This window comes from Engystomops pustulosus, chromosome 7, assembly GCF_040894005.1.
Source record: "Engystomops pustulosus chromosome 7, aEngPut4.maternal, whole genome shotgun sequence".
In the NCBI taxonomy this organism is placed as follows: domain Eukaryota; kingdom Metazoa; phylum Chordata; class Amphibia; order Anura; family Leptodactylidae; genus Engystomops; species Engystomops pustulosus.
The window spans coordinates 88,624,901-88,769,079 of record NC_092417.1 but is presented as its reverse complement, the minus strand read 5'-3'; the positions used below and the strand labels follow the sequence as shown (position 1 = coordinate 88,769,079).

At 42.0% G+C, this 144,179-nt stretch overlaps 1 protein-coding gene across 1 annotated transcript; it reads left to right on the top strand.

Annotated features, from left to right (window-relative positions):
• Nucleotides 1-80,535: 80,535 nt before the first annotated feature.
• Nucleotides 80,536-130,762, top strand: VSTM2B (V-set and transmembrane domain containing 2B). Its single transcript, XM_072117202.1, has 6 exons — nucleotides 80,536-81,024; nucleotides 82,269-82,825; nucleotides 83,495-83,679; nucleotides 85,961-85,993; nucleotides 89,328-89,703; nucleotides 129,967-130,762. Exons 2-6 carry the CDS (start codon nucleotides 82,744-82,746, stop codon nucleotides 130,053-130,055), a joined length of 765 nt encoding a protein of 254 aa, XP_071973303.1. The 5' UTR covers nucleotides 80,536-81,024; nucleotides 82,269-82,743; the 3' UTR covers nucleotides 130,056-130,762.
• Nucleotides 130,763-144,179: the final 13,417 nt, after the last annotated feature.

Here is a 144,179-nt window from a genome sequence, read left to right as displayed (position 1 = left end):
CTTGAGAGACTTAACTTTAAAAACACAGGTGCCTACGGCTCATAAGTGATCTATAGAAGGCTATAGCGAACAATTATAGGGAGGAGAATGCACCTAAAAAAGGAGAGTGTATACTCTCCACAATGTATGTTGAATTACTGAGGGCAGCTAGGGTAGCTAAGGAGACTGGTACAGTGCGTACCTTGTGCAAAGGGTTATTATATTTAAACCCAGTGCAACAAATTCAGTAGTGGGGGGATCAATTGAGATCCCTACACATACTGAACAAAGCTAACGTCCCTCACATGTAGCATATCTGTGCTCGCCCTCTGGTAGAATTAGAGGTATAGTGACTAGCTGAACCCTATCAGTAAGACCTAACCTATATGAACACTAGAGAGTAGAGGTATATCAAGAAGAGCCTAAGTATTCCTGCTAATTAAAACAACAAAAGATTAGCCCCCCGACATGTTTCACCGGAGCACCGGCTTCATCAGGGGTCGGGCTAATAGTGAGTGTCGGCTCGGCTACGCCGAGTTTATAAAGAAAGAGACCCTCCCACATTTGGGTTGAGATCCAATCCACTACACGAGCCTAAGACCAGCCTCCACATGTTGATTGGTGCGTTCCTAATGCTGTGTGTCAGCCAGGTCCAATCAGCTGCTGAATACTAACAAGTTACCAGGTCCATTCATTACAGGCGCACATGTGAGCTGTCTCAGTGTTGTATGCGCATGTCAAAATACTTAGTATATGCGCTGAGATCATCCATAAGTGCGCATGTCACGGGACTTAGTGCGCACAACAGGTGAGTGGTAGCGGCGCATGTCAAGAGACTTAGTGTGTGCGCTGAGATTATCCGTGAGTGCGCATGTCACTGGACTTAGTGCACTCCAGGTAAGTGGTGCCCGCGCATGCCTGGCTACTTAGTAACGAAAAAGGCGCTGAGTCGGAGGTATAACAGGACTACCGCACGGTGATCTAAGTATTCGCGCATGACGGGGGACTTAGTGAGCATATGCATATGTCAGTGTGTGCGCATGTTTGTGGACTTAGATCACCTGCAAGGTTACTGGTGTCAGCGCATGCCTAGTTACTTATATGATTTTTGTGTGTATTCATAAGATGCAAGTAGGACTACATACTTCTCAAGCCCTATCGTGTGTAATCTGCCACGCAGGGCAAAGGAGCCAGGCAGCATGCAACCAAGATGCGATGGACGAGCAAAGACGACGGTCCAAAAGGATGGCAAGCGTTCCCCTTCAAGGAATGCGACCAGGCAGAGGAACTAAAATCTATATAGATTTGAGGCAATAGCTGTACCTGAGGCTTGTCATATTTCCCCGTGGACGGATATCACCAGGGAAGGGGTGTCTCTCAAGATAGGGAGGATCTGGAAGTATATATGACCTGTCAGCCAAAATGTGTGACCAAAATAGGCCAAAGTAAAGGTGTGAAGAGTAATTAATGATGTATTAGTATGTATGCTTATCAAAGAAAGGCTGTAAAGGTGAAGCCCTCGTTGAGGCCAGAGGGACTCAAAGACTTTAAACGGTGTATCCACCTGGCTTCCAATTGTAGAAGTCTACGATCAATGTTCCCTTGTCGGGGTCCAGCTTGTATTTGGTCAATGGCCCAAAAAATAAGGGTTTCTGGTTTGCCGTCATGATGGAATCTGACATGTCTCGAAATAGGGGTATCCTTTCCTGTTGTGATAGCACTAATGTGGCTGGAAATTCTTCTACGGAGTTGTTGGATAGTTTTTCCTACATAGAGACGAGGGCAGGGACACTGCGCCACATAAACAACAGCTGTGCTCTTGCAGTTCATAAAATGTCTGACTGTAAATTCTTTATTATCCACAGGGTTGATGAATGTTTTAATTTTAGGCATAAACCTACAGAATGAGCAAGTACCACAAGGGTAGGAGCCTGGGATCAGGTCTCTCAGTTTGACGATAGAATCAGCGTGTCCAATGAAGTGACTATGCACTAAGAAGTTCCGTAAGTTAGGGCCTCTGCGGTAAGTGATGTTTGGTCTATCCGTAAGTTTTTCTTTCAAGTCAGGATCCGCCGTAAGGATTGGCCAGTATCGTGACATGATCCTCTTTATGGTGTCAGCATAGGCATCAAAAGTCCCTATGCACCTGATAGTCTGTTTAGATGGTATAGCATTTTTACTGGAAAACAAGGTTTCCCTGTAATTTTTTTTAGCCCTTGCATATGCTCTATATAGGCATTTTTTTGGGTAGCCTCGACTCCTGAATCTCTGGTAGAGGTTGTCACATTCTTTCTTAAAGGAGATGTCATCAGAGCAGTTCCTACGCGCTCTCAAATATTGCCCAGTCGGTATCCCTGATTTAAGAGATTGTGGGTGCCAACTTTGCCACTGTAAAAAGTTGTTGGTGGACGTGGGCTTACGATAGATGGGTCCAGAGTGATGGTGAGATCTAAGAAATTGATCTTGCGATTATGCATTTCGGATGTAAACCGCATTCCAATGCGATTATCGTTCAATTGGTCCACGAAATCCGAAAATAGTTGACGGCCACCTTCCCACAGTATCAGGACGTCATCTATATATCTTCCCCAGTAAGATATATATTGTGTATATTTAGTCATGTCTTCAGAGAAGACTATGGTGTCCTCCCACCATCCAAGAAAGAGGTTGGCATATGAGGGTGCGCAAGTCGCCCCCATTGCCGTCCCTCTAACCTGGTGGTAGAAGGACCCATTGAATAGGAAATAATTGTGGGTTAGGACAAAATGTAGCAGTTTAAGTAGAAATTTGTTATGTGCCCAAAACTGTATACCTTTGGTGATTAAGAAGTGCTCGACCGCTTGGAGACCCAGTTGATGTTCTATGTTGCTATATAGCGATTCAACATCCAAACTGGCTATCATGGTGTTGGATGTTAGAGGAAGCTCTTGTATCTTCTTAATGGTATCCCTCGTATCCTGTAGAAAGGAGGGTAGGGCGCTCACAAAGGGCTGTAACATTTTATCAATATAGACGCTACAGGATTGTGTGAGTCCATCACATCCGGAGACTATGGGTCTCCCGGGGATGGGTGAACGTCCTTTATGCACTTTGGGTAGTGCATAGAAGGTGGATATTGTGGGATGTCTATTGAACAGGACCTTAAATTCATCATTGTCAATCAAATTGTCATTCTTTGCCTCGGAAAGAAGTATTTCCAGTTCACGAATATAAGCACATGTTGGATCTGCTTGAAGGACCACATAGGTGGATCTATCGGATAGCAACCTCATAACCATTTTGACATATTCAGTGGTGTCCATGACGACCGTGTTACCCCCCTTGTCAGAGGGTTTCACAGTTAAATCCTGATCAGTCTGGAGTGCTTTTAAGGCCTTTACTTCCTCATTATTGAGGTTGCTGTGTAATTGAGTCTTGTCCATTTTAAGCTTTTCAATGTCATTAGAGACTAGTTTCACAAAAGTCTCGATGTTGTGATACTTTGAGAAGGGGGGAGTATGCTTAGATCTTGGTCTCAGATCCGTCAGGGGGGGTTGTAGGGTAGGCGGACCCATATCGTTTTCCTCTTCCAACGCTACCAGAGCTTCTAGTGCCTGAGTTTCCCTTACTTTTAGTCTTTTTTTATCAGTTTCTTCCTCCTTGTGATATTTGTGTAAGGCCAGTTTCCGTGCAAACAAATTAACATCCTTAATCCATAAAAATTTGTCACAAAATGGTGTGGGAGTGAATGAGAGACCTTTTTGTAACAGGGAAAGGGTGTGTGGTGACAGTGTTTTGGATGATAGGTTAATGATCAGATTCTGCATTGAGTTTTGTGTCTGGGGAACTATCATTTGGTGTTGTATCCCCATTTCTCGCGATCCCTGAGTGGTATGCTCGGGATCTGTACCCCTAAAAAAGGGGATGGAAAAGAAGTGGTAGTAAGGTGTGGGATAATGGAGGTCTGTGTATTGTGAGCAGGTGGTTGGGCTACTGTTGCTGTCGTGCGCGGTGTTTCTAACATTCGTCTTGGATCCAAATTTTGTGATTGTGACATTGTGACGTTGGGTGGCTGTGGGATATGTGGTTGTGAGGAGGAAGAGGAAGAGGGTAATTGTAACCCCATAATAGAGGGATTGGAAGTTTCTGCGCATTGTGATGTCGCGGCTCGGTTAGAGGTGTTATCACTGATAGATCTTTTATGTCTAGGGGATTTCCGATTTTTGAAATTTTTACGCTTGGTGCCCCCCTGCCGATTAGACTGCCCCAGTCCAGACTCCTCTGTACTGGAAAATTCGGATTCCGAGATGTCCGTGTATGGATGATCTCAGCGCATATACTAAGTATTTTGACATGCGCATACAACACTGAGACAGCTCACATGTGCGCCTGTAATGAATGGACCTGGTAACTTGTTAGTATTCAGCAGCTGATTGGACCTGGCTGACACACAGCATTAGGAACGCACCAATCAACATGTGGAGGCTGGTCTTAGGCTCGTGTAGTGGATTGGATCTCAACCCAAATGTGGGAGGGTCTCTTTCTTTATAAACTCGGCGTAGCCGAGCCGACACTCACTATTAGCCCGACCCCTGATGAAGCCGGTGCTCTGGTGAAACATGTCGGGGGGCTAATCTTTTGTTGTTTTAATTAGCAGGAATACTTAGGCTCTTCTTGATATACCTCTACTCTCTAGTGTTCATATAGGTTAGGTCTTACTGATAGGGTTCAGCTAGTCACTATACCTCTAATTCTACCAGAGGGCGAGCACAGATATGCTACATGTGAGGGACGTTAGCTTTGTTCAGTATGTGTAGGGATCTCAATTGATCCCCCCACTACTGAATTTGTTGCACTGGGTTTAAATATAATAACCCTTTGCACAAGGTACGCACTGTACCAGTCTCCTTAGCTACCCTAGCTGCCCTCAGTAATTCAACATACATTGTGGAGAGTATACACTCTCCTTTTTTAGGTGCATTCTCCTCCCTATAATTGTTCGCTATAGCCTTCTATAGATCACTTATGAGCCGTAGGCACCTGTGTTTTTAAAGTTAAGTCTCTCAAGTGAAGTAGTTAACAGACATTACACTATCACTTCTTATCCTTAATATTATTAAAAGTTACGTTTTATATTATTTCTCTGTCCGGATATGGGCATTTTTCTGCGCTACCTTTGGTGGCGTTCGTTATCTATGTATATCTCTATATCCCTGCCGTGACAGTAGGTCCAAACATTTTCTTTTTTGCTTATTCCCAAACTTATAGGGGTTTTTTTCTCCGAACTCCCCTCTCTTGGACCACGGGCCACTTATGCCCATATACCCGTCTCTCAGTAGACGGATATTTGTATGTATGCACAAGGGCTTTTTCTATGCATAATCGCTACCGAGTACGGATGTGTCTCTGTTTATCCTTCTCCTACTGAGGTTCACATAAACGTGCATCAATCTTGCTTGTATTCGCCCCATTAATAGGAGATCCTATCTCCTACCTACTAGCCTGTCACCTGGGATATGGCTGGTTTTCTCTCTCAACCGATAAGTCTCGATAACATCACACAGCAGGCCGCACAGGTTTTTTCCACCCAGGACTTGCCCTTAAATAGTAGTGACATCCATCTAGCCTTTAGTGACTTAAATAAAACATATAAACAATATATAAGAGCAAGTTGGGAGGTTGTCAGTTTCGAAACCTATTTAAGTCAGAAATTAGTCTACAGAGGACTGAGGATCCAAATAACCCCCAACTCACATCAGGATGATCCGGACTTCCTGAGAGGTTGGCAGTCCATCCTCACTGAAAGTTCATTACGTATGATAGATTATCTGAATTCATATGAAAAGAAGAACCTTTTTAAAATTCAAGAGAAATTGCAAAAGGATATACAGGACATACAGGCTTTCAGTCAACACTCTGAGTTTGTGACACTTGAAAACAAATTACAAAAACATATAGATACACTTGTTAAGGACATCAAGGAAAAGAAACATCAAAAATATCTACGTGACAGGAAAGATTTTGAGACAGGACAGATTTATCCTCCAAAAAACCTCCAGAAACGCAATAGAAATTACAACTCTAGACCTCTATACACGGACATCTCGGAATCCGAATTCTCCAGTACAGAGGAGTCTGGACTGGGGCAGTCTAATCGGCAGGGGGGCACCAAGCGTAAAAATTTCAAAAATCGGAAATCCCCTAGACATAAAAGATCTATCAGTGATAACACCTCTAACCGAGCCGCGACATCACAATGCGCAGAAACTTCCAATCCCTCTATTATGGGGTTACAATTACCCTCTTCCTCCTCACAACCACATATCCCACAGCCACCCAACGTCACAATGTCACAATCACAAAATTTGGATCCAAGACGAATGTTAGAAACACCGCGCACGACAGCAACAGTAGCCCAACCACCTGCTCACAATACACAGACCTCCATTATCCCACACCTTACTACCACTTCTTTTCCATCCCCTTTTTTAGGGGTACAGATCCCGAGCATACCACTCAGGGATCGCGAGAAATGGGGATACAACACCAAATGATAGTTCCCCAGACACAAAACTCAATGCAGAATCTGATCATTAACCTATCATCCAAAACACTGTCACCACACACCCTTTCCCTGTTACAAAAAGGTCTCTCATTCACTCCCACACCATTTTGTGACAAATTTTTATGGATTAAGGATGTTAATTTGTTTGCACGGAAACTGGCCTTACACAAATATCACAAGGAGGAAGAAACTGATAAAAAAAAGACTAAAAGTAAGGGAAACTCAGGCACTAGAAGCTCTGGTAGCGTTGGAAGAGGAAAACGATATGGGTCCGCCTACCCTACAACCCCCCCTGACGGATCTGAGACCAAGATCTAAGCATACTCCCCCCTTCTCAAAGTATCACAACATCGAGACTTTTGTGAAACTAGTCTCTAATGACATTGAAAAGCTTAAAATGGACAAGACTCAATTACACAGCAACCTCAATAATGAGGAAGTAAAGGCCTTAAAAGCACTCCAGACTGATCAGGATTTAACTGTGAAACCCTCTGACAAGGGGGGTAACACGGTCGTCATGGACACCACTGAATATGTCAAAATGGTTATGAGGTTGCTATCCGATAGATCCACCTATGTGGTCCTTCAAGCAGATCCAACATGTGCTTATATTCGTGAACTGGAAATACTTCTTTCCGAGGCAAAGAATGACAATTTGATTGACAATGATGAATTTAAGGTCCTGTTCAATAGACATCCCACAATATCCACCTTCTATGCACTACCCAAAGTGCATAAAGGACGTTCACCCATCCCCGGGAGACCCATAGTCTCCGGATGTGATGGACTCACACAATCCTGTAGCGTCTATATTGATAAAATGTTACAGCCCTTTGTGAGCGCCCTACCCTCCTTTCTACAGGATACGAGGGATACCATTAAGAAGATACAAGAGCTTCCTCTAACATCCAACACCATGATAGCCAGTTTGGATGTTGAATCGCTATATAGCAACATAGAACATCAACTGGGTCTCCAAGCGGTCGAGCACTTCTTAATCACCAAAGGTATACAGTTTTGGGCACATAACAAATTTCTACTTAAACTGCTACATTTTGTCCTAACCCACAATTATTTCCTATTCAATGGGTCCTTCTACCACCGGGTTAGAGGGACGGCAATGGGGGCGACTTGCGCACCCTCATATGCCAACCTCTTTCTTGGATGGTGGGAGGACACCATAGTCTTCTCTGAAGACATGACTAAATATACACAATATATATCTTACTGGGGAAGATATATAGATGACGTCCTGATACTGTGGGAAGGTGGCCGTCAACTATTTTCGGATTTCGTGGACCAATTGAACGATAATCGCATTGGAATGCGGTTTACATCCGAAATGCATAATCGCAAGATCAATTTCTTAGATCTCACCATCACTCTGGACCCATCTAAAGGTCTTAAAACGGATATCTATCGTAAGCCCACGTCCACCAACAACTTTTTACAGTGGCAAAGTTGGCACCCACAATCTCTTAAATCAGGGATACCGACTGGGCAATATTTGAGAGCGCGTAGGAACTGCTCTGATGACATCTCCTTTAAGAAAGAATGTGACAACCTCTACCAGAGATTCAGGAGTCGAGGCTACCCAAAAAAATGCCTATATAGAGCATATGCAAGGGCTAAAAAAACTGACAGGGAAACCTTGTTTTCCAGTAAAAATGCTATACCATCTAAACAGACTATCAGGTGCATAGGGACTTTTGATGCCTATGCTGACACCATAAAGAGGATCATGTCACGATACTGGCCAATCCTTACGGCGGATCCTGACTTGAAAGAAAAACTTACGGATAGACCAAACATCACTTACCGCAGAGGCCCTAACTTACGGAACTTCTTAGTGCATAGTCACTTCATTGGACACGCTGATTCTATCGTCAAACTGAGAGACCTGATCCCAGGCTCCTACCCTTGTGGTACTTGCTCATTCTGTAGGTTTATGCCTAAAATTAAAACATTCATCAACCCTGTGGATAATAAAGAATTTACAGTCAGACATTTTATGAACTGCAAGAGCACAGCTGTTGTTTATGTGGCGCAGTGTCCCTGCCCTCGTCTCTATGTAGGAAAAACTATCCAACAACTCCGTAGAAGAATTTCCAGCCACATTAGTGCTATCACAACAGGAAAGGATACCCCTATTTCGAGACATGTCAGATTCCATCATGACGGCAAACCAGAAACCCTTATTTTTTGGGCCATTGACCAAATACAAGCTGGACCCCGACAAGGGAACATTGATCGTAGGCTTCTACAATTGGAAGCCAGGTGGATACACCGTTTAAAGTCTTTGAGTCCCTCTGGCCTCAACGAGGGCTTCACCTTTACAGCCTTTCTTTGATAAGCATACATACTAATACATCATTAATTACTCTTCACACCTTTACTTTGGCCTATTTTGGTCACACATTTTGGCTGACAGGTCATATATACTTCCAGATCCTCCCTATCTTGAGAGACACCCCTTCCCTGGTGATATCCGTCCACGGGGAAATATGACAAGCCTCAGGTACAGCTATTGCCTCAAATCTATATAGATTTTAGTTCCTCTGCCTGGTCGCATTCCTTGATCATATTTAATGTATGATTTGTGGAGACAGCTCACGGATAGAGCCCTCTCCATACAGAATGGGTGTTTGGTGTATATTGCAGCTAACACTCATGATCTATGCTGGCACATATCGTGAGTGGCCGGCTTAGCAGTGACATGTGCCACAATCCTGATGACAGCCTCAGGTCTTTATTAGATCTGAGAATTTGTCATTCATGCAGATCTGTTACAATGTGCCAGTGGAACATTGTAACAAATCATGTGCAAAAATGCCATATACCGGTGATGGCGAACCTTTTAGAGACGGAGTGCCCAAACTACAACCAATATACATAGATAACGAACGCCACCAAAGGTAGCGCAGAAAAATGCCCATATCCGGACAGAGAAATAATATAAAACGTAACTTTTAATAATATTAAGGATAAGAAGTGATAGTGTAATGTCTGTTAACTACTTCACTTGAGAGACTTAACTTTAAAAACACAGGTGCCTACGGCTCATAAGTGATCTATAGAAGGCTATAGCGAACAATTATAGGGAGGAGAATGCACCTAAAAAAGGAGAGTGTATACTCTCCACAATGTATGTTGAATTACTGAGGGCAGCTAGGGTAGCTAAGGAGACTGGTACAGTGCGTACCTTGTGCAAAGGGTTATTATATTTAAACCCAGTGCAACAAATTCAGTAGTGGGGGGATCAATTGAGATCCCTACACATACTGAACAAAGCTAACGTCCCTCACATGTAGCATATCTGTGCTCGCCCTCTGGTAGAATTAGAGGTATAGTGACTAGCTGAACCCTATCAGTAAGACCTAACCTATATGAACACTAGAGAGTAGAGGTATATCAAGAAGAGCCTAAGTATTCCTGCTAATTAAAACAACAAAAGATTAGCCCCCCGACATGTTTCACCGGAGCACCGGCTTCATCAGGGGTCGGGCTAATAGTGAGTGTCGGCTTGGCTACGCCGAGTTTATAAAGAAAGAGACCCTCCCACATTTGGGTTGAGATCCAATCCACTACACGAGCCTAAGACCAGCCTCCACATGTTGATTGGTGCGTTCCTAATGCTGTGTGTCAGCCAGGTCCAATCAGCTGCTGAATACTAACAAGTTACCAGGTCCATTCATTACAGGCTGTCTCAGTGTTGTATGCGCATGTCAAAATACTTAGTATATGCGCTGAGATCATCCATAAGTGCGCATGTCACGGGACTTAGTGCGCACAACAGGTGAGTGGTAGCGGCGCATGTCAAGAGACTTAGTGTGTGCGCTGAGATTATCCGTGAGTGCGCATGTCACTGGACTTAGTGCACTCCAGGTAAGTGGTGCCCGCGCATGCCTGGCTACTTAGTAACGAAAAAGGCGCTGAGTCGGAGGTATAACAGGACTACCGCACGGTGATCTAAGTATTCGCGCATGACGGGGGACTTAGTGAGCATATGCATATGTCAGTGTGTGCGCATGTTTGTGGACTTAGATCACCTGCAAGGTTACTGGTGTCAGCGCATGCCTAGTTACTTATATGATTTTTGTGTGTATTCATAAGATACAAGTAGGACTACATACTTCTCAAGCCCTATCGTGTGTAATCTGCCACGCAGGGCAAAGGAGCCAGGCAGCATGCAACCAAGATGCGATGGACGAGCAAAGACGACGGTCCAAAAGGATGGCAAGCGTTCCCCTTCAAGGAATGCGACCAGGCAGAGGAACTAAAATCTATATAGATTTGAGGCAATAGCTGTACCTGAGGCTTGTCATATTTCCCCGTGGACGGATATCACCAGGGAAGGGGTGTCTCTCAAGATAGGGAGGATCTGGAAGTATATATGACCTGTCAGCCAAAATGTGTGACCAAAATAGGCCAAAGTAAAGGTGTGAAGAGTAATTAATGATGTATTAGTATGTATGCTTATCAAAGAAAGGCTGTAAAGGTGAAGCCCTCGTTGAGGCCAGAGGGACTCAAAGACTTTAAACGGTGTATCCACCTGGCTTCCAATTGTAGAAGTCTACGATCAATGTTCCCTTGTCGGGGTCCAGCTTGTATTTGGTCAATGGCCCAAAAAATAAGGGTTTCTGGTTTGCCGTCATGATGGAATCTGACATGTCTCGAAATAGGGGTATCCTTTCCTGTTGTGATAGCACTAATGTGGCTGGAAATTCTTCTACGGAGTTGTTGGATAGTTTTTCCTACATAGAGACGAGGGCAGGGACACTGCGCCACATAAACAACAGCTGTGCTCTTGCAGTTCATAAAATGTCTGACTGTAAATTCTTTATTATCCACAGGGTTGATGAATGTTTTAATTTTAGGCATAAACCTACAGAATGAGCAAGTACCACAAGGGTAGGAGCCTGGGATCAGGTCTCTCAGTTTGACGATAGAATCAGCGTGTCCAATGAAGTGACTATGCACTAAGAAGTTCCGTAAGTTAGGGCCTCTGCGGTAAGTGATGTTTGGTCTATCCGTAAGTTTTTCTTTCAAGTCAGGATCCGCCGTAAGGATTGGCCAGTATCGTGACATGATCCTCTTTATGGTGTCAGCATAGGCATCAAAAGTCCCTATGCACCTGATAGTCTGTTTAGATGGTATAGCATTTTTACTGGAAAACAAGGTTTCCCTGTCAGTTTTTTTAGCCCTTGCATATGCTCTATATAGGCATTTTTTTGGGTAGCCTCGACTCCTGAATCTCTGGTAGAGGTTGTCACATTCTTTCTTAAAGGAGATGTCATCAGAGCAGTTCCTACGCGCTCTCAAATATTGCCCAGTCGGTATCCCTGATTTAAGAGATTGTGGGTGCCAACTTTGCCACTGTAAAAAGTTGTTGGTGGACGTGGGCTTACGATAGATATCCGTTTTAAGACCTTTAGATGGGTCCAGAGTGATGGTGAGATCTAAGAAATTGATCTTGCGATTATGCATTTCGGATGTAAACCGCATTCCAATGCGATTATCGTTCAATTGGTCCACGAAATCCGAAAATAGTTGACGGCCACCTTCCCACAGTATCAGGACGTCATCTATATATCTTCCCCAGTAAGATATATATTGTGTATATTTAGTCATGTCTTCAGAGAAGACTATGGTGTCCTCCCACCATCCAAGAAAGAGGTTGGCATATGAGGGTGCGCAAGTCGCCCCCATTGCCGTCCCTCTAACCTGGTGGTAGAAGGACCCATTGAATAGGAAATAATTGTGGGTTAGGACAAAATGTAGCAGTTTAAGTAGAAATTTGTTATGTGCCCAAAACTGTATACCTTTGGTGATTAAGAAGTGCTCGACCGCTTGGAGACCCAGTTGATGTTCTATGTTGCTATATAGCGATTCAACATCCAAACTGGCTATCATGGTGTTGGATGTTAGAGGAAGCTCTTGTATCTTCTTAATGGTATCCCTCGTATCCTGTAGAAAGGAGGGTAGGGCGCTCACAAAGGGCTGTAACATTTTATCAATATAGACGCTACAGGATTGTGTAAGTCCATCACATCCGGAGACTATGGGTCTCCCGGGGATGGGTGAACGTCCTTTATGCACTTTGGGTAGTGCATAGAAGGTGGATATTGTGGGATGTCTATTGAACAGGACCTTAAATTCATCATTGTCAATCAAATTGTCATTCTTTGCCTCGGAAAGAAGTATTTCCAGTTCACGAATATAAGCACATGTTGGATCTGCTTGAAGGACCACATAGGTGGATCTATCGGATAGCAACCTCATAACCATTTTGACATATTCAGTGGTGTCCATGACGACCGTGTTACCCCCTTGTCAGAGGGTTTCACAGTTAAATCCTGATCAGTCTGGAGTGCTTTTAAGGCCTTTACTTCCTCATTATTGAGGTTGCTGTGTAATTGAGTCTTGTCCATTTTAAGCTTTTCAATGTCATTAGAGACTAGTTTCACAAAAGTCTCGATGTTGTGATACTTTGAGAAGGGGGGAGTATGCTTAGATCTTGGTCTCAGATCCGTCAGGGGGGGTTGTAGGGTAGGCGGACCCATATCGTTTTCCTCTTCCAACGCTACCAGAGCTTCTAGTGCCTGAGTTTCCCTTACTTTTAGTCTTTTTTTATCAGTTTCTTCCTCCTTGTGATATTTGTGTAAGGCCAGTTTCCGTGCAAACAAATTAACATCCTTAATCCATAAAAATTTGTCACAAAATGGTGTGGGAGTGAATGAGAGACCTTTTTGTAACAGGGAAAGGGTGTGTGGTGACAGTGTTTTGGATGATAGGTTAATGATCAGATTCTGCATTGAGTTTTGTGTCTGGGGAACTATCATTTGGTGTTGTATCCCCATTTCTCGCGATCCCTGAGTGGTATGCTCGGGATCTGTACCCCTAAAAAAGGGGATGGAAAAGAAGTGGTAGTAAGGTGTGGGATAATGGAGGTCTGTGTATTGTGAGCAGGTGGTTGGGCTACTGTTGCTGTCGTGCGCGGTGTTTCTAACATTCGTCTTGGATCCAAATTTTGTGATTGTGACATTGTGACGTTGGGTGGCTGTGGGATATGTGGTTGTGAGGAGGAAGAGGAAGAGGGTAATTGTAACCCCATAATAGAGGGATTGGAAGTTTCTGCGCATTGTGATGTCGCGGCTCGGTTAGAGGTGTTATCACTGATAGATCTTTTATGTCTAGGGGATTTCCGATTTTTGAAATTTTTACGCTTGGTGCCCCCCTGCCGATTAGACTGCCCCAGTCCAGACTCCTCTGTACTGGAAAATTCGGATTCCGAGATGTCCGTGTATGGATGATCTCAGCGCATATACTAAGTATTTTGACATGCGCATACAACACTGAGACAGCTCACATGTGCGCCTGTAATGAATGGATCTGGTAACTTGTTAGTATTCAGCAGCTGATTGGACCTGGCTGACACACAGCATTAGGAACGCACCAATCAACATGTGGAGGCTGGTCTTAGGCTCGTGTAGTGGATTGGATCTCAACCCAAATGTGGGAGGGTCTCTTTCTTTATAAACTCGGCGTAGCCGAGCCGACACTCACTATTAGCCCGACCCCTGATGAAGCCGTTGCTCCGGTGAAACATGTCGGGGGGCTAATCTTTTGTTGTTTTAATTAGCAGGAATACTTAGGCTCTTCTTGATATACCTCTACTCTCTAGTGTTCATATAGGTTAGGTCTTACTGATAGGGTTCAGCTAGTCACTATACCTCTAATTCTACCAGAGGGCGAGCACAGATATGCTACATGTGAGGGACGTTAGCTTTGTTCAGTATGTGTAGGGATCTCAATTGATCCCCCCACTACTGAATTTGTTGCACTGGGTTTAAATATAATAACCCTTTGCACAAGGTACGCACTGTACCAGTCTCCTTAGCTACCCTAGCTGCCCTCAGTAATTCAACATACATTGTGGAGAGTATACACTCTCCTTTTTTAGGTGCATTCTCCTCCCTATAATTGTTCGCTATAGCCTTCTATAGATCACTTATGAGCCGTAGGCACCTGTGTTTTTAAAGTTAAGTCTCTCAAGTGAAGTAGTTAACAGACATTACACTATCACTTCTTATCCTTAATATTATTAAAAGTTACGTTTTATATTATTTCTCTGTCCGGATATGGGCATTTTTCTGCGCTACCTTTGGTGGCGTTCGTTATCTATGTATATCTCTATATCCCTGCCGTGACAGTAGGTCCAAACATTTTCTTTTTTGCTTATTCCCAAACTTATAGGGGTTTTTTTCTCCGAACTCCCCTCTCTTGGACCACGGGCCACTTATGCCCATATACCCGTCTCTCAGTAGACGGATATTTGTATGTATGCACAAGGGCTTTTTCTATGCATAATCGCTACCGAGTACGGATGTGTCTCTGTTTATCCTTCTCCTACTGAGGTTCACATAAACGTGCATCAATCTTGCTTGTATTCGCCCCATTAATAGGAGATCCTATCTCCTACCTACTAGCCTGTCACCTGGGATATGGCTGGTTTTCTCTCTCAACCGATAAGTCTCGATAACATCACACAGCAGGCCGCACAGGTTTTTTCCACCCAGGACTTGCCCTTAAATAGTAGTGACATCCATCTAGCCTTTAGTGACTTAAATAAAACATATAAACAATATATAAGAGCAAGTTGGGAGGTTGTCAGTTTCGAAACCTATTTAAGTCAGAAATTAGTCTACAGAGGACTGAGGATCCAAATAACCCCCAACTCACATCAGGATGATCCGGACTTCCTGAGAGGTTGGCAGTCCATCCTCACTGAAAGTTCATTACGTATGATAGATTATCTGAATTCATATGAAAAGAAGAACCTTTTTAAAATTCAAGAGAAATTGCAAAAGGATATACAGGACATACAGGCTTTCAGTCAACACTCTAAGTTTGTGACACTTGAAAACAAATTACAAAAACATATAGATACACTTGTTAAGGACATCAAGGAAAAGAAACATCAAAAATATCTACGTGACAGGAAAGATTTTGAGACAGGACAGATTTATCCTCCAAAAAACCTCCAGAAACGCAATAGAAATTACAACTCTAGACCTCTATACACGGACATCTCGGAATCCGAATTCTCCAGTACAGAGGAGTCTGGACTGGGGCAGTCTAATCGGCAGGGGGGCACCAAGCGTAAAAATTTCAAAAATCGGAAATCCCCTAGACATAAAAGATCTATCAGTGATAACACCTCTAACCGAGCCGCGACATCACAATGCACAGAAACTTCCAATCCCTCTATTATGGGGTTACAATTACCCTCTTCCTCCTCACAACCACATATCCCACAGCCACCCAACGTCACAATGTCACAATCACAAAATTTGGATCCAAGACGAATGTTAGAAACACCGCGCACGACAGCAACAGTAGCCCAACCACCTGCTCACAATACACAGACCTCCATTATCCCACACCTTACTACCACTTCTTTTCCATCCCCTTTTTTAGGGGTACAGATCCCGAGCATACCACTCAGGGATCGCGAGAAATGGGGATACAACACCAAATGATAGTTCCCCAGACACAAAACTCAATGCAGAATCTGATCATTAACCTATCATCCAAAACACTGTCACCACACACCCTTTCCCTGTTACAAAAAGGTCTCTCATTCACTCCCACACCATTTTGTGACAAATTTTTATGGATTAAGGATGTTAATTTGTTTGCACGGAAACTGGCCTTACACAAATATCACAAGGAGGAAGAAACTGATAAAAAAAGACTAAAAGTAAGGGAAACTCAGGCACTAGAAGCTCTGGTAGCGTTGGAAGAGGAAAACGATATGGGTCCGCCTACCCTACAACCCCCCCTGACGGATCTGAGACCAAGATCTAAGCATACTCCCCCCTTCTCAAAGTATCACAACATCGAGACTTTTGTGAAACTAGTCTCTAATGACATCGAAAAGCTTAAAATGGACAAGACTCAATTACACAGCAACCTCAATAATGAGGAAGTAAAGGCCTTAAAAGCACTCCAGACTGATCAGGATTTAACTGTGAAACCCTCTGACAAGGGGGGTAACACGGTCGTCATGGACACCACTGAATATGTCAAAATGGTTATGAGGTTGCTATCCGATAGATCCACCTATGTGGTCCTTCAAGCAGATCCAACATGTGCTTATATTCGTGAACTGGAAATACTTCTTTCCGAGGCAAAGAATGACAATTTGATTGACAATGATGAATTTAAGGTCCTGTTCAATAGACATCCCACAATATCCACCTTCTATGCACTACCCAAAGTGCATAAAGGACGTTCACCCATCCCCGGGAGACCCATAGTCTCCGGATGTGATGGACTCACACAATCCTGTAGCGTCTATATTGATAAAATGTTACAGCCCTTTGTGAGCGCCCTACCCTCCTTTCTACAGGATACGAGGGATACCATTAAGAAGATACAAGAGCTTCCTCTAACATCCAACACCATGATAGCCAGTTTGGATGTTGAATCGCTATATAGCAACATAGAACATCAACTGGGTCTCCAAGCGGTCGAGCACTTCTTAATCACCAAAGGTATACAGTTTTGGGCACATAACAAATTTCTACTTAAACTGCTACATTTTGTCCTAACCCACAATTATTTCCTATTCAATGGGTCCTTCTACCACCAGGTTAGAGGGACGGCAATGGGGGCGACTTGCGCACCCTCATATGCCAACCTCTTTCTTGGATGGTGGGAGGACACCATAGTCTTCTCTGAAGACATGACTAAATATACACAATATATATCTTACTGGGGAAGATATATAGATGACGTCCTGATACTGTGGGAAGGTGGCCGTCAACTATTTTCGGATTTCGTGGACCAATTGAACGATAATCGCATTGGAATGCGGTTTACATCCGAAATGCATAATCGCAAGATCAATTTCTTAGATCTCACCATCACTCTGGACCCATCTAAAGGTCTTAAAACGGATATCTATCGTAAGCCCACGTCCACCAACAACTTTTTACAGTGGCAAAGTTGGCACCCACAATCTCTTAAATCAGGGATACCGACTGGGCAATATTTGAGAGCGCGTAGGAACTGCTCTGATGACATCTCCTTTAAGAAAGAATGTGACAACCTCTACCAGAGATTCAGGAGTCGAGGCTACCCAAAAAAATGCCTATATAGAGCATATGCAAGGGCTAAAAAAACTGACAGGGAAACCTTGTTTTCCAGTAAAAATGCTATACCATCTAAACAGACTATCAGGTGCATAGGGACTTTTGATGCCTATGCTGACACCATAAAGAGGATCATGTCACGATACTGGCCAATCCTTACGGCGGATCCTGACTTGAAAGAAAAACTTACGGATAGACCAAACATCACTTACCGCAGAGGCCCTAACTTACGGAACTTCTTAGTGCATAGTCACTTCATTGGACACGCTGATTCTATCGTCAAACTGAGAGACCTGATCCCAGGCTCCTACCCTTGTGGTACTTGCTCATTCTGTAGGTTTATGCCTAAAATTAAAACATTCATCAACCCTGTGGATAATAAAGAATTTACAGTCAGACATTTTATGAACTGCAAGAGCACAGCTGTTGTTTATGTGGCGCAGTGTCCCTGCCCTCGTCTCTATGTAGGAAAAACTATCCAACAACTCCGTAGAAGAATTTCCAGCCACATTAGTGCTATCACAACAGGAAAGGATACCCCTATTTCGAGACATGTCAGATTCCATCATGACGGCAAACCAGAAACCCTTATTTTTTGGGCCATTGACCAAATACAAGCTGGACCCCGACAAGGGAACATTGATCGTAGACTTCTACAATTGGAAGCCAGGTGGATACACCGTTTAAAGTCTTTGAGTCCCTCTGGCCTCAACGAGGGCTTCACCTTTACAGCCTTTCTTTGATAAGCATACATACTAATACATCATTAATTACTCTTCACACCTTTACTTTGGCCTATTTTGGTCACACATTTTGGCTGACAGGTCATATATACTTCCAGATCCTCCCTATCTTGAGAGACACCCCTTCCCTGGTGATATCCGTCCACGGGGAAATATGACAAGCCTCAGGTACAGCTATTGCCTCAAATCTATATAGATTTTAGTTCCTCTGCCTGGTCGCATTCCTTGAAGGGGAACGCTTGCCATCCTTTTGGACCGTCGTCTTTGCTCGTCCATCGCATCTTGGTTGCATGCTGCCTGGCTCCTTTGCCCTGCGTGGCAGATTACACACGATAGGGCTTGAGAAGTATGTAGTCCTACTTGCATCTTATGAATACACACAAAAATCATATAAGTAACTAGGCATGCGCTGACACCAGTAACCTTGCAGGTGATCTAAGTCCACAAACATGCGCACACACTGACATATGCATATGCTCACTAAGTCCCCCGTCATGCGCGAATACTTAGATCACCGTGCGGTAGTCCTGTTATACCTCCGACTCAGCGCCTTTTTCGTTACTAAGTAGCCAGGCATGCGCGGGCACCACTTACCTGGAGTGCACTAAGTCCAGTGACATGCGCACTCACGGATAATCTCAGCGCACACACTAAGTCTCTTGACATGCGCCGCTACCACTCACCTGTTGTGCGCACTAAGTCCCGTGACATGCGCACTTATGGATGATCTCAGCGCATATACTAAGTATTTTGACATGCGCATACAACACTGAGACAGCTCACATGTGCGCCTGTAATGAATGGACCTGGTAACTTGTTAGTATTCAGCAGCTGATTGGACCTGGCTGACACACAGCATTAGGAACGCACCAATCAACATGTGGAGGCTGGTCTTAGGCTCGTGTAGTGGATTGGATCTCAACCCAAATGTGGGAGGGTCTCTTTCTTTATAAACTCGGCGTAGCCGAGCCGACACTCACTATTAGCCCGACCCCTGATGAAGCCGGTGCTCCGGTGAAACATGTCGGGGGGCTAATCTTTTGTTGTTTTAATTAGCAGGAATACTTAGGCTCTTCTTGATATACCTCTACTCTCTAGTGTTCATATAGGTTAGGTCTTACTGATAGGGTTCAGCTAGTCACTATACCTCTAATTCTACCAGAGGGCGAGCACAGATATGCTACATGTGAGGGACGTTAGCTTTGTTCAGTATGTGTAGGGATCTCAATTGATCCCCCCACTACTGAATTTGTTGCACTGGGTTTAAATATAATAACCCTTTGCACAAGGTACGCACTGTACCAGTCTCCTTAGCTACCCTAGCTGCCCTCAGTAATTCAACATACATTGTGGAGAGTATACACTCTCCTTTTTTAGGTGCATTCTCCTCCCTATAATTGTTCGCTATAGCCTTCTATAGATCACTTATGAGCCGTAGGCACCTGTGTTTTTAAAGTTAAGTCTCTCAAGTGAAGTAGTTAACAGACATTACACTATCACTTCTTATCCTTAATATTATTAAAAGTTACGTTTTATATTATTTCTCTGTCCGGATATGGGCATTTTTCTGCGCTACCTTTGGTGGCGTTCGTTATCTATGTATATCTCTATATCCCTGCCGTGACAGTAGGTCCAAACATTTTCTTTTTTGCTTATTCCCAAACTACAACCAAGACCCACTTATTTGTCGCAAAGTGCCAGTACAGAAATTTAATTATTGATTTATACTCCCATCTCTGTCACAGCTTTCATTGATACCGGCACCCTGAGGACACCAATAAAGCAGAAAATAGAAGAAATTTGGATGATCATTGTAGTTTCCCTTTAGGGCCCCATAAACAGGAAGAATTGTCAGGGCTGGAGCAGGAGCTACAATGATAACCCAGGTCTGTCCACACCTTCCTACCCCTCCAGTAGTCCCAGGTAGTGCTGTCACTTTAAAAGAGCTCTGTACACAGCAAGTCCTGGGGTGTCTGGGACTGCAGGAAGATACCGGGAGTCCTCTCTAGTAATGGCCTAAGTGCCCACAGAAAGGGCTCTGAGTGCCACCTCTGGTCATATACTGTTATACTATATCACCTGTTGACACATGATGTAGCTCTGTACACCAAAGCATGAAAACTTTATTAATGTCAGAATATGTCAAAATGAAGAAATATATTTTGTACAAATTTTTTTAATGTTTTTTAAAACCTACTAAAACCTATATAATTTGGTATCCCCATAATTGCACAGACCCAAAGAACAAAAGGGGGGTATTATTTGCAGAGCACAGTGGAAGCTGTATAACATCCACGGCATTGAAACTGAAATACTGCCCATGCTCCAGATCCAGAGATGAGCAATGTAACGGTGCACAGTGCTGTCACCTCCTTGCTCCACTACAGACCCTACACTGCTGCACTATGGGACTGAGAGCACTGCAGGAGGAGGTGAAGTCAGTACATTGGGGCAGATTTATCAAGCTATCTTAAAGTCAGAATATTTCTAGTTGCCCATAGCAACCAATCACAGCTCCCCTTTGAGATATTCATGAGCATTGGTAAAATGAAAGCTGAGCTGTGATTGGTTGCCATGGGCAACTAGAAATATTCTGACTTTCAGACAGCTTGATAAATCTGCCCCATTGTGTCTCCTGGAGGAGGCGCGTTATAGGGGGTCAAAACTCTGCATTCTGCCTGGCTGGGGATATGGGTCCCAGAGGTGGAACCCAACCTATCATTTATTAATTACATATCCTGTGCATATGTCATAAATACTAGAGAATACTCCTATTTTTAAATGTTGCGGCCACAATGACTGGATATAAGAGACATAGATTTCTCTTGTGCTTTCTATAGCTGCATATGCACCTGCAATATACCATCTGCTTCAAATTTGGCAAAGAGAAAGACTAATAGACTAGTGGGCATTATGCAGGAATGACCATCTCCCCACAAGTAATGTAAAGAGAATGCAAGACTTGTAGTTCTTTGATGATTCCAAAGTGGAGAAAGGTCCAAAAAAAGGCTGTGCCTAGATATTTTCTCTTATCATGTCCAATAAATCAGTAGTCTGGAATGCGATCTTCTATAGTAGAGCAGGCTATAAAAATTATACTGACCAAACATAGAGTTTTTATTGCACACCTTTTGAGCTACACAATAAAAGTTCAATTCAAAGGGATATTGTAGCGATATAACTGATTTCCTTATATAATATATATATATATATATATATATATATATATATATATATATATATAATCCATCACCAACCTATTGTGCCCCATTGTGTCTCCTGGAGGAGGCGCGTTATAGGGGGTCAAAACTCTGCATTCTGCCTGGCTGGGGATATGGGTCCCAGAGGTGGAACCCAACCTATCATTTATTAATTACATATCCTGTGCATATGTCATAAATACTAGAGAATACTCCTATTTTTAAATGTTGCGGCCACAATGACTGGATATAAGAGACATAGATTTCTCTTGTGCTTTCTATAGCTGCATACGCACCTGCAATATACCATCTGCTTCAAATTTGGCAAAGAGAAAGACTAATAGACTAGTGGGCATTATGCAGGAATGACCATCTCCCCACAAGTAATGTAAAGAGAATGCAAGACTTGTAGTTCTTTGATGATTCCAAAGTGGAGAAAGGTCCAAAAAAAGGCTGTGCCTAGATATTTTCTCTTATCATGTCCAATAAATCAGTAGTCTGGAATGCGATCTTCTATAGTAGAGCAGGCTATAAAAATTATACTGACCAAACATAGAGTTTTTATTGCACACCTTTTGAGCTACACAATAAAAGTTCAATTCAAAGGGATATTGTAGCGATATAACTGATTTCCTTATATAATATATATATATATATATATATATATATATATATATATATATATATATATATATAATCCATCACCAACCTATTGTGCAGGACAGTAGCGGGACATGTGAATGTATGAGAATGACCAGTAAGTAGTCATAGGGGTGGGGAAGAGTCTCGGTGGATTGACCCCTCCTGGTTTACTAATTTCACCAAACTGTCACCCAGAATTGTAATGCTGGCAATTGGGAATGGGAATCAATTCAGGGGGTTGTATCTTATCATGACTTTTCTCAGTCTCTCTGACTCCTTACAGGTGATTTGCCAAATCTAGCAATATATAGAAGGACATTATTGTGGTCCTGTCACTGTCCTGGATATTAATCTGGTTAGATCAATAATGTCCTTCTGTCCTTTCCTCCAGCCTCTATTAGGTCAAGACTAAGGCAGGAATGCTGAAATGTGTCAATTATTTGTACCTTGTTGTCCACAAATGATGCAAATCTGTAAACAATAAAGATTTGAGTATTATCAAAAAAGTAAAGAGTGCTGGATATTCCTGAATTTTGTTGTACATATATCTGGAGATCTTCAGACCCTTCTACAGGCATTGGACAACATTACAAATAATCTGGCCCATTCTATTGAACTTAAAGGGAACCAGTCACCAGGGACCTAATTTTCACTAAAGACAAGTTACAGAAGCCCATTGCAGCTGGATTAGAAATATGTCTTTCTGCCTTTTCTGAGCATTTTCATGACAATATAATTGTGTGCTTTAACTGACCTTGTACCCTGAGAGAATCATGTTTTAAGACCCAGGTTTGTTCTGGTTTGGCTGCATTTAATAAAAACACTTGTGACTTGTCTGTTCTGCAGACTCACACCTCAGCTCTCAGCCCCCACCTTTGTGCTCCTGTACAACTCCTCCCTCCCCCACTCATATCACACTGTTTGCTCTGTCCTTGTATGAAACAGCAAAATTGAGAAGTTATACAGGAGCACAAAGGTAGGGGCTGAGAGCTGAGAAGTGATTGAGCAGCACAGACAAGCCAAGTGTTTTTTTTAATGCTGCCAAACCAAAACAAACCTGGGACAGAGGATTCTGTCATGGTGCAAGGTTAGTTAAAATACACAATTATACTGTAATGCAAATTCACAGAAAAGGCAGAAAGACATCTATGCAATTCAAACTATAATGGGCTTTTGCAACCTGTCTTTAGTGAAAATGAGCTTGGTCACAGGTTCATTTTAACTCCAGTGTGGCTGACACCACTGTAGAATCAAAATCAGCAGTAGGCATCTGTATATCAACAGAGGCTAGGGATAAGGGGAGACGCCATGCTGGACTGGGGTTAAGGTCAGAGGAAAGTATTACCGGTAGTTCTTTTGGTTATTTTACTACAGCTGAGGCCACTGATAACAAAATCCTTTATCCCAATATCCTCTTTCAGTTCGCTGTTTTACCTAAACAATGTGATGTTCACACAATGTAACATTAGAAACCACTAGCATAACATTTGCAGAGTTGGTTCTTGCAGTTGCTGTCCTTGGTACTGAAGTCAAATTCGACCAAAAAAATAAAAAATCTGGTAGATGGATCTGCTGACATTTTCTGCTTCATCTATTGTCAGATTCCCTGATGGTAGATGCCTACTACTCATCTCCCGGCCCCATCCCCCTTTGCAGCAAACAGATTGTAGTATAGATAGGAAGAGTCTGAGGTGCTCTGCAGAGAACTACCGAGCTTGTCCGTCTTTTAATTTATTCACTGTTCTTGTCTTGCCACAAGTGAAGTCACCCAGCTCTCTGCGCATGTGAGATACAATGTTCCTTACACAGCTGACTGATTAGAACTGTGCCTGTGTAGACAACATTGTATATGTGAGTGTGGGGGCGGGACAAGGTGGGGCGAGGTGGGAGGCAATACGCGAGCAGTCATTGAATTAAAAGATGGATGAGCTTGGAGGTGCTCTGCTCTGCACCTCAACTTTTTTTTCCTTCTAAATGTGCCTATTCCTATCTACACTAATATTACTAAACTGATATTGCAGATTACTGCAAAGGGGGAAGGGACACGGAGGTGAGTAGTAATCCTCAACCATCAGGGAATCTGATGGCAGGTGTCCTTTAAGTAATGATTATTAAAAATGACTGACTTGCTGGATTTATCCTTATTGATTAATCCTTATCATTTACAGATTATTCTGCTTCTCCAATACTTAACATTTATCAGTGTTTTAGTAACCAGGTGCTCATAAGTGTCAATCCTGGCTTTGCTATAATAATAATTCCTTTATAATAAGTTACATTGCGCACACAGATTACCCAGCCCTGCACAGAGCTTGCCAAATCAGTCCCTGTCCCTGTCCCCATAGGGCTCACAATCCAATCAACCTAGCAGTAAGTTTTGGAGTGTGGGAGGAAACCGGAGGAAACCCACACAAACACAAAGAGAACATAGAAACTATTTGCAGATGTTAACCCTGGGACTGAAACCAAGTGATCTGTATGTCTCCATAAGAAATTACTATAGAATCTTGCAACTCTCACTTTGACCTATGTCTAGTCAGTTTTAGTGAGCCATGTTCTTGCTGTGGTTGAAAACAACCTGAAGATCTTGGTTCCTATGTAGCACTAGTTGTGATGATCTCCAGCTCACTATTATCATTATCATATTATAATTCTGAATGATTTAGATACATAGAGAAATAGTGTAGTAATAATTTCCTTTCTATGATGCTAGAAGCATTCTACTACCTCCAGACAAATGGGATCCAGTTGCAAATGCTGCTTACACCCTCACTATTAAGACAAAATGATCAGATAATCCAACACAGCATAATAAGAATACAATGAATGTCTTCCCTATGAAATGTTTATCTCTTCTTTTCACAAGTCATGTCATTCAGTTGGCTACTTTATTTACAGCACAATTAGTAATTATCTGAAACGTTTGGTAAATAACAAGGAAACCGATAATAATGTTTCAATAAAATACACTAAAAAGCAAATTGAAAACAACAATAGGAATTCATAGTCTTAGAGACAGTGCTCCCCGTCCATTTCTATCATCACCATAATTATCACTTCTACATGAAAGCAGTTACATTGTTGCAGCTCTTCTTATTATGATTAACCGGCCAATTCTTTCAGAACTACACTAACTTAATTAGAGACTACATCCTTCATTCCTACCTTGGAGCTGCTACCTGACCTTTAATTGCTCAGGTATTATCATTCACAAAAGAAACAGGGCCTAGACACAAGCAGCAAATTAAATAGAAGCTAGATGCAACGGACTAAGAAGAATCACAATCATCAATAAGACAGTTTCTGGGTATAAATCTGTAAGAATCAAAATAACAGTGATTTTAGGATTTTTTTTTTGTTATATGATATTTATTGTTTCCCATGTCTCTTATATAAATTTAAAGGACAGATACTATCAATGTACTGATGGCATATGTGTCCTAATAAGAGGTTTATCATTTTATTATAACTCTACATGCCTTGATTGCAGAAATTTAGAGCACAGTGTTTCAGTGGTTTGCACTACAACCTTGCAGTGCTGGGGTTCTGGGTTCAAGTGCCATTCACATCTACAAAGAGTTTGTATGTTCTCTCCGTTCTTTGCATGAGTTTCCTCTGGGTCCTCCGGTTTCCTCCCACATGCCAAAACATACTGGTAGGTTGATTAGATTGGGGCAGGGCCTGATTTGGCAAGATCTGTGCAGCACTGTGTAATCTGGGAGTGCTATATAAATAAAGGAATTATTATTTATTAGTTCTAAAAGTTATGCTTATTGCCCTGGGGAGCTCAGGCTACGTCACGCGAGCACTTCAGGGAGTATCGTATTTTAATTTATGCATATATAAGAGAAGGGTCACATGTCCAGACGCCAGTACAGGCAAGAGATGGGGTCAATCAGACAAGCAGGGACTTCTGAAATACCAATGATTGACTTTTTCAGGACACTTGGGTAGGGAGAAGAGTTTGATGTGGTTAGGGACAGGTGGGAATCTATAAATATTTATGGACAGAACATGTGATGTGGACATGTGACCAGCTGCTATCTTCTGTCCTGTGTCTCCTCCATAGGGACAAAATCACAGGACTGATTAAAGGGCCAGTAGCATTTTAATTCTCCATTATAGTGTATAGTATATTTTTATGACACATTTGAATATGAATTCAGGGGGACATTTACACATAAAAGTAATGTGACTGTGGTAATCTTCTTATATTTGTTATCCATGGCCTCCTTCCATCTAAAATCAACTTTTAAAATGATGCTAATGAGCCAGAAGGGTTCCTGGGGTGCTATCAGAGCCCCTTTGCTCTGTAGCTTCACAGAGGGCATGGAGAACTTCCTCCTCCCACTGTGTGCTAAAACTTCCTCTATTGCAGTGATATTACATCAGGCAAAGGGAAGGGGAAGTGCTGAGAGAGCAGGGAGAAGAGTGAGAGACTGTAACAGCAAGTGAAGCTACAGCACAGCGGGGCTCTGGTAATGCCCTTCTGTTTCATTCATTTTAAAAGTTGCTTGATTTTGATGGATTTCCTTTAAATCATTGTACAGTGTTGCTGCCAGGTTTTTTTTGGAAGGATTAATTTGTGAATTTTTTTACTCTTAACCTTAATAAGACGATGGTAATAAAATATGTGAATCTTTAGAATAAAAATGAAAACATAGTCATTTTATCAGATATTCCCTAGCTTTATTCAAGCAAAATAGAAAGTCTGTAAAATCTGGTTTCAGCACTTACAGTTTCCACATTGACTGTGAGCAACAGGCAAACATCAGTGGAGACAGCAGCCCTTTAGTAGTGTCACTCAGCGATCACTACCCAACACCTCAGACTCCTGTGTCAGCTCAATACATTTCAGAGCTGTATAAATATTGGTGCTGTGAGTTGTTTATCTCACTGTGAATGGTAAAAATGGAGAAACCTGGATTCTTATTCATTTTCCTGCAGTTCTACATAATGAGAACACCCCCTGCTATGCGTGACGGCTTCCATTGTAAGCCAGGCTATTAAACCAGCTGTATATTCATATCTTCATATTCTGTGAATTTCAAATTGCATACTTGCTTTACTGAGTGACATGACTGTAGGTCATTGTATATCGCGTTGACCTTACTTCTAACTACCTTCTATTGAGAGAGTAGTTTCAATGTTATGTTACTCTAAGAGCATTGTAAAAGCATAATGTGCAGTTCTATAAATAACATAGGGCGATAATATGAGCATAATACACATAATGTAATGATATATTGTTATTCCTACTCTATATGTGTTTTTTTTTTCCTTATGCAATGTGCAATGAGGGATGATATAAACAACAAGGCACAAAGGAAAAATCCATCATCTACATTTCTATGTGCTTTTATGGCCTTGGGTTCATGTAGTATCTTCTGTGCTGTAAGGATTTCTGTTATGTTTTTGGTTTTAATTGACCCCCCCAGGGGATATAGTAAGTATTAGTGGGTGATTCATATTCATGTTATACCCTATAACAGTAAACGCCAGGCCACTGCCCAACACCTGGACCCAGGCTGCAACCAAGCTCTGTGAAAAAGAAAAAAACAACAATAGTCACCATTACTCATACACTACAGCAGTTCTTTTCTCTCCTCTTCCGCAGCTTCGTGCTACTCAGTAGCCGGCAGCAATGATGATGTCATTATGATTAAGGTATTTTATTATCAGAAGTTTGTAGAATATATAGAACTGAAAACAAAAAACATAAAAGGGCCTAACTTAAATAAATATTAATACATACTAGGCCAAAAGATAACATGGAAATAGGTAATATAATAAAACTTCATTCATATTAACATTGGATCTTTCCAGACACTTTATGGATATATAGGAATAAATCAGATGCATATGACAGATGATAAATAGATGCCACATGCAGATGAACATATCATTCCACTATTGGTGTATACACAAAAGAAAACATAATAATAACAATGTTATCATTTCATGAAGTCTCACATTATAGTAAGTCGTACAACCATAGAAAGTAATTAAGGTTAGGCAAAAGAAAGACCTGTAGCTGCCGAAATGCATATTGGGGTACAGTTGTGCTTTTGTGATCTACAATCACAGTACACCAAGGGTAAGCATGAAAGAGGTATGTGCGATGCTCCACCAGTGTATGGGAATAGTAGTCAAATTTGAGGGACCCACATCTATGAAGTTTTTATGACATAGCCACTGAGAATGACTTAGATAGGACTTGTCACCTTGCCTCTCCTTCACAAACCCTCAGCATTAACTTATTCTATCCTTTAAAACTTTCCAATTGCTTATTTTCTTATTCTCATTTGATGAACAATTCTTCCAAACTTTACTTTTATGCTCCCTCCCTATCACGAACATGAAGTCAAGAAGGCGTGGCGCTCAACCATCAAGTCAAACTCCCTCCACCTCCTTATGGTTGCTCTGCTTTGAAAATATTGCCTATGTCACTCAATCCTTTGGAAATGTCGCACATGAGTCAGGTGCTTGACCTGCCGGCCTCAGGCAGGTGGCGGCTGGCTCCATAGGCGCACTGCACATGCGCAAGACTTTCCAAGCATGGAGACATATGCAATGAAGAGTGGTGTTTTCAAAGCTAAGCGCCTGTGAGGAGGCACCTCACTCAACCTTGCAGTCAAACTGTGCGATGTGAGCGATGAGGAAGAGAGAATGAAGTGAATAAGAGAATAAGATAAAAAGAAATTGGAAAACATTAAAGAATGGAATACGTTTCTACTGGGGGGTTTGTGGGGGACGGGTTCCCTTTAAGAAAAATCTGAGCTGAAATAAGTTTCATTTTATTCTGCCTTTGCGTTTGTAAGGTATCGTTACTGCAGAAATCATCTTACAGTGTAATTTATCTTTGCAATGTAAGTGAAATATTGTAGTGGAAACTATTCTAATTCCATTTTCTAAGCAAATAGTAAGAAAAACTGAGAATGAGACTTGGTAATTCCTGACCTCTGTACTGAACTGATGTTCATATTTCTTTGTTGGAGCACAATGACCCCTCTCTGCAAACACTTCTCAAGTCACAGCGCTCACAGAGATGACTTTCAATCTTATTATGCCAAAACATAACCAATCAACAGCTCGGGGCTGTATTTATACCTCTCCTGCTTGAAATTGCTTTGAGACCGTTCTGCACTTGAAATCGGGAAATAAGAAAGTAATTGTGTATATTGAAAGCAATGCAAGCCCTTTGAACCCATTGCATTCACGACCTTTGTTTGCTTCTTTTGGGAGACCAATATTCCATTGCATTACCTTTTTGTGTTTGTTTGCTTGTTTGATTGGAGACCAGCTCTCAACAGAATGGAGAAAAAAAAATTATAAAATCAGAGCGATGGCGTTAACACTATGGGGATGGATGTTAAATCACTGACATTTGGAATAGCAGCCTCTTAGGTGTTAGTCTCATTTCTGATGTTGTTGATCCCACTATGCTTCCCCCTAAGACGCTACCTGATTTGGTTGACTGGCAGGAGGTAACAGTTAAAGGTAACACACGATGCAGTTGCTTTTAACTTGCTTGAAAAAGAGCTTGAAAAGTCAAGTATTTCAAGATGTAAGTTTTTCAAATCTACAGTATTTTCCTGGATAAAAGAAAATCATTATAACAATGTCATTATGAACACTGCGATATTACTTGACTCATGCCTTGACTCCTTGTGGACGTACCTGTATGTTTGAAATTTGCAAATAAAGATTTGAAGATTCTATAATCAAATGGATGCCTGATCTTGGAGCTGTTTTTTTGCGTTCCTAATGTCATTATGATGTATATTAAAGTTAATGGTACTGAGCTACAATGCTTTTGACTAGAGAACTAGCATACAAAAAGTACATTTCTCCAAGTATAACCTTTAGATTTTGCACCAAAGAACATCAAAAGCATAAAATTTCCCCTTTAAATCCCACCGCTGGAAACATCAAGAGGCTCTGGCTTCTTGATGTATCCGGCAAGGGCCTGCACAGTATTTAATACTTATCCTGGTCAATTGCTGCGAGTGCGCAGGAAGGCCCTGCGCCAGCCCACTCCCCACTGTCTGCGCCCATACTGCAGCCGGTTACACCCCCTTTCATGCCCCCCAGTCATGGAGGTGGCTGAAAGGGGAATATGATTGCAAGTGCAAGCAGCCTTAATAAATACCCCCATTGTATCCATATAGACTGATGAATTGTATTTAGAAGTAATGGTCATTGTCACTTTAGCAACTAGAAAATATTGATCTTGACATTGTTTTAACCAGTGAATAACTGTTAGCAACACTTTTATGCTGAAGAAAGGAACAAAAGAGTGCACAGTGGTTAATCTCTATGATATGTCCGGGAATCGGTGCAATTGCACCAGGGTGTCAGGTGTGGGGTAGTCCTAATTTCCTTTAGGCCTGTAATGATACTGTCAGAAACCAGCCCAGCAACCATCACCATCACCAAACTTGTCAGACTGGAGGTGAAGTCACAACAGGAGAATGGTAATGTAGTTCCCGTACTCCAAAGAAAAAGATAAGTGAACGTTTCAGAAAAATGTTGAAAACTACCTAAAACTAACTTTATCAATTTCACGTTAAAAAACCTTGTGATCACGTTAGAAAAAAAAGAGGAAGGGGTGCTGCATTTCAATAACGTCGGTAGTAAGGTCTGATGCACATGATGTAGCATTGGAAAGGTGGAGAGGTGAGCCCTGCTCGCTTCTCCCCTCTCCATAAGGACGCGTGCAACCACGGCCAGGTTGCAGTGTGCTCACTGTACTGTGGCTGGGCACCATGGGCGTATATGGGAACGGATATCAGGCCTCATAATTGTGAGAGTAAGTGGCAGAGTCCACCTGAAGACTAAAACGATCTCCAAAGGAGATAAACTGTCCCTAAAAGGGGTATACTCACTTACCTCAACCTCAGTTATGAAGCTTCAGAAGGAGGGAGCGGACAGGTAGAGACAAATAGCACTATATACTGATACAAGAAAAGCCAGTCACAAGGAAATATTAAAAGATGCACAAAATTGAGAATAAAAGACACAAGTCAAAATCCTCCATAATCAAACAGCAAGCAAGACAGTAGCAAACACACAACCAGCTAACGTTGCAGCATGAACCTCAAGAGAATCATTTCTGGAAAGAGATCCAGAATCAGGTTTGTTTTAGAGGAGGTTAATAGTTTAGTAATAGAAGCAGTAATAGAAACCCTCGTCTACCAGCTTTAACCCCTTTCCATACTGTTATAGTGCGCGTTGGGTGCTGCTGCATTGAGAGCGCTCACGGTTGAGCCCTCTCCATAGCCAGTAAGTCTTTGCAGCAAAGACTCACGGGTAACACCTGCGATTGGTGCTAGCACTGATCGGGGGTGTTATCCTGTCAATTGCTGCCGGCAAAGCTGTTGGCGGCTTCAAAAAGATGGCGGTGTATAGGTAAAGATTGACGCTCCCTGTGACGTCATCGGGGAGCAGTGATCGGTCGCCATGACCGCCTCGGGTCTTCGCATTCTCGTTTTAACCCATGCATTACAATGTTCGATTTGCACATTGTAATGAATAAGGAGGAAGTATGGCAGTATATGGTAGGATCAACAACCCAAAAGAGAGCCGAAAAGAGTCACCAAAAATTTAAATCCAAAGTATATTTTATTGTTAGGATAATACACAATATGCAAAAAATACCACATAATAGGGAAAGAAATAAGGGGAAACAAATAGCCCCTGATGGAAATTGGGGCAACCACGAAAAACATAAGCGCCCTGCAGATACCCCAGAACCTAAAGGTAAGTAATAGTATATAGACAAGGAAGTTTAATATATAGTAAATAATGCAGACGGGAACATGGATAGAGGAGTGAATCCTTAATTAAGTCCTATGTAAAGTGGGGACCGGAGGTACCTTCCGGCTCCCACTGTGCACAAAATCAATTTAGTCCTTACCGTAAGCATGATGATAGGTACAATGGGGGACCCCAGGAGGCCAATGAACTACACCCCATGGTAGAATCAATCAGACAACATAGGGTTGAAGTACCCCAGGGGGTCTTAAAAATAGTAAAAATAAAAAAAAGTTATAATAAAAAACCTAAAAATTTAAATCACCCCCTTTCCCTAGAACTGATATAAATATAAATAAACAGTAAAAATCATAAAAATGTTATATATCACCTTGTCCGAAAATGCCGTTCTACCAAAATATAATAACGTTTTTTCACTGTGTTTAAGCCCATAACAGAAAATAGCACCCAAAGTAAAAAATGACACTTTTTTGCCATTTTGAAAAATATAAAAAATTCTATAAAAAGTTATCAAAAGATTGTACATCCTAAAAATGGTAGCATTGAAAACGCCATCAAAAGTCACAAAAAATGACACCAACCACAGCTCCATACACCAAAGTATCAAAAAGTTATTAGCGCCAGAAATGGCAAAATAAAAAAGAATTTTGTCCAGGAGGTTTTAATTTTTGTAAATGTATGACAAAATTATAAAACCTATACAAATTTGGTATCTCCGTGATTGTACTGACCCAAAGAATAAAGTAGACATGTCATTTGGGGCAAACAGTGAAAGGCATAAAATCCAAGGCTACAAGAAAAGAGCACAAACGCGTTTTTTCACCATTTTGCATTTGGAATCTTTTTCCTACTTCCTAGGACATGGCATGGAATATTAAATACTATCACTCTGTACAATTTGTTACGCAGAAAAGAGCTCTTTACATGTAAAAATACAAAAGGTATAGACCTTTGAAGGTGGGGAGTGAAAAATTGAAAAGAAAAAAAAAAAAGTTCCAACAGTAAGGGGTTAAAAGAGGAAATGTGATAGGAGCCAGCAGATTTTCCAAAAATCTGCCCGTCCATTTTTGGTCACATGCTTAAATTTGGTACCTTCTTTAGTATGTGACGTAGTAATATATTTAACATATTTTGACATTTATGGTATAATAGTATAAAATCTATTTATGGAAATCAACCAGTTAATAAAAACAAATAGAAACTATAAATACTCACCTCCGCTCCTCTTCATCTTGATCCCAGCATTGTCCGCTAGTCTTCATACACCGGGATCACCTAGAAGGGACAAAATGTTCTTTTTGCATGTCCTCACCACCTCCCTCTCACATGCGGGAGGTGCGGGAGCATACAAATTTAGCAGCCAGAAATGGCTTCTCGTCCCCACTTCCATGCTGCCTATTGCAACTTTTTCTTCTAGGTGATCCTGGCATGACAGCGTTGGTTGTATTTATAGGTTTATTTATTTTTTTTAACTGGTTGATTTCCTTTGTCAACCTCTCCACAGGATAGGTCATTAATAGGTTATTGTGGGACTGCAAATCGCATATTATGATACAAATATAATGAGAGCAGCACATACAGTGAGCCAGGACAGCTGTTGTACTAGGGATAGAGCTGTTTGCTTCCATATCCATCCATGGTGTGAAACCTGATTGGCGGGAACGCTGGTTATTGCACCCCCACTGATTGCCTACGCTATGAATAGATTTTTCCCAGTAAACACCTCTAAAAGGAATGTGTCAGAATTTTCATGTTGATCAACTAACAAAATATAGCACTATTCTGGTTATTTTATGATTGTATTTTTTTTTTTTTTCATTTCCTGGCCATGATTATGAGGGCTGACATCTTACTTGAGCTCTAATACCAGTATTGAGTAATATGATTTACCCTAGTACTTTAAATTAAATACGGTATATAAAGTGCCAAGGAAATTCGTAAAAAATGTTTAAAAATTACAACAAAAATATGTTCGATATAAAAACTTTTTTTTGGGTGACACCCTCCCTTTTTGATTTTGTGGTTGAGCCTAAAATAAATGTGTACCAAAAATACACATAGTATTTAAAAATATAGTTTTTTAGAATGAAGTGAATTGTTGTTTATTTATATTGGGCATTCATATCCACCACAGTTAGAGGGAGCTTCAGCTGTGTGCTTTGTCAGAACACAGTCCATAGGAGAGCAGGAATGGACCTGACCCATTACCTGTAATGATATAACAATGGGGGAGAGTCCTGATGTGGCTGATGCATTGAGCCATGTTCAGGTCTATCTGCACTGTTAAAGGGACATGTATTAATTTTGGCAACCATGTACAGTCTCCTTTGTTTTAAACCTGTCTCCACTGCTTTCAGGAGAACAAGAGTTGGACGCTCACTCCTATACAGTAATGATACCATCAAAGGATCTTTACTAGAGATGAGCGAACATGCTCGTCCGAGCTTGATGCTCGGTCGAGCATTAGGGTACTCGAAACTGCTCGTTGCTCGGACAAATACTTCGCCCGCTCGAGAAAATGGCAGCTCCCGCCGTTTTGCTTTTTGGCGGCCAGAAACAGAGCCAATCACAAGCCAGGAGACTCTGCACTCCACCCAGCATGACGTGGTACCCTTACACGTCGATAGCAGTGGTTGGCTGGCCAGATCAGGTGACCCTGGGATAGACTAGCCGCTGCCCGCGCTGCTCGGATCATTCTGTGTCTGGATGCCGCTAGGGAGAGAGCTGCTGCTGGTCAGGGAAAGCGTTAGGGTGTTCTATTAGCTTACTGTTAGGCAGGAGTGATTCTCAAAGAACCCAACAGCCCTTCTTAGGGCTACAATAACGTTCTACTTTTTTTATTTTAATTTGCATCTAGTACCATTTTGTGAGGAATTAGCAGGGGGACTTGCTACCGTTGTGTTTAGCTCTTAGTGGCACACATATCCATAGCAAAGACCGAAGTGGGAAAATTCAGTAGGGGTTGGATTTCAATTAGGCACTAACTCAGTGTCATCTCATCTGGCATAGTAGTGTGCTTTGATACTTGGCTAGAAAATAGCCATAGGAGAATACAAAGAGCTTACTTACGCGTACAGTAGCGTTCTATATATTTGATTTCTGGTTGATCTGCTGGTGGCTGTACTTTCTGCAGTGCATGTACTAGCCAATTCTGAGCAATTTGTAGTGAGACTTGCGACCGCTGTGTTCTGCGCTTAGTGACGCACATATCCATAGCAAAGGCTGAAGTGGGAAAATTCAGTAGGGGTTGGATTTCTATTAGGCAATAACTCAGTGTCATCTCATCTGGCATAGTAGTGTGCTTCCTTTGATACTTGGCTAGAAAATAGCCATAGGAGAATACAAACAGCTTCTTGAAGCCTACAGTAGCGTTCTATATATTTGATTTCTGGTTGATCTGCTGGTGGCTGTAGTTTCTGCAGTGCATGTACTTGCCAATTCTGAGCAATTTGTAGTGAGACTTGCGACCGCTGTGTTCTGCGCTTAGTGGCGCACATATCCATAGCAAAGACCGAAGTGGGAAAATTTAGTAGGGGTTGGATTTCAATTAGGCACTAACTCAGTGTCATCTCATCTGGCATAGTAGTGTGCTTTGATACTTGGCTAGAAAATAGCCATAGGAGAATACAAAGAGCTTACTTACGCGTACAGTAGCGTTCTATATATTTGATTTCTGGTTGATCTGCTGGTGGCTGTACTTTCTGCAGTGCATGTACTAGCCAATTCTGAGCAATTTGTAGTGAGACTTGCGACTGCTGTGTTCTGCGCTTAGTGACGCACATATCCATAGCAAAGACCGAAGTGGGAAAATTTAGTAGGGGTTGGATTTCAATTAGGCACTAACTCAGTGTCATCTCATCTGGCATAGTAGTGTGCTTTGATACTTGGCTAGAAAATAGCCATAGGAGAATACAAAGAGCTTACTTACGCGTACAGTAGCGTTCTATATATTTGATTTCTGGTTGATCTGCTGGTGGCTGTACTTTCTGCAGTGCATGTACTAGCCAATTCTGAGCAATTTGTAGTGAGACTTGCGACCGCTGTGTTCTGCACTTAGTGACGCACATATCCATAGCAAAGACCGAAGTGGGAAAATTTAGTAGGGGTTGGATTTCAATTAGGCACTAACTCAGTGTCATCTCATCTGGCATAGTAGTGTGCTTTGATACTTGGCTAGAAAATAGCCATAGCAATAGGATAGCATTGTTTGGTTTTAAAAACTCAAAAAAAAAAAAAAAAACACAAAAAAAAACAAAAACACAAAAAAAAACAAAAAACACAAAAAAAAACAAAAAAAAGTTAAAAAAAAAATAAAGTTATAACTCTCATTTTAAAAATGTTTAACCCGAGGGCTAGGGGTAGAGGACGAGGGCGGGGACGTGGGCGTCCAACTACTGCAGGGGTCAGAGGCCGTGGTCCTGGGCGGGGTGAGACACCACCTGCTGATGAGGGAGCAGGGGAACGCCGCAGAGCTACACTCCCTAGGTTCATGTCTGAAGTTACTGGGACTCGTGGTAGAGCACTGTTGAGGCCAGAACAGTGCGAACAGGTGATGTCGTGGATTGCTGACAATGCTTCGAGCAATTTGTCCACCACCAGTCAGTCTTCCACGCAGTCCACCCATGTCACCGAAATCGCCACTCCTCCAGCTCCTGCACCTCAGCCTCCTCCCCCCCAGTCTGCCCCCTCCCAGGAAAATTTGCCATTTGAACCGGCATACTCTGAGGAACTGTTTTCTGGACCCTTCCCACAGTCACAAACCACTTGTCCGGTTGCTGCTGAGCAATTTTCCGATGCCCAGGTTTTCCACCAGTCACAGTCTGTGGGTGATGATGACCTTCTTGACGTAGTGGAAGCGTGTAAAGAGGTGTCCGACGATGAGGAGACACGGTTGTCAGACAGTGGGGAAGTTGTTGTCAGGGCAGGAAGTCCGAGGGGGGAGCAGACTGAGGGATCGGAGGATGATGAGGTGACAGACCCAAGCTGGGTTGAGAGGCCGGGTGAACACAGTGCTTCTGAGACGGAGGAGAGTCCTCGACCAGAACAGGTTGGAAGAGGCAGTGGTGGGGCCAGACGGAGAGGCAGGGCCAGAGCTGGTGCATCAGCGCCAAATGTGTCAACTAGTGAAGCTCCCGTGGCGAGGGCTCTTGCGGCGAGGGCTAGATCTTCAGAAGTCTGGAGGTTCTTTAAGGAAACACCGGATGACCGACGGACTGTGGTGTGCAACATTTGCCAAACCAGGCTCAGCAGGGGTTCCACCACTACTAGCTTAACTACCACCAGTATGCGCAGGCATATGAATGCTAAGCACCCCACTCAGTGGCAACAAGCCCGTTCACCTCCGGCCGTGCACACCACTGCTCCTTCCCCTGTGTCAGCTGCTAGTCAGCCCCCTGCCCAGGACCCTGCCACAAAAACCCCATCGTCGCCTCCACGATCCTCCACAGCATCCACCAGTGTTCAGCTCTCCATACCCCAGACGCTGGAGCGGAAACGCAAATATAGTGCAACCCACCCGCACGCCCAAGCCCTTAATGTGCACATCTCCAGATTGCTTAGCCTGGAGATGCTGCCCTATAGGCTAGTAGAGACCGAGGCCTTTCGCAACCTCATGGCGGCGGCCGCCCCTCGGTATTCGGTCCCCAGCCGCCACTACTTTTCCCGATGTATCCTAAAACAGCGTGAAGCGTGACCTCATGCACAGAGATCAAGTGTATAAGTAACCAACACACTTAGAAAGCAAGATTCTATCCCAAGAAGAAAAAAGATGAGTGTGTAACGGCTAGAAAATCAATAAACTTTATTAAATTACATATATACGTATTCAACAAGAACCTACAAGCATGTTAAAAACATTTAAAAGTGTACAAAAACACATGTAAACAACAAGATGGGTCAGGGTCTGGTTACCCAGACCCACATATGGCCACAGGTCAAAACACAAGTGTGTGGATACACTACCCTCACAAAGGATAACGATGGAGACGTGTCCCTAGGAAGTTCTGCCTAAACATTCTAATTAGTAAAGCCCAGTACATATGGCAAACAAACCAAAGGTATTCAGTACAAACAGAAAGGCAGAACAGAGCCCGAAACCATCAAAAATACCTAACCATAGGTGCCCGAGTGGGAGAAACAAGGAGAGGGTAGGATCCCAGAGCCGTGGCCAATGGCACCCCACGCGTTCCGTCGCCTGATCGCGACTTCCTCAGGGGTAAGTGCCATTTGACCCGTGGAGCTTACCTTTTATGCCCCAGGGAGCTCCCAGCCTCCAATCACTGGTGTCTCCTCAGTATAAACAGCTGTACATTACAACATGTGAAGTTATCGCGAGAATAGGGAAAAGTCCGCGCATGCGCATAAAACATAGCCGAGCAATGAAGAGTGCAAAGGGCTCCGGTCACTCACGCGCCTGCGCACCAGATAAACAAAGGGCAAAGGGCTCCGGTCGCTCACGCGCCTGCGCACCAGATAAACAATGGCGCCAGTGCGACAGAGTGTGCGCACGCGCACAAGAAACATCGGAGGGACAAGTCAAATAGGCGCACACACAGAGGTGTAAATGAAGATGGTAAGACGTAGTTCTGAGTACATACATGTACTACTTTTCCCGATGTGCCGTCCCAGCCCTGCACCAGCACGTGTCAGACAACATCATCCGTGCCCTGACCAACGCCGTTTCTGACAAGGTCCACCTGACCACGGACACGTGGACGAGTGCTGCCGGGCAGGGCCACTATATATCGCTGACGGCACATTGGGTTAACTTGGTGGAGGCTGGGACCGAGTCTGACCCTGGGGCTGCTCATATACTGCCGACGCCGAGGATTGCGGGGCCTACCTCGGTCCAGGTGTTTCAGGCCTACTATGCCTCCTCCTCCTCCCACCCCTCCTCCACCTCCGAACTACCATCCGTGGGCACGGCGCCATCAGTCGGTAGCTCTAGGCACAGCAGCAGTGCCGTCGCTAAGCGACAGCAGGCGGTGCTCAAACTGCTGAGCCTAGGCGACAAAAGGCACACCGCCCAAGAGCTATTACAGGGCATCACGGCGCAGACTGATCTGTGGCTGGCACCGCTGAACCTCAAGCCGGGAATGGTTGTGTGTGACAACGGCCGTAACCTGGTGGCGGCTCTGCAACTCGGCAGACTGACACATGTGCCATGCCTGGCCCATGTGTTAAATCTGATAGTTCAGCGTTTCCTCAAGACATACCCCAATCTGTCTGATTTGCTCACGAAGGTGCGCCGCATCTGTGCGCATTTCAGGAAGTCCAGCCCAGATGCTGCCACTCTCAGGGCAGCGCAGCGCCGCCTCCAACTGCCCGCTCACCGACTGTTGTGCGACGTGCCCACGAGGTGGAATTCAACACTGACCATGTTATCCAGAGTTTACCAGCAGCGCAGAGCGATTGTAGACTGCCAGATGTCAACTTCCACCAGAACTGGTAGTCAGGTCAGTCAGCTTCCTCAAGTCTACAATGAGGAGTGGACGTGGATGTCTGATATCTGTCAGGTGCTGAGTAACTTTGAGGAGTCAACACAGATGGTCAGTGGCGATGCCGCCATCATCAGCCTCACCATCCCGCTGCTTGGCCTGTTGAAAAACTTTCTGGTCAGCATGAAGTCGGAAGCTTTGCGCTCGTCACAAGAGACAGGGGAAGAATATTCCCTTGTTGATAGCCAAAGCACCCTCAGGTCTGTTTCTCAGCGCATATCGGAGGAGGTGGAGGTGGAGGAGGATGAGGAGGAAGAGGAGGAGAATGTTGGCGAGACACAAGAGGGGAGCATTGCTCAGACCTTCACTGTTCAGCGTGTATGGGCAGAAGAAGAGGAGTTGGAGGAGTTGGAGGAGGAGGAAATGGACAGTCAGGCCAGTGAGGGGAGTGAATTCTTACGCGTTGGTACTCTGGCGCATATGGCAGATTTCATGCTAGGCTGCCTATCCCGTGACCCTCGCGTTCAAAGAATTTATTCCAGCACCGATTACTGGGTGTTCACTCTCCTGGACCCACGGTACAAGCAAAATCTTCCCACTCTCATCCCTGCAGAGGAAAGGAGTGTGAGAATGCATGAATACCAGCAGGCCCTGGTGCACAAGCTGAAACAGTATTTCCCTTCTGACAGCGCTAGCGGCAGAGTGCGTAGTTCTGCGGGACAAGTAGCGAGGGAGAGTAGGCGAGCAGGCAGCTTGTCCAGCACTGGCAAGGGTACGCTTTACAAGGCTTTTGCCAGCTTTATGTCACCCCAGCAAGACACTGTCACCTGTCCCCAGTCTCGGCAGAGTAGGGCTGATCTTTACAGAAAGATGGTGAGGGAGTACGTAGCTGACCATACCATCGTCCTAAATGATCACACAGCTCCCTACAACTACTGGGTTTCAAAGCTGGACATGTGGCACGAACTGGCGCTGTACGCCTTGGAGGTTCTTGCCTGCCCTGCCGCTAGCGTCTTGTCCGAGCGGGTTTTCAGTGCAGCTGGTGGCATCATCACCGATAAGCGTACACGCCTGTCGACTGACAGCGCTGACAGGCTGACGCTTATTAAAATGAATAAAGGCTGGATTTCTCAGAATTTCCAATCTCCACCAGGTGAAGGAAGCTCAACCTGAATAATTGATCCACTCCTCCTCCTCCTCCTCATTTTCCTCCTTCTCCTCCTCTTTGTACAGTAAAGCAGAGGAAAATGGCTATTTTTTGACAGGGCCCACTGGCTCTTGCTATAGTACTTCATGCATTTAATTTTTCTGGAGGGCCACCTACCCGGTCCTCTGTTTGAAACAATTTTTGTGAGTGCCACATACAGGCACTCAATCTATTCCATTTTTCTGGAGGGCCACCTACCCGGTCCTCTGTTTTAAAAAATTTTTGGGACTGCCACATACAGGCACTCAATCTATTCCATTTTACTGGAGGGCCACCTACCTGCTCCTCTGGTTTGAACAATTTTTGGGACTGCCACATACAGGCACTCAATCTATTCCATTTTACTGCAGGGCCACCTACCTGCTCCTCTGGTTTGAACAATTTTTGGGACTGCCACATACAGGCACTCAATCTATTCCATTTTACTGGAGGGCCACCTACCTGCTCCTCTGGTTTGAAAAATGTTTGGGACTGCCACATACAGGCACTCAATCTATTCCATTTTACTGGAGGGCCACCTACCTGCTCCTCTGGTTTGAAACATTTTTGGGACTGCCACATACAGGCACTCAATCTATTCCATTTTACTGGAGGGCCACCTACCTGCTCCTCTGGTTTGAACAATTTTTGGGACTGCCACATACAGGCACTCAATCTATTCCATTTTACTGCAGGGCCACCTACCTGCTCCTCTGGTTTGAACAATTTTTGGGACTGCCACATACAGGCACTCAATCTATTCCATTTTACTGGAGGGCCACCTACCTGCTCCTCTGGTTTGAAAAATGTTTGGGACTGCCACATACAGGCACTCAATCTATTCCATTTTACTGGAGGGCCACCTACCTGCTCCTCTGGTTTGAAACATTTTTGGGACTGCCACATACAGGCACTCAATCTATTCCATTTTACTGGAGGGCCACCTACCTGCTCCTCTGGTTTGAACAATTTTTGGGACTGCCACATACAGGCACTCAATCTATTCCATTTTACTGGAGGGCCACCTACCGGCTCCTCTGGTTTGAACAATTTGTGGGACTGCCACATACAGGCACTCAATCTATTCCATTTTACTGGAGGGCCACCTACCTGCTCCTCTGGTTTGAAAAATGTTTGGGACTGCCACATACAGGCACTCAATCTATTCCATTTTACTGGAGGGCCACCTACCTGCTCCTCTGGTTTGAAACATTTTTGGGACTGCCACATACAGGCACTCAATCTATTCCATTTTACTGGAGGGCCACCTACCTGCTCCTCTGGTTTGAACAATTTTTGGGACTGCCACATACAGGCACTCAATCTATTCCATTTTACTGGAGGGCCACCTACCTGCTCCTCTGGTTTGAAAAATGTTTGGGACTGCCACATACAGGCACTATCCAAATTAAATTGTCTCCATAGCAGCCTCCACACGTTGTCTCCATTGCTACCTCCAAAAGTCGTCCATATAGCTGCCTCCATACATCGTCCCTTTATCAAACGAGGTGTGTCAGGCAGAAATTTGGGTTGTTTTCATGGATTCCACATCAAAGTTGTTAACTTTGTCGCCACCCTGCTGTGTTATCCACAAAATATACTGGCAAACTTTTACCATTTACGGATATTATTTCAGCGCTTCTTGCGCAGCTGTTTACATTCCCCTCACCCGGCATATCCTAAACTTATAAGAACGCTACTACACTTGATCTTATACAAAAGGTTCTTAGAAGTGCTGTTTGGGGAGTAGCCTATAGACAGGGGCTTGGATTGGCGAAAGCTCGCCTGGCAGCGGAGCGCCAGCTCCATGCCAAGATCCAACTAACATAGTTTTAACTGCAGCACCTTTAATCTACTACTAGTTCACTGCCTCCATACATGGTCCCCTTATCAAACGAGCTGTGTCAGGCAGAATTTTGGGTTGTTTTCATGGCTTCCATGTTAACTTTGTCGCCACCCTGCTGTGTAATCCACAAAATATACTGGCAAACTTTTATCATGTACCGATATTATTTGAGCGCTTCTTGCTCACCTCCTTTGGTTCCTCTCTGCCACCCATTGGTTTGAAGCCTGAGTCCAATTAGGGTATGTCGCCATGCCACTCTCTAGCCTGCTGCCGCTGCCTCTGCAAGCCGTCTCCTATAGTGTCAGGGTCAATTATTGGATGTTTTAGATGCTATCTAGCTTCATTCTGTCACTCTGTCATGGCCATGCTGTTGCCCATAATTTTGGCATAATGGTGCGATTAAGCAGCCTCAGAGGCATCCATGCATGCTGCCCCTGCTGTTTCCTGTCCATTTCCGTGGTGTTTCCATCCTTTTCTGAGGTTTCCAGGTGTTTGGCCAAGCTTCCCTGTGCAGAGCCTTGGTCCCCTTGAAAAATGCTCGAGTCTCCCATTGACTTCAATGGGGTTCGTTATTCGAGACGAGCACTCGAGCATCGGGAAAAGTTCGTCTCGAATAACGAGCACCCGAGCATTTTAGTGTTCGCTCATCTCTAATCTTTACATTTGTGTTTTATGCCTTGCATTGAGACACAGATAGTGCTCCCTCTGGTGGTCAATAAATTATTCCACAATTTTAATTATTTCTCAAAATGGGGAAAACACTGCCTATAACATTTTAAAATACATAGGTAGTTGATTTAGCTTGATAAAAAATACTCTGTTCCTTTTGACCCGTTCCCGCCAATGCCCTTTTTCATTTCCATTTTTGCTCCTCAATGACGTCATGGGGAGTGACGATTCCTGCCAAGATGGTGATACCCACATGAAAGCCGCCAACAGAACCTATCAGGTTTACACCATGCCAGCCCTCAAGCCCTCTTCAAAAAAAACTTAACAGCACTCTGATATGCTAGTTTGTCACATGTCGTTAAGGTGACCCCTTGATTGTCCTTAAAGGAAATCTACCATTTATTTTCATGCATTGTGAACCAAACATACCTTAGGAATGCTGTAACTACACTGATGCAAAAACATGTCCCTAAGCCGAGTGGTTTTGCTGAAAAAGCAATTATAAAATTATGATAATGAGGCTCTGTCACTACTTTGCCTGCCTTGGCGCTTCTCCCCTTGCATTGCTTCAGAGAATTATGTAATCACTGTGTTGTCCCTGAGAGGCAGAAGTAATCAATCGCTGCACCATCTACTTGTAAAGTTGCCCCATCTTTTCTTCTACAATACAGAAGTATTCATGCCCTTAAACGTTTGAATTAGGCAAATGCATTTCAGTAATTTGATTGTAATTTTAGCCCGGAACTAGTAAATCTGAGACTGTATGTAAATACTTTGGTTGCATACATAGCTGAGTATAAGAAATGATCAGTAATATTTCATTCTAAACACCTACTATATAATTGAAGGGAAAAAAAGCGAATCATTATTTTATGCAAACAGCATAAAAGCATTTCTAGTGCGAACAGTCAGATGTATAAATCATCACTTTCCGTTGCAGAAATGCGTGTGAACAGTTCTCATGGTAAAGAATATTCCAAATGCAAAGAATATTAAAACTCTTTAATCTTCCATTCACAGCTTTCTACCTTACATACATCCCAGCAGGGGGTGATACAGAAGTAAAAGTCTTTTGTCTTCCTTTTTCCATTTTATCTTCAGTTTTGCTCCAGTAGTGTAAGACAAATAAATAAGTTGGGACAAGCCTTGTTCTGTAAAAATAGATAAAATGCACATGCACTAGCGATATCTTTACTGAATTAAAGGGGTTGTCAACTTTCAGCAAATAATTGATATTGTTTGGGAAATTAAAAGTTATTCTGTATTAATTCTTTGCTAGATCTCTGGTTTCTGTCTTGCTATAGAAAGCTTCTATTATTATCACAAGGCTCTGATTACCCTGTGATAATAGCTGCTTGTGTTTCTTTGTGACATCACATGACCATGGACAGATTTCTATCCACAGGAAGTGAATAAAGAAGCTTTCTATACAATAACAGTAAGTAGAGATATATAAAACCATGAGATATTGATACAGATATATTATGTGTATATAATATACACATGTAGCAGTGCTGACAAAGTGGCGGCTTTAGTACAATGCAAATTATAATATGTCCCACGAGGATTTGGAGCTGCCGCGATTCACTAAGATTGTGCGTCCAATTTCCTGCATGTGTCGCTTCCCCGCTGAAGTCCGCCGGAGTTCACCATCTTCTTGCCGCTGCATGTAAGTGCTGATCTTGGGACACAATTTTGAAAGTTAAATTCCGCGGTTTGTCCGAATCAGCCGGGTTGTCCGACGACCACGCCCCCGATTTGTGTTGCATACAAGCCGGCGCCGATGCACCACAATCTGATCGCGTGCGCCAAGAACCCAAGGCAATTCAGGGCAAAACGAAAAAAATTGCGAAACCCGATGGAGATGCGTCCGACAGACCCTTAGTAAATGTGCCCCATAGTTTAATTTTGGTAAAGCCCATGGATATTGGCAGGACTGCCCAACTATTTAGTTTGTTTATGGGTAACCCAACTATCTGCAGCAGCGAATGTTAGGAGAAAGAAGGCATGTTACATTTTGCATTCCTGATGATTTTGATGTGATGGGACAGAAGTTTTCCCCCAGAGGTATATGACTGTTGGTCACCTATTACACTTTCAGAACCAGTAGGCTCTGGCTCATGGCCATCCAAACCACCCTCCAAATGTTATACTGAGAAGGGCCTTCCCCCTTAAAATCCTCGCACATCAGTTCCTGCTTTCAATACACATGTACACAAGAGCCATTTCAGGACCTTTAAAGGTCCTGCAAAGGTACTGAAACCACATATGAAAATCATACAGAAGGGACACATCCTCCACTCTCCATAAAAGCTTGATTCTAGTACCATATATAGGAAGTGATTCCAGACTTGTAGAGCTATAATACTCATACAGCCCAGAGCCCATGGCAGTCTTAATCGGCCCCTGTTCAGAAAACATGCACTCTCAGACAAAAACATGCTTGAGGAGAGTGGCAACAAAAGCAGTCTGTTGTCAGCTAATGTGTATAATAATATGGATATGATATATTTTCTAGTTGAAGTTATTCAAGAAAGAGTTCACTTTTTTATGGACATAACTCGGTTTCATATTCTGAAGCTATGCAGGATGGCGTCTGCGTGGTATGACCTCCAAACAACATCGTCTCCAACTTGACCTTGAAGAGAGTCCATGCACTGTGAGGAAGACTGGAGCCTCGTGTATATCAATATCACATGATATGTTGTTGATTCTATCTGGGTAATTGTCATATCCAGAAACATGACCACATTAAGATAAGCCAATCACAACCAGATTGGTGATGATACGCGTGGGGCTTGCTCCACTCCCTATCCACCTGACTTGCCTGCCTTTCTCATCTCCCGCTACTTGGCACTACATGTTCTACTAGGGGTATAGTATGAGTAGGCTCTAGGACACTTTAGCTCATGTACTTTTTTGCACAGGTCACTTTAAAGGAAACCTACCAGTTAGAATGGCAGGGGATAGCTGTAAGTACCGAGCACCAGCTCAGGGTGAGCTGGTGCCGGTTCTTACTTTCGTTAGTGTTATAAACGCGGTATAGCGGTTTTAACACTTTGTAAACTTTAGGCCAGAACAGGCTTCGGCGCTGCGTGCGCACGACCGTGCGCGCGCCTTCATAGGAAATAGCGGAGATGTTGCGCACGGACGCACGCAGCGCCGAAGCCCCTTCTGCTCTAAAGTTTAAAAAGTGTTAAAACCGCGATACCGCGGTTTATAACACTAACGAAAGTAAGTACCGGCACCAGCTCACCCTGAGCTGGTGCTCAGTACTTACAGCTTACCCCTACCATTCTAAATGGTAGGTTTCCTTTAACATCATTTAGGCAGCTACATGGTTTGATGTGGACTTTGATATTTTGACATTACCATTTGTATACTTGTGCAATCTGTTGATTGAGATAGGGAGTTCAGGGCATTACTGCCCTTGGCAGCTTTCATACATCCATTGGGTGTATTTTTAAGTGTTTTAACCTTTGGTGTCCTGGGATATATATTGTTTCTTTATGTACTAATAAAAATTGTTAGATAATTTGATCCTTTGTACGAATCCAACTTTTTTCTTTTTGGTTCTTTGGATTAGCTATTGGGATGCGTGGATGTTACATCATTTTGTAATTTGGTAGTGCCTGCTCATCTTCTGTTTAGTCGCATTTTTTCACCAATGTAACTGCATTTACAGTTTTTTTCCCTCTTCCCAGTACACTGCATGAAATATTAAATCACTTTAAATTGCAATTTGTTACACAGAAAATAAGCCCTCACACTGCTCTTTACATGGAAAAATAAAAAAACTTATGGATTTTTGAAGGTGGGGAGTGAAAAATGAAAATGCTAAATCAAAAAGGGTCTGGTTGTAATTCTCTGCTATATTTATGCTCTGCTATATTTGAGGCAACCAAATCCCTACCTGCACAAATAAATATAGTTTTTATGATTGTGTTAATATTATTTATTTGTGTGTATCTGTGTAATTTTGTATACCTATTAAAGTGTTGATGTTCATTTACGCATTACCATATATTGCAGGAGATAACTTTCTTGTTCTTGTTTCTGTATTGTATCATAGCATTTTATATTTGTACATATTTGTTCCAATCTGCCAGCATGGTACTATGTATAATAAAAATTGATATGTAAATAATCATCATGTACAAGTAGAGTCACCTATTAAAAAGAACTGCGGAAATAAAAGGTATAGAGTAGATTCAGTACCTATAATAACTTAGGCCCCTTCCACACTTGCGTTGCAGATCACGTCAGAGTTTGATCAGGGTGCGATCAGTGTTTGGTCAGTGAAAAACGCACATTTTGCATCAGAGTGCGATCAGTTTTCAGTCAGAGTTTGTTCAGTGTCTCAGTTTTTCACGCGCGTTTTCAATGCAACTTCAATGCAATTTCAATGCGTTTTTCACGCGCAGAAAATGCGCGTGAAATGGACTCAGGACTGAGCTCTATCTTTTCTATGGCAATGGATGCGTGAAAAACGCATTGCACTTGCATTGCACTTGCAAGTGCCTCAGAGTGCAATGCGTTTTTGATGCATCTCCATAGACTTGTATGGTGCGTTTTTCACGCGCGTGGCTTGCAAAAGTAGAGCATGTCGATATTTAAACGCGCGTTAAAAAAAACACGCGTGTCTGCGTGAAAAAAATGCAAGTCTGAAAAGACCCATTGATTACAATGGGTCAGAGTGCAATGCAAGTTCTGCACGTTAAAAGCATGCGCAGAAAACTCGCGTGAAAAACGCAAGTGTGAAAGGGGCCTTAGAGACCAATGGACATGCCCAGGAGATTGCAACTTTTTCCCCTTTTGCCATCATATTTGCCACTATATCTATAGGGATGAATTAGAAATGCATTTATGTACAATGAACAGTACCTTGTTGGTAGACGGGAAACGGGTTCAATGTACATTATGGGGCACATTTACTAAGTGTCCGCAAGGCGCATTTCCGTCAGGTTTCCCGACTGTTTCCATTTTGAGCATTTAACAGGGGTTTTTGGCACACACAATCAGATTTTGGTGCAATCGGGGAGACAAAAATTGGGGGGGCGTGGCCGTCGGACAACCCAAATGATTCAGACTAAGCACGGGATTTAAAATTCAAATTGTGTCGCAAGACATGCACTCACATACACCAGGAAGAAGAAGGTGAACTCCGGCGGACCTCAGCAGGAGAGCAACACATGCAGGATATATCGGGCGCACCATCTTAGTGAATCACGCTGGACTTCATCCTCGTTAGACAACGCACCGCGGGGATCGCGACAGGACCAGGTAAGTAAATGTGCCCCAATGTTTATGCTCCAATACCACCCCAAAACTATAACCACCATTTCTTTACTGTTTCTCAGCAAGCTGTCGTTTTAAATTCATTTTTTATGTTTATGCAAATGAGCTTCTCAGTAAAGCAGTGCCTTGTCATGCTGCTATATTCTTCTTTTTATGTAACAGTACCCAGCACTAGTCCTTTTAGCAATAATAGATACCTTTCTAGAAATACTGTGTAGAAACAGGAGCTATACCCCTGACCATGAAGCTCCAATAAGCTCATTTGTGAATGACAGGAAAGTTATACCTGCAAAGGTTATAGAGTTGCTCACATAATGCTGGTTTTACTTGTGGGGTGATGTGGGAGTTGGTAGAGGAATGGATTTTATAGTGAAGTCTTATAGTGAAGGATTTGTTCTGAAACACAGCTTTAAAATGATTATATATAGATCCATCATTTTGGTGAATGCACTTGTGCAAATCTTTTATAAAACTCATTCTCAACATGAGAAAACCCAATGAAAATCTTAAAATGGGCCCTCATTACCTTACTTCTGCATTGCAATATATGGCATTTTTGCAGCTCATTCATTACAATGAGCCACTGGCTCATTGTAACGAATCTGCAGATACCAGATAGCCTCGGGTCAAACGAAGACCCGAGGCTACCATGGCAACCGGTCATCTTTTAAATGCCGCCGGCGACTGCAAGCACCGACCGCGGTTATTAGCGGTGGGGGTTTGCTGCAATATGCAACAACCCCCACCTCTGTATGAAGAGGACTCAGCCCGTGAGCCCTCTGCATACATTCCCTATACCTCTGCGCCGTAGCGCTATGGCGCAGAGCGTTAAGGGGTTAAAGATGCTTATAAATATGCTTAAAGAGATTTTCCATGAAATATTTCTGCTTTGGCAAGGGTGCTAAAAAAGGGAAAGTGTAATTACCATGCTACAGACCCTATTTGAGGAATAAATGTCCACTGGTCCAAGGAGCCCACTAATAGGCTGAAGTTGGCCCTTTGAAACACAGCATTTCTTTAACGAACCTTTCCAGCAGCAACCACAATCAGACTTGGTGCTAACTGTCAGACTGGGTAAGTGGTGGTGAACTAACCCTGCGACGTCCCTGCGGGCTATGGTCCTGTCTACACCAGATAAAACCACCCTGGCAAGGACCAACCTGCTATCAGGAACTTAATTATATGTTAGCTCCCAAGTGATCAGTGGCGTAACAACAGGCGTAGCAGCCGTAGCGGTTGCTACGGGACCCGTGCTGCACCAGGGGCCCGGAATGGACGCCAAAACCACACCCACATCCTCCTGCCCGCCCACCCGCCAGCTTGTCCACCTATCCACATGCCCACACGTCCCCCTACCCTCCCTCCGACACGTCCTTCTGCTCGCCTGTCTCCCTGCCAGCCCACCGGCACGTCCCACTGCCCGCCCGCTGGCATGTACCCCTACGCTCCTGCCGTCACGTCACCCTGCCCGCCTGCCGCCACGCCCCCCTGCCTGCCTGCCGCCACGTGCCCCTGTCAGTATCTACCCTTACCCTCTTGCCAGCACGTCTCCCTACCCGCCTGCGGTTACGTCCTTTTTTCCACCTGCCGGCCTCTCGCCATGCGCGCCTGCCGACAAATCCTTCTGCTGGCCTGAAACGACCCTCCCCCCGCCTGCACGTCCCCCTACCCGCCTGCCGTCATGTTCTCCTGCACCCCTGCACATCCCCCAACCCGCCTGCCAACACGTCCTTTTTCCTGCCTGCCTCTCCTTGCCCGCCAGCTTGCACGTACTCCTATATGGCTATACAGTCGTGGGCCCACCATTGCCCCCCCCCCTTTGCGGGACGACACAACTGGCGAATTTGAAGATGACCCCCCCCCCAATCACCAACCGCCAGGTTGTGCATATATATACACACATACTGTACATATATACACACATACTGTACATATATAAACACACATACAGTACATATATACACACACACACTGTACATATATAAACACACATACTGTACATATATACACACACATACTGTACATATATACACACACACTGTACATATATATATACACAAATACTGTGTATGCATATATACACAAATACTGTATATGTATATATATATATATACACACTCACATACTGTACATATATACACACACACACTGTACATATATACACACACATACTGTAAATATATACACACACACTGTACATATATAAACACACATACTGTACATATATACACACACACGGTACATATATACACACACATACTGTGTATGTATATATATATATATATATATATATATATATATATACACACTCACATAATGTACATACATACAGACACACACTGTACATATATACACACACACACTGTACATATATACACACTGTATATATATGTACCCACACATACTGTGTATATATATATATATATATATATATATATGCACACACACACACACTGCAGCCGGATACATCAAGAGGATGAAGGCTTTTGATGCATGCGGCTGTGCCAGAGCAGCATCCGGCGTATGCTAAATAACCGCCTATGGGGGAATTTGTTGTGTTTATACTGTATAAATTAGTTTATGATGTATATATACTATATGTATATATATATAGGGGAGCACATTAACTTACCCAGTCCTGTCGCGATCCCAGATCTGGATGGTGTGACGAAGATGAAGTCTACGATTCACGTAGATTGTGCCCCCGATTTCCTTCATCTGTCGTTTCCCCACTCAGGTCTACCGGAATTCACCTTCTTCTTCCCGGTGTATGTGAGTGCGTGGCTCGGGACACAATTTGAATCTTAAATCCCGAATCAGTCGGATTGTCCGTCAGGCACGTCCCCTGGTTTGCTTGCATGAAAGTCTGTGCGATTTGCGCCAAAATCCGATCACTTGCACCAAAAACCCCTGTTAAATGCGGTGCAACACGGAAATCGTCGGGAAACCCGGCGAAAATGCGCTCCGAGGACCGTTGGTACATGTGCCCCATTGTGTATATACTATACAGTATGTGTGTTCAAATGTATGATTATGTATGTACTGTATGTATTAGTGTATAAATGTATAAATGAGTGTGTATAAGTGTATACGAGTATATAAAAGTGAGTGTATGAGTTTAGAACTTTACCTGTGTATATATAATATAAATATGTGTACATGAGTGCGTAAATGTGTGCGATTGTTTAAACGTGTCTGTACCAATATGTATATATTTTTTTAAGGCGTAAGGGGGCCCCATGCAGAAATCCGCTATGGGGCCCTAGCTCTCCTAGTTACGCCCCTGCAAGTGACCCTGCAAGGTGACATGGAAAAACTTGCTTTGTCTGGCAGCCGCTGGATGGTGGAGCAGAGGTAACAGGACATCATAGCTAGACCACTGTTTACACTAGTACACTAGAAAAGCGTCAAGCCAAGAAAAAACAAGTCCGAGACAGGGAAAGTGGGGTCACACCGGGACATATATAACAGTGATAGAAAAACAAAAGAAGATGAATAGTGATAGAATGATCGGTAACACATAGCTGGAGTCAAAAACACAGAATAGCAAACAAAGCAATAGCACTAAATATCAAAGGGAAGACTGAATAACTAGCCCCCTCCAAAGGGACTGGGCAGAATATAAGGGGAGTAATGGGCAGAATATAAGGCAGTAATGGACACTATCCCCAGCACTGACTGGTTAAGCCATCCATCACTCAAGCCACAGCTGTCCACAAAACAAGATCAAATTCACACCCAACTTTCTCTAATTTCATTCACGGCAATTTGCGAGCTCTGACAACTTCAGAATGAGTTCTGAAGGTGCCAAAGACCAGAAGAACTAAAGGGTAAGACCTATGAGTCAGAGCAGGAGAAGTACAGCTTTTTGTAACACCTCTGCCCCCACTCCCAATGGGGTTTTTCAAGGGATATCCTGGAAAAACACCTTAAGGCCACAGTTAGAAGGGTAACACCGGTGAGGCTGATCGCTGGGGTTTCACTTAGTGAAACACACCAAATGAATTGAGCAGCTGGTCCCTGATTCACATGTACCCTGCTTCTCTATTCATCTGTATGGTACTTAAGGAGATAGACTAATGCAGTACTCAGCTATTTCACTCAGTGCCATTGACAGTGAATGGAGCAGAGGGATAGGGTGAAACTTGCTGTGACCGGAATACTCCTTTTACCCCTTAGTTACGCAGCCTTAAAAGGCTCTAATGACCTGGGCATTTTAGCGAATTTTTGGGACATGGCGGTTTAAGGGCTATCACTTCTTTTTTTGCCACATTTTGTTTTACTTGGGGTTAACAGTGGAAATTAGGGGGGTTTTTTTTCAAATTAACTCAAATTGAACATTATTAATGAATTCCCTATTTTGTTTCTGTCGGGTTTTTTTATATAATGGGGCACATTTACTTACTTGTCCGACGGAGTTTACCCAAAGTGCATTGTTTGCCGATAATGCATTGTGCCGCGATTCACTAAGATCGTGAGCCAGTTATCCTGCATGTGTTGCTTCCCTGCTCAGGTCTGACAGAGTTCACCTTCTTCTTCCCGGTCCATGTAAGTGCTTGGTCTTGCGACACAATTTGAATGTTAAATCCCAGCAGATGGCCGCGCATGACCGTTCTGCTCCATTAACCCCTTAACGCTGAAGCCACTTTTCACCTTCCTGACACGGGCTATTTTTTAAAATCTGACATGTGTCTATTTAAGTGGTTATAACTTTGGAACGCTTTAACATATCCAGTTGATTTTGAGATTGTTTTTTCGTGACACATTGTACTTCATGCTGGTTGAGAAATTTAATCAATATATTTAGTATTTATTTATGAAATAAATGGAAATTTGGCAAAAATTTTGAAAAAAACAATGTTTTCCAAATTCAAAATTTTCTACTTTTTGGAAAGTTGGTCATATCACTAAAATAACTTGCTAACTAACATTTTCCATATGTCTGCTTTAACTTGGCATCATTTTTCAAACATCTTTTCCTTTATTTTGGATGTTAGGAGGCTTATAACTTTAGGTGCAATTTTTCAGATTTTCACGAAAATCATCAAAACCTACTTTTGGAGGGTCAATTTAGTTAGAAGTGACTTTATAAGGCCCACATGACAGAAACCCCCCACAAATGACACCATTTTAGAAACTACACCCCTCAAAATATTCAAAACAACCTTTGGGAATTTTGTTAACCCTATGAGCGTTTCATGAGCGTGAAAGATAAATGAAAGTGAAATTACAGAAATGTAATTTTATCTTACTATAGATTCAATGAACACTAAAATTTGCACCTTCACAATGGGTTAAAAAGGAAAATGCATTTTACAATGTTGAGGGCAATTCCTCTTGAGTATGCCAATACCCATTTTGTCACTGTACATTGCTGTATGGGCACAGGGGGGCACTTGGTATGGAAAGAGCGTTGTTTCGTTTTTGCAGGGCAAAAAGGCTGAAAAAGTTTTCATGTGTCAGGATGCATTCGGAGAGCCATAATGGTACCAAAACAGAGAAAAGCCCCAACATGAGACACCATTTTGGAAAGTACACCCCTTGGAGAGTTTAGCAACGTGTAATTTGTGTATTTTCCCCAACAGGTGCTTGATTCAATTAGGCCCCAAAAGGGAAAAAAGGTGAAAATTTTCTCAAAAAAGTCACTTTTACCCAAACTTTTTGTAAGCCACCAGGGATAAAAGATGAAACAACCCCATAAATGTGTAAAACTATTTCTCCTAAGCATATAACTGCACCACTTTTGCATATAAAGTGTTGTATGGGTGCACAGTAGGGCTCAGAAGGGAAAGAGGGGCTTTGGCCTTTTAGAAGGCAGATTTGACAATAATCCTTTACATGTGTCAGGATGCATTTGGAGAGCCCTAGTGGCACCAAAACAGAGGGGAACCCCAACAAGTGTCACCATTTTGGAAAGTGCACCCTTTGGAGAATTCAGCAAGGTGTAATATGTGTATTTTCCCCTACAGGTGTTTGCTTCAATTAGGTCCCTAAAAGGAAAAAGGTGAACATTTTCCCAAAAAAGTCACTTTTACGGCTAATTTTTGTATCCCATAAGGCATTAAAGATGAAACAACCCCAAAAAATGTGTACTAGCATTTCTCCCGAGTATAAAATTGCCCCACACATGCAAATAAAATGTTGTATGGGTACGCAGTGAAGCTCAGAAGGGAAAGAGGGGCGTTGGCCTTTTAGAAACCAAATTTGACAGACATCCTTTACATGTGTCAGGATGCATTTAGAGAGCCGTAGTGGTACCAAAACAGAGCGGAAACCCAACAAGTGTCAACATTTTGGAAAGCACACCCCTTAGAGAATTTAGCAAGGTGTAATATGTGTATTTGTCCATAAAGGTGTTTGATTTAATTAGGACTTAAATAGATAAAAGGTGAACATTTTCTTATAAAGGTCATCTAACTCCTAATTTTATACAGCCACAAGGGATAAAAATATGTAATAACCCCTCAAAATGTGTAAACCTATTTCTCTCGAGTGTAGAAGTACCCCACATGAATATATAAAATGTTGTATGGGCGCACAGTAAAAGGAAAGGGGAATGTTTGCCTTTTAGAAGCCAAATTTGACAGAAATGTTTGACATGCATTTGGAGAACCCTAGTGGTATAAAACAGATAAGAATCCGAAAAGTGACCCTAATTTTTGAACGCACACCCCTTAGAGAATTTTGCAATGTGTAATATATGTATTTGCCCCTACAGGTGAATGATCCAATTAGGCCCGAATCATTAAAAAGGTGAAAATTTTCCTATAAATGTCACTTTACCCCTAATTTATGTAAGCCACAAGGGATAATATATTAAATAACCCCAAAAAAGGTGTAAAACTATTTCTCCCGAGTGTAGAAGTACCCCACATGTGCATATAAAATGCTTTATGGGCGCACAGTAGAGGAAAAGAGGGATGTTTGTCTTTTAGAGGCCAAATTTGTAAGAAATCCTTCACATGTGTCAGGATACATTTGGAGAGCCGTAGTGGTACCAAAACAGAGGAAAACCCGAAAAGTGACCCTAATTGTTGAATGTACACCCCTTGGGGAATATAGCAAGGTGTAATATGTGGTGTAGTGTAATACACGTGGTGAAATGAGCATTTTGAACATATAGGTGGTTTCCAAATATGATGTGCAATGGAGTCCAAGATGGAAATTTCAATTATTTCTGGAAAGTTCAGTGCCCATTATGTGCCGCCCCTTATGAGATAATGGAGGGGTTTAGGGAGCAACGGGACATAACAGTTGTTACAATTATTCATTTTACCGAAATTAATTCAAAATAGGTTGGGCGTGAATTGTGAATGTCTAGTGTATAAGGAGGTAGAATATACCAGGGGACCAACTAAACTTTTGTCACTCTGGAGGTGTCGCAGGTCTCTTAGTAGTATGTAGTGTCCATCCTAACTCCTCTTTTGGAACAGACTCTTTATTGAGTCCTACCATTAGAAGCAGCAGAATTCACCGGGAAAATGCTGTCCTGGCAAAACACAGGAACATCTAAACCAGAGGTACTGGGGCCCCGTCCTTCTTGTCCCAATATTAGTTTCCTAATATCTTCCTCTTGAAAACGGAGAAATTATACGGCAGGACATGCACATTGGAACATCTCGTAAGAGTTGTACAGCATCATCTGAACAATGTGCACAGCCAGCACTTTTGTACCATATCTTCGTTTTAGTAGGGAAATTATCACCAAGTGTTACTCTTATTCACCCTAGCGATGCCTATTGTGATGAATATTGCTGCTTTTGGCTGGACCAAATCGACCAGCAAATAGCGGCAAACATGGACAGAGGGGGGCAACAAAACCCCTCTGGACCGCAAGGCAAAATTGGTGGCTGTCAGGAACAGCCGCCACCCTGCCCCGATCACCGTGTCTACAGACATGGTGATCGGTATTACTGACGTCATAAGTAAATTCGCTTCTATTGGCTCGTCTGAATTGATGAGCCAATAGCAGCGATAATAAACTGGGGGTGTGTGGGGGGGACGTAACCCTTCTGGTCCATGGGGCAGGATGGATGGCTGTGAGGAACAGCCGCCGTCTTACCCCGATCAGTGAACAGCCGCCGTCTTACCCTGACCGGTGTTGGCAAGTCACTACCCGCCGCACCGTTCTATAACAACGCTCGTTGGGAATAGGCTATACAATCTTTATTTATTTTTTAAGCAATTTAGACAAATAAGGGCTTATTTTTTGCGAGACGAGATGCACTGTAAAAAAGCCTTAATTTTAGTGGGTTTTTAGCTTATTGAAGAAATTTTATTAACTTTTTACGTGTGGAGGAAAATAAAATCATCAATTCTTGTTTGGGATTTTTAGCATTTTTTTGGGGGGGGGTGTTCACTGTAGCATAACAATAATATATTATCTTTATTCTACGGATCACTACGATTACGGTGATACCTCATTTATATAGTTTTATTTTTATTTGTCCAATTTTATTGAAGGAAAACTAGAATAGAAAAAATTGCATTTGTTTTAGTATTGCCATTTTTATAGTGGCATAATTATAGTATTTTTTGGTTTACGGAGCTGGTTGTGAGCTTATTTTTTGCGTAACAAGTTGCTCTTTTTATTGGTATCATTTTGGTGCTTGTAACTTTTTCGGATCACTTTTTAGAACATTTTATGTAAAGCTATTTGATAAAAAGTTTTAATTTTTGGCAAATTTTTGGGTTTTTTTTTTACCACGTTCACCGAGCGGGTCCAATTATGATTAGGATTTATTGTACAGATTGTTACGGACGCGGCGATACCAAATAAGTGGTGTTTTTTCGTGATTTAGTGTTTTTTATACTTTATTACTTGTGTAAAGGGAAATGTGGTGTTTGGGGGGACTTTCACTTTCTTTTATTATTTATTTTTATTGTAAAAAACCTTTATTTATTTATTTTTCCTTTTTTTACAGTTAATGACATCTAAGCTTGAACAAGTGATCTTCTGATCACTTGTTCAAGCTTTTTTACAGGTTACACAGTGCAATACAGATGTATTGCACTGTGTAATGTAAGACACTGAGCATGCTGCGCATGCCCAGTGTCTTACAGCCGGGTCCTGTCAGAAGGCAGGGACCCGGCACCGGGATGAAGATCTCGCAGCCCCGGGCACCGGCAGTCCCGGGGCTGCGATCGGAGGAGCGGACCCCCCCGGTAAGCGCCGCGGGGGGGGTCCGATTCAGCTTAAAGAGTCTTTAAATGCCTCTAACACGCCGCGGTCAGCGCGACAGCGGCGTGTTAGGGGTTAACACCCGCGATCGGAGAAATCTCCGATCGCGGGTGTTAGAGGCGGGTGTCAGCTATAACATATAGCCGACACCCGCAGCTTCTGGCTCCGGCTCCGTTCAGGAGCCGGCGCCAGAAGCTTGACGTAATAGTACTGCATTTTGCGGGAACGCACCTCCCGCGATGCAGTACTATTACGTCAAATGTCGGGAAGGGGTTAATCTCTATAGAGCTGACGGAAATTGCGGCGATCTCCATCAGCTCCATAGAGATTAATGGTGCTGAACGGTCATGCACGCCCGTCTGCTCCATTAGTCTGAAGGAGCGACAAGCCCTCAATTTTTGTGATCTGTGGGGGGCACATGGATAAGGCCTAACTTTTGATTGTGGGAAAAACCCCTTTAAAGAGAACCTGTATACAAAACCAAAATATATTTTCATAAACTGCCATTAGTAAGCATTGACCCAATTCTTACATTGTCCCTCTACATGCCTGTAAACATGAACAATCAGGTCCTAAAGCTATATGCAAATGACCTAAGATTGGTCCAGTGAGCAATTTTCATATTTAGCAGTCAAGCCTATTCATGAGTGTGAGGCACCCAGTGCTTGACTAACAGCCTGTATGATGATGTGACACTCCTGGTGCTGGCTCCTCTTTGTTCTTCCTGGTGCTGGCGGACATGTCCCCTGCAGCCTATTCATAAAAAGTATTGTGGGCAGTCAACCAGTACTGACACCAGCTATGGCCATATTACTTGTGGACTTAGATAAATTTCCTACTAAAGCACAAATACTTATAGCACTTATAATCATGGCCACTAAACTAACAATTACCAAACACTGGAAAAACATATTATGCCCCAGTAAGGAAGAAGTGATCGAGCAATTAAATACCACCTGCATATACGGAAGAGCTATAGCGTTACAGGAAATGAAATACAACAGATTCAAGGAGGTTTGGGGATGTTGGATAGAGAGTGCATACTACAAAGAATAAAGCATAACAATATAGAATGGCTTACTCAGGTTGATCTAGTTAAGTTTAATCCAGTTCAGTTGTAGTTTAGATTTAATTGGTTTGTTATACAGCTGTACTCACCTACTTATCAGTACTATATCCTCTCCACAGAGAGAAGACACTAAGACCATTCTGTCGGTGCATTCCGGAGGACTTCTTCATGATCGGGATGCAGAACAGGAAAACCATTCTCATGGACACCTCAATTCCAGCATGGAGTCTACTATTTCTGGACTTTAAGGACCAGGCCCTTTTTCATTTTTGCATTTTTATTTTTCACTCCCCACCTTCAAAAATCTATAACTTTTTTATTTTTCCATGTACAGAGCTGTCTGTATTTTCTGCGTAACAAATTGCACTTCGTAGTGATGGTATTAAATATTCCATGCCGTGTACTGGGAAGTGGGAAAAAAATTCTAAATCCGGTGAAAATGATGAAAAAACACATTTGCACCATTCCTTGTAGGCTTGGTTTTTACAGCTTTCACTGTGCGCCCCAAATGACAGGTCTACTTCATTCATTGGGTCAATACAATCACAGGGATACCAAATTTGTATAGGTTTTATAATGTTTTCATACATTTACAAAAATTAAAACCTCCTGCACAGAAAAAAAATTCTTCATTTTACTGTGTTCTTGCGTTAATAACTTTTTCATACTTTAGTGTACGGAGCTGTAGGTGGTGTCATTTTTTGCGACTTCTGATGACGTTTTCAATGCTTTTATTTTTAGGACTGTGCGACCTTTTGATCAATTTTTATAGAATTTTTGCTATTTTTCAAAATGGCTAAAAATGCCATTTGCGACTTCGGGCGATATTTTCTGCTACGGGGTTAAACGCAGTGAAAAACAGTTATTATATTGTGATAGATCAGGCATTTTCGGACGCGGCGATACCAGTTCTAGGGAAAGGGGGGTGATTTGAATTTTTATGTTTTTTAATATAATTTTTTTCCTTTTTTTTTTTTTTTTACTATTTTTCAGACCCCTAGGTTAGTGATGGCAAACCTTTTAGACACCGAGTGCCCAAACTACAACCAAAACCCACATATTTTTCACAAAGTGCCAATGCGACAATTTAAGCAGAAACTTATTACTCCCTGCTCTTTCACAGGTTTAAATTGTATAGGCACCTGAGGACACCAATACAGTAGAAAGAAGGAGAGGAAGTTTGGTGTATCATTGTAGCTTCCTTCTAGGGTCCTGGGCTGCCTGGGACTGCAAGAGGCCTTGAGAGGGCTCTGAGTGCCACCTCTGGCACCCGTGCCATAGGTTCGCCACCGCTGCCCTAGGTTGTCTGATTGATCCTACCATACACTGCCATACTACAGTTTTGCAGTATATGGGGATTTTGCATACCATCTATTACAATGTGCAGATCGCACATTGTAATAGATAGCCCCCATCATGACTGCCTCGGATCTTTGTGTCATCCGAGGGTCGGAGCCAAGATGGCGGCGCCCACGCGTTATTCATTATGAAGCAAATGCCTGGTGAGTATGAGGAGGGTACGTCTTATTGCGCTATGGGGTTAAAGTATAAGGCACAGTGTCCAGGAGAACATTGCTGTGTTTCACAATTTTTGGATCCTCATTATTCATTGCCAAATTACAATGTAATAACGAATGTGTAAACACAAATCAGCTGTATTGTTGAAAATTTTATAAAAATTTATTTAAAAAAAAAAAAATCGATTCTCCCATGCACATGACTGACAGCCTTTATGATGATGTGACACTCCTGGTGCTGCTTCCTCTATGTGCTTCCTGGCTGTGGCAGCCACTCGCCCTGCAGCCTATGTGTATGAGATACTCTAATATACATGACTGACATCCTGTATAATGATGTGACACCCCTGGTGCTTGCTCCTCTACGTGCTTCCTGATGCTGGTGCCACATTGTGAGCTCACAGAACTAGATGGATGATAATGGGGCTTATTTACTAAGGGTCTGCGGAACGCACTTTCGTCATATTTTGGAAATTTTTGGGGATTTGCGCCGCTATGTCAGCTATTTAGATTGTGTCGCACGCGATCGGATTTTGCCACAATTGCGCCGGCTCTCATGCAACAGAAATCGGGGGGTGGCCCATTGGACTGAGCACGGGATTTAACTTTAAAATTGTGTCGCAAGACATGCACTTACATACACCGGGAAGAAGAAGGTGAACTCCGACAAACCTGATCGGGGAAACGACACATTCAGGAAATTGGGCGCACGATCTAAGTGAATCGCAGCACAATGCATTCCAGTCGGACATTCTGGATCGGGGAATGCGCCAGGGACTGGTAAGTAAGTGTGCCCCAATGTGTCTGCTTAGAGAGTCTCGCCCACACCCTGGAATTTTGCACTGACCATCAGTGATATGAGCTAAAACAGCAATAAAGCTAAGTAAAATTGTGAATTAAAGGTTTAAAAATTATCTTTATTGTGTTAACATCAATTGAAATTTGAGAATTTTCTTTCCTGGGAAAACCCCTATAGGTTCTAAACCTTTTGACTTGAAGAAGGTAGTAGTTTATAATACATCATGGAGATCACATGCCATCTACAGATATTGCCTTTCTTTTAATCTGGCTATATTTATGCAATAGGAACATATTACACATTAAATATCCTATTAGGCCTTTAACAGGCAAAAGAACATCTAAAGGTTTTTATTCTTTATTTCCAACCCCCAACTTGAGAGTAAATCTGGATGTGACATTTAATGCCCCGCATTGTTCTCTGTATGTGTAGAGCTGGTGCAGGTTAATCTTCAGACACTCAATATTAGGAACCCAATAAGAGCTTTCCACATTCTCTGCATGACCCCACATGAAAGAGGTCACATTATTTCCTAGAATGCAGAGAGGCGTCTGTGTTGTAGACATAAAAAAGCACCAAAGAAAGACTCAGCAAGGGGTAGTGCTGTAAAATGCCACATGCAGCAGGTCTGTACCGAGAGCACATTTTATGTTCTAAAGTACCTGCTCTTTTCTTAACATGCAAGAAAGGTACAGTATTTGTAAGCTGGGGGAAAAGTGAAAGAGTTATGTCATAGTATAGTCCAGAAATAATGATGTCCATCTACACAACTGTGGTGGACAGAGTATGGCTAGCTATGAAACACAGGCAAATTTGCTTGAGCAAGGACAGTGTTTAACATAAAAGATACACAAACTCTAAGCTCTATAACTAGAGATGAGCAAACACACTTGTCCGAGCTTGATGCTCGTTCGAGCATTAGCGTACTCGAAACTGCTTGTTGCTCGGACGAATATTTCGCCAGCTCGAAAAAATGGCATCTCCCGCCGTTTTGATTTTTGTCGGCCAGAAACAGAGCCAATCACAAGCCAGGAGACTCTGCACTCCACCCAGCATGACGTGGTACCCTTACACGTCGATAGCAGTGGTTGGCTGGCCTGATCAGGTGACCCTGGAATAGACTAGCCCCTGCCCGCGCTGCTCGGATCATTCTGTGTCTGGATGCCGTTAGGGAGAGAGCTGCTGCTGCTGCTGCAGGGATAGCGTTAGGGTGTTATATTAGCTTACTGTTAGGCAGTACCCAAGAACCCAACAGCCCTTGTTAGGGTTAGAATATTTTACTTTTTTCTTTGCTTGTGGCTGGGCTTGCTGGCACTAGTAGTGCAGCTAGCACCATATTGTGATGAAATTGCAGGGAGACTTACGAACATTCTATTTAGCTCTTAGTGACACACATATCCACCTCAAACACCTAAGTGGGACAATTTATTAGGGATTTGATTGAATTACGCACAGTCTGCCGATTTTTTTTTTACTTTTATTTTTTTTTTCAAAACTAAAAGTCATCACAGGCACAGCAGAAAATCCAGCTGTGTGCTGTCAGTATAGGTTAGAAACTAGCCAGCCATACAAGAACCCAACAGGCCTTCTTAGGGCTACAATAGCGTTATATATTTTATTTATTTTTTTATTTGCTTGTGGCTGACCTTGCTGGCACTAGTAGTGCAGCTAGTACCATAATGTGACGAATTTGCAGGGAGACTTGCGAATGTTCTATTTAGCTCTTAGTGACACACATATCCATCTCAAACACCTAAATGGGCCAATTTATTAGGGGATTGATTGAATTAGGCACAGTCTGCCGATTTTTTTTAACTTTTATTTTTTTGTCAAAACTAAAAGTCATCACAGGCACAGCACAAAATCCAGTTGTGTGCTGTCAGTGTAGGTTAGAAACTAGCCATAGCAATCATCATCATCTTCTGTGGTTGCTGTGTGATTTCTTCTGCTCGTTTTGTTAAAAAAAAAAAAAACACAAAAAAAAACAAAAAACACAAAATTTACAGTTTACACTTTAATTTTGAAAATGTTGAGCCCGAGGGCTAGGGGTAGGGGTAGAGGACGAGGGCGTGGGCGTCCAACTACTGCAGGGGTCAGAGGACGTGGTCCTGGGCGGGGTGAGACACCACCTGCTGATGAGGGAGCAGGGGAAGGGCGCAGAGCTACAGTCCCTAGGTTCATGTCTCAAGTTGCTGGGACTCGTGGTAGAGCACTGTTGAGGCCAGAACAGTGTGAACAGGTGATATCGTGGATCGCGGACAATGCTTCTAGCCATTTGTCCACCAGTCAGTCTTCCACGCAGTCCACTCATGTTACCGAAATCAGCACTTCTCCAGCTCCTCCACCTCAGCCTCCTTCCCCCCAGTCTGCCCCCTCCCAGGAAAATTTGGCATTTGAACTGGCATTCTCTGAGGAACTGTTTTCTGGACCCTTCCCAGAGTCACAAACCACTTGTCCGGTTGCTGCTGAGCTCTTTCCCGCTGCCCAGGTTTTCCACCGGTCGCAGTCTGTGGGTGATGATGACATTGTTGACGTAGTGGAAGAAGTGTGTAAAGAGGTGTCAGACGATGAGGAGACACGGTTGTCAGACAGTGGTGAAGTTGTTGTCAGGGCAGGAAGTCCGAGGGGGGAGCAGACTGAGGGATCGGAGGATGATGAGGTGACAGACCCAAGCTGGGTTGATAGGCCAGGTGAACTCAGTGCTTCTGAGAAGGAGGAGAGTCCTCGACGAGAACAGGTTGGAAGAGGCAGTGGTGGGGCCAGATGGAGAGGCAGGGTCAGAGCTGGCGCATCAGCGCCTAATTTTTCACGTAGTGAAACTCCTGTGGCGAGGGCAAGATTTTCAGAAGTCTGGAGGTTCTTTAAAGAAACACCGGATGACCAACAGACTGTGGTGTGCAACCTGTGCCACACCAGGATCAGCAGGGGTTCCACCACTACCAGCTTAACCACCACCAGTATGCGCAGGCATATGAATGCTAAACACCCCACTCAATGGAACCAAGCCCGTTCACCTCCGGCCGGGCACACCACTGCTCCTTCCCCTGTGTCATCTGCTGCCTCTGCTACTCAGCCCCCTGCCCAGGACCCCGGCCCAAACACCTCCCGTGCAAAAACCACACCTTCGCCTCCACGATCCTCCACAGTATCCACCAATGTCTCCATGTGCAGCGTTCAGCTGTCAATACCCCAGACGCTGGAGCGCAAGAGGAAATACAGTGCAACCCACCGACACGCCCAAGCCCTCAAAGTCCACATCTCCAAATCACTCAGCCTGGAGATGCTTCCCTATAGGCTGGTAGAGACCGAGGCCTTTCACAACCTCATGGCAGCAGCCGCCCCTCGGTATTCGGTCCCCAGCCGCCTCTACTTTTCCCGATGTGCCGTCCCAGCCCTGCACCAGCACGTGTCAGACAACATCATCCATGCCCTGACCAACGCCGTTTCTGACAAGGTCCACCTGACCACAGATACGTGGACAAGTGCTGCCGGGCAGGGCCACTATATATCTCTGACGGCACATTGGGTTAACTTGGTGGAGGCTGGGACCGAGTCTGACCCTGGGGCTGCTCATATACTGCCGACGCCGAGGATTGCGGGGCCTACCTCGGTCCAGGTCTCTCAGGCCTACTATGACTCCTCCTCCTCCCACCCCTCCTCCACCTCCTCCTCCAAATTACCATCCGGGGGCATGGCTCCATCAGTCAGTAGCTCTAGGCTCTAGGCGATAAAAGGCACACCGCCAAAGAGCTATTACAGGACATCACGGCGCAGACTGATCTGTGGCTGGCACCGCTGAACCTGAAGCCAGGCATGGTTGTGTGTGACAACGGCCGTAACCTGGTGGCGGCTCTGCAACTCGGCAGACTAACACATGTGCCATGCCTGGTCCATGTGTTAAATCTCATAGTTCAGCGTTTCCTCAAGACATACCCCAATCTGTCTGATTTGCTCACGAAGGTGCGCCGCATCTGTGCGCATTTCAGGAACTCCAGCACAGATGCTGCCACTCTCAGGGCAGCGCAGCGCCGCCTCCAACTGTCCGCTCACCGACTGTTGTGCGACGTGCCCACGAGGTGGAATTCAACATCAACCATGTTATCCAGAGTTTACCAGCAGCGCAGAGCGATTGTAGACTGCCAGATGTCAACTTCCACCAGAACTGGTAGTCAGGTCAGTCAGCTTCCTCAAGTCTACAATGAGGAGTGGACGTGGATGTCTGATATCTGTCAGGTGCTGAGTAACTTTGAGGGGTCAACACTTTGAGGATGGTCAGTGGCGATGCCGCCATCATCAGCCTCACCATCCCGCTGCTTGGCCTGTTGAAAAACTCTCTGGTCAGCATGCTCTCAACTCGGAAGCTTTGTGCTCGTCACAAGAGACGGGGGAAGAAGATTCCCTTGTTGATAGCCAGAGCACCCTCAGGTCTGTTTCTCAGCGCATATCGGAGGAGGTGGAGGAGGATGAGGAGGAAGAGGAGAATGTTGGCGAGACAGAAGAGGGGAGCATTGCTCAGTCCTTCACTGTTCAGCGTGTATGGGCAGAAGAAGAGGAGTTGGAGTAGTTGGAGGAGGAGGAAATGGACAGTCAGGCCAGTGAGGGGAGTGAATTCTTGCGTGTTGGGACTCTGGCGCTTATGGCAGATTTCATGCTAGGCTGCCTATCCCGTGACCCTCGCGTTCAAAGAATTTATTTCAGCACCGATTACTGGGTATTCACTCTCCCGGACCCACGGTACAAGCAAAATCTTTCCACTCTCATCCCTGGAGGGGAAAGGAGTGTGAGAATGCATGAATACCAGCAGGCCCTGGTGCACAAGCTGAAACAGTATTTCCCTTCTGACAACGCAAGCGGCAGAGGGCGTACTTCTGCGGGACAAGTAGCGAGGGAGAGTAGGCGAGCAGGCAGCTTGTCCAGCACTGGCAGGGGTACGCTTTACAAGGCCTTTGTCAGTTTAATGTCACCCCAGCACGACACTGTCACCTGTCCTCAGTCTCGGCAGAGTAGGGCTGATCTTTACAGAAAGATGGTGAGGGAGTATGTAGCTGACCATACCATCATCCTAAATGATCACACAGCTCCCTACAACTACTGGGTTTCAAAGCTGGACATGTGGCCCGAACTGGCGCTGTACGCCTTGGAGGTTCTTGCCTGCCCTGCCACTAGCGTGTTGTCTGAGCAGGTTTTCAGTGCAGCTGGTGGCATCATCACCGATAAGCGTACACGCCTGTTGACTGACAGCGCTGACAGACTGACGCTTATCAAGATGAATAAAGCCTGGATTTCTCAGGATTTCCATTCTACACCAGGTGAAAGAAGCTCAACTTGAATAACCGCCATAACCAAGCCAATTACTTATAAGAACAGTACTACACTTGATCTTATACAAAAGGTTCTTAGAAGTGCTGTTTGTAGACCCCGCCTGCTTTGAAAATTAAAATTTTTTCAAAGTAAACGCTTCTGGCCCCCAGGCCCATTTTTGGTGGCGAGGAGCCGAGAGACAGGGACTTGGACAGGAGAAAGCTCGCCTGGCAGCGGACCGCCAGCTCCATCCCCAGATGCTGGAGCGCGAGAGAATACTTTCAACTCTCTATACCCCAGACGCTGGAGCGCGAGAGGATATACACACATCATCCCCTTATCAAGCAAGCTGTGTCAGGCAGAATTTTCAGGTGTTTCACCAGATACATAATGGAACTCGGCGCATCTGTTGCCGCCATGCTGGATACCTGAAGTTTCAATCATTGCAGCGCAATATGGATGCCCCACACTGTCACTCTTAATTATGGAAGTCGTCTCCATGGCTGCCTCCACATGTCGTCCCCTTATCAAACGAGATGTGTCAGGCTCATTTTTCGGCCAAGCTTCCCTGTGCAGACCCTTGGTCCCCTTGAAAAATGCTCGAGTCTCCTATTGACTTGAATGGGGTTCGTTATTTGAGACGAGCACTCGAGCATCGGGAAAAGTTTGTCTCGAATAACGAGCACCCGAGCATTTTAGTGCTCGCTCATCTCTATTCAACACCCATAATCGATGCTGGCACTGATCACAGGTGTAAACTCCCAAAATGCTGTCAGTATGTATGTCCCGCCATTTTCCATAACATCATCGGGGAGCGGCATCCTCCGTGCATGAGCGATTGCCATTTAAATGCCGAATGTGGCTTTGCCGAACACATTTAAAAGATAACATGTGAGAACTCGATCTGGGTGTTGACAGTGGGGATGAGCGTCAGCAATAGAGTATCAGTATCAGTAGGTTATCAGTTTGCAATGTACAATATTTAAAAAAGAATGGAGTCCTGTATATAGGATGTTTATTCTAGTCAATTGTGGAACCTATACACCTGTTTGACCTGATGAAGTTCATAACTCCCTAAGACTTGTCATCGTGGATATTTAATTCTTAGTTCAAAATAGAATGGTTGTTTGGAATTAGCAGCCTTTTCTCAAATGTATCATTTGTCTCCATTACCCTCCTCATATTTCTTGACATTATGAAGGACTGGTCACTGCCCTCAACAAGACCAGTTTACTCTTTACCTGCTTCTCCAGTCATTTTTATGCCCTGATGATCAACACAATATTCAGTCTCAACCCTTTATCCTCCACAAAATCACGAAAGTCATTTGACTTCTTGCTTTGTCCTGTGAGTTAATAAGTAAAATCTATCTAAAGCATTCAGTGGAGCGTCCATCACTGAAAGGATCCCGCATGTCTTCCGCAGAAGACAACGTAATTACAAACAGCATAACAAGAATTAAATAGACAAAGGACAAGGTTTAAAACGTGATTGTTACCATAGAGACAGAATGCCATAAGAAGAGATCATGTCCCAGACCTTTCTACTTAGAGGGGCCATAAATTACAGAATTGGCTGTCACCTGTGAGCACAACACATCATATCAATTTAATGACATGTCGAAAGTGTTATGTGTTATTCTGTTCAGGATCTTGTGTTGTAGACTCAAAGGAAGAAAATAAGTAGGAGATGTGAGGACAACTTATCAACAGTCACTGGATAAACTTTAATAGAAAAGTTCAATTATAACGATCCATGTAATAAAGATGCCATCCTCACAACCACCAGTTTATGAATGACGGTTGGGATAGAGGCAGGAGTGTAACTACATCTGTAGCAGCTGCTACTGCCCACAACGTCCAGGGGCCCGTGGCACAGTGGTGGTTCATAATTGATTATTCCCCTGGGCCTGACTGTGGCGCTGCAGTGCAACTTCACTACAGGGCCCATCGGAGAGGAGAAGAAAGAAACAGATGGTGGTCCCCTTCAGGCCGAACATGTGGTCCTGCAGGTCCTGCACAAGTTAACACAGCAGCTGCCCCCAGCCATGAAAGGTGATGAGGCCGCTGTGGTTCATGTGGAAATTTGCCCTGAGTTCCCACAGCCACCACTTCTAGTCCCCAGGGTACGGGCCCTGGCGATTCACTAAGGTAGTGCGCCCGATGTCCACCGGGTTTCGCTGCTGTGCTGAAGTCCGTCGGAGTTCACTGGAGTTCACATCCGTTGCTGGGTGCAGGTAGGCGTGTGTCAAGCGATACATTTTTTTTGTTAGTTGCACGTTTTTTCTGAATACGTCAGGTTTTCCGACGGCCACGCCCCACAATTTCCGTTACCAGCACTGATGTGCCACAATCCGATCGCGTTCGCCAAAAACCCGACGCAATTCGGGCACTTCGTAAATGACCCCCATTGTTGTTATTGGGACTGGAGGGCAGGCTTAGAGCCTGGCAGGTCTCCAGCTGGTGGCGTGTGCAAGAAAAGTGGAGGGAGAGGCTGGTAGAATAAGTTTCTCCCTGGGGCAACCACTGAGGTGTATATAGGAATCCCTGGGTGATGAAGGATGGGAGCCTGTGATGGAAAGCCTGATCCATAGATCACACGGAGGCAAGCTGTGCAAATCAGCTCACAGTTCTTTATTGGAACTTCAACAGCAGGCAATGGCCTATCATCAGCACCAGGTTCAGCCAGCTGGAAAGCTGGTAGGAGATAGCTGGTCTGCAGGAAGGGTTGGTCACAGCCTGGTAAAAGCTTCAGGCTGAACTGGTTAAGATGGAGCCAAGTCTGGACAGTAGCAGGCCTGAGACACCTCTGCTTCCTGGTAGTGTGTCACTGACTGCTGCAGCACAGACATGTGCTGCTCTCTCTTTTGCTTCTGGAATACTCTGACTCTGCAGGACCTGGGACTGACCATGTCCTTCCTCCCACAAGGGGTTTTTATACTCCCAAAGTCAGGTGTCAGCACTCTCCAATCAGCTTCCGGCTTGATTTACAATAAGAACACAGCATATCATTGGTTACAGACAATAGAAATGTCAAAGGGGTTGTCCGAGAGATGAGTGGAAGATCAGTGCAGCGCTGCCCCGGTGGCCATGTTTGTTTACATGGCGCCCGGACCAGGGTGTCAGCAGCGCAGGACACCCACAGGGCGCCGGAAGGTAAGTAGTTCTTTATTTTTTTAAGCAGCCCCCTCTGGCCACCTTTAGTTAATTTTCATAACTCTCGGACAACCCCTTTAACTATTGTCCTCACAGGCAGTAGTTCCAGCTGCTTTTACAAAGTTCCTAAAGAGGTGATCAGTCTCCCTAGACAGCTTCTAACATAAAGCGGGCGCTATTCGCAACAACTACCTACCCTATGCATTGGCAGGGTTGCTGCACCTGCAGCTTCCTTTTCCCCTCCCTGTATGCATGTCTATGTATAAACATATATGTGTGTGTGGTGTGTGTGTTTATGGTGTGTAGGTGTGTGTATCTGGTGTTTCTGTGTGTGTATATGTTGTATATGTGTGTTTATGTGTATGCTGTATGAGTGTATATGGTGTGTATATGATATATCTACTGTATGTGTGTATGATGTCTATATAATGTATGTGTGTTTATATGCTATATGTATATGGATTATGTGTTTATGGTGTGTGAATACTGTATGTATGTACAGGTTGTGTATATACTGTATGTTACATACAGTATACTAAGTATATTATGTATATATACTATATGAGTTTATAGTGTATCTGTACTATACAGAATGTGTATACAATTTTTTCCTCAGCGGGTGAATATAATTTTCCTTTTGTACAAAATAACTTTTGGTGGAGTCATGTGTGGTGTAAACATTGTATGGCAGCATTTTCCACCCGCAGTGGGTGCTAGTCAGTATGGCTTGTTGTAAGCAAATTGTTTCTCTCCCTAGCCGGGGATGCGCATGCGCATATTATACTCGCCACCATAATGTGTATTTTTGGCCTCTACTTCATTCTTATCACGCCTACCATCTGTGAGGGGCCATGTGGGGATGTGAGCACTAGAGGTTGGAGGCAACATACCCCTGGTTTTTTAAACTGATGAAATAAAGAAAAGTGAACTTTAAGCTTGGATGCTGGGCAATTTTTACATGTGGATATTCATACCCCTGAGGAAGTCGTCCTTGATGATGATATGCATAGGGAACCTTCCACCCCTGTTGAGGTCATGCCGCCTGTCCACTTTGCTGCCCGTTTCTTGCATTGGGTACAGTTGGCCCAGGTTTTTTATTGTTCACTTGATTTTGAACGCTGTAGTAAAAGGGAATACATGATGCTGTAGTACCATTTTCTATACACACAATAATTGGGATATTCACCTTTTTTGTATTCACCTTTTTTGTATTAACAGCAGCTTGCATCTTCCTCATTGGCTTTACCGGAACACAAGATTGGTATTTTCATCGTCTTTACCGAATAGGGTGTTTCGAATTTCTAGGACATTTCAGGCAGGGATTGTTTGGCTGATCACATGATCCGGTTGTAGGACAGGAGGTGTTGGTTTTGGTCTACACTAACCATGACCACCTTACCTTTGATTTTTGATTGTGTACATTGCTTTTTCTAAGTGCGTTTCAATGTTTTTTATATGTATTCCTTTGTCCTCATTAAAGATTATTATACTTTTGAAACCATAGAACCACAAATCGCACACTTTATCTTGTTTAAATTGTGCATAGAGTAAAGTGCCCACAGTGAATGGCTATCCATAGTCTAGTAACTCAGGAGCCAATTTACTCCTCCCTTATCCTCTGCTTTCTAAATCATCTTGAAAATTCATTGTGGCCACAACTTAAATAATGTATAGTTTGCATTGGCTTGTAAAGGATTGTATATACAAATGAGTTATATATAGGTAAGAGATATACAGAAGGGTCATTCCCTGATCCCTCATGAATAAAAAAAATATTGCCATCAAAAGTGACAGACCAAAAAAACAATTCAAAGCAGATGTGAACAAAAGCTAACAGGGCAAGATTACCAAGTTAGCATCATATGCAGAGGTCTCCAGTTTCTGAGATGTGTTTGCTGCCATTGAAAAGGAACATTTTTTCAATGAAGGCTAACTACAAAGTCATCCTGATACTGTAGGAAGTATTATCTAGAGTCAAGGTTTGGAGACAGGGACACAAACACTACAATGATATATTAATCTCTACGCAAGAGACAATGGCCTGGCTGTGACCTGCGTGGTGCTTCACTTGTGTTTATCCATGGAACACAACATGAATACAATATAACTGCCGGTGTAAATAATGACAAAATCAATATTGTATGAGAATTTATTGTGTTCACGAAAGAGCATTGAAGCAGAGCTCCACCCTGGAAAATTATCATACTGCATCACATCATCAACCTTTCACCTACGTAGGTATCTATTGTCTAAATCTGTCCCTTTAACAATAATAAAGTACTGTACATTGACACAGCCCTCTTTATTCACAGAATTAAGTCTCTATATGAAATGTCAAAGTACTGACCAATATATTATATTCTTCTATATACAGTCATATGTAGAGCAGTGGTCTGGTAGCCCAGACAAGTCACCACACAAAAGTGATGAGTGTAGGATGTGAAGCATTAATGTAAGGATCTTCCACAATCCTCTTCTTATGGTGAAGTAATATAGAAATTGAAAGAAATATTGTAGATACGCAGCAATATTCTATGGTGCCATTATGTGAAGTGTCCTTGTGATAAACAAATGACAAACTGGATCTGGCTGGAGTGGACCACCACCCATCTAGTTGGATCCTGGACTACCCCACACTCTGACCTCAGTATGTGAGACTGTGTGTGATGAGTAGTACAGGTGCACCTCAAGATACAAATCTGGCTCCCTACCTCTTCACATTGCACACAGCAGACTCTATCTCTATCAGTCCTGGTGTTTACAATTTTGGTTGTCCCTGGATCTGACCATAAATTTTCTCACTATGGTTGGATTCTTCTCATGAATAGCTTCTCTTCTCTGCATGGCTGTAGTGCTCTCTGCCTCCTTCCCCTTCCTCCTTCATTAAAAGAACAGCACACAGGCACTTCCTGACAGCAAGTAGAATCGTTCAGCGTTTTCTCTACATACTACAGACAAGATAAGGTCGTAGAGCTAAGAGGGTCATTGTGTGTTATATCAGCCCTATGTCTTGCTTGTATTGCTTTGCACCTGAATTTGCACCTGTAAAGAAGGTAACTGTTCACTGCAGACCCTGACTCTTTGGAAATATTTGCCCTCAGGGAGCACAACACCTTATCCTCCCGAGCAGCAACAAGTGGTGACACCTTGACTGTGCCTGGGGAACCAAAAAAGCCCAACCCCTAACCGGGCACTGTATATAAAGTCATAAATAGGCAGTTTTATAGTATATAGTAAAGAAAAGCTGCCACTAGGTTTAAGGATTGTAAATTAAGCACAATTGCCCTTCTTGCCAGACATGCTCTTCTTTTAGCTTCTTATGCTCTGGTTTTTACAAAAAAAAGACTTTTAAAATTATCCATAGGTGTTATTGGAGCCTGGAAGGTTCATTTGCATACTCTTGAAAGCCTGTTTTTCTAAAAAAAAAAAAAACAAGGGCATAAAAAGCTAAAAGAAGAGCAGATCATGCCAGATGGGGCACCAGCATGCAGATATGATTGGTTTACAATCCTTCATTGTGGTGGTAGATGTCCTTATATTCTTCCAAATAGGGGGATTAGTCATACTATTGTAGTTGTATTTTTTTAGTTTAGTTATTTTAATTTAGTTTTTTACTTTCTAGTAATTAAATACTTGCACATAGGGGGCTTTATTACAGCTCTTACATTCATGCTTCTTGGGGATTTTATTATAGTACCATTTTAATGATATTCCTGCTTATAGAGAACTGCTCATAGAGAACAGAGGTCTTTAAAAGACCCCCTAAGAACCCTAAAAGGGGTATCCCAGGAATAAACATAATTCACTCAAATGGCTTATTAAAATATAAGATAATATGTAATTAGTTGTTATTTAAAAATGTTCTCACCTTAACAGAAAAATGTTGTGGTCCAACACTATAATGGAGAATTAAAATGCAACTAGCCCTTTAATCAGTCCTGTGACTTTCTCCTTGTGGAGGGACAAAATTTACTGAGGAACTGAGGGAGGATGAGTTACTGAGAACTGATGGATCATGGGAAGTTTTAGATGACGACTATCTTGGCTAAATCCACCTACTTTATAAAGCCCATAAAATTTTGTAAATCATAAAAGCAAACTATTTAAGCTCAATTTTGTGTTTTGTTGTATTCATTTATGAAGTGAAGCATTATGGGTTTTTGTATCAGCAGTTCATATATTCAGGATATCCCTTTTAAGTCAGTAAAAAATACCAGGAGCTGTGAAAGTTATTGTAATTCAACAAACAATATATGAGATGAGATGATTTTCTTATATTGCAGCATCTGTCTGGTAGCAGACTTATTTTCCTATTTTCGGTCAGATTGTTTTACATCATAGACACCGGCACCCCTGGAGACCTTTGTGTTAAATTATTGTGTGTCAAGTATGTGAATCTGTGGACATTTAATCTGTCGTGACCCATCGGGAGATTAAGGCCTTGCAGTAGTAGAAGGCCCAAAGGCATCTTATCTGGCTTCAGCCTGGCACAGTTCTCCAGTGTTACACCGAAGCTGCTGTAATTCAGCACAGGCATAATAAAAATAAAAGATTATATACATTCAATTACACAATACAAAGCACAAATTATCATGTAAGAACGAGACATATCTCCTTGATTATGTGCGACCTTTAGTTCTCTATAATTTAGTATCGTTCATGCCTTAACTATGGTAAGTGGATCATTTGATTAAAAAAAAAAAAAAAAACACAAAATCCTCCTCTACAGCATACATCCCAACTTTTGTATTGCAGAAAGAGGAACATCGCACACCAAAAACCCCACCTTTTTCCCCATGCACCGCCTCACAGTGAGGGCGCACACTTGATCCACCCCCACACAGCTCCCCCTCCTATTGTGCCCCTAGCTCCCCCTCCTATTGTGCACTCCAGCAGCTACCCTTCATATTATGCCCCCCCCACAACATCTCCCCATCATATTCTGGCCACCTTGATATTGTGCCTCCAGATCCCCCTCTTATTTTCCGCCCCCACAGTAGCTTCCCCTCATATTGCCCCCCCAGCAGACCGCTTGTTGCTGCTAAATAAAAAATAATAATCACCTCTCCCACTCCCCTGCAGCAATCCTCTCCTATGCTGTTGCTATGTACAGCCCAGCAGACAGGAGGAGATCATCACTTCGCAGCTGCTGGATTAGCAAAGTGATAACGCATAAAGCTGACAACTCTCTGCATTCAACTCTGTCGGTATCTAGAGGATGGAGTTTATATCTTGCTGCACCTCCACCTGGACAGGACAGAGCCCAAAATCCAGGAGTGCCTCACTAGATCTGGTCTGACAGGCCAGAGTATACCCCAGCCCAGACTATACCCGAGTTTAAAGGGGCCTAGCCCAGATTATACCCTGGGTATCCCTTGGCCTAGGCCAAATTATATCCTGGGGTATAAGGTGGCCTAGGCCAGAATATATCCCCCCAGGTCAGAGTATACCCCCATCAGTGTGATATACACAAGAATAACTTCATTTTCCTACATTGGGTTATTGGGGATTGGGGATAAGTTAAATAAGAAATCCCATAATCATCGCTGTCAGGGTTCATTCCCACAATGAGATTTTCTGATGCAGTTTTGTAGCAGGTGCAGATCCTAGCAGGTGGGTTTTCCCACGAAACAAGTTAGGCCCTACCCACAAGGTAGGGCCCAACTTGCTGGTCAGTGAGGATGAAACCGCCACAGATCACAAGAATTGGGGGCCGGATGTCTCTGTATGACCCCCTTGTCGCTTTCCGAGCTGAGGGGAGTAGTGGGACCCACCGTTCTTGTGATCTGTGGGGGTCTTATCACTGAGATCCCTACCAATCAGCAAGTTAGGCCCTATCCTGTGGAAGTTAATGTGATGTTAACACAATGTAAACATGATGTAAATTAAAAGAGTGGGAATGCAGTCTAATATTGCGTTCACATATTGTTTATGTAAATTGGAAATAAACATCATTTTCAAGTTACTTTTACATAAACATGATTTAAATAAACGTGATGTTAACACAATGTGAATGCAATGTTAATGAATAGTGTGTGAATGAAGTCAATATTATATTCACATAGCACTTACATTCAAATTGCATTTATATAAACACAATTTACATCAATGTGATGTTCACACAATGTAAACGAAAAGTGTGTGAATGCACGCTAATATTGCGTTTACGTAGCACTTTTACAGAAACAAGGTTTAAATCAACGTAATCTTAATGCAATGTAAACACCAGCAGCCTAACACTGAATTCACATTACATCTACGTAAACACATTTTAAATATCTTGTTCACATGACCAGGGAAAGTTTCTGGCGTACTGGAGATGGGAAGGGGTCAGTGCTCTTCACCCTTCCCACCTTCATAATAAAACGTCACATTGTGGCTCAGTCATGGTGTGGTGAGTACACTCACTGTCACCGCCAGTTTTGCTTAATTTTGCACAAAAAATGTGCCAAAAAAGTGTCAGGAAACTAAAAGTGCAGTGAATGGGAAAAAGTGAAAAAGGATTGCAGAGCTGCACCCATATTCAGCAACCAAAAAAACTATGTGAATGTCGGGAATCAAAACTAAATTGTGACAAATAATATATAAGGTGCACAAGGCGGGGAAACATAAAAAGGTGATGCCAAAAACTGGCGCAGAGTGAATAATAGATGCCCACAGTGTCTACATTATTTTTTAAATTAACATTTGGGGAGATGTAGCAATCTGTATGTGCCAAATTTCAAACCATTTTAGGGTGTATTCAGACTTTTCTGAAAAAGTAGGATATCCCTGGTTAATAGGGGGCATGACCGGAATATAGTCTGTGCACCAAAAAATTCAGTCCGTGCGCAGGGGCAGCAGACTAGACTAACTAGTAGAAGGCTTAACGTACTGCTACGTCCTGCTTCTGGTACCGGCTGCTGAACGGTGCCGGTGCCAGAAGCTGCGGATGTCGGCATTATATTACAGTTGATACCTGCCTCTAACACCCGTGGTCGGAGATTCCACCGATAGATCAAACACACACACCCCCATGGCACTTACCAGGGGGGAGCGCGTGGCTCCAATAGCGGCCCCAGATCTGTGAAGCGCTGTGTAATCTGTAGGCACTACAGGTGGTCCCCTACTTAAGCACACCCGACTTACAGACGACCCCTAGTTAAAGACGGACCCCTCTGCCCCCTGTGACATCTGGTGAAGCTCTCTGGATGCTTTACTATAGTCCCATACTGCAATGATCAGCTGTAAGGTGTCTGTGATGAAGCTTTATTGATATTCCTTCGTCCAATTACAGCAAAAAATATTGAAACTCCAATTGTCACTGGGGAAAAAAAATGTTTTGTCTGGATCTACAATTATAAAATATACAGTTCCGACTTACATACAAATTCAACTTAAGAACAAACCTATGGACCGTATCTTGTATGTAACCCGGGGACTGCCTGTATATAACTAAAGTATAATTATTATTATTTGCAGTACTGTACATACTTCACATATTCCTCTGCTATTATTGAGAAACTCTGTTATAGTTATACAGTTATATTATATTATACCATTTGTGCACTTAGCATGGGGCCATCACCTTACTATTTATTATGGACCTCAGAGTATGCTGGACCACCTATTGAATATTACCTGTATGTACGTTTAGAACCTTTCTGAACTCTTCTAAGCTTCTTGTACTTTTATGAACCTTCTGCTTTTTTGTTGAAAATCTCTTCCTCTAATGGGATTAATTAAATCTTGCTTGTCCTGGCTTTATGAATGTAGCTGTGCTCACCTATTGCATTAACTGGTCAACTTCAGTTCCATCATCATCTATCTTTATGTCAGCAAAACTGAGACATTTACAGTGTTGCATTTTTTCCAGCAAATGAAACAATTCGTGATTGTGCCATTTCCTCAGGCCAAGTCTGCAGCAGATTCTCGCCGCCTTGCTCCTGAATATTGTCTGCTTGGTATATGTGTAACTTGTATACAGTGTTTCGTATACATTGAGGGAGATTTATTACGTCAACTTTTCACCAGTTAAGGTAGTGGATTGAAATCCTCGGCTCTTTCTCTAATATAGTCTCTGCTGGAAAACTGGGGGAGACTATAGCAGAAATCTCTGCCTGGTTAGGCCTCGCGTCAGAATCGCCCTGGCAGTGATTGCGCCCACATCTACTAAGAATCCAGAGCCTTACTAGTATAGTAGATACAGATTCAGAGTGCTGCCGGAGGGATTTTAAGACTGGCATTTAAAAAACCAGTCAAAGTGAATTCCACCCATTATTCTGTAGGGACAGGAGTGGTTACACATCACTCAAGGTCATTGCTTTCCTACCTTTGAATTTTTGCATTCTAAAGATAAATAGTAAGATACACAACTCGATGAAAAATAGTTGTACCATTAAATCCAAATGGGCTTGAGGAACATCTATTCAGAAAAAAACTATTGCCATTAATTGACTTGTATTCTCCATCCTCTGTTGACCACTGATGCGGAGGGATAAGATTTGTAACACTGTTGGTGTTCCAGTTCATCCTTATGGGAAAATATATGAAACATCATACAGCTAGATCTGAGCACAGACCTAAGCATGTACTAGAATGGTACTACATTTTGCATATACTTTATAGTACATATGTATAATATATAACCTTATAAAATAATCTTTTCCATCTGGGATAAAATATATCCTATAAAATTTACATCTTAACATCACCTAGTAAAGGCTTCACTTTTTTACTGCATGACACATATATAATAAAACAGAGCACAACTTCTCTCTCCTTCAACAGCCTCATACATCTTCATATGTGCCACATAGGTCTGACAAAGATGTTATAGTCGGAGGGTCTCTGCGCTCAATACTGGAGCATGGTACAGATCTGACACTGATATTGTAATGTATTTCACTAAACCTAAGAATCCCTTACAATTACAGATACCATAAATCATTGACCCTTAACGTTCATAATGAATACGTGTTATAACTCTTCCAATATTTTGAGTGTAAGATTTTGGGTGGGGAATAGTATCCTACATTAAAGGGCATGTCCATTCACAACATTTCCACATAATAACTGAAAACTTGCTGATCTGTAGGATGGGATCTCTGGGAGTCTGATGTAGCCCAAATTAATTGAGCGACAGGTTGGACATTCATGCAGACACTCCATCCATACACTGGTAGCTTGGCCAGGCTCTACCTTGCTTCCATATATTGATCTTATTAGTGTAGTTACTACCAATAATTGTACACCTTAATATATAAAGGTTGGTGATATTTTCTACTATAATATCAAGATATGTGATATTTTGACATTTTTTTCTATAATTTGTTTAATACTACAAATCTCCCTATTGTGACAGTGTAAGTTATAACTTGTATTAAATTGTCATTTTCTTGGTGGGTTTTCTTGGGCTAATTAAGATCATGGTCACCACATTTGTTTTTTGTTATATTCTAGTACTGTATATTTTATTGAATTGTATTTATCTCTAATACATTTTTATTGTATGGGTTTTTGGTTCTAAGGCCACTCTATTCATTGTCTATAGTACTGATGTAAATAGCGTTATGCACTACGATAGACTATCTCTGTCAGTGGAGATGAATAGAGATGAATAGAGCAGAAGGGTGCATTTGCCAACAAATGTTCTGTTCATTTGGGGAACAATCCCCTGATCTTGTGATCTGTGGGGGTCCTAGCAATAAACATGTTACTTGTTAAGCTTGAATTTTCGCTTTAGCGGCTAGATCCCCTTTAACCCTCAGTGATGCACCCCTTTGAAGAATGGCCCTTTCACAGGGGTCCCCTGAGACCAACAGGAATATGTGTCTTGGGAACCAACACACCGTCTCTCACATTTGGCTGCAGAAAACATATGTTTTCAGCCACCATGCTTTGCTGCTCTCCATGTAATCTGTGAACATGTAATCTGTGTGATAGTAGATGTGGTGCAGGCAACATTTGATGACACATTTCTTTATGCTATTGGTGGTATCACTGTGACTGCTGGCTACTGGAGGCATTTCTGTGACTATTGACTACTATGTGGCATCACCGACTACTGGCTACTTGGAGGACCACTGTGACTACAATTACAATTCAGAACAGTAGCAAAATGACAATAAGTAGCAATGAAAATAATTTTATTACTATGGGTAACCACAACATGCAGAACTGTATTACAGGATTGCGACATTAGTAAGGTTGAGATCCACATTTAGAGTATAAACGTTCTACATGGCAAATGCAGTTGCTATGAGACTATCTGTAAGGGACTCGTTTCAGGCCAAATCTATCCCCTTTTACCATAAACTTTAAAATGTATAATATACAAAGCTCCACTTATTCACAAATGCAACAGGTAAAGGGGGGCAGCAGGACTGCTTCTGCTAAATGTAATAATGCCCCTGTGTCCACATCTTAAATACCTCTCACCCAAGCATCATTTCATTCAAGGAGGAGCGGTTATGTGCTGGGTCCTCCATCTGCTATGTATGCTAGTAGATGCAGTGAATATTATTGCCCTATGGACAGTATACACACATGGCTTTTTATTGAGCATTCTGTAGGGTTGAGGATATTGGCATAACATGACGCTGGTAGTGGTTCCCTACAGTAGCAGAACAGGTTCAGGATATGAACACAGCCTGCTACATGTAGTTATCCAAATTGGAACATTACATACATGATGTGAGCGCCATCTGTACCTGCATATTTATAAATCACACCATAGAAAACGGATTGTTGAAATATTCTGTTGAATAAATAAAAAATGTATATATGGATACAGACAAATAATTTGCGCAGAAATGCTCCATTCATGGCCATACTGGCACATTGCTTGCTAAGTAAAAGCACAGAATATCAAGATAGTTGACTACTTTTGTGCTAAATGTTCTCTACATCCCCCTCTGCAATCCTGATTTCTATATGTTTCTCATCACTCTCCTTCCTCCTCATTACAATCTATGGGACCTTCTTCCAACAGCTTCACATGAGGGTCAGACAGTGGAAACTTAGAGGCAGTACGCCCCCTCCCTGTGAGAGCCACTGCCTGAATGTTCCCAGTCCACAGCTGTTGGGGAGGCTAAGATCCATAGCTGCAGTGCATTCCTGTCTAGGAGGAATAGGAATGGCATGTAAGAAGCAGACTCCTTCCTAATCAGCACAGACCACAGCATTGCAGCCCGCCACTGCCTGCAAGGGGATGATGTAAAATCCACATATGAACAGGTTAATTTGCTCTCTATACTGACTGCTAAGCTACTCAAGCCTGTTCCATCTGACTGCATAGGCTGGGGAGTGGGGGAAGCTGGATTCAGCACTGACTGCTAACTTTGCAGAAAGGAGAGACGCCAAAGACTGGAAGATACCCTATTCCTAAAAGTGGGCATATGAAGTCAGGCTGGCCAGCTGTTGGTACCTGGAATGATGCTGTCCTCAGCTCCTGTCATCATTCCCTGCAGTTCTTGGATTTTTTCTGAATCAGACACCAATGCTTCTGTGCATGATCTTCAGACTGCATGGCAGAGCTGAGAGGTGAGCAATCTATTTTGTCTGTTGCTGGTTGTACATTTGTAGGGTACCTTTCCCCCCATAATTGTGTACCCCTTAATATCCCTAGGGTCAGGATACTGTTTATATGGATTTGTAAAAAGGTTCTTATGATCTGGATCATGTTGCTGAGAGAATGAAGTCATTGCATTAAAATATAACATGCAGGACTTCATTTCCTTCTGTTTTGGGGCAACGACTTTATTATCATGTAGATAAATGGTTAAAGTGGCTTAGATTATATGTGAGGGTGGTAAAGGTTATAAATCTATATAAAGTAATCCTACCTTTCTATATCTTCAAGATGAGAGAGATCTTAGTGAAGGGGTCCCTTATATTTGAGCATGTCCTTCACCATTCCTTGTTGGGGGTGTCAGGATTTTTTCTATAGGATAATAGCTGTATAATAAAATGATGTTTAAGAGGATGTGGATAATAAGATGTATTAACCCATAAACATTTTGAATGGTGTAGTAGATTTCAAACTTGTGCTTAATGGGTTAAATTGTAAAGGAGGTGCGGGGGTGATTATTTTTCATTTGCATTTTAATCCTTAAACCGTGATAACCTTTAGATTAGATACAGTTGCTTTCAGTTCATAAGCCTGACAGGAAGCTAGTGACGGGTTTTTGTTCCCAATTACAAAGCCATCAGTTGGGTTCACTTAGCCTCAATAAGGGATTTTAATGCCCCTATTGTTGCGACAAGTGCATTCCCCTGCTACACTGATTCATAAGCCCCCTGTAGTCTCTCTTCTTCCTTCCTGTAAACAAAACAGTCTCTATATTTCCTCTTTGTAAAGAAAGGGAAGGAGGGTTGTCCTATAGACTTCAGTCTTAGAGGTAGAAGATACTAAGTAGTGAAGAGCACTATATGGCAGTGAAAGCTCTTCCAGCCTTGGGGGAGTTAAACAGACGTGCTCTATCACATCCCTCCCCTTCTGGTTTTACTGAAGTGGGGACTAAGGCACAAGAAGTGATGATGAGCATTTTGTGGCCAAAGTGGATGCTGGTTTCAACTCCCTTTATTATTTGATGTTCATGAAGAACCTTTGCAGAATCTGGGGGCTCCCGTCATTCTTATGTTCCTAAATCGTGGTTTGCTGCATTGGATGAAGAGATGATGCCAACCCTATTTTTCTTACCTGTTATCAATTTGTTGAGGTCATCTTTATTGATGTGGATGTAGGAGTGTAAACAAAATATCCAAACCTTTGGTTCCCCTTGCAGATTTGTCCTACTCAGATTGGGTCCAGGGAGGAAAAAGAATAGACGAGTGATCTGGATGATTCAAAGACGATCCTGGTTGTTTCCCTCAATCCTAGCCAAGGAGCAAACAAGTCTAAAATCCAAGTCAGAAAACAACAAGAATCGAATGCTCCAGTGATCAGGATTGAGATGAAGACCTCTTATTGAGTCGGTAGGGCTTCTGTTACCACCAGGTTCAATTTTGGCATGGTTTTTGGAAGGATCTGGTGTCCACAGGATCATTGTTGATCCAAGAGGAGATCCCAGCAATCTCAATGTGGATTTTATAATTGGGATCCCATTGGAAAGGCTTACATTTCTAAGGAAATAACATTAATAACTTTCAACCCAAACCACCTACGTGTTCTCCACATTTGCAATGGGATTGGAAATTCACTAATTCTCTGTTGGAAACCTGCTGTGTATTTTGTTTCCTGGCTTATACCCTCCAACTGACATGTATGACATGGAAAAGCAAGGATTGTTCAGTGCTCTTTGTTACCTGATGCTCAATTCCCCTCTCCTGTTCACTGTACATGGTGAGTACCTGCTGAATTTTCCTTATAGATTCATGGGGGTCCCCTAGACAGTGCCATGCATGTTTTTGCCCCCTGTTTATCTATTTTGATTTCTGCACCATTTTAAGGGACATTCAGTCCTACAGGTGCAGAATGAAACCCCTGCTCCCCTTTAGAAAGCAAAAAAATTAGAATTTCAAATGAGTTTTTCGAGCTGTAGAAAACAATATAACATCTGCACGGGAAGCCTGGAATATAATAAGCTTGAAATATGTATACGAGGGAGAGGAATACCATAGGATGTAAATAGGTCATTGTGCAGGTGATCTAATGGGGTATTATGTGTACAGGCTCTCCACAAACAAGTGGTTTATGTCGGAAATGTTTTTTATTTAGACAATTGCTGGCGTATCAGTAAGGAAGAAGGGGACAGGTCTGCACTAAGGTGGTGGGGAGGGGTGGGGTGCAATCATCATCAGTAAAGTAGCCACCGATTGCCCTCCATGGAGAAGTGGACAAGGATGCTGAGTGATATTGTATTACTTTACTTTTTAATCCACTGGAGTCTCATTTAACAGACTGCTGTAGACCCCTGAGTAAAGCCAGATCAGATTAGAGCAGAACAGTCTGATCTTGTCTATTAATCTCTGCTGTTAACCACCCCCTGTAAATTCTATCTTCTGCTCTCAGCCACATTCACTGAAGTCCCCAAAGATGTGACTATAAGGGAGGGAGATGATATAGAGATGCCTTGTGCTTTTCGTGCCAGCGGTTCCTCATCATTCTCTTTGGAAATCCAGTGGTGGTACCTTAAAGAGGCGACCAGGGAAACGGCACTGGAATTAGCTATCACTGCTCCTGGGGGCAGGAACAAGGTAATGACTTCTCTCCATGTCAACGTGGCTACATATGTATTGTACAGTAAGAACACGGACACATGATTGACATGCCCTCCACATTCTTGCAACCACTCCTTATTATTGTTGCCCACAGCCAATAGAAACTGGAAAAGCAATGAGTCATTTGGAGACAGATGGGCATAGGGTAGCCATCATGTCCTCAACGGGTGTCACCAACTTATCACCGCAACCTGAAAACAAAATATCCAAAAGGCTCACTCCTAATAGTATATCGTAGCTGTACATCTCTGTCTGATCCCCCGGCCAGCCTCCCAGTCCTACAATTAGTTATTTAAATAGAGGTAAATAGATATCGACAGACACAATTATTGAGCTAAATGTATGCAAGGAAACGCAGCCGCAGGAACAGAATGCATTGAGCTGATGCTTCGGCTGCCAAAAACCATTGTACAGGATGAGAAGCTCCACTGAGCCCCCACGCTCTAAATGGAGTATTTTCTATTTTGGAGATAGAAGTCAATTGACCCCTTTTTAATATGGGGGCAGTACTGTGCTACTGCAATCATTTAACTTTATATAATTTGGCTCAGGATCTTAGAAGGATCTGATGTCCAAGTACAGAACCCAGGCAGCTGCAAATTAAAGATATATAGGGATGGGGGGGTCTATAGGGGTCTTATCTTATTAATAATGTAGTCATAAATATATCAAGATAGTGAGGCTGTGAGGAGAGATGGCACATAGAGGTGATACACAGAGGGGATACGCACAGGTGATGCATAACATGGATCCATTTATAAGAGACTCATATTCATATTCAAATAATCACATGCCTTTTTATACCCCATCTCTGATCTCCCCCTCCCTTCCATCATTCTCTCCCTGCGTTCACCTCTCTCTTGTCTCTCCTTCTCCGCTTCTCTCTTTATTTTGTCCCTCTCCTTTTCTCTACTCTCTCTCCGTCTCTCTCTCACCACATTTTCTCTCCCTCTCATTTTCTTGCACTTTCCTTTCTTTTTGCTCACTCTTCCCTTCTCACTCTATCCTCTCCCCTTCTCTCAGGTCTCTTCTCTTCTTTTTCTCTTCTCTCCCTGCTCTCTTTATTTCTCTGTCTCTCATCTTTCTCCTCTTCTCTAGAGCATTTTCTTTCTTTCCCTTTCTCTCATGCAAATGAAATTCTATCTCTTGCTCTCTCCTCTTCTAACCTCTCTGTCTCTTCCCTTCTATAATTCCTCTCTTTCCCCTAACCAAATATCCCTCCATGACAATCATCCAATATCATCCAGTTTCATCAGGTAGTCTTAGGTACTCTTTACTCCTCTAATACGCAGTTCTTCTCCTACATTACGGAATATCAGCCCATTTTTTCACCACTGCACATACAATTTAGACTTTATAAATATATATATCCATTTAGTATCTCCTATATCTACCTATACATTTATGTACGGTATATTTTACCTGTCTTCTATACATCTAGTAGGTATTTATCTATGTCTTTCTGTTCATCTACATAAGCCAATATGTGGGTTTCTTCTACATCTCTACTGCTTTCTGATGCAATTCTGTCTTTTCTGTTCCTCTTATTACTGTTTTCTGAAGTGAGTTTATTTGGGTATTATAATAAGCCATCAACTATACATTATGATGTTAAAAATGATTTAGTGAAGTATGATGGCGCTTGTACTTTCATTGGGTATTTTTGCACAATATCTACATTTTTGACTGGATACCGCTATGTTAAATGCTTGTATGTTGTGTGGGTGGACAGCTTGGAGAATTCAGCAAAGATCTGCCATTTATCCCTGCTACTTGTATATGTAAACACCAATGAGGCAGCCGTGCACCCTGGGACGCAGCACCAAGCTTCTGCTTACAATATGGTGATTACTGTTATGACAAGACGCCCCCTTCATACACATACAGTGCATGATGTGTGACAATGGTAGCAAAAAATTCTAGATAATGAGCCTCATTTATAAAACCTAAACTTATGTGATATAAGGGTATATATGGGAGAGGTATATTAAAAACACATAAAAATTTGTTTGCACACCTCCCTTATTTCGTAAGTTGTGCCTTTTGCATCCACTTCTTCCACCATAGAGCATATTGTTAACAATGGTGGGGAATGGTGGCAACAAAGGTAAAAAGGTGTCACCCATTACTTCCTTTAAGTATTTTCTATGTGGGAACAGAAATACATCAAATAATAAAGAGCTGCAGGCCCATAGACAGTCTCAGTCCTTACATGTAACGCCACTGTGCACTTACCTATGTTTGTCTTACTTTTCAGGTCATTCCAAATAAGGATGGAACAAAAATCAGTGTAAGTCACCAAATCATAATTTTTGTTTTATTCTTTTTATAAAATTGGCAGAATGAACATATAAAATGACAATGAAGATATAATATTACCATGGTTTCACTCTGTTATAGAAAAATCAAAGGCACAAGCATGTTCAAAATGGCAGCAAATAACGAAACCATTTGTTAATTGGCGCAACATGATTGAATGGGTGCGCAATGATCTCTGAGACAATTAGGTTGACCTAATAAAGCCCTGTAGTATGAAAGTTTTAGCTCTGCTACACTTGGCAATATTACCACTGCTATGTCTAAAAGACACAGAGCTTCAGCATTAGGAAAACAATGCTCTAACACCGCAGACAAAGCCGGCTCTGCTGCATCCAAACTAGAATTATAATGATACTGATGCCATCAATTAATGTCTATTAGAGTTATTGCAGTTGTCCAGAAGCTTTACATCCTGATTCTGGAGTAGTGAGGGTTGATTTCCCTCCATCCCATCCATCTACAAAGTGACCTTTGACCTTCAGGGCCCTCAGAGGAACGATTTTTACGCAATACATTGGTTAAAAGCTGCAGTGCTCCCCATATTGACAGATCTGAGAAGTGCAGGGTTAAATGTGGCCATTACATTTCTGTACAGTAGATGTAGGAGAAAGAGCAGCAGATAAGGGGTGAATTCTATGTTTCAGTAACCTCACTACTCCCAGGAAAGTGTAACTGAGCTGTTTCAGATGTGCACAATATAAATGATGCACCATCAGAAATGGCCACAGCCATGCCAGAAGACCCTTCAGAAGGCCCAGGTGCTACCAAAATACTAGACTCTAGAGGTACAGCAGAAGACATCCCATTAGGGAGGCTACTACAATATATAGTATATATATAGGCTGGGCCCCAGGGTGAATTATATGTGGTGCGCCCAAGGAACCCCAGGTGGACACTGGCTACATCCCTGGTGCACCAAAATAACTTCCTTGTCGTAATTTCTTGACAATATTAAGTTAAAGCTCCATCATTTTCAAGGGTATTGCCAAAATATAAATAAAATAATATAGGGGGTCAACTTCTTGATAAAATATAGTTTTAATAGCATGGCAAATGGTGGCATCAACAACCCATTATTGGAATACCATATGGTATTTTACAATTTTATTTAACAATGTGAACCGGAGGGGATTGTCAGACACCATTTTTAGGACAGAGAGCTGACATAATTGTACGATACATTCTTTTCTTGTTGTCTATGGAATCCCAATGGAATTGTATCTAGGGAGAAGGCTTGACATTAATAAGAGTGGAGGATGAGCTGCAGATTATTTGATCGCGGCCTGAAACGTCAATGATGATTTTTTTTTTTTCAATGCTTCTTCATTCTTTGCCTTCAGATCGATAGTAAATGAGTTGAGCTTAAATCAGGGATATTTGAGGAGGAAATCTATCAGCACCAGGGCTGTAATAAAGACCATTGACAAGTCCTTTATGTTAGGATGACTTAAGTCACAACAGGTGAAAATTGGGAAGACTCAAAATGCTGAAGATTAAGAAAGTAGATGAAGCAGCAATCATAGTCACACATAATGGAGGCTTTATCCTCCAGCAGGAGCAATCTGCACCCCTGGGACAGGTTATACAAGAGTGAAAAGGCTTAACACCCCCAACCTGCACATTTCGGCCAAACACATGGTATATTCCTCCCAAAACTGACATGATTTGACTCTCGCAGAGAAGCTTGTTGGTGCCTACAGAGTAGGGCACACATGAGAATGAGATGGAGAGAAACCAACTGATGAGAGCAGGACCAAGTGCTGCTAATGTATTTAGCTGACAGGGGGTTGTGCAAAGGGAAGACTGTCATCATTCACTGGCAGCAAGCAGATATATATTTACATTTAAATTCTAGCTTAATATGCAGACACAGCTCATAGACCAGGGGCTCTTGTGCCTGGCTGCTGAAATATTTAGTAGATTACGAGGTAACCAGGATAATTTGAGACGTTGAGATGTTTCCAGTTAGTCACATTAAGAACGATCCTTCTTTCAACAGTAATTTCATTACAAAGCCCCCAGCATATCTTCCCATCCATACAGAACCCCCTCCCCTTGGCAGAGCATAAATTATCCATGTGCTCGGGATGTATAAACTAGAAGAGCATGAAAACCAGACAGAAGGTCATGTCTAGAATGTAACAGCATATCAGCCCATAGATAAAGATCAGTTCCCTAATGAGGTGAGGCTTGTCTTATTATATCGAATTATATAAGGAAAGAGAGAAAGATGAGATTAGAAGGATGATAGATAGATAGATAGATTATTTGGGGGATCATATATCTACTATACTCTACTGTTATAGAAATTATTCTGTGGATATGGGATAAATTTACTCTATGGAAAATCCTATTCAGGAGCAAAAGATTGGTGATCGTCTTAAAGAGATTTTCTGGGCTTTTACGTTACTAATGACAATGTAAATGGACAGAGGTGTTCACTTGAGGCTCTGGTCAGAGTGTATAAGAGCTGGTCAGACCCCACCAATAAACCATTAATGACCTATAGGTCATTAGCAGTATAGAAGCCCCAAGAATCCCATTAATGTCACCCCTTTGTATATTTGTGTGAAGTACATCTAGAGGTGCAGCACTTGTGCCCCTCTGTGTATAAAGGGTAACAGCTCTGGTGCCTCCACAGAGTTTTGTGGTTCTATGTAAATAAAGCATAAACTTTGTATAGGGAAAAGTAATTAATATACGTTGTGATTCTTCTCACATATTTCTAGAACTCTACTTGCCGTCAGTGAATAGAAACTGTGTTATATATAAAAACCTATGAAGCTTATAGCTGAAGGTTTCTTGTAAGTAGTGTGAAGAATCGGAGTTATAAAGCCTGGATTCTAAAATACTTATTCCTAAAATCTCTGTGTGCTTTGCCAAGTTTACAAACACACCTCAAGATGTACCTGTGCCTCCTACACATGTAAACAATAGTCTGATTCACTGACAGCAAGCAGAGATGTTAAAATGGTTGCAAATGTTGTATTATCTACTGACTACATTCTCTGGGATTAAGGGAATAACGAAGACTCTTTGTAAGCGCGGCGCGATGGCTTTGTGGTTAGCATTACAGCCTTGCAGCGCTGGGGACCTAGCTTCAAGTCCCAGGGTAAACATCTGCAAAGAGTTTGCATGGGTTTCCTCTGGGTCCTCTCGTTTTCCTCCCACACTCCAAAACATACTAGTAGGTTGATTAGATTGTGAGCCCCATTGGGGACAGGAACGGATTTGGCAAGCTCTGTGCATCGCTGCGTAATCTGTGTGCTATATAAATAAAGGAATTATTATTATTATCATTGCAGACTGTTCGGGTGCAAGGCAATGACATCTCCCACCGGCTGAGGCTTTCCAATGTCAGAAAGCAGGACGAAGGAGTGTACGAGTGCCGGGTGTCAGACTATGGAGACGATGAGACTCAGGAACACAAAGCCCAAGCAATGCTTCGGGTCATTTCACGTTATTCCCCGCCTGACATGCAGGCGGCCGAGGCTGTATCCCACATCCAGAGCAGTGGTCCCCGTAGGAATAACCCTGGCAATAGAGCAACACCGGAACCTGGAAACAAGCGCCCCAACCCTCCAGGAGAAAGCCTGGCCTCATCCCCAGCCACTGCAGCATCCTCCTCAGCCTCCCCTGCACCTGGGAAGGCAGCTATTCTGCGGCAGCAACACGGCTCTGGTGAGTTATCTGCTGTGCTGCACTGCCATCTAGTGGTAACCTCTGGGTACTACACAAGAGTCACAAATAACAACTACATACTTGTATGTCAAAATCAGACAATTATGTTAGAAATGTGTGAACCTTTATTGGTTATTTTAAAACAATACAATATAAGCATTAGCAAGACTGAGAAGAATAGAAAAGCAATTATGTAGCTAATGAATATTGATGTAGATGTGTAAGAATCTTATTATTGAGTGAATGTATGAGTTTCTGTTGGCTTATATGATGGCAAATTGACAAAATTGAGACTTTAATAGGTATACTTGTGTCTAGTATTTACCTAACAGCGACACTTCACAGCCTGTGAGATAAATATTGTGTCTCTTCATGTAAATCAGTCATAACTTCATTGTAGGATCTATATGAGAGTAGCCATCTGGCTAATGATGCCTCCATGTAGTGTGATATATAATGCAATCCCCCATAGGATTTATCTTCTCCTATGATACAATAGGTTTAAGAGTCAAGATTCATTGCATCCCTCGTGCATCCCCCCTGGCATTATTATCACCTTTTCCAAATATGACACAGTATATATCAAAAACATCAATGTCCAAGAAGTAGGTATGACTACAGAATTGTTGTATTACATCTCTTCTTGTAGTTGCTTTTTAGCTCTCTCCATGATGATCTGGGCATGCGCCTCTTTAGCACCCCCCTCTCCCCCTCCCACTGGCTAGGTCCCTGGTCGAAGATGCAGTTTAATGGTCCTGTTGGAAACATTCCATGTGAAATATTCTCATTTCAGTTTTATTGGATCTGTGTAGTATAGTTCATATGATGGATGCTTCATCCAGCATGGCTGAGCAAACCTCACTGTATCTTAGTGATCTATGATTCTGTAAGTTTTGAATTCAACCAATAAGTATCATTTAAGTACTGGACACCAGACCCACAGTGGGGTTGGGTGGTTGCATGGTTCATAGAACACAGACCGAATGTGGCTCAAACAGGCCTTATATTTAGCAGTAAGGAGTGTGTAGTAGAGGCCACTCTTACATTATGCCAGTGGAGATCAAACAACCCAAGCTCCAAGCAAGTGCGGAAATAGTCACTTTTTGTCTATTTAAATTTTAAATATCCACTGATGTGATGAAATTCTTGGCCCTGGAGGCCCCAGCCAGAGTACAAAGTGCAGCCAGACATTATTTAAAATTAATAATTAATACCACAAACAGTGTCGTTAGCCTCTCCTCGGGAGTCCCAGCAGCCGGAGGTAATGAGATGAAAGCGCCAGTGGCTCTGGAGTCTATTCAATGAGATCAGCCTGCTGCTGTTCTAACTACAGTCCCCGAATATCACTTGTAAATGGAGACTTAAGGGAGAGAAAGAAAAGAAAAGATTCTCTAGTGCAAAGTAAATGAATGTTGGTAAAAAGCTGGATAGGACACGTGTGTTTACCCAACATACAATAAAATATAACAGAAAATGGGATCTATGATTGTTTTAAAACTACAATTCCCAGCATGCTCTGAAAACCTTGAAAAACTGGCTCCATTGATGATTATATTCCACTGGTCTTGGTTCTTTGGCTCTTCAGCTATTTCAAAAGGAGGAGTTAGATTCATACACTGTAATGGCTTCCAGTATCTTCCATCTGTATCTCCCAGAATGCTTTTGTCAGCCAGGGACAATTTTGATGCTCTAATTGTACCCAACATTATTTTAGACTACTGGCTCTCCAGCTTCTTTAAAACCGCAACAACCAGGATACCATGTCCGCCAGGGGAAATTGAGTTTCATAGGGTATCAATTTAGTCATTTAAAGGATGGCTAACCATAACTCTCAACGGGTCTATTGAATTTGTTCCAATGGGGACTAGCGTTTCCAATGGTCTACAATCTTTGCCTCCTAATCCATACCAAAACTTTAAAGACCATTCTTCCATGATAGTTTTGGAAGACTGGTTCAATACTGAGAGTTTTCAAAGTAGCTGAAGAATCAAAACTTGGAGACCACAGTTTTTCAATATATACAGGAACTCACATCAGCACATCACCAAGTGCTAAGGCTGTGGTGAATTCACTGCCCCGTAGCCTTCTATTGGTCCTTTGCTTGAGGCCCAGAAAATGCATATAATTGTGTTTGTGGTCTAGCATATACATACCATTTCAAAGAAGTTTTCCGATATCGGTTGGCAACATACATATTCTAGCCTGTAATGGTCCGCTCAAAATACTAGGGACCTATATTAGATCAACCATATCCTATTTTTCCAATGGTAAAAAATACTTTGCTGGACTCTATAATGCAACAAGGTGAGGGGAATTATTAATACACAGCTCTAGGAGCCATTTAGGAGCCTAGCACAGGTAAATTACAATCTCTGTGGGAGTTGCAAAGGAAGCAATCATTATTGACACCCATCTTTCCCAGAACAAGATATAAATATGTATTTCCAGAAGGGCAATCTCTGATAGCATGACTCATTCAAGGTTATCAAAACTTGGCACTAAAGCAAAATTCATCAGTTATAAGAGCCTAATGATCCTAAAAGACATCTTTACTGAAAGAAAATCTATTTATCACAGTGGTAAGAGCAGAGGGAGAGGGACTGTGTTAATTCTCTGAACATTTGCATTCTATTGTCTAATATAAAGTATCTGATTCCTGACCTCAAGAATGATATATTGGTCACATGAACACTGGACACTTTAGGTTTTAACCCTTTATCTGTCTCTCCCATGTCCCCATAGAGCAATTTACTTTAGTGATAAAGAGGAAAAGATGCCCACGGTGCCAATATTTTGATACAGTTTAAAATGTGTAAATGGATGATGTGATGGTGCTGCTCACCTTCTTAAGTTGTGCAGATCGCCACAACTCAATTTTTCACCTAATAGGATTCACTTTGCTGCTGCGCTTCCGTGAGGTCAATTCCAAAGGTCTCCTCTTGAACGCCAAAAAAAGTGAATTAGTCTTACCGGTAATTCCATTTCCTTAGTCCACCATGACGGCCCACCTGGAGGATGACCCCTTGACCTCTGTAGGGACAGGAAGCAGAGAAGTTAAAAGGCCCCACCCCGGCATCCGTACTCCAGTGTCTACCAAATAACTACACCGGCTTGGATGCAACCCGATTTATTGCCTGTTAATATGCACAAACAATTAAATCAAGCAAGATTTTAAATAAATTAAATCACATACCTAGGGTGGGAAAAAATATATGGGCCGTCATGGTGGACTAAGGAAATGGAATTACCGGTAAGACTAATTCACTTTTTCCCTTACGTCCCCATGACGGCCCACCTGGAGATATACCAGATGAATTATTTTTTAGGGAGGGACTACGGCCTGTAGTATCTTTCTCCCAAAGGAAAGGTCCATGTTATTCGGAATGTCCAGTCTGTAATGTTTAGCGAAGGTAAGAGAAGAAGACCAGGTAGCCGCTTTACATATCTGCTCAATTGTGGCTCCTCTTCTTTCAGCCCAGGAGGTAGCCATCGCTCTTGTGGAATGGGCTTTTATGGTATCTGGGACAGCCATTTCTAGAGCCTCATAAGCCTCTTTGATAACGGTTTTTATCCATCTGGATAAGGACGATTTTGAGGCCTTCTTCCCTTTGTTTTTCCCTTGGAATTGGAGAAGAATATTAGAGTCCTTCCGCCAGCTCTTAGAGACTTCCATGTACCTGAGTACTATTCTTCTTACATCCAGGGAATGCCAGCTGATTTCCTTAGCGGCTCTTGGATTCTGGCAAAATGAAGGTAGGACCACTTCCTGGTTTCGGTGGAAAGCTGTGCAAACCTTGGGGACAAAGTTTGGGTCAAGCGTTAAAATGATCCTGTCATCTGAAATTAAACAATAAGGTTCATTTATAGACAGTGCCTGAATCTCGCCAATCCTTCTTGCAGTAGTGATTGCAATTAAGAAGGCAGTTTTTAAGGTAAGGTTTCTAAGGCTTACAGATTCAATTGGTTCAAACTGAGGTCCAGTAAGAAAATTTAGCACTAAGGATAAGTCCCAGGGAGCTACTGAAGGTTTCACTGAGGGCCTGATTCGGACAGTTGCTTTTACAAACCTCTTTATCCATCTATGATCCGCCAGGGATGAATCAAAGAACACACTTAGTGCTGCAATCTGGACTTTAAGGGTACTAGTCTTAAGGCCCATGTCGAACCCAGCTTGCAGGAATTCTAAGATCTGTAAGATATTAGGAGAAGATTGATTGGGAACTGCTGGACCACAGAAAGAAATAAACTTCTTCCATATCTTCAGGTATATAGCTGAGGTAACTGGTTTTCTACTGGATTGTAGAGTAGAGATTACCTTGTCCGAAAGGCCTTTTGCCCTCAAAAAGCTCCTTTCAGGATCCAGGCCGAGAGCTTGAGATCCTGTGGCTTCGGATGAAAAAGCGGCCCTTGATGGAGGAGATCTTCCTGAATGGGTAGCATCAGAGGTTCTGCTAGAGCCATCTTCTTTAGGAGCGGAAACCAGCTCTTTTTGGGCCAGAAGGGAACAATGAGAATGACCTTGGATTCGTCTCTTTGAATTTTCCGGAGAACTCTTGCAATTATAGGCAGAGGAGGAAAGGCATATGCCAGAGGAGCGTCCCACTTGTGGCTGAATGCATCTAACTTCGAGGTGGTCTCTGAATAACTGAGAGAGTAAAAAAGTTCCGCTTTCGTATTTTCCCTGGTGGCAAACAGATCCACTACAGGTATTCCCCACATCTGGGTTAGAAGCTGGAATACTTTTTGGTTCAGACACCATTCGTTGTGGTCTAGTTTTTTCCTGCTCAGAAAATCTGCCACCTTGTTGTCCTTCCCTCTCAGATGAACTGCCGATAAAGACTTGATGTTCAATTCTGCCCATGAGAATATTTCGCTCGAGAGGTCTGAAAGGTCTGGAGATCTTGTACCCCCTTGATGCTGTAGGTAGGCTATTGTCGTTGAGTTGTCCGATAGGACTTTCACGTATTGTCCCACCAGAAGATGACTGGCTGTCTTCAGGGTTTCCAGGACTGCCCTCAGTTCTCGATAGTTGGATGACATTCTTTGGATATGAGGAGGCCAGCTTCCCTGGAAGAAGGATCCTGCTATGTTCGCACCCCAGCCCTTTTGACTTGCATCTGTCTGGACTATAGATAGGGGCCAAGGATGCCATGGAACTCCCCTCTGTAGGTGTGTAGGAATGGTCCACCACACTAAGGACTGTTTGACCGCAGGAGTAATGCTGATGCAATTGTCCAGATGTAGGGGATCTTTGTCCCATGATTGTAGTATCCAACCTTGCAGGACTCTCGTATGGTTCTGTGCCCACTGGACACACTGGATGCAAGATGTTAACTGCCCCAGGAGCTTCATAGCATCTCTTATCGAGCATTTCTGGCGATGGAGAAAAACGTTGATCTGACCTACCAGGCGTTCTGACTTTTCTCTGGGAAGATAAGATTTCTGGTTCACAGAGTCCAGGAGGGTTCCCAGGAAAAGGATCTGAGTATCCGGATGCAAGGCAGACTTCTCCCAGTTTATAATCCATCCCAGATTCTGTAGCGTTTGGATTGTAAAGTCTCGGTGTAGAATAAGTTCTTCTCGATTTTTCGCTATTATGAGTAAGTCGTCCAGGTATGGAACGACCAGGACTTGATGTGTTCTTAAGAAGGCTACGACCTCTATGATGATTTTTGAAAACACTCTTGGCGCTGATGCTATCCCGAAAGGTAGAGACCTGTATTGGAAGCATAGTTTCTTCCCCTGTGGTGAGACTATTGCAAACCTCAAAAACTTTTGAGACGGAAGGTAGATAGGGACGTGGTAATACGCGTCCTTCAGGTCTATCGTGCACATGTAGGCTCCTGGATGGATCAGTGTTACTGCAGACTTTATTGACTCCATCTTGAACTTCCTGTACAAGAGATGCTGGTTCAAACCTTTGAGGTTGCAAATCATCCTGTGGGATCCATTTGGCTTTTGGATGAGGAACAAGGGGGAGAAGTGACCGCCCTTCCACTTTTCTTCTGGAACAGGTGTAATTACATCCATCTGAATGAGTTTCTGGACTTCCTGAAAAATTAAAGCAGTCAACTTTTGAGACCCCAGCCTGGTCAGGATAAACTTTTGGGGAGGAAGAGATGTTAATTCTAGCTTGTACCCTTGCTTTATTATGTCCAGAATCCAAGGGTTGGATGTGATCTGGGACCATCGTGCAAGGAACCCTAGTAACCTTCCTCCCACTCTGGCGTCATTGTCTCCCAAATGAGGTTGAATTACTGGAGCTGAGGAGGAAGCCTCTACCTCTACCTCCTTTCGGATGGCTCCAGCGCCCTTGCTTGCCTTTGCCTCTGTATGAATTTTTTCGATCTCTAAAGTCCTGAAAGGGCTGTTTTCTGGGTGGTTTTTTAACCTCAGGAAACCCCTTCTTTTTGTCCGCCGCCTTCTCCAGAATAGAGTCCAGTTCAGGACCAAACACAAATTCTCCCTCAAATGGAATGCTGCAAAGTTTGGACTTTGACCTGAAATCCCCACACCATTGCCTTAGCCATAGCGCTCTTCTAGTTGCAATGGACAATGCTCCTTCTTTTGCAGAGAACCTGACGGATTCACCAGATGCATCCGCAATAAAGGCAGTAGCCGACTTTAAAGTTGGAAGAGTCTCTAACAGGAGTTCTCTAGGAGTGCCTTCCCTAATGTGATTTTCCAGCTCAGATAGCCAGAAGTACATTGTACGGGCAACCGAGGTAGTAGCTACATTAGCTTTTAGATTAAGCATAGCCGACTCCCAAGCTTTTTTAAGTAAACAGTCAGCTTTCCTATCCATAGGATCTTTTAGCTGGATAGAGTCTTCAAAGGGCAGGTCAGTGCGCTTTGTTAATTTTGTTACCTGGACATCAACCTTGGGAGGTGAATTCCAGAATTTAGTATCATTTTCGTCAAATAATAGACGATTTCTGAATTCCTTAGACACAGAAATCCTCTTTTCAGGATCTCTCCACTCTTCCTGAATGAGTTGTTTGAGAGTATCGTTAATGGGGAATACTCTCTTTTTCTGGGATCTAAGGATGCCAAACAGCTCATCCTGAATGGATCTAGCTTCTTCCACTTCTTCAATTTTTAGAGTATCACGAATGGCTTTAAGCAATTGGTCTAAGTCGTCAGAGGAAAACAGATATCTGGATTCCATTTTTGAAGCGGATAGAGAAGTGGACGGCTCCAATTCTAGAGAATCCTTAAAGGAGGAATTATCCTCTGAGTCAGGGTCTGATTCTGAGGCACATATTAGGGCTCTTTTGGGTGGGGGCCCAGGGAGGCTAAGTGAGGCTATGGAGGAGGCTACAGAAGATTGGACTTCTCCTTTAATGAAAGCACGTATCTCTTCCCTAAAGCCTGTTCGCTCTTCTTTTAGAAGGTTATCCAAACATTCCTTGCATACTGGTTTTTTATAATTAGAATTAAGCCTTGTATTGCACATGTTGCATTTACGACAGGCTGATTTCTTCCCATCTTTAGAGGGATCTTTGCTCCTCACTTTCTCTTTCGGCTCCTGCCAAGAGCTAAGTGACAGCCTTAGTATTTACAGGGGATATAACATATATATGAATAGAGCCCCTGCCCCTTTAATCTATAAGACACTCACAGGGCCTGTAGACAGGGGATCTGATACAGAAGATTCCATGGCCAGGACCTCGCTAGAAAAGATAGATACTTCCATGGGTCCTATAATCATAGGTAAGGGGGGCTTATTCACATACAGCAGTACAATATATGCAGAATCAAGTACATTAACACATCAGCCTAGTGTACAGTACCTTATCGGCGTAGTGGTAGGCGATCTAGACCTCAGAGTCAGAGTGACTACCTGCGTCCAAACTTTAAATTTTGGCGCCGCCGAGCCCCCAAACGTCACTTCCGGTGCGACCGGAAGCCCTGTAATTCGTGCGCCGCAGCACGTGATCCGGCTACGGCCATCCAGTGACTCATACCGTCACTTCCGGTGCGACCGGAAGTTCTCCAATGAAGCGTCGGAGCACGTGACCGGAGCCACCACGCGTGCTCCGACTTCCGGGTACCCTGGAACTACGCGGAGTCGGGGGTAGAGCCGGCACAACAGATCCCAACGGAGCCAGGGAGGACGCGCGATGCGCCGAGGCGAGGTCCGGGAACTGGCAGGGTAAGGGTCGGCCCGTGCCTGCAGCTTGTGCTCCCCCCACTGTCCCCCTGGAGGAGGCCTGTGAGGAGAGATCTATCTCTGCTCCCTGCCCTGTGTAGGGACAGGAAGACACTGGAGTACGGATGCCGGGGTGGGGCCTTTTAACTTCTCTGCTTCCTGTCCCTACAGAGGTCAAGGGGTCATCCTCCAGGTGGGCCGTCATGGGGACGTAAGGGAAATTGGTATTTCTCTTGGTTTGATATGCCAAGTAAGCTAAGTAGTCCAGGTCGAGTTTGAAATATGTTTTTATAGCTTTATTTTATGTATCTCTTTTTATAAAATCTATTTTTTAAATACCACCAATCATCCACCGAGGATCTTTAAGTGGCACCTAGCCTGGCATATCCAGACAAACGAAATACCAATGTCCCCATAGAGAACAGTGTACACATTGCCAAATTTGTAATACAACTGTCCTATGTGAGTGGCCAGTGAGAAGCAGTTCCCCCCACCCACCCTCAGAAAACCACTCTGTAATGTGTCTATTTCAAATAAAAAAAACACCCATATCCCTCTTATTTGAAATAGACACATGACGGAGCATTTTCCTGGTGATCCTGGTTTATTATGCTTGATTTCCTATTAACTATTGACGGAACTATTAACAGACTATTAACAGGCTCAGAGAGCAGAATTATCAAGGATGATATTCTCTAGATATGGAAAGAGTTAAAGCGCAACTCTGGTATTTTTTTTGGGATGTAGAACAACTTTGCCTGTCATCTTACTCTCTGCACCTCAAGCTGTGTCATAGACTCATCTGCACCCTGTACCCTAGCTTCTACTCTCAACACTTTCTGCGCTGTGCAGAGAAGCTATTAACCCTTAGTGCTCACACAGCACAGACTATAAACTTAATCAAGCTGTTTCACTGCTGGTTTCTACTATTTATTATATTCTCCATTGAAGAATGGAGCTGCCAGACTAGTCATTTAATGGTTCTGTATGTACACTATGCAGTGTTCAGTGCATGTACTTGTAGGAATGTCAAGGGATTTACTGCTGAATTAATGAATAAAAAACAGAGGGCATCATGATAACTGTGGGCAGCCATAATTTGACTCAGCTTCAGGGCAGACATAGGAAGAAGTTATTCTCTGCCTAGTTCAAAGCAATTTGGTGACAAGCAGCTTCAGAACAGTAAATCCCATAATTTTATAAAGAAAAGGGCAAGCAGCACAATATTGTTCTGTTTGTTGTTAAAAACATATTTTAATGACATACTGGACATTGGAGTTACAATTCAAACAGCTTTCTAGATCTTTAATTTCTGTGAATAAAAACCTGTACAAGGTCATATGATGTCACACTTGCACGTGGCTCACAGTTTACTATCTGTGACACTAATGAAAAATAATTGAAAAATTGTTAACTTTTTAATTACACAAACAATATCACTTATTTCCTTAACCCCTTACCGACATGTGATAAAAAGGTAGATCACAGGTCGACTGCTGAGACACTTGGGCGCCGCCATATTGGCTTAGATCATCGCTCCCTGTGAGGTTATTTGTTACCATGGCAACCTCAGTTCATACAAAGGCTTTCTTGTTGTAGACTATCTATTACACATTGTAATAGATGATGTGCAAAAACCACATATACTGTACTGTAGCATGGCAGTTTATGGTAGGATCAATCAGACAACCTAGGGTACCTAGGGGGTGTGAAAAATAGTAAAAAAGAAAATAATCTAAATCACCCCCCTTTCCTTAGAACTGATATAAATATAAATAAATTGTAAAAATCATAAATATGTTATGTATTGCAGCGTTCCAATATAACCTATCTATCGGTTACTATCTGTATTTAACCTCGTAATGGAAAATAGTGCCTAAAGTGTAACATGTCAGTTTTCCACCATTTTGCAAGGAATAAATAATTTTATAGCTCACAGCTCCATACACTGACGTATGGAAAAGTTAGTAACACCAGAAGAAAATATAAGGATTTATGTTTGTACTGGAGGTTTTAACTTTTGTAAATGTATGAAAACATTATAAAACCTTATAAATTTAGTATTGTACCGATCCAAAGAATAAAAGAGACATGTCATTTGGGGCGCACAGTGAAAGCATTCAGGGGGAGGATCTGCCCCTGAGAACGTATCCCACTGTATACAGTCATATATTCTGCTGCCCTATTTTGTACGGAAATGTTGAGATACTCCCAATGCATCCTTAGTAGGATAATGCATTGTATTATCACAGTGTGTTATCCAGGATACAAAGGACGTATAGCATTTGCGCCAGTTTTCTGTTTGACTTTGAATGTTCCTTCTAGTGCAAACTGCTTGCACATGTATTTATAAAGTGTCTGCACCAGTTTTGTATCATGGCTGCACTGTGTCCAAAAAGATAGAAAAACTGCACCTAAAGGGGGGTGTGAGTGCTTAAACGAGCCATGCGCCACATTTATTACTGATGTGCGCCACAGTTTTGTCTGCACCACATTTCTGCAGCACAAAGTGCACCAAAAAAACAATGGTGCGCACTTCCAGAGCAGTGAAGGGAACATGCATACTTGCATACCTGCATATTTCACAGGAAAACTGCACATAGTGTAGTTTGCACCTTTTTTAACAAAAGTGGGCCAGTGTATTGATAAAGTGTGTCCTAAAAGATTATGTGCACGGTTATAGCATGTATGCTGCTTCTCGGCCACAAGTAGGCCTGTTGTTCATTGTTTGTAGCCCTTGTGTCATGACCATGTGAGGTCCATGCATTCACCAATGAAAGGAGAAGAGTCTGCTATATAGGAATAGTGCCTGCTCTATAATTCGCAACCCATGCACAGGAACGCCAAAACCATATCTGAAGTATTAGCCCATAGAAAGACACTGAAATAACAACTAGCACATGTCTCCATGTTCTGGTTGTGTGCATGAGGCCTTATAATGTGATACCACAGTGTGTTATACACCGATGTATAGTTCAGTATGTGAGATTCTACCACACTACATGACATTTTAGATTTCAGGCACAAAAGCAACTTGTTAAGCTTGTATGTCAGGAAATGTGCCGAGATGTTGGATTTTTCTCATGAAATGATAGATTTCATGCCATTTCAACCTTCCCGGGGGCTTAAACCAATTTAAAGACTTATTCCCCCCACTGAGAATATATGTTCTGATCTAACAAGGGTAAATAGAGATCTCCGAGCCCCAGCTGAAGTATGTTCTATATTTAGCAGACGTTATAATCATTATTAATGTGGAGCCTTTGGAGGTTGCATGTTTAATCTGCTATAGGCTGGGTCTATATATTTAAATGCTAGATATCCTGAAAATGGAAGGTTAGAGGAGAACATGTTTTATTGCTAAAACATAGGATACCTGGTAAAGGTGACATTGGGTAAGTTATGAATATTGATATTATTGGGTTCAATATCAATATGTGTCAATGTTTCAAAATGTGTCAATTGGATTTACAGGTTGTTCACCCTTATTTCATGTTGGGTGGCCATCAATAATTACGGGGTATTCTATAGATAGAAACCCCCCAGTCATACTGCTGAGGCTTAGGGTTCCTATCACCATAAAACATGCAATGGGATCTACAGACAATTATACAGCAGTGGGAGCTGAGCAGATGTATTCATGTGGGAAAATATTCAATACATATCATAAATCCATTTATATCATGGCTCATATCATATCCATTATTGACAGCTTTCTCTGAATGCTCAATAATACATAGAAATTACAGTATGGGAGCAATCAATGGACCCCTAAGGCCAGAATAAACAAAATATTCATTAATAAATAAGAAGTCATACTGAATCTTTTCTCAAAAAAGAGAACTGTCTTCAGAAGACCACCCTTTTCAAAAGAACGACCCTAACCACCATATTTGTTAGTAACTGATTTTCCTATTTATAAACAGAACACCCCCTTACACAAATTGTCCAGTATGAACTCCTCGAAAAGAGTAGCATCAACACCTACAGTATCATTCCGAAGTGGATGGAATTGTGTAAATCTCACCACAAAATGAGCCAGGCTTAAATATTTCATTTTCATGCAATAAATGTCAGTAAGTATAGATCTGGTTAGCCTTATGTTTGTGTATGAGAATGAGAGAGAGCCTTGCCTGGAAACTATTTTAACAGATATAGCTATGCTGGGGGCTACCATTTTAGGGCGCACGAGTAGTAGGGATACCATACTGGTGACTAGGTACAAGAGGGGAGCCATACTAGGGAAAAGACCGTATTGTATTAAGAAAGGAATGCAGGGAGCACCTATGGTTATGTGTTTGGACTGGGAGGACTTGTCTACGCAGGGGCGTAACTAGGAGAGGCAGGGCCCCATAGCAGGATTCTGAATTGGGCCCCCTTCACAATTAAAAAATATAAATAGTTGTATACTCACACATGCAAGTTATAATCACACATACAGTGCCATATACAAATGTACAGCATACATACACACCAGGCACTGTATACACATACATCATATACACATCACAGATACAAATACATATACAGCATACAGTATATACATATGCATATATGTTACATGCTTATACAGTGAATACAATATTCTGCATAATATGTATATAATTTATATAATGGTTCTCAATGGCCCCCTGACACTGTGTACCCTATCAGGGCCGGATTAAGGTTGGTGGGGGCCCCTGGGCGCAAAATATGGTGGAGGCCCCCATTGAATGTAGTCCAGACAGGGAACAGCTCCCCCAGTAACCACTGTACACAGCTCCCCCAGTAATCACTATATACAGCTTCCCCAGTAATCACTATATACAGCTCCCCCAGTAATCACTGTATACAGCTCCCCCAGCAATCACTGTATACAGCTCCCCCAGCAATCACTGTATAAAACCCCCCAGCAATCACTGTATACAGCAGCTCCCCCAGCAATCACTGTATACAGCTCCCCCAGCAATCACTGTATACAGCAGCTCCCCAGCAATCACTATATACAGCTCCCCCAGTAATCACTATAGACAGCTCCCCCAGCAATCACTATATACAGCTCCCCCAACAATCACTGTATACAGCCCCCAGCAATCACTATATACAGCTCCCCAGCAATCTCTATATACAGCTCCCCCAGCAATCACTATATACAGCTCCCTCAGCAATCACTGTATACAGCTCCCCCAGTAATCACTATATGCAGCTCCCCCAGCAATCACTGTATACAGCTCCCTCAGCAATCACTGTATACAGCTCCCCAGCAATCACTGTATACAGCTCCCCAGCAATAACTGTATACAGCTCCCCCCGCAATCAATATATACAACTCCCCCAGCAATCACTATATACAGCTCCCCCAGCAATCACTGTATACAGCTCCCCTATAACTATATACACCCCCCCTATTACTATATACAGTCCCCCTATAACTATATACACACCCCCTATAATAACTATAAACAGATTCATATTATTGCTATATACACACCCCCATAATAACTATATACACACATTCCTATTATTTCTATATACACACACCCATAATAACTATATACACATTCCTATTATTTCTATATACACACCCCCATAATAACTATATACACATTCCTATTATTTCTATATACACACCCCCATAATAACTATATACACATTCCTATTATTTCTATATACATCCCCCCATAATAACTATATACACATTCCTATAATTGCTATATATCCCCCCCATAATAATTATATACACATTCCTATTATTGCTATATACATGTACACCCCCCATAATAACTATATACACATTCATATTATTGCTATATACACCCCCCCATAATAACTATATACACATTCCTATTATTGCTATATACACCCCCCAGTAATATCTATATACACATTCCTATTACTGCTATATACACCCCCAGTAATATCTATATACACATTCCTATTATTGCTATATACCCCCCATGATAACTATATATACATTCCTATTATTGTTATATACACCCCCCATAATAAATATATACACATTCATATTATTGCTATATACACCCCCCCCCATAGTAAATATATACAATCCCCCAATAATAACTAACCCTTCATAGTTCCCACGATGCGCGAAGTCGGGTGGATGTAAACAAAGATAGCGGCGTCCTGCTTCAGACAGGCCGTGAGTCGCGGCGCGGTGACGTCACACTCTGCGTCATCACTGAGCGGCAGGGCGCTGCCATCTTTATTTACTTCGATCGTCTATGGCAGAGCAGGGGACTTATTGTTCCCTTGCTCTGCCATAGATTTAAAGCAGACGTATCAGCGGCATGTGGCCCGCAGCCCGGGAAGCCCGGCACCGAATATACTGTTGGCAATTCGGGCGGCCATGCGCCCGCCCGAATCGCCCCAATTTGGTGGGGACCCTTTTAAAGATGAAGTGGTGGGGGCCCCGGGGCTCTGATCCGGCTCTGTACCCTATGGCAGCTGCTACCACTGTAGTTATAACCCTGTGTCTGAGGTACCAGGCTTTATTAGCCCAAGCCTGGACTAGGCTCTGTGTAAAACTCTAATACAAAGCATAAAATACATGAATTGTGTGCTTTAGAGGTTGTGCATGTTTGCGGAATGTGTTGGTCACTTAACCTTTAGGGGGCACATATTAAGCACGCTGAATAAAAATTTTGTTGGTTGTTGCGCAATTTGCAAATGTTTCCATAGTGGGCACCTTATGGAAGATTGCTTTACACAATTTTTGGTAGTTTCCCTGGTTTCATCATTTTCATTCTAAAAAAAGTGGACATAACCTTTTCCTGAGCGGTTCTTGTGCAAAGTCACTCCAATCCCAGGATCATTTACATAGTAACCAACAAGCTAATGTGATATGCAGTTGCACTGCATGTGAATCGCGCAAAATGCAGCAAAGTTGCCCGAATCATCACCTTTCCCTAGAACAGAAATATAAATAAATGAATCAATGAATGAATAAATAATTGATTAATTTAAAAAAATCAGATCAGCATGGGAATACCTAACATGTTTCTATTGATTTAGGTAAACCCTGTACCAGAGAAAAAATTCAAATGTCCAAATCAATGCTTTTTCTCCATTTTGCTACCCATAAAATCTACAGTGCAGTTCACAATATTGTATCAATTAAAAAATCAGCTTATCCCACATAACGTTACACCTTACTTAGTTCTGTACACCAAAGCATGAAAAAGAAACCATTGAAGATTTATTTTTTCAAAGGTAATTATTTAAGGTATTAACACATCAAAACTATGTACCGTAACCATGTATTTGAACCAAAGAATAACGGAGATGTGTGAAATGGAACACACAGTAAGACCCCTAAAAACAAAGCTTATAAGTAAATGACACAACCGCTTTCACTCAAAACCATGTAATTTGGAACTTTTTAGGACTACAGTACACTACACAGAATAGCCCATGCTGTGATTAGGAAGTACACACATTACAAGCCCTCATCTGGCTCTTTAAATTGAAAAAAAAATGTTCTGGCTTTTGGAATGCGGGAAGTAAAAAACCGAAACACAAAAACAGAAAAGGAGTTGGTCCTTAAAAAGTAAACTTCAAAAAAGCCACTCCAAAAACAGAAAAAAATTATAAATGGCCCCATATGGGGGAAGATTTTTCAAATGTCACATTTATTTGGGGTTTATAACAGTTTTAGACACTTTTATATAAGTAATGATGAGCGGATCCAAACTCAATGTGCGGGTCTATGCTTAGCATAGCAGGTTTGGGTCCACTGAACACCAACTTCAGTCAAAAGTATGGATTTGGCTCATTTAAAAGTCAGCACCTGCATTCGAAAGCATATGACACATGCGCAGCAGCATTTAAACAGTTAACACACGCAGGTGTACTGGTGCAGGTTTGGGGTTTTCTCTGAAGAGGACAGAAAAAGAAAAAAGTTTCACAGGAAAAGGGACATGTTACAAAAATTATGGTAATGCACTAGAATTGTGGTGCAGTCTTAAAGGATAACTACCACTTGGGTAGTCATGATTTAAACTATTTATACATACAGGTCAGGTTTTAGTTCTATCCGATGGAACATTTTTCCGTTCACTCTAAATAGTGGCATCCTGGAGAAAAATTACTTAAAAAATCTGCTAGTTAGCGTGGTGCGCTCCTGTGCACTTGACACTGGTGGCCCAGCACTTCTTCATCTATTAAATAAGCATGCCTCCATTCTTTTCTACCTCTCACCCACCTACCCGAGAGCTGGTGATGTCAAATGCGGCTGCCTGATAGCAATGTAAACCGTGCATGCACGTCATGGTGATGTCATCCGGCACTCGGGAGGTCTTGTAAAAGCAAGGTGGCAGATGCGGCTGCTTGATAGTGATGTACCACACATGTTCGAGGCTTCCTGAGAGCAGGATTGCATCACCATCACTGCGCATGCGCAGTGTATATTGCTATTAGGCAGCCACATCTGACGTCACCAGAACTCGGGCAGGAGGCTGAAAAGAATGGAGCCGTGCATAATTACTAGATGAAGGAGCGCCAGGCCACCTCTGATATGTGCACAGGGGCACCCTGGTGCTAATTTGCATATTTTTACACATTTTTCTTCAGGATGCCACTATATAAAGCTTAATGAAAATATGTTAAATAGAACTATTGCCCGACCTGTATGTATTAATACCACCCAAGTGATAGTTTTCTTTGAATTAAAATAGTGTATGCTTAGATTTATCATCCACCATTAAACACAGTGATAAATCTGGTACAGCGTAAGACTGTTAAGTCTAACTATCTGCCCCATATGATGATAATATGATGAATATAAAATGGGTATGCTATATGACATTGGGTATTTTAAATTGCTATATTTTGAGAAATGTGAAGGAATATTAAATATAGTGACATTTGCTAGTATTTAGCCAGTGTATTATAAGAGAAGCATAAAGCCAGACACTTTGTACATACAGGAGCCTAGAGGTGGAAAAGCAATGCTGCCTATTTTACACAATGTATAGATAGAAAGTTCAGTGACTCAGAAATGCAGAACAATTCACAGTCAGTTCTTTGGTTCAAGGTAATACATTGTCTACTGATGACAGTCACTGTGGGGAAAGGAGATCAATAAATCACATACCTTATAGCTAGAACTTTTTTCTTTGATCATGAGGGATGAGTGAACTTTGTGACCCCCTGTAGCTCTCATAGTTGTGCTGAATGCCAGTCAATTACAATTTGATATGAGGTGTTATGATCCAGAGGCACTTTATTTCTTACATGTTACTGTCTAATCTTATAAAACTGGAGACCTCCCAAAGCCCCCCTAAACCCGGAGCCGACAAAAAAAAAAAATTGCTCTTCGGACTCCTCTTCTCCCTCTGCCTACACTGTGCTTCTGCTTTGAATACTACCACTGGTTGTATGTGCAAAATACTAGAACAAGTGGGCACACAGTTCAGGTGCAAAACAAATCCCCTTAAAAACCCCACACTGCACAAACAAAAAATTCAGGGGATGACAAGTGCAATGCACACCAATATGTAATATAACTTTAAATTAAAGTTCAAAAGACAAAGCACACGAAGACAAACCTTTAACCCTTAGTGACTACCCATACAATTTTATCCGTCGGTCACTAAGAGGCCTGGGGCTAGGCCAATGGGTTTATCCGTTGGTCTAACTCATTTTCTGCAAGAGGGAAGAGCAGTGTCCCTGTTCTAACAGTAGAGATCGGAATGAGTTCCAATATGGACTGTTTAACCCCTTAGACCCCTACATACCTGCATAGGGAGGGGGCTCCCTCTCTCTCCTACCGGCACCCCGCAATGTGATCACGGGGTGCCATACACTGCTGACACTTTTCATAGGCTGACAGTTTTAATCCACTGCAATAAATGATTATTGCAGTGCATTAGTATGAACTAGAGATCAAATGATCACTAGTTCATAGGCTAGTAGTATAAAAATAAAAGTTAAATAACACACAATAAAATTAAAAAATAAATAAAAATTAGAAATAAAATCATAAAATGTCCCAGAAGCACCCAACACATAAAATTGTGTTCCCAACACATTAATTAAGCGTGAAGGACATGCAATCTTACTGCGATATACGATCACAGGGAGAGCCTTTGGATTGCATTTCAAAATGCAACCAAAATGCAAACAGGTCATGGCACTTGAAAACTATTCTGCCCTACGAAAGCTCAATGGCTCCTTCCTTTCTGCACCCCGCCATGTGCCCAAATGGTTACATCTACACATGGGATATCCTCTTACTTTGAAGAAACTGAACAATATATAGATGCATTTTCTACTTGTGTTTAGTTTAAGTGGGTACATTTTAGGGCTAAATGAATGTATTAATGATAAATATTAGTGAATTCCAAATCAAACCTTCATAGCATACTTAAAGAGTTAACAAGCTTCCTATGTGTTTTAAATAGTTTAAATAGAGGGGTGAAGTTAATAAAACGGGGTGATATTTGGGGTTTCTATTAACAGAATTTCCAAAACCCCTATAAAAATAAAATGATCCCTAAAATAATTGATTCTAAAAAATTTTTGAAAATTTGAGAAAATGCTGTTCAATTTGTTATTCTTCTAGCGTCTAATATAAAACTGCGATATGGTAAATGTTATCTAATGACTAATTTGGGTAGTAAGACTATCAATTTGAAAAACAGAACATTGTGAATTTTGAAAATAGCTAATTTTTTTAAAAATGTTTACCAACTTCACCATTTTTCATAAATAAATGATAAATATATCAACCAAAATCTCCCAGTAACTTGAAGCACAAAATGTCATGAAAAAACAAACTCAAAACACTTTTCATATGTTAAAGCCTTCTAAAGTTATTATCGGATAAAGTGACACATTCTGGTTTTGAAAAATAGGATTTGTTCATCAAGGCGCAAAGGAGCGGGGTTAAAGGAAATGTACCATGAGGAATCCGCCATCAGAAGTAGATCTGATGGTAAATTCCTCCTGCTGCCTCTTCCCTAATCTGTAATTTAATACCTTATATACTCGAGTATAAGCCTAGTTTTTCAGCACAAAAAATGTGCTGAAAACCCCAAACTCGGCTTATACTCGAGTCAAAAAAATAAACATATCTAAACTCACCTTTCCGGCGACCCCTGTATATCTTCTGTGCGATCTGTCTGGCAGCGGCGGCAGGCTATATACACTGGGGCAGGGGCTGGCAGGCTATATACACTGGGGCAGGGGCTGGCAGGCTATATACACTGGGGCAGGGTCTGGCTGGCTATATACACTGGGGCAGGGGCTGGCTGGCTATATACACTGGGGCAGGGGCTGGCTGGCTATATACTGGGGAGGCTGTGACTAATGCATTTCCCACCCTCGGCTTATACTCAAGTCAAAATGTTTTCCCAGTATTTTGTGGTAAAATTAGGGGCCTCGGCTTATATTCGGGTCGGCTTATACTCGAGTATATACGGTAATCCTGGAACCTAACTTGTTAAAACCTTAATTTTAGTAGTATGTAAATTAACTGCAGAGGCTACAGAGGCGTGTACTAGCCTGGCTGTTTTTTTTTTTACAAAACTGCCTTTGGCAGGCTAGGTAGCCCATATCCGGAAAGAACAAATCAAAAATAAAACATCACTTTTATTCAGTAGACTAAAAATTATTGTTTATACAAAGGTAACATGTGCTACTTGGTGCACAGGGGAAACACAGTGGGCCACATATATCATAGTTTGGTCTCTCTGAGGTGAATTTTAGAGACATTTGGCGGCTAGGCTAGTTTTTGCACCTTATGTACCATCCTGTCTTTTTACTTGTGATACATGTTCAGTTTTTCCTATCCTGGCAGGCGCAAATGTTGGCTTCTTTTTGAGACTTTTTGTTGCAAATGTCTCAAATCCACATCGACACAAGCCACGTAAGGGGGTTATATACAGGAGTGGACACAAGTCACGTGAGGGGGTTATATACAGGATAGGATACTACTGTTAATTTGGGATTTAACATGTTGCATTTTAAATGCATTTTGAAACCTATTACAACAGCTGAGGAGAGGTGATTTTCCTAATTACAATACTGTTAATATTTGAATGTACAAAACTCATAGTAAACGCAATGTTAACACATGCGTTAACGTGGCATTTATATTGCGTTTTGTAATAGTAATGAAATAAGGCAAATCACTTATCCTCCGCTGTTATTAGTTTCAAAATGCATTAAAAACTAAATTAAACCGCTACATGTGACCTCACCCTTAGAAGCAACCAATAAAAAAGAAAAAATTTTAAAATGTAAAAATTTTGACAAAAGAGTTAAACAGTTAAAGCATGTAAAATAATTCCAATTTACATGTTAAAATCGGGTCCATGAAAAAAAAGTTAAAAGTCACAAAAATGACGCAAAAAAAGGCAAAAGCCGCTAAAATTTTACAATTTGCCTAGCTGAAACTATGATACCTGTGCCCCAGTGTAGTCTACTTCATAGGTGATGTCAGCCAAGCTTTACTTAGCCTGTGGGACATAGGACAGAGTGGAGTTTATAACCTGTATAAATCATTTATCACAGTCACACTATTGGTCACATTGGGGGTCATTTACTAAGAGCCCGATTTGCGCTTTCCCAACGTGTTACCTGAATATTTCCGATTTGCGCCGATTTCCCATGAATTGCCCCGGGATTTTGGCGCACGCGATCGGATTGTGGCGCATCGGCACTGGCATGCACGCGACGGAAATCAGGGGGCGTGGCCGAACGAAAACCAGACAAATTCGGAAAAACCGCCGCATTTAAAAAGAAAATCTGTCGCGGAGCTTGCACTTACCTTCACTCAGCCCGGCCCGGTGAACTCCAGTGTGTTCTGATGATTTTCAGCGCAGCAGTGCCATCTGGTGGACGGCAGAGGAACTACTTTAATGAATCCCGGTCGGACCCGAATCCAGCGCAGAGAACGCGCCGCTGGATCGCGAATGGACCGGGTAAGTAAATCTGCCCCTTTGGGTTGGAAGTTCTGTATAGTGCTGTCGATATTGCAAAATAATCGGGCTTATGATGTGCCCAGACGGTTACATCCCTAGCAGAGATAGCTGTGGTGGTAATCCAGCTTTCACAGTATACGGCTCGCTGGGCACATCATAACCTCGATTATCTTGTAATATCAACAGCACTATACAGTAGCCTTTGCAATTAATTTACATAAAGTTTTTTTTCAAGATAGGTTAGGTTCCAGGATTATTAAACTACAGATTAGGGCAGAGGCAGGCAGGAGGAATCTTCCATCAGATCTACTTCTGATGGTAGATTCCCCATGGTAGGTTTCCTTTAAAAACCCAAAAGAATTACCAATAAAAAAAAGTCCTGAATATAGAACTATATACTAGAGTCACTACCAAGTGTATGTAACCAATGGGAGTCTTTATATAAAGACATCAGTTGTAACATCAGTTACCCCTGAGGAAGTCAGACAACTGGCGATATGCATGGGTAAGGTGGTCATTTTTTTTGAGTCACATCACAGGGGCAGTTAGGTTGCTGATTATATATAAAGTAGAAATTTGTACGTTTTGTGCTGCCTTTCATTGTTGCCATGTTATGTGGCTTCTCTGCAATTATTGTTTTTTTGCACAATACACTTCCCATGATTCTTTACTGGTTGTATGTGTCAGCAACAGGACCCAGAGTGAAGCAACACCCACTGCAGGAGAGGACCCCGGAGCAGTGAGTACAGAACAGATGATATGTACTAACTACTCTTGGGATCCGCTTCTGCTTCTGGCACTGCTCTGCTCTTTGTCCTGATGTTGGTGCATACAACCAGCATTAGGATCCGGAGCAGTAGGAGAGGCCCAGAGTTGTGATTACTTGTCAGATGTTATCACCTATACACGGCCCTCTACACCAATGAGCATTTCAATCATTGATGGAAGTGCTCATGGGTTTATGCCAGGTAGCGGGTGTGGGCCGCATGCCTTGGTTGTGCACCCCAGCTCTAAACCAACAAAAAGAAGGTGGAAAGTTACTGAACATGGTACTAACTAAATCAGATTTATCATAAGCATAAGACAAAGTGAAGAATCTGGAAAACTTAAGAGGCGGTTTAGAGGCTAATACTATTAACAACTGATATTTATATTAAGTCTTCAGTATCAGATGCCTGACACTTCGACCGATCTGCTGTTCTCAAAAGTTCTCACATAGAATGAAGCAGTAAGAAATGTGACATAGAACCATTCAAAGCTAGAAATGCTATAACATTGGCCCTCCCATCCGCTCAAGTGGTGCTTCATGCAGGGTAGCTGGTGCAAGTCAAGTGGTGAATAGCCACCTCTTTAAAAACTTAAAGGGGTATTCTCATCCTGGGTATTCACAATCAGTTTGATAAATCTGCCATATATAAACATTTCTTCCATTAGATGTTATTAATAAAAATGTTCCTGTGTGAAGATAATTTCTCAGAAATGTAGTCATTTTGTCCCTTAGAAACGAGAAAGCTTCCCCGGATATGGCCACCTATGCTGGAGAGATTTCAGAAATAAACAAAAAGTTATTGTATATGAAATGTCCGGGAGTTACTGCATGTCCCACAGCCGTCCTGTAGTAATGATTGCTGAATTCAGGAGGTCAGGCAGGGCTCAATAGCGCATGTCTGGCCACCGCTGCCAGAGTGTGACGTGGTCGTATCCAAGGAAGCTCTCTCGTTTCTAAGGGACCATATGACTACTTTTATGAGAAATTATCTTCACACGGGAACATTTTTTTTAATAACATCCAATTGAAGAAATGTTTATATATGGAAGATTAGTGAAACTGAATGTGAATGCTGAGACGAGAATACCCCTTTAAGTGCTATAAACCAATAGGAGACAGCCCAAGTTGAGGATTTAAGTGTGGTCAGCGTGGGCTGCCTCATTGCACCAACTTCTCCCACATTAGAGGTCGACCATGTCAGGGTTTCCACTTAGGACCTGAACAAAATGAATCTGTAACATTCTTAAAAATTGTAGAATGTTTTCAAATGTAAAGTTCACAATAAAACCACACAGTAGTTAGTGAGGTTGTATGTATAAATAGAAAGGAGGAGAAACTTCTGTTGCTAATATATTTACCTATATTCTCGCTCAGAGGTTTGTGTATAGACTTGATACAACTAGGGCTGATTCTAGCCTATTTGCTTCCCCTCCCCAGTTATAGTATACACGGCCTGCACCCCTCCCCAGTTATAATATATACAGCCTACACCCCTCCCCAGTTATAATATATACAGCCTGTACCCCTCCCCAGTTATATTATATGCAGCTCTCTCCCCTCCCCAGTTATAGTATACACAGCCTGCACCCCTCCCCAGTTATAGCATATTCAGCCCTCTCCCCTCCCCAGTTATAATATATACAGCCTGCACCCCTCCCCAGTTATATTATATGCAGCTCTCTCCCCTCCCCAGTTATAGCATATTCAGCCCTCTCCCCTCCCTAGTTATAATATATACAGCCTGCACCCCTCCTCAGTTATATTATATGCAGCTCTCTCCCCTCCCCAGTTATAGCATATTCAGCCCTCTCCCCTCCCCAGTTATAATATATACAGCCTGCACCCCTCCCCAGTTATATTATATGCAGCTCTCTCCCCTCCCCAGTTATAGTATATTCAACCCTCTCCCCTCCCCAGTTATAATATATACAGCCTGCACCCCTCCCCAGTTATAGTATACAGAGCCTACACCCCTCCCCAGTTATAGTATATGCAGCCCTCTCCCCTCCACAGTTATATCATATGCAGCCCTCTCTCCTCCCCAGTTATAGTGTATGCAGCTGTCTCCCCTCCACAGTTATATTATATGCAGCTCTCTCCCCTCCCCAGTTATAATATATACAGCCTACACCCCTCCCCAGTTATAGTATATGCAGCCCTCTCCCCTCCACAGTTATATCATATGCAGCCCTCTCTCCTCCCCAGTTATAGTGTATGCAGCCGTCTCCCCTCCACAGTTATATTATATGCAGCCCTCTCCCCTCCCCAGTTATAGTGTATGCAGCCGTCTCCCCTCCACAGTTATATTATATGCAGCCCTCTCCCCTCCCCAGTTATAGTATATGCAGCCCTAACCCCACCACAGTTATATTATATGCAGCCCTCTCCCCTCCCCAGTTATAGTGTTTGCAGCTCTTTCCCCTCCCCAGCTATAGTATATGCAGCCTGCACCCCTCCCCAGTTAGAGTATATACAGCCCTCTCCCCTCCATAGTTATGCCTCCTACATCCATGATTGTCCCATGTAATGTATTATACAACTGACCCTTATATTTTTGATCGGTCACCTCTTACCATCTTCTTTGTGGCTTTATAGGAAAGTTAACACGCTCAATCCCTGCCACCTTTAGCCTTACAGAAACCTCTGATTTACTTATGGTTAACACACTGTGTCCTGGCAGAGGGAATGCAATATTGGCAGTGTAGAGAGTGTGCTAAGGAACTTATTCAGGCGTAATTCCCATTTGGTGCATAACTGCAAGACCTGCATATTAAACAATTACTCAAAATAGAACTTAATTCATGAAAATTTTAATTTAGGATCGTAACTACAACTTTAATCTGTATGGCTACTGCCCTTAGCCTATCCTCACATGGCTGCTTTTTGTACATCAGTGTTTCAGTGATTTTCACTGAAACATGCATTTTGGCTTCTGGGAACATCAATTTTTTTTCTCTTACTGGCTTCTATAATGTTCACTGATGTCTTACTGATCCATTATTTTCAATGTACCTTTTTACATTTCCGTTTTACCTACTGATCCAATGTTGCCAGTGACAAATATAGGACATTTCCATGAACCACTGGAAAACCAGAGGGGATCTGCGGGGATCTCATCAGTAGAATAACCTGTGATCAGATTTTGTTCAGGAGAACCATTTCATCAAAAGTGGACCACCCATTAAATACAGATCGTCATTATGGATCCCATATGACTTGTCAACCAGCTCTTCCAGAAACAGATATAACTTAAAAAATGCAGCTAACTAGCGGTTTTAGAAGGAAAAAGAAATTTCATTAACAGGAGGTCATCTTACTGTAAAGAAGGAATAATAGAGAACGCATGACTAACGCAGATTTAATGGTTACCCAGTTTGTAGTCAGATATCCTTAAACTCTAGCAGCAGGGAAATCAGGCAGGAGGCTGAGCTGGTATTAAATATTCCTTGCACTCTCCGCAGGGGTGCATGGGGGCAGATGATTTTGTAATATTTTATTAATTTAGAATCAAGTAAACAAAAAGGAAAGGATTATGCTGATTTCAAGGACAAATATGTACTAGCTTGTCAGACCTATTTAGAATCCTGCACCCAGAGACAAGCCACAGGCTGATTTCGGAAAACGCTGGTCTTTTTGCTTTAGCATTAGGAAACAGCACAAAATTGATTTCTACTGATTGGACATTTATAAGCAAGTGGTTTATTGCCAAGAAATAAATGTAAAAAGCTTGATGTTACAGCCTAAATTCACTATGTATGATGGATGATGCCCATACTGGTCAAACTAGACATCTGCTAGTTTATATATGTACAGCTGGTATAGGTTATGCTTCTTTTTTATACAGTGATATGGAGCATTTAAAAATGAGTGGAAGGAGTATGAATACTATTGCAGCCCTCTGTATTTAGAATATCTTCTTGTATATAGTGACTTAGCCCATGCTATTATAACCAGTGATTATAAATGTACAGTTGGTGTAAGTTAGTTTTCTAATTAAATGTTGGCATAACCTGAATAACTGATCTTGGTGTATAAGGATATACTGGTATAACTTGTGTATTTGCTGGTTCAGAATTATATATGTACAGGTGACATACATCTTTTGTATAGTGACATAGACCATGCTGCTGTGACTTCTGCATTTGCTGGTATATATATGTTCTGCTACAAGGTTTATATCTTTTATATCTTTTTATAATTTTCATGGATTTATAGTGGTATGGACAATGCAAGAATGACCTCGGCATCTTTTTGTATGTGGGAATCAGCTAGTTCTATCTGATTCCCCTTGGAGTTGCAGATCTAAATCCCTGACCACTGCTATATATTAAACAATTGGGAGGGGGCACCAAAAGCTAAGTGGAGTCTGATAAAAGTAGAGTAATTGATGGAAAAACTAGGAGATGTCACAGATGTCTGATTTACAAAACCTTCATAATCATGAATGAAAGTAATGGCACGACGGTCAGAGGCAAGCACTGTAAAATATCATTTGAAGGGAACCTGTCACCACACTAAACGACCCCCCCAGCCCCCCCAGGGCCCTTCTTCTGTAATTTTTACATCCCCCTGGAGGTCTTTATAGCATATTTCTAGGTCACAGCATGAATAAAAAATCATTTTATTGTATTGCAGTCGAGTAACCCCACCTCCTGCAGTCAGTTTGCTCTGCCCACTGCATGCATCTGGCTACCAAGCCCTGCCTCCTAATTGTGATGTCATTCTCCAGCTCCTGCAGACTGACTGCAGGAGGTGTGGTTACTTGACTGCAGGAGGTGGGCATACCTGACTGCAAGAGGCAGAGATACCTGACTGCAGGGGGTGGGGTTATCTGACTGTCTGACTGCATCGTACAAAAGAATAAGAGTTGATTTTTCATGCTGCAACCTAGAAATATTCCAAAAAGACCTCCAGGGAACATACATGTTACAGAAGAAGATACTGTTACTTGTCTTAGTGTGATGACATGTTCCTTTTAAGGAGATTTTCCAGGTTAATGATATTTAAGTTTGTTCATTATGGTAGGTCAAGTAATTCATATTTTTTGGGAAAAAAAACCTTTTATCCTTCTATAATCATATGTAATCTGCTGAGTGTGATCTAGGCAATATGCCCAATGTAGTTGTTGTGGTAATAATGGACTTTGTAATCAGTACCAGAATATTGTTAATATTTGTTATGTAATGGTAACAATAGAGAGTATTATATAGTGGTAGTAGAATTATTTGTATAGAGGTTTTTATTCAGTATTAATAAGATGGTATTTTATTTGATTATTTATTATAATGGAATGGAAATGGTTTTAATCTAACAATAACATTTGAGAACTTAAAATAAATTTTTGGTGATATTAGTCTTACCTTATGATGCAGAGACAGGAGGTGCAGGCTCCCCGAAGCAGCGCACATGTAGAAGTAACTTCAAAAAAATCCTCTGGCACTTAGGATTCTCAGCAAAGGTAAGTCTTTATTGGAGTGTTTAAAATCCACATACACTTCACAGATAAGTAGGACTGACGCGTTTCGAGCTATCTGCTCTTAATCATAGTCATGGATGTATACTATGATTAAGAGCGGATAGCTCGAAACGCGCCAGTCCTACTTATCTGTGAAGTGTATGTGGATTTTAATGCTCCAATAAAGACTTACCTTTGCTGAGAATAGTAAGTGCCAGAGGATTTTTTTTTAAATTAGTCTTTATATGGTGTCTTTTGAATAGTTATTAGTATGATGGAAATAAAAAATCATAAACAAAATTCAGGGGGTGCTTTAATCCAATCCCACTGTGGGTTGGCAATGCTTCATAACGCTATTGGAAATGTAAATCCCACCCCACATTTTTTGTTTCGTCATCTTAACTGTGCATAAGAAATAGGTTTCACATCTCTTTATATATTGTTATATAGACAATGCTATTCAGAGCCACCACTAGGAACTTTGGGCACCTGACTGGCACATTTTGTGGACTGCCCCCTTCCCCACTCACATTATTTTATCATACTACTTTATACCATATCACAATATTCACCATCCTTACCATATTCACAAGCATTGTTTGAAAATAGCTCCATTGACAAGCTGAAAAGTTACACCTTAATTGACACGGTTGAATAAAAGATCATATTGAATCTATTGGAGTGCTGCCTCACCACATCTTTTCTTTGATACTATCTGTATATATGTATTTATATACCAAGAGATGCTAAATTAGCATCAGGGCTGCCATCAGGTGGGGTTTAGTGGGACTTCAGTCAGAGGCCAGGAGGACCCCAGTATTCCCAGAGGAGGAATCCAGCATTTTCTTGTGAACCGTTTGTTAAAATAGTGTCTGATTCTCATGAACAGAAAATAAGCAGGTGGCACATGGATGATTGTGGTGATACTGTTACTATGTCGGTCTACTGTGGGGGCATTGTCACTCTATTGATAAAATACCTATATTGTCACCCTGGTTTTGGTAACGTATCTACTGTATGTAATATTTTTGGTTCTGGTAACATATTTATGTAGTTTTCTTGGTTCTGGTAATCTATGAAGTAAGATTGGTTGCTGCAAGTTTATATGTAACTATTTCTATTTTTGTTTTTATGCAAAAAAGACTTCAGATTATAGCCAAAATATCCTTATAGCCCAGGTGTGATATGATGTAGTAGTACAATAGTAAAGGTATAGATTGCTATAAGGTATAGATTTTCTTATACATTTAGTGATATGGAACATGCTTGTATAATGTGCAAATCCAATAAAGTTATAAATATTGTATATTAGAAAAGACCAGGCTTTAATATTAATCTACATCTAACGTGTACAAATATACCTACACTACAGAATGGGAAAGAACTCGGCTTGTTTTGAGTCTACCAGTTTTTTATGCCAAAGTAAATTATGCTGCTGAAATTAAAGTAGCATTTATGAAAATGAATGCGAAGGGGAAAGAGGTTACTGAGCATTCCTCGGATCCTGCTGTTATTGCTTTACAAGGAACATTTGCATTTTTGTCTTTCACTGGAAAAATAAATAAGCTTCATCCCATTATTATTTCTACCTACGACATCCTTTATAGTACAAGTATCTGTGGTAATTGTATTACTTAAAATGAATGTCCTCTCTTCATACTATTTCACAATTCAAATGTTACATCATGGTTACAGGAAAAATGTTTCTGCTCCTAGAAAAGTTGAAAGTCCAGCAGTATGTCCTCTTTACGGTTCCCAGGCTGGTATACATCCGTCTTTTCCAGAGCCCTGAATGGGCAAGCAGTCTTGTTTTGAATGGGTTTTCTGGGTTCTAAACATTGATAGACAATATGAAAGAAGGATCATTAATAATTTAGAATTTATTAATAATGTTTGTTGGAGCTGCGATACCACCCGTTTGGGTTATCACCAGGATTTCCAAGAATAGGGGTTATAAACCCTAGTAGTTGTGTTGAGCAGAAATGCTCCGCTAAATCTCCTATAGGCTAAGATTTCCTTCAGAGGTTTCTGCATTTAGCCAACTGAGACACAGCAAAATTGTGTTGTCTCAGTACAGGACTGTCTGCTGCCCACAATTCAAGCACAGCAGGTTATCTGCCTGGCAAAGGAAACTGTTGAATGTCTGGTAATTACTGAACATTAGCGTGGCACGCATTACAGCTTGGCATGAGTGGACAGAATGGACCATTGGCAGCTCCCTGTACTGCCTGGGTCATGGCTACTGATAACACTGGCTCAGTGGACGGCATTGTAGTGGATGTTATTCTTCTAAACTCTGCTCTAGTGAAACAGTTTAACAAACATGCCCCCAACCCCATATTCCTGTTACTTGTATACTAATGTATACTGTACAGGAACTGCTATAATATGGATCAGCATTGACCATTGTGTGTACTGATGAATACTGCATGACAAATAAAGTGTACAGTATAGATTATATATTTCTGTGTTGCTCAAAAAAAATGCTCACATGGAGAGGGGCATGGCTAAAATGAACCCAAAATACACAAAATTGCAACAAAATTTTGGAAAAGAGAGAGAATTTATAATACCTATTAACAGGCTAAGATAGACTTAGATGTTTTCACACGTTGCAGTTAAAACTGTATCATAAAGAGCTGCATTCAGTTTTGATGCTTCTTCTGGTGCAGTTTTTTATTTTGTTAAATAAACATGTTGGACTTGAACAGGTCCTAAAGGTGCACAAGATTTATCCTCCGGCATCAGTCACCCTTAGGGTACATTCAGCGCTGCTCAGCCCTCCGCTCTCCATAGAGAAGCAAGCTTCCGTAACACCGCGAAATAAAGGACATAGTAATTGGTTGTATGTTCCTAACTTAATAGTGAAAGACACCATGGCTGAAATCAACCTAAATTGGTAGTTCCCCAATGCATTCATCATCTGGAAAAAAAGATATATCAAAAGATATGTAAGCATGAAACACTCATACACAATGCAGAAATGTTATAATTTAATTTTTTGACCAGCCTCCCAAAAATCTACCATAAAAGAAACCCTGAACTACAAACAAGTTACAAGATTCTGTCCCTGTCCACACAAACCAAACACCTTCTGCAAGGACAGGTCCAGGGCTATTCTATGTGCAGGAGTTTGGTGGCCATTGAGTAATGGCAGCTCTTTGTACATCTCTGCTGCCTGCTCTTGTTTCTCTGATAATGTCTTTGATTAGATTTTGCATTTGCTTATGTCTGATTACCATCCCCCGTGCAGCTGCCCGGTATAGAAAACCCTAGGCGCTTGTGCTGAGGCCACCGAAGATGCTAATTTTCATCTTCTATACATTCACGATGTAACCCTGATTGCATAAAGTGCGTACAATGAGTGCGCTGAAAGCAGCAGACTAAGGCCAATCAACAGATCAAAATATCACTGATGAGATATTATAAGTGAGGAGCATGTCTCTTCCAGATAGAGGAGTTTTCGTGTTGGTCACATCTTAAAAAGGGGATAAGCCGTGCAATATAATATGCAGTGCTGCAACCAGAAACACAGCTAAGCTAAGAAATACCGACATTGATATAAAGTACCATGTACACAAATTGGAACAGTTACAACATGTGCAAAAACCTAAAAAACAGTGGTTTACATTAACTAAGGGGTGTGCACCAGTTTTCTGTCAGACTTTGCCTATTTTTTTCAGTGCAAACTGCTTGCACAGGTATTTAAGAAGTGTCTGAGACACATTTCTGGCGCACATGACACTTTGTGGTGCAACCTGCATTATACACAGCCAAACACACTTTTAGTGCAGTTTGCACTGCTCTTAGTAAATGTGCCCCAGTGTCATTAACGTCAGTGTCACAAATATTCAGGTGCATGAGCATCTGAAGGTGAATGAGCTGCTCTCTCTCTGCCTCTAGCCCCTTATCTGCTTTCCAGGATGGAGCTCATAGACACTTTCTTTCCTGCCGGCATGTACACATTACATTTTAAGGAGAGAGAAGCTGCAAGCTACCAGCAGATAAGTTCTTTATCTGGGGAGGGGGAGGGAGGCACAAGATATCTGAAAACAGAGTGTGAAAACAGATATATAGTATAGCTACATTGTGTAATAGGCATCTCATGAATCTCATCATCACTCATCTGTCTCCTCTATCTCTTTTTCTATGTGTCAGATACTAGGTAAATGAAAGTGTATATAAACCTGTACCCTAATAATCTAACCACATTGTCAGCACATAGAACTAGAGGGATAATAATGTGTCTGCTTAGAGGGTCCCCATCCGCACTCTGGATTCTTACACTGAGCATCAATGAGTAAGGAGCTAAACAGCAATAAAACTGAGTAAAATTGTAAAGTAAGGGTTAAAAATTATCTTTATTGTGTAAACATCACTAGGGGATTGAGATTTGAGAATTTTCTTTCATGGGAAAACCTCATTAAGATTATTTTTCTTCTCTACTTCTCATCCTACTAAGCTGCAAATCTGTTGCCTAGATTTTAATCCTTGACCTCATCAGTTTTTCTGTTGGTTTAAGAGCCTCCCAGTGTCACACCTTTTAATTCCCATAGATGCAGATATGTTCTCCAGGGAGAGAAAAGGAAAACTGTGTCTCCAATAAATAAGGCAGCTTTCTCTATATGTATAGCTTTAACATGATGTGGGATAATAGCCAAACCAGCAAGTCTCTACCAAAAAGAAAAAGAAACCAAACAGTTTAGTTATAATTGCATCTCATCAGTACATTGTAGGGAACTCATATGCTTATAGATGCCTGAAAAGGTGGTGTGCAAATGCAGTCTCCCTGACCTAGTTCAATATAGATATATACAGGGAAGAGAGATAAAGAATTGTACATTGTACAAGGATGACTACACACCAGACCAAGAAGTGAAACTGTAGTGATATGTAGAACAAAGGTCCCAACAAAGTATTGGGGACCAACAACATTCACCACAACCATTCTCTCTCTGGCAAACTATCGCCCCCACCGCATTAAAATATTACTTTACAAGAAAACTTAAAACATGTCTAATAAGTGTATTCAGGTAAATATATGTACAGACTGAATCCATCTACACAATGGCAGGAATCCATTAGGAATGGTGTTTGAAGTTCTCCCCGATGGCGCTATGGTGATTATCCATTAAGAATTCTGATCTCTTGGTGGATACAGGTGTAAACTCCACCAGTTCCATCCTGTAAACTGGTTTTTTTCTATAGTCTTAGCCAGTTTCCCAACGGCGACTATAGTAAATGTGGCAGGCCAGGCGTTCATGCCATTGTCCACCCAACGTCTGCTCGCTCCCCACCAGCTCTCCGCCCTGACATACCCAAAGTGGCGTCCGGGTCGGAGAAGTTACTAAACTGGCAGAGAGATTTGTGTGCCTTCTCCACCAGAAAACTTCCATAATGAATCTACCTTTGTATATAGAGCAAAGGTAGTGACCTACTGCTAAAGTATTGTTGGGTCTAATGGATGTAAGCTCTAAATTTTTTATTTGCTTTAAACATTTTTACCTTGGTTGAAAACCGTGAAAATATTCCAGCTAGTTTTTCATCTCAAAATGTTCTCCCTCTAATCCCAGGTCAGCTAAGGAGAATTTATCAAACCACACTGTCAAAAAGTCACTTAAATCAAAAGCTGAAAATATTCTTCCCTGGCAATTGTTTCTTAAAAATAGCCACCGCTAATCAACACTAGCGAGCAAGAAAGCGACAGGCGAGCCCCAATACCAGCTGTTTATTCATCAGTGTCAAGCCTGCCCTTATACTCCAGTGTCCCGGTTGCTCCCGACGTTATTCTTGAAGGAGTGATGACATTTCTGGAGAAACAATGTATCAAGTGTATGACAGTCGAATGTTGGAGCAGGCGATAAGAAAGGCATTGTCACTTTTCAAAAATAATTTAATTTTTCACTCGTTCCTACTTATTTATTAGAGCTTCTAGTGAAGGAGGGTGTGTATTAAAATATTCCCAAATGTTTTGATACTGTATACATCTGTTAACACTAGCAAAATTATTCATGGAAAATTAACTCCTAGAGGACACATCCACTTTTGGTGTCCAAGATGTGGTTATTTATTGAGTTTTTTTGTGTGTTTTTTGCAAGAAACATTTTACTTTGAAATGCTATACTTTGGGGCTACAAAACATTTTTAGCCATACAAATTTTAGCCAAACAATGTGACAAAAGAACTTTATTCTGCATGTCCCTATTGCAGCGTGCTGGGTTGTGGAAGAGTGAGATGGACAGAGGAGAGGATGAAGCTTGTGGTAGTAGCTACGTTTTGAAGGTGTTTAGGCTCCACTCTACAGTGTATATAGCGACGAGCTCTGGTTTGAGGGGATCCGATGATCTGCAAGGTGAGAGCGGTGCTGTTACCTGTGAAATGGCTGGTCCTTGTGGTGCACTGCAGTTTCACTCACTGACTTGGAGGACACAAAGGCTTTACAGGAATGGACTACTTTCTGGCACTTCCCTGTAATCTCTCTCTCTTCTGTGGGCCTCACAAGGTTTTAGGGGGGCTGCACCAATGTTTGTGGTGGTCAGCTGTGTGAACCTGTAGTTTCCCCGGGGTCAACCCCTCATACTGCTGTCCGGCAATATGGCCCTTGATGATGTAAGGTGCAGATGGATCAAATAACAGAGACAATGAGGAGGCAGTTTAACAATAACTATTTGACTGATAACTTACAGGTACTTGTACAGTCTAGTCACATGCAGATCTTAATACTGGCATCCTTGAATGAGTTAATATGCTTGTGGGTGAAGAGATTGATGGCTTCCTGAAACCCCAGTTTAACACTACGAGTAGGAGGCTGGTAAGCCCAGTAAAAACGTAATCCTGGCTTTCCTAATGGTTGAAGAGTCTTTTCCCTCCCTGTATTGGGAGATTGCTGAAGTAGCTAGGCCGAGCCAATAGCTATTACATCCGGGTTCCTAGAATAATCCTAAGGTCTTTGTACAACTTCCCCTTTGAATCCCAGAAATAACTGGTGCAGAGAACTAAGTTTGCCACCCAATATACTCAAGTCCACTTGGGTTCAGGATTTCTTACTAACAGTAGAGGTACCTTTTGTTTTCATGGGCAGCACCTGCTGAATTTCCTCTCTCCCCCTTGGTCTCCATTTCCCCCTCATCAGCAGCAGACAGTTCTCTAAAGCAGCTCCCACCACAAGGAAAACACAACACATTTTACATAAGAACAAGTTACCTCATGAAACTTGCAAAAATACCACCTGTGCACAGATGCCATTCTAGGCCCAGCCACAGAAATTTGCTATTTACACTATGATAAATAGCAAATGTGTATTGTTTTCTTTGTTACTTTGGCACAACTTTTTTTGAAATTCAGAATAGCTTTTTGTGTTGATAGATTCAAAGGGCCATAACATTTGATTTTCTTAGTCAATGTACCCATAAAGGGTAGGGATCATTTAGAACGTTTTAGGTCTTATTGATCATCTATAATTAATTTTTTGGGAGGAGTTAGGCCCCTTCCACACTCACGTTGCATTTCACGTCAGAGTTTGATCAGGGTGCGATCAGGGTTTGGTCAGTGAAAAACGCGCATTTTGCATCAGAGTGCAATCAGTTTTCAGTCAGAGTTTGTTCAGTGTCTCAGTTTTTCACGCGCGTTTTCAATGCAATTTCAATGCGTTTTTTCACGCGCAGAAAATGCGCGTGAAATGGACTCAGGACTGAGCTCTATCTTTTCTATGGCAATTGATGCGTGAAAAACGCATTGCACTTGCATTGCACTTGCAAGTGTCTCAGAGTGCAATGCGTTTTTGATGCATCTCCATAGACTTGTATGGTGCGTTTTCCATGCGCGTGACTTGCAAAAGTAGAGCATGTCGAGATTTAAACGTGTGCGTGAAAAAGAAAGCAAGTCTGAAAAGACCCATTGGTTACAATAGGTCAGATTGCAATGCAAGTTCTGCGCGTCAAAAGCACACGCAGAAAACGCGCGTGAAAAACGCAAGTGTGAAAGGGGCCTAAATGGAAAAAAGAAAGATTTTTTAGTTTGTTTTTCTATTTGGAGTTATCTCAAAATGAACATTATTTATGAATTCTCTATGTTGTTTTGGTCATTTTGATTTATAATATGCATGTCTTGGGCAAACGGGGCGACTATGGTGATGTTTTTTGTAGTGGAGCTGTTTTTATGAAGGGCAAAGGACCGAATTTTGCACAGTGCATCATTCAACCTTGGGCTGGTTCTGTATCTATACTATATATAAATGGATTTTGAGATTTATTTATCTCATACCTATGAATTTACTTGTCAGTTTATTACCGTATATACTCGAGTATAAGCCGACCCGAGTATAAGCCGAGGCCCCTAATTTTACCACAAAAAATGGGAAAATCTATTGACTCGAGTATAAGCCGGGGGTGGGAAATGCATTGGTCACAGCCTCCCCAGTATATAGCCTGCCAGCCCCTGCCCCAGTGTATATAACCACCCCCGTTGTGCAGCACAACAATACCATTGTAGCGGATGGATCGCACAGAAGATCTAAGGGGGCCTCCGGAAAGGTTAGTTCTGATTTATTTTTTGACTCGAGTATAAGCCGAGTTTGGGTTTTTCGGCACATTTTTTGTGCTGAAAAACTAGGCTTATACTCGAGTATATAAGGTAATCTACTTGTGTTCAATTACACTACTACTCAAAGCACTCCGTTTATTATTGGACAACTTCGGGTGGCTGCTCTCCCTAGTGCCATCTACATAATAAAATTGTCCCTTTTGTTTAGTCTGTTGAATTTTTTTCAGGGTAGGATTTTCATCTAAGTCCATAATGGCAGGAATTCTGAGAAGCAGGCTACACAGTGTACTAAGAAATGATGAATACAATGTATGTATAGTATGCATACAGAATATCTAAATACTCTTCTGCAGAAACTCTAACAGGCAGAGCATAAAATATAATTCAGCATTTTCCAATGTCTGTGCAGCCAACTGTGGCCAATGTCAATTCAATCATCGACACGCTGGAACCAGGGCTGCCCTCCAGAGGTGCATACTGTTGCACTGTATATATCCTGATTTATATACCTTTACTATGCTGAGTCTGAGTATTAAAGACATTTGGAAAGAGTTCACAAAAAACATTTTTTTTTCTCCATGCATTGTTTACCAGATTATAGAGTACATATGAAAATTGGGAAATATTGGGAATCATTTAACCTCTTAACCCCTTTCACTGCCCACCATCAAAAATATATAACTTTTTTTTTTTCATGTAAAGAGCTGTGTGATTAAGGGCTTATTTTCTGCATAACAAATTGCAATTCATAGTGACAGTATTTAGAGGACATCTACCACCAGGATGAAGGATTGTAAACCAAGCACACTAACACACACTTCTTATGGCCTGGTTTTGACAAAACACTGCTTCTAAAAGCATGCAAATGAGTTTGAGGGGCTATGGGCTCCATAGGTGTTAATGGAGCCTGGAGTGCCTCAGGCTCATTTGCATAATTTTAAAGCCTTTTTATCTTAAAATCAAGAGTATAGTAAGCTTAAAAGCAGAGCAGGGCCCGCCACTGGGAACACACACCAGTAGGTCATTGTGCTTGGTTTACAATCCTTGATCTTGGTGGCAGATGTCCTTTAATATTCCATACTATGTACTGGGAAACAGGAAGAAAAATTCCAAATGCAGTTAAATTGGTGAAAAAATGCATTTGTGCCATTTTCTTGTAGGGTTGGATTTTACGTCTTTCACTGTGCACCCTAAATGGCATGTAGTGTACTTTATTCTTTGGTTCAGTACGAATACAGGGATACCAGATTTATATAGATTTGATGTTTTCATACATTTACAAAAATGAAACTCTTCTATACAAAAAATCTTAATTTTACTATATTCTGGTCGTAATAACTTTTTCATACTTCAGTGTACTGAGCTGTGTGTGGTGTAATTTTTTGCAAGATAACTTTTTCAATGCCTCCATTTTGAGGATTGTACAGCCTTTTGATCATTTTGTATTACAATTTTTATATGTTGAAAAATTGCGAAAAAGTGGCACTACAGACGGTCCCCTACTTAAGAACACCTGACTTACAGACGACCCCTAGTTACAAACGGACCTCTGGATTTTTGTAATTTACTTTGGTCCCAGGATAAAATAAACAGCTATAACAGTTACCACAGGTGTCTGCAATTAAGATTTATTGTTAATCCTGGTACTTATGACAACCTAACATTTTTAAAATCCAATTGTCAAAGACAAAATAAATATTGTCTGGAGTTACAATTATAAACTTTACAGTTCCGACTTACATACAAACTCAACTTAAGAACAAACCTACAGAACCTTTCTTGTACGTAACCCGGGGGCTGCCTGTATTTTCCATTACAACACTTGATATGCAGAACTGCCTAGCCAGGTTTCTACACAGCAGTTTTGGCGGCTATTTTTCCATGTGCCACCAGATGTTGTCATGGTCCTGGCAAGGAACCAAAGCGCTAAGCAATCTAACAAAGCTATATGTGCCTTTTAAAAACACAAAGAACATGGGTTAAAGTTGTCTTGAGATTTATATAATAGTGGTGGCTAAATAAAAATCACCTTTCTTATTCTGCGGTCCGGAACATAAAACTGTTGTGTGCAGGCCTAACTGTGTAACTTACTCAACATTACCTGTGATAGAAGAATGTGCTCCCTCCTGTGGGTTATGTCATTTGTATCTGATGAGAGAGACCTCTGATCAGATACAGAAATACATGTAATTCTGAGCAGGTCACAATGAGATCACATGACCTAACTGACAAGATGAGGCAGAGCTATCAAGGAATTACTAAAGTAAAAATACTAACTATCTTGTACATACTGAGGGAGGAGAGATATAATGGATGGGTGGAAAAAGTCACAGGAGGGTCTCTATAAACTACATATTGCCCCAATATTTTTCTGGACAGCATCGACCAAAAATCTTGACCCTAGTCGAGATCATCATCACAGGCACTGGTAACCTGGTAACAGGTTAAATGATGTTATACATATACTGTATTTATATATTCTAATTATTGATATTTTATTACAAAAATGTCTGCCAGTGGGGGCCAGGTGAATCCTAACATTTATATTTCTCCAGCTTTGACAGTCTCAGAGGACCTGTGTCTGCAGGAGTCTGATGACATCTCATTTGCAATTCCATGAATAAACAAATGCGGGAAGAATCCTGACATGTTTACTTCTCATTATAAAGCTGAGCTCGGTAATTCCGCCTCGCGGTGTATACAGCTCTCTATACGGGGAACACGTGGAGGAGAGTAATTGAATATAATGTGATTTTGCAAACCAGTACACATGGGTCGGTTGGCTGCACAAATTGAAATTGCATCTGTAGGCACAATATGTTGCAGCTGTTATGACAAATATATAGGAAGCCAAATCTTGACATAGGTATAAGTTATATTTGTCTATTCCATTCTTGGGAGAAAATAACAGATGAAGTGTTAAAAGGACATGGACCGAAAACTCAAGATTTTACACAGATGTAGGTTGGACTTTAGAATTAGTAAATTTGGTAACTTGTTTTCATTGGGGCAGAACTCTTCACATCACTAATAGGAAAAAAGTATGCTCCCTTAAAGTATAATATTCAATACTAATTAACCCCTTAACAACTTGGTCCTTTTCAATTTTTGTTTGTTTTCCATGTATGTAGCCTTATGAGGGCTTGTTTTCTGTGTAACAAATTAGGGCCAGTGCAGTCATGAAGATACCGAGTTTATACACTTTTGTTGCAATAATGCCTAAAATAAAATGTAATCTTTCGGAGGAAAAATGTCTCTATATCTCCATGTTCTGCTAACTAAAACGTTATCATACTTTGATATAATGAGCTGTGTAGGTGAACATTTTTGCAGGACAAGCTGATGTTTTCATTGATACCATGTTAAGAAAATTATGACCTTATGATAATTAGTTTTTACTATTTATGGGACTTCAAGGGTGACTGAAACCAATGTGGTATGACCACTTGTAAAATACACTGAAATACAATTGTATTTTATATATATATATTTACTTCCTGCTTCTAGCAGGGTATGATAGTGATGGTTCAGTTGGGAGCAACCAATTTCTGACGCCACTATCAATGATATTGGGGTGGGGAGGGGATTCGTCAGCATAAAGGTGAGGGTGCTCTTGCTACATTTATGTTAAACAGCCACGTTCAACCACAGAGCCTAAAAATGTTAGCATGTAGGTCAACAATTTGTTTTCAAAAGGTTCAAATCCTTAATTGTTTGCTTGTATTATTTTGATATAGAGCTCCATATTTCCTACTATACTGATTTCTGAGTCATTTCATAGGTGGTTGATGGTTACCTTTGAAAACAGACACAAGTCTAGCTCTATTCTCTTTCACACATGTGACCCAAATGCATTACTCCCTGGTAATAGGAAACCAGAACACTACTGATTCTGGCAAAGTATATCAGGTGTCTTAATATGCATTTAAGAAAGTTAAAGGCTCATTATCTGAACCTCTGAACCATAGCATGGTATCAATGAAATTAATGTACCCAGGTATGTCTACAATGCAATATTATCTAGAAAACAATTGTTTTGGTTTTTTTTATTGTTATATCCTATATGCAATAATATAATGCTATGGGAGGCAATGCACAACAACAGAGAACTCAGAGCTTTGTAAAATGCCAATTGCAGTAAAAGTTTATGCCTATGGATATGCTTTCACCTCAGCTGAGCAAACTGTATAATTTCTTTGCATCACTTGTTTTTATACCACAGTCACTCCTAAAGTTGCATTGAAATTTCAACTAGTTTATTCAATGCTACAACCTCACATCTCAGTTTTGCCATTTGCTAGGTAGCAGCTGTACTGATACTGATGTGCTTTGGTGCATTGTAAAAGAAATAAGGATCTTATCAGCTGCCCTGTATTAATATATATATCAATTGATTCTAATTAGATTCTCTGTTATCTTGCAGGAACAGGACCAAATCTTGCCAGTGATCCAATCCTCTACACTTTCCTGTTGATATTTTATCAGCTCGTCTTCTTACTATTCAACCACTGATGGACCATTTTGTGAACCATTCCTGTACCAACCAAACAGCCCATAGGAACTTTATCCAAATCCCTCCCTTTATGAAAGCTGCAAATCTAGAAAGGACAGAAAATAAGACTGAATGAAGCATGGCAAACACTTCACAGTGAAAAATAAAAGTCTAAAAAAAAGTAAAAAATACATATTTTTGGAGAAACTTATAAGAAATGAACCACCCAAAATAACGTGCGTAGTTTCCTACAAACGCAAGAAACGTTTGGTTCCCACATTGCTGCGTGCGTGGCCATTATGATTTCCTGATGTCCGAACACGATTACAAGATCCATAACTTTTCTGCCATTTTCCTTTAAAAAAAATTATTTGTTGTCCTTTTTGCACGGACTGTTGAACAGTTATTTTTATGATGATTTGAAAATTTATTGAGTTGACAGAGTTCTCCCACAGAAAAAAGGAATATTTTTAATTAGAATGTGTTAAATGTTTTGTATTTCTTTTTTTTATTATTTTGCCCTACTTTTTTTTTTATTAAATTATTTCATTTCAGTAATTTCTTTTTTCGTCAAAAGCCACATGTCAAATCCATTATTACTCACCATCAATAATATTTATTTTTAAATAAAGATTGGAAACAAGAAAAGAAAAAATGTTTATAACAAAAAAAAAACTGTATTGTATAATGCTGAATAACAGTTGAATAAAATGATTTTGAGATAAGATATTTATATTCAGTAAAAGGTTCTTTTGAATTATACAATTTTTTTTAAGTAACATGAAGCACCTTGGCCCAAAGAAAAATCTATAACAGGCACAACTATGCTGCTCTATTTTTTTTAATATTGGTATCCTATAGCAACCTTTAGAGTCTTTGGGTATGATTACCAGCACTGCACTAGAGCTATGGCCCTAAACCTGTCAACAGGATTTGATAGTTCTTCAATCATCCATTATAATTTTCTATTTCCAAGTAGAAATCTGGGCTAAAAACATTGCCAACATATTCATAGAATAGATCATCAACATCAGATCACCCATAGATCAGCCCCCCATAGATCAGCTATTTTCAGCCGCGGATCAAAAGCAAATGCAACAGGAAGGATTGAATTTCAGTGAAGTCGCCAGGTTACTGTAGATCAGCTTCCATTTCTTGAAGCTAAGCTGATCTGCTGGGGATGGGGGGTGTTGGAGCTCTATCAATCCTATATAAATAACCAATAAAACTTCTTTAATCTGTATTTTATCATTAAAATATGTACAGTTAGTTGCTTACAGTTTTGATGCAATCCTGGTGGACAAAAAAGTTATGATTTTGGTCTAGGGCTTGACCACATAATTTCCTGAGATTTGTCTACACAAGATTTGTCTACGCAAATTATAAAACTCTTAGATAAATTATAATATAAGGCCTGCGGGAGAGCAAATTAGATTTTGTATCCCGTACATGGATTATGTGGGTTTCCTTAATACAATAAACCATCTTTCCCGGGTACATTGTTTTCATTAGAATGAATTGCCCAATTGCTCTCCACCAGGAGAAACGTTAAAGGACACCTGTCGGCTAAGAAAAATTGTCCATAGCCCTCTTCCATCAATGTCACTGTCAGAATCATTGATGTAGCAGAACATTAGCAGTCCGATCGCCTTCCATTTCTTGTAGCGGTCTGGCGTATTTACGAGAGGGCCATCCGAGGGGAGGTGCGGTCACCGCAGGCATCTTCAGAGACAGAAGAGAGAGGAGTGCCTGGATGCCCCCTCATGAATACGCCAGACCACTGCAAGATATAGTCGGCGATCAGAATGCTAAGTGCCACAGTGTGGCAGTGCTTATCGGTATGTTCAATGATTTAAACAGTGGCTTTAGTGTAAGAGGACTAGGAACAATTTTTCATTAGTATGTAAAGCTAGTCTTGTTTTTTTTAGCTGACAGGTTCCCTTTAATGCTAATTTGTACATGACATATGTTGTGATAGGTGGACACCTTTATAATGCTATACATTGTTTTCAAGAGATCTCCAATCTTCTAGTTACAGAGCTGTAGTAGACAGTAGTAGTAAAGAGACCTTAAGGACAATAACCAAAATTACAAGCAGTTCTTTGGAACATTTTAAGGCAAAGGTGCAAGGTGATGACTACCATTGTAGTAAACAGATCACTGATATAGGAAACTGGATGTAAAGTGAACTAGGGTTGCACGGTGCATCAAAACTTACATTGGTACGTATCCAATACTTTCAAAGCCAGAACGGTTCACTACCAGGTTTGTGTTACTTGCGGTACTGAGTGACTTCCACAGACTCTACAGACATAAGGCAGGGAATCCTCTGTGTAGATGTTTCGAGTTAGCGGCATATATCTGTCCATATATGGAGTCTCTACATCTCCCAGGGCTTCCCCTGAGCAGACATCGGAGATGTCTCAGGTTAGCGGCAGAGCAGGGAGCATGTCATCAAGGAGATATTACCATCTGCCTGTATATGGTCTCCACATCTCTAAGGGTTCCCCAGACAAAAGGTCTCTATTTAATTCAGCCCGGGATTTGAACCCAAAACCTCCACACTCCACCTGCTATCTAGAGACAGCACCTCTATCCACTAGGCTATGGGCTTAGTGGTTGTCTATGGGAGGATTTTATGTAACTAAGAGCTTCACTGTTACACTGGCTTAATGCGCTGATATAGAAAGATGGATCTTCTCAGAGATTATTATTATTAAGATGATTATTATTATGGAGATGATAATGATGATTATTATTATGGAGTGATTATTATTATTGAGATGATGATTATTATTATTGAGATTATAATATTTCTAATATATAATACAGTTAAATTAAATGAATAAAAATGTATAAGCCAAAAAATAAGGGCTCATTCAGATGGATGTGTCTGCAAAAATGCAGACGTGATGTCTGTGATCAGTCCATATTGTACCCATACGCCATCCATTTTTTTCACATATGCAAAAAAAGCTGATGGGTTTTCTAATATACTTCTTGCCCTGCACAATAACGCATGCTGCATTTTTTTTTCTCACTGTCTGCACATGCATGAAAAAAAAAACATGTGAACAGACCCATAAGAAACAGTGAGGCCGTTTGCCATCCGCAAGAAAAGGATAGCATACGGATACCAAAAATACCTGTCTAAATGAGCGCTAAATTACACTATTTAATATAGTATTTTATATTACCATCACCAGGATAACCTTTACAACACATACACTACAATGTCATAAAGCACTAAAGCTTCTCCTGTTAAATCACTGGTAAACATTACTGATCGCATATGTTTCAATGGAATCTGTAGAGATGCATATAGAAAGATTACTCAAATACTTGGCAACCCAGATGTTGAAGCAATTTAAAAAAAATTGCCTGGGAAGTCATAAACCCTATGAAAAACACTGTATGACCCAAACCAGAGAGCTTGACATGCTTAAATTTTCCATGAAGACATGTTTCTCAGGATAACAAAATAACAAATTCTCTATTTCAATGTTGTTAAAAAGATACGGCATTTCACAGAAATCATTCCAACCTGTCTCTATCAGTCCTGGTGTACAAAATTTTGGTTGCCCCTAGACCCTGGATCTTCTGAGTTTAGGGTTGGCAGACCCCTTGCTCTTCTGTCTGACCTGCCCTGAGCTGTTCTCTGCTCTCTGCCTCTAGTGCCCACCCTTCTATTTCAGGAGGAGCTCACACATACTGACTTTCTGCTGGCAAACAGTATGAGGAGAGTAAAGCTACAGGCAGTTAAGGTCTTTATCCAGGGGAGGGGGATGCACAACAAATCTGACAGTATGTGATATAGATGAAATATAGAAGAGCTGTGTATATTATGTCTGTGATAATAGAGTCATGTGTAATATACATATCATGGATTTCATCAACCCATCTCTGATCCGTGTCAACTCTCTTTCTTTGTGTCAGATACTAGTGAATATTCAGAAGCTAAATGGAAGTGTATAGAAACCTGAACCCACATAATCTAACCACATTGTCAGCACACAGCACTAGTGGGATCATAATGTGTCTGCTTAGAGAGTGAGTTATATGAGCTAAAACCGCAATAAAACTGAGTAAAATTGTAAATTAAAGGACATCTATCACCAGATCAAGGATTGTAAACCTTGCGCCCCCTTTTGCAGGTTCAGCTCTTCTTTTAGCTTCTTATGCCTGGTTTTTTACAAAATAGACTTTTTAAAATTAGGCAATTGAGCCTGAGGGGCTCCAGGCTCCATAGGAGTTAATGGAGTCTGGAGCCCATCAGGCTCATTTGCCTAGTTTTAAAGCCCTTTTTTCTTAAAAACAAGAGCATAGAAAGCTAAAAGACGAGCTGATCCTGTCGGGGGGGGAGGGAGGGCACACCAGTATGTCAGTGTGCTTGGTTTACAATCCTTGATCTTGTGATAGATGTCCTTTGAGGGGTTAAAAATGATCTTTAGTGTATAAACATCACTAGGGGATTGAAATTTGAGAATTTTCTTTCATGGGCAAACCACTATAATTGTACTAGAATGTTACAGAACTCTTCATGATCATGGTAATGTATTATTCATATAAAACCAGTAAATACCATTGAGTAGGAGACAAACCGCAGCATTGCTGCAGAAAGTCAGAAAGGGCATTCAGCACAACAAAAACATTTTCCCAGTGGAAATCCACCTCTGATTTCCCAAGGATAATAATAATAATTCCTTTATTTATATGGCACACACAGATTACGCAGTGCTGCTAATGGGGCTTACAATCAATCAAGGATGTCAATTTTTGCACTGCTAAATTTTTAGGTAACTTATGCAGCATAACTGCAAATACTTTTTTAAAATATTTATAACATGGATGGCATTGGTTTAATTTTTATCTAATTTTCAGCAACTTTTTTTGAAATATATTTTTTCTTGAATTTTTTAACAGAAAAACAAAAAAATAAAGTAGGATACAGTAAATATAAGTCCCTGAGAAATGGATATTACCAAAGTAATACAGCAATACAATAAAACGGGGGGAGTAGAAAGAGGAGGCAATCGACAAAATAACAGTAACAACATATGGGTACACTCAGTGCTAACAGTTTATCACTTTACTTTATCCACTTACTACACAAAAACTACACCCAGAGGTGGTAAATATGTCCGGAACAGAAAGTTCCATGTAATCAAACCATTTTTCTCCGGGGTCTCCTGTAAACCTTAACAACGCCGGTCCTTTTAGCAATTATGTGCTTTAGGGTGCACTTTCTGCAACTTTTTTAACATTATGGGCACGTTTACTAAGAAAGACCGAAACTTTACTAAAATTGCTCTTTCCGTGTATAAGGTTGGGTGCGACCGATTCATTAAGAACGTGCACCGGAAATCACAAATCTGTTGCTTCCCTGCACTGGCCCAACAGAGTTCACCAACTTTTTTGTGGTGCACCTCTAACATAGGGCATGCGACACATTTTACATGTCAGTTGGACCAAGCAGCAGCACGCCCCCTAATTTGTGTTGCGTGGAGGCTAGCGCAGCTGCCCCACAAAAGGGTTGCGTGCGACACAATAGCATCGCAGACACTTCTTAAATACCTGTGTTATCCCCCACAAGAACGTGTACAGTCCGACAAAAGTGCGTGGCAAAGCCTTTAGTAAATGTGCCCTTATGCGTCTGTCATGGGCACCCCCGCGATCCATACCGCGGATCGCGGGTGCACCCGTGCCTCTCTCCGCTGCCCCGGTCCCGCTCCTGCGCACTCACCCCTCCTGGCTCCCGCTCCCGTCCGGACTAGGTCTCCGGACGGCCCTTTAAATCTTGAGACAGTGCCGCGCGCGCCCAAGGGAGCGGGGCCGCGCGCGGCACTGTCTCAAGATTTAAAGGGCCAGTGCGCAGGTGATTGGCGCTGGTCATTTCCTGTCTTGTATTTAACCCTTTGTCTCCCATCATTCCCTGCCGGATCTTTGTGCCTCATAGCCTTAGAGAAAGCTTCCAAGCGAGTAGTTCTGCGTTCCTGTGTATTCCTGTATTCCTGCGTTCCTGTGTGTTCCCGTGTGTTCCCGCTCCTGAGTCCTGTGTTGCCGTGTTACCCGAGTTCCTCCGTGTTGCTGTGTTCCGTGTGCCTGTGTTCCCGTTCCCACCTGCCTGGACCTCCTGTTGCTGACCCCAGACTTGGACTTCACGTTGCATCTCTGCCGCCTGCCCTGACCCTGTGCCTGGACCTGACTACAAGATTGTCATCCGCTAAGGTACCTCGACCTCAGCTGCCACCGTGGGCTAGTCACACCTGGGAACGACCTAGTGGTATCCTGCCGCAGCAAGTCCAACCCGCTTTGCGGCGGGCTCTGGTGAATACCAGGTGCCGCTAGGCTCCGGTCCCGGGTGTTGGCTAGTTCCATCTCCCGCGGTGGTCCAGAGGATCCACTGATCCTGACAGCGTCCTTGGACTTAGAAGGATAATCTGCTACAAACAGACCTCTTTCCTTTGCACTTTATGCTCAGGATTTTCCAAAGTCAAGAGTTATAGCGTTCTACTGTGAAAGACAATTGATTATAGGAACTATAGCAGTGAAGGCAAACCTTTTGGACACCGAGTGCCCAAACTACAACCAAAACCCACGTATTTTTCGCAAAGTGCTAGTGTGACAATTCAAGCAGTAACTTATTACTCCCTGCTCTTTCACAGGTTTAAATTGTATAAGCACCTGAGGATACCGATACAGTAGAAAGAAGGAGAAGAAGTTTGGATTATCATTGTAGCTTTCTTCTAGGGTCCTGGGAATGCAACAGGCCTTGAGTCCTGTCTGGCGAACCCTGCCCTGGGGAGATGGCAAGGGTGCCCATATAGAGGGCTCTGAGTGCTACCTCTGGCACCCGTGCCATAGGTTCGCCACCACTGAACTATAGGAACTTCATTGATTTGTATAGGCTTCCTGCAATGTTTTAACTTTATGATGAGTGAACCTAGGGTAAAATTGATAGAGTGGGGTGGAGGTGAGGAGTTTAATGGAATTTACCTTTAAATAGGTCTATTGTATCATCGAGTCAACATGCTGGAGTCCGCACCAAGTTTCCAACACACCAGGACATGAACCATTTAAGAAAAACATTGCATATTGTAGAACTAGATGCCAAAAGAAATAAGAGAGAAGCGTTCTCAGCATGTACCATTAGCAGATATTTTTAGACTCTGCTACCTGTGAATTTAAAAAAAGGCAAGAAATTCCATTCTATAGAAGTGAATTACAATACAAGAGGCAAAGAGCACAGCAGGGAATGAAAATGAATGGAAGGAAAGATGGAAAATATATGCAGATGCCAATGAGCAGACATTTAAAAGTATTATCTCTGCTAAACAAGAGCCCAGAGTGTTGATGAGAAGACAGAGGAAGCGACAGAGGTCACATCATCGCATTATTGTGCAGACATAAAACACAGCAGTACCCGGAGACAGAGGCGAAGAGGGGGGAGGGAGAGGAACCAATGTACTAATCACCAGACACAGAAAGGTGATCTAAATTCTAAAGAACTGAGTGATCCAGAGTCCGTAGAGCGGAGACGCAGGGAATGTCAAGGGATATTTATAGCTTTATGAATTCATTTTATTGTTTTTTTATTTAATTAATTTTTCTATGATGCTTGGATCAAATATCTATTTACAGTCTGCATTCGGAAAGATTTTCATTTTATCCTAAAAGTATTTGAGGTGAGGAGTAAATACATTTCTTTTTTACACTTGTTATTTTTGTTAATTAATAGCAGTAATGGAATTATTGTATAATTTGTATTATGAATATTTTATTATAACTGCAAATATTTGATTATAATCATCATTCCTTATGTTAATGTACGGTATTAGTAGAATTGTACTGATTTTCTATTTGTTCCTCTTATTTGTGGTTTATTTCTTGTATTATTGTATTACTATCTGCTATGGATTTTTATGTATGCTCTTCCAGGATGGAGGAAATTTACAGAAATCAAAAACTGATGTTAAACAGAAGTCTTCTATCAGTTGCGATAAACAGTAATGCGATAAACAGGTCATGGTAATGGAAGTATGACAGTTTATGCACCTCCTTGGAAACAAGTGGTAAACGGAAAGGTTGTGTTTACCATCAGTATTAGATTTGGTTAAGAGCAAAGATTTACAAAACATTTGAATATACCAACAAAACCAAAGGTATAGAGCAGCGAACCTTTTAGCGATCGAGTGCCCAATTGCAAGCCAAAACCCACTTATCTACCACAAAGTGCCAACATGGTAATTTATAGCAATATTACCTACATAAAGGCCAAATAATACTGCCACATGTTTACCACCACTATTAGTATGCATAACACAGACATACAGTACACACATATTATACAGTATGCATAACACAGACATACAGTACACACATATATACAATATGGATAACACAGACATACAGTACACACATATATACAATATGCATAACACAGACATACAGTACACACATATATACAATATGCATAACACAGAGATACAATACACACATATATACAGTATGCATGGCACAGATATATACACATATACACACAAATATGCACAGCACAGATACAGACACACACATGTGCATAACAAAGACATATTATATATCTGTGTTATGCATATGTGTGTAAATGTCACATATACACACATATATATGCATAGCACAGGTATATATGTATGTGATCTGTATAAACACATTTTAGACACTGTACAACTTACAGTTATCTATGAGGAAGACACACAGCAGCCTCTGGATGTTCCGGGTCAAAGCATCCCCCTCCCCCTCTCTCTCTGTCCCGGCTCCACTCCAGGTCTCCTAGTAGGAGGGGGAGGTACAAGCTTCACCCCCACTGCTTCCTGCTCCCAGCGCTGCACTGGGAACTTCTTATAGAGCAGCGGCTCCTCTAACAGGAGCACAGACATTGTCCTGGACCCGGCCAAGTGCTGCATCTGAGGTGCCAGCAGGTCCTCAGTTTAGAAAAACTGCATCTACCCCGTGCAGTGTGACCTGTCTGCTATGCATATGAGCGCAAGGGGCAGATGCTGTTCTTCTAAACTGTGGACTTGCGGGCCTCTGCACACGGTGGAGGATGATGGCATGTGTGCCAGCAGAGAGGGCTCTGCGTGCCCTGTCTGGCACGTGTGCCATAGGTTCGCCACCACTGGTATAGAGTTTCTGAAATATTGAGGGTCATTTACTAAGGGCCCGAATCCCGTTTTTCTGTCAGGTTCCCTGAATTGCCCCAGGTTTTTGGTGCACGCGATCGGATTGTGGCGCATCGGCGCCGGCATGAACGTGGCGGAAATCGGGCTGCGTGGCCATAAGAAAACCCGACGGATTCGGAAAAACCGCCGTATTTAAAAAAAAAGAAAGTGTCGCTTGACACATGCTTACCTGCACCCAGCAACGGACGGACTTCAGCGCAGCAGCGACACCTGGTGGACATCGGGCACACTACCTTAGAGAATCGCCGGAAGACCTGAATCCTCCACAGAGAACGCGCCACTGGATCGCGACAGGACCGGGTAAGTAAATCTGCCCCATTGTATCAGCTCTATAAATAATTACGCTATGTATATCCCTAGTGCAGGGTATTCCAGATGTATCTGATGTAGTTTAGAATCAGGTAAAGAATATAAACTAAAAAAAAATAAGAACAAAAATTATGTTATCAGCTCATCCTCATCTCTGTTGGAATTCAGAATGTGTGCACTTTGGTGCAAAATTGGTCTCAGTTAAGAAATGGTGGACTAAAAAATAATGGTTTGGGGGTTGGTGCATGCATTGGGAGGCTGTTCAGCGTCTGGCCCGTGTATTGAGAGGTTCTGCTGCTCATGTGACTCATGTTTTGTTAATTAAACCAACAAGTCCACATACACTCACCGGCCACTTTATTAGGTACACCATGCTAGTAATGGGTTGGACCCCCTTTTGACTTCAGAACTGCCTCAATTCTTCGTGGCATAGATTCAACAAGGTGCTGGAAGCATTCCTCAGAGATTTTGGTCCATATTGACATGATGGCATCACACAGTTGCCCCAGATTTGTCGGCTGCACATCCATGATGCGAATCTCCCGTTCCACCACATCCCAAAGATGCTCTATTGGATTGAGATCTGGTGACTGTGGAGGCCATTTGAGTACAGTGAACTCATTGTCATGTTCAAGAAACCAGTCTGAGATGATTCCAGCTTTATGACATGGCGCATTATCCTGCTGAAAGTAGCCATCAGATGTTGGGTACATTGTGGTCATAAAGGGATGGACATGGTCAGCAACAATACTCAGGTAGGCTGTGGCGTTGCAAAGATGCTCAATTGGTACCAAGGGGCCCAAAGAGTACCAAGAAAATATTCCCCACACCATGACACCACCACCACCAGCCTGAACCGTTGATACAAGGCAGGATGGATCCATGCTTTCATGTTGTTGACGCCAAATTCTGACCCTACCATCCGAATGTCGCAGCAGAAATCGAGACTCATCAGACCAGGCAACGTTTTTCCAATCTTCTACTGTCCAATTTCGATGAGCTTGTGGAAATTGTAGCCTCAGTTTCCTGTTCTTAGCTGAAAGGAGTGGCACCCGGTGTGGTCTTCTGCTGCTGTAGCCCAACTGCCTCAAAGTTCGACGTACTGTGCATTCAGAGATGCTCTTCTGCCTACCTTGGTTGTAACGGGTGGTGATTTGAGTCACTGTTGCCTTTCTATCAGCTCGAACCAGTCTGCCCATTCTCCTCTGACCTCTGGCATCAACAAGGCATTTCCACCCACAGAACTGCCGCTCACTGGATGTTTTTTCTTTTTTGGACCATTCTCTGTAAACCCTAGAGATGGTTGTGCGTGAAAATCCCAGTAGATCAGCAGTTTCTGAAATACTCAGACCAGCCCTTCAGGCACCAACAACCATGCCACGTTCAAAGGCACTCAAATCACCTTTCTTCCCCATACTGATGCTCGGTTTGAACTGCAGGAGATTGTCTTGACCATGTCTACATGCCTAAATGCACTGAGTTGCCGCCATGTGATTGGCTGATTAGAAATTAAGTGTTAACGAGCAGTTGGACAGGTGTACCTAATAAAGTGGCCGGTGAGTGTATTTAACCCTTACCATGCTTTCTTGCAGCTACTGGCTCTTTAGACAAGGAGTCTAAGGGTTCAACCTCCTGCCATACTTATGATTTTCACCGCCATCAAGGCTTTCCATTATCTTCTTCCATTATGGAGAATAACAGAGAACAGCAGTAAATGGATGCCACCATTTTTCATGGATTTAGACTCAGGATGGTAACTTCTACCATATCTTATGACAAAAAAACATATACAGCAATTGGCATTATTAATACAGCTATTAATACAGTAGACGGGATGCAAGGAATCCTTCTACAAAGCTTCTGTCTACTGCTGGTCTCCATTGTTCTCCTCCATAATAGAAACAGATAATGGAAACCTCTATGTAAAAACTGAGGACCTGTGGGGGGAGGGGGCCCTGCCAAAACACCTTGCTATGGGGCCCATAAAATACTATAGACCAGTAACCATGCCAGGATGGATATAGTGATGTTTCCACTTTTGTTAATGCATCCTGGTACACTGGAACTTCGAGGGCCCAACGAAATTCATACATGCTGAAAAAAGTGGGGTAACAGCATTGGAAATATGTCCTTTAGTCTGAGTGCCATATTTCCAGTGTACTTAAAAGAGAAAAATGCAGTAAACATAATGTCAAACCTTGTATCTATAGTATATCGATCTACATACAAACATTTACAGTGTATGTACTGCATCTATGATCCATTTCATAAGCAAAAGGAATCTCACATAGCACAGATAAGTTGCAATAGCTTCAAATCCATTTAAAAAAAGGAAAAAAATTGCTATGAATTTCACAAGATACAGGTGGATAGTAATGACTTAAATTAAAATGGAGCGTATTGAGTCAGGCACTGGCTGTGCGACAATCGCAGGATTTCATAAGCATTTCGGAGGGGCTCGCTGGCTCAATCTATTGTGAAAAATTGCTCATTCCTGACAACATAATTATATTACTTTCAAAGAAGTGGATAATAAGAGATCTCGCAGGGCAACTGCGCTCTGAAAACTTCGGTCTTGTTTCTGAGCAGTAATTACAATCTTGCCGGTGGTTTTGTATATTTTGTAAAGGTAATGGAGTTTTTGTGTGTAAATAAAAACAGGAGAAAATGCATCTTTTTCACAAAGAAAATTTAAAAAAATGTTTCTTTCTTTTAATTATTGCCACTTTTCTGCAATAACAATACAAGAGTCACATGTTTGTTAGTTTTTATTTTTTTTTTTCTGCTCTTCCTGTTTGCTTGTGATATCGTGAGATTAATGGGACAAAGCTAATCATTACACACCACTTATCTCAGGAATCATCCATCTGTATTTCACATAGTCTTCAAAATAGGAATAGTTCAAAATATAAAGTGTGCATCAGCAGACACCCCTCAAATTAACAACAGAACCAAGTTCCAATCATTAATGCACATCAGGGCTCTATACGGAAATACAGCATCTAAATTGTGGGTTGTACAGGAATACAGCACTAGAATTTGGTTACATACAGAAATACAGCACCAGTCCAAAGGTTATTATGACGATGAGATAAAAGGCAAAGAAAGTGCTCTGATGAGTACAAATGGAAAAAAACAAGGGATGAGGAGGCTAACAGGAGGACCTATCAAGTTTGGTAGAGGAAGCCTGATGTTATTGGGCCATTTCACAGCAAAAGCCAATGACCAGGATTAGTGGTCCTCAATGCACTGCACCATCACTTTTTGGCCCAATACTAGCCACTACACCCTCCTCCACATCCACTCACTGAGATCAGAAAACCAGAGTAATCAGAGTAAGCAATAGAATACAATAGAAAGCACAAGCATGGTAGGGAGCTGAGATATGATAATACAACCAGCGAGGTCTGATGGAACGAAACAGGCATATAAAGCAGGGCTAGTAACCCCTACTGGACAGAGCTGAACTGCAGAGAGCAGGGTGTGGATCAATAAACCCAACTCACAACAAAGGCTAAAGGCATGACCTTTACAGGAAATAGATTGAAGAAAGAACTGTATTCATATTCATGTGAGTTGACCAGTACGCACCAACTTTAGGACCATTTAGAAGAGACCTGTAATGAGGTTTTGGTTGAGGCATACTTGAATCTCACCCAGAACGTGCCCAGAGAGCTGCAAGAAATGTTGAAAGCCAAAGGAAGATTTAAGGAATACTAAAAAAAAATATTAAAATCTAAATATTTAGGAGCAAAAAAAAAAGTATCAGTGCGATTACTTGACAAGACTGTGCATAAGTAATGCTTAATAGTTTTATGTTTTTTTTTTTTTTTTTCATTACTTTGCTGGATCAGAGATTTTAGGATGGGAGATAATAACCAACATGCTTAGAATTTTTTTCTTTATACATTGAAAGAGAAAAATCTAACTTTTTGAGTTTTCAGGACTTGTACAACAATTTATAAAAGCTTGCTAAGAAGTGCCTGCATCTTATAATCTGAAGATCAGAAGGATCTGAAGATCAGTAGGATCCAGCACTACCAGACCCCCATGGCACTTCACCCAATCTCTAATAGAGCAGAACCTCTGCACTGCTCTCCCTCTACCGGTGTCCTGACTAGTAATGGGTCCTCCTACTAATGAAAGATCGGAGTCGGCTCTTGGCTTAGCCCCTCCCGAATGAGATAGCGCCACTCTTATTTTTGGACCACGCCTCCTTTTAATCACAAAATTTTAGGTTAAGAGTGGAGTAGGGATGGGTAATTGGCAACCTAAAAAAAAAATCCTTATGTAATTACTTAGGAAGCTGTTCAGGAGCCAGAAGAGATGGCTCTTTATAGTGAGTTGAGGGTTATGATCAAGCTCACCATAAAGAGGCAGATTGCCCATCACTAGTTCTGACAAATGTTTCTGCAGGATCTTGAGTAATGTCAGAATCATGTGACTGATCACATGCTTCCTGCATACCTGAAGGGTACTTAGCCCCTCTTGCACTGCCTAGGATTGGGCCAGAGAAAAAGCACGGACTGATTAATAAGATGTGTGTATAGCAGTGATAAATGTGTTCCTGTGTGTCTAGGAGTGTCAATTGTGCTTGGAGAGCGCTGAGTATGTGTA

Coding starts and splice junctions, on each gene's coding strand:
- VSTM2B (XM_072117202.1), top strand. CDS start 82,744: ATGTATGACATGGAAAAGCAAGGATTGTTCAGTGCTCTTTGTTACCTG. Junction 83,680..85,960: donor CTCCTGGGGGCAGGAACAAG/GTAATGACTTCT, acceptor CTTACTTTTCAG/GTCATTCCAAATAAGGATGG. Junction 89,704..129,966: donor GCGGCAGCAACACGGCTCTG/GTGAGTTATCTG, acceptor GTTATCTTGCAG/GAACAGGACCAAATCTTGCC.